This window comes from Crotalus tigris, unplaced genomic scaffold, assembly GCF_016545835.1.
Source record: "Crotalus tigris isolate CLP2741 ecotype Arizona unplaced genomic scaffold, ASM1654583v1 scf7180000017710.2780689, whole genome shotgun sequence".
In the NCBI taxonomy this organism is placed as follows: domain Eukaryota; kingdom Metazoa; phylum Chordata; class Lepidosauria; order Squamata; family Viperidae; genus Crotalus; species Crotalus tigris.
The window spans coordinates 2,289,892-2,411,787 of record NW_024096582.1 but is presented as its reverse complement, the minus strand read 5'-3'; the positions used below and the strand labels follow the sequence as shown (position 1 = coordinate 2,411,787).

Genomic DNA, 121,896 nt, shown 5'->3' with positions numbered 1-121,896 from the left:
ATTCTAGCTAACTATCTGAATTCCAATATGCAATAGTCAGAGTACAATTATATACTTTGGTGCTACTGATTATATTTCATGTTCATCTAACGCTCATTATATTTGTTATGATCAATTTCCTTTGGTTCTTTATCTCTTCAATTGTCCTCTGTTCCTTTTGGTGACCATATCTTCTCTTCATATTCCATTGATTCTTGCTCATTTTAGTCATCCATCTCCTACCCCTTCTCCTTCTCAATAACTCCATTTCTCTTCCCATGATCATCTTTCTTTTGCTCTTATCTCATTGGTGCTGATTAATTTCAAATCTATGTTTCTTCTTCCTCTGATTTGTGTTTTCAGGTCCATTCTTCTTTTTTCTTCCAACTCTTATTTTTATGCTAAATATCCTGCCACTAACGCAGTTGGTAGAGGTAGGGGCAACTCAGTTAATAATGTTTGCCTCCCAAAAAGGCAATTGTTTGAAGTTGCTGCCCAAACGTCTGTTGCTCCTCTTACAAGTTAATCTTCATTTAGCATTTATTTTTATAGTGCTCAGAAAGGTACTTAGAAAAATGAGGATGATTGATGCTTATCTTAGTAATTAGCAAGTTTTTCATTCTCCCATTTATTTAAAACAAGCATATAGACAATAAAAATAAGAATCTGGAGACCACTAAGGTATCTATAGAAATACTAATGCCATGGGTATCATATTGCCTAACTCAGCCAGCAGATTGGATAAATTATTTTTTCCTCTGCAGAAAGAAATGAATTGAGCTAAAATGAAGATGGCAGTTTAACCTCTTGGACACTGTGCATAATACTCAGGTCAAAGAGCTAATATGAAAAAGTATCAGGGACATGTGTGAATGAAGCAAAAGAAACATTTGTTATTAGCAGTGCATTAGCAACTACATTTGTGAGCCAAGAACCTTCAAGAGAAAAGAAAATACAGTGCTAAAAGAATTAATGTTAAAATAATTGTAATTTTATACCTGAACAAAGACAAACAGTCCCTACATTAGATATAGTTATCTCATTCTTAGAAAATGATGGATCAGTCTGTAATTATTCTCTCCACACTAGCCAGCTTCGAAGGTGATAATTTCTTTGAAAAGCATTAGGCACAGAGAAAAAATATCTGATTGAATCATTTATTTTAGAAGAAAAGGTGACATTAATTCTCTAATTTAGCAAAATTAAGAGTTTAGCTGAGGCAGCCCATCTTTTTACAGTGTTCACTCATTTGTCAGCCTAATGGATAGTTAAATATTCTTGTCTCTGTTGCTCCATAAAGCTATCGTATAAGCAAAGAACACTTAAAGTTAAAAAAGGGACTTGCTCAGAATGCTGCTCTTGATTCTTGACAAAAATTGGGGATACTGTAGAAGTAAATAATGATTTTTTTTTTCTTTAGACGGATTGCACTCTATTTTTAAAGAACTCATGTCGTATACCAGTATATCAAGTCTGGGTTTCACTTCTTCCCTACATAATAATTGTGTTTTGTGGTTTTTAATGTTGCTGTCATAACATAGGAATCATTTTATTAGTAGTTTTGTGAATGCCTGAGAGACTTTTGTGATTTTCATAGAACAAAACTCATTTTCAAATGGCCAAGATCCTCCACAACATATATACATCTATCTGAACAATTTTCCAGAATTCACTCTTTTACTAGGCAATTCTTGGCACCTTCAGGGGCTTTCAGGGGTCCTGCTCCGAAAGTCTCAGGTTGTGAGAGCCTATTTCATAAGTTGGGCTTAAAGGAATCAGTTAGATGGTTTCTATACTAGTCTCCCTGCTGCACAGTAACATCCTTACCTGAACTCCTTGATACCATTTCTGAGTTAGTAATGGAGTTCCCTAGATTAATGGTTTTGGAGGACTTTAATCTTCCTTTCCTGTGAATAGAGCCTGGAGTGACTCAGGATTTCATGGCTTCCATGACAATCCTGGGCATATCCCACATCATTCAAGAGACCTGGCGGTTGTCTCTGCAAGTCTGCCATATGGTGCCTCTGATGCCTTGAATAAGGAGGCAACCGAACCCTTGGTTCAACTCACATCCATATCACTCTTCTCTTGGGGGTCCTGGCACTCACCATGATTACAGAGAAACTGAGGGGGATGAAATAGGAAAAGAGATGTCTAGAGTGTTGCTGGCATTCAAAAAAGAACCAACTCAACCAAACACAGATTAGAGCCACTATTAAGGCCTACCCTGTGGAAATAAGGATGGCAAAGTGCCAGTACTTTTCTGCTCTTACTGCATCTGCAGACTGCTGCCCTACAGTCCTTTTCAGGTGATTGAGCCTATTTATTAATGTGTACCACCCAGAGTCCCCTTTGTGGAAGATGGGCAGATATACAAATCTGGTAAATAGCTAGCTAGCTAGCTAAATAATAAAATTTAGATACTCTGCCCTATAGACAGCTAATGTGAAGAATCTTAACACAGATGTATGAGAAAAGGCAAAGAAGTGCACGTACCGGTAGAAGTGAAATTGGACAATGCCTTTACAAGTCCCAAGACTGTTTTGTCCCCAGTGTTAATTAATATTTGTATGAATTTGCTGGGAAATTTTCATCAGTTTGGAGGTTGTGTTGATGTTACTAAGCTTGACTTCTCTATAACATTTGAATCAAGAGTAATTGTGCATATTCTAAAGTGTCTGAATGCAGTGAAATGTTGAGGATCAGGAAATTGAGACTGAATCCTGATAAATACAAAAAAATATTGTAAGCATGTGGTTCTTGAATATGGGCATTTAGTTTGCTTTTCTAAATTAGATTGCATTCTTTCAGAGAATTGGTAGATCAGTTGGAGATGTTCCTAAGGTTTTCACTGAAAGCCACATGACCGTAGTGCCCCAAATTACACAGTGTTAACTTTGGTTGTGTAACAATTGTAACAGTTCCTGCCAGGGATACCATGGCAATATTAATGCACTGACAAACTCATGTTTAGACTACAGTAATGAATCTTATGTGGGGCTACTCATGTGCTTGTTGTGAAAGTACAGCAGGAACAAAATATGGAAATGGAGTGGAGCACTTGGCCATATATACACTGTGCTTCTTTTGAAGCAACTGTACGGGACACTAGTTAGCTACTGAACAATAAGTGAAGTTTAGAGCCCTAAAATTAAGAACAGGTCAGCTGACAGACTGGCCTTCTCTATTATAGATTAGGTTAATCACTAAGTACCAATCTTGCTACATGTCCTGACAGAGTACCAATCTGTAATTATTTCCCCAAATCTTCTCTGTGATAGTGCCTATTCTCTTGTAATTTATGAGACATCTGATTATACATCTTTTGGATTCCTGTTGAAAAGGGGTGTTGTCTTACCTGAACGGCTTTTCTCAGCACAAAGATGGAGAATCCACCAATGGGTTTAGACTGTGTTCCTGCCCAATCAGATCAAGTCAGCCAAAGCTGCAATGCCTGTCCTGGACTAGGTGTCCCAGTCTCGACACGGGCAAAGCCATTGACTGATAGCAAGACGTGTTGGCTCATGAATCTAACCCTAGGTCTAAATAACCTGCGAGGGCGGGAATGGATTTGTCATCCCCGTGCTGAGAAAAGGCGTTCAGGTAAGACAATGCCCCTTCTCCAGCACTGGAGATGGAGAATCCACCAATGGGACATACCAAAGCCTACTGTCCCTGAGGGAGGGGAGCAGGCCGGTCCAGTGTGACACTTGTTGAAGAACTTTCCTGCCAAAGGATGCCTCCGCCGAGGCGAATCTGTCTATCTTATAATGACGTATAAAGGGTGAAGGTGAAGACCACATGGCCGCCCTACAAACATCCTCGATGGGCACCTGAGTGGTCCAAGCCGTAGAAGTAGCTGCGCTACGGGTTGAGTGATCCGTGACACGTTGTGGAACCGGCAATGACTCAGACTGGTATGCCCCCTCAATACACGCCCTGATCCACCTGCCAATCATGGAGAAGGATACTTTCCGACCCTTAGAAGGATGGAAGGAAACGAAGAGGGCTTTGGAGTTGCGGAAGACAGCTGTCCGTGTGATGTAGTAGCGGAGTGCTCTGCGAACATCCAGAAAGTGCCATTGCCATTCCAGGGCATGAGATGGATTAGGGCAGAAGTCTGGAAGTACTATTTCCTGAGCCCTGTGGAATAGAGAATTGACCTTAGGGAGAAAGCTAGGGTCTAGATGAAGGACCACTCGGTCCCTGTGAAAAATGCATAAGTCATCCCTGGTGGAAAGTGCTGCTAATTCTAATATCCATTGCGCGGAAGTAATTGCCACCAGGAAGGCGACCTTGTGAGATCGCCGATCACACGTCCTGAGAGGCTCAAAGGGCAGTTTGGTGAGAGCCTGGATAACCCGTGGCAGCTCCCAAGAGGGGTACCTATGCACTACAGGGGACTTGGTGTTTGTGGTGCCCTTAATGAACGATCGAATCAATGGGTGTTGACCATGGAATACCGCGATGTCACAGGTAAGTAAGGTAGAGAGAGCAGCGACTTGTCTGGGTAACGTGTTTGGAGCTAAGCCCCTCTCCAGACCCTCTAGAAGGTAGTGTAATATTTTTGGAATCATTAAGTCTGGTATGGTCAAGTGATGGTTCGTGCACCACGAGAAGTTCCTCCACGTGGCCTCATAAATATGGTTGGTAGAGGGCCGACGGGAGGCCTGGATCATGGTAATGACGCCTGGTGAGCAGGACTCCTGGGATAACATCCTGCACTCAAGTGCCAGGCGGCTAACTGGAGCCATTGGGGATCCAGATGAATAAGGGTCCCCTGGCTGAGCAAGACCCGATCCAGGGGAATCCTCCATGGAGTCGCTATGGAAAGGTTCATGAGGTTGACAAACCATGGACTCCGCAGCCAGTACGGGGCCACTAGAAGAATCTCTGCCTCCTCCTGAAGGAGCTTGCGGACGACCGCCAGAAGAGGAAGAGGGGGGAAGGCGTAGAGCAGTCCCTCCAGCCACGGACTCCAAAGAGCATCTGTCCGTTCTGGCCCTAGGGATGGGAAACGGGAGAAGAATCTTGGTAGGTGAGTGTTCATCGGGAAGGCAAAGAGGTCTATGGTGATCTGAAGCGGTCGAAGATCTCCCTGAAGATAGTGGAGTGGTCCACTGTTGACCTGCTCAGGAAGTCCGCCTGTGTGTTTGCCTCCCCTGATATGTGATTTGCCTTGATGGAGGCAAGGTTGGTCTCTGCCCAGGAGCCCAGTAGAAGAGCCTCGATCAAGAGTGCTCCCTTGCGATGACACAGCAGCCACTGCCCGCCTCTAGGTGACCAGGTATGAAGACACCAAACCCAGAGCCTGACACCTAGATGTGCCTAACTGCCTGAGGAATCTACCGAGCAGTAAGTAAGCTGTCTACAGCCGCAGGGAGTTGACTGCCAGACCTGTGGGCCTGACTGGATGCGGCCTAGCTGTCTCTCAAGATGGCGGCCATACTGGTTCCCCTAAATGAATGAGGAATAAAACAGGGGAAAGGAGAATTCGGCCCTCCGAGGGCGAGGAATTATCACTAAGGTAAGGAGGTCAGAGGAGGGATTCCCCTCCCACCTCCGTGAGTGCTCCAACAGTCCATCACACAGAAAACATGGCCGCACAGGCCTCAAAATGGTGGCCACTTGAGGTAAAAAAAGGCCTTGTGCAGGCCACAAAATGGCAGCCGCACGAAAAAGTTGCAAATGGAAACTCTTTGAGGAGAGAGGCTAGTTTGATTACCTCCCATGTTCTCCACTTGAGGTCCCCCGGTGATCAGATAATAATATTTGTAACCCCCTGGAGGGCCATAGACAAGAAAATGTTGGGGAAGCCTGCCTGGGTACTTCCTGAATGCGTGCTAGCCTCAAACAGCCATTTTCGGCTTGCATGCGTGTTCGGCTATCAGAGCTGCAGCTGCAGTCTCCGACAGGAGAGGCTTGAATTTGGTCTCAGAGGGCCAGAAGAGTAAAAAACGGCCCTTTCTGAATGCGCGCTAGCTTCAAACAGCTGTTTCAGCTGGCGTGCGCGTTCGGGCTTCGGAGCTGCAGTCGCAGGCTCTGGGAAGAGAAGAAGCTTCAAAGGGCTTAGAGAGGGAATCCCAGGCTGGGAAGGCAAGAAGCGAGGCTTCCTGAATGTGTGCTGGCTTCAAACAGCTCGGTAGCCAGAGCTGCTGCCACAGGCTTCAGGAAACTTCAGGCTTGAGAGGGCGATCCTCATAGGCTGGGGAGATAGGCTGCAGCACTGATCCCAGTATTACCGAGGGAAGAGACAGCTTCCCACAGCCTCAAGCCTTTACTGTGAAAAGGAGGGGAACGGAAGCCTCCGTTCCTCAAGGAAAGTGAAGAAGTTATTGTTTGGGAAATGAAAATCAGGCTAAAAACAGCGCTGATTACAGCGCTGCTCAGAAGACTGAGGAAAAAGGAAAATCCACCAATGGAAAATGTACCTGCCTATGAGCCAAACTTGCATGTCTGTCCTGGGCAAGATCAAGTTGAGACTGGGACACCCTAGTCCAGGACAGGCATTGCAACTTTGGCTGACTTGATCTGATTGGGGAGGAACAGTCTAAACCCACTGGATTCTCCATCTCAAGTGCTGGAGAACCATTGTCTTCATCTTCACTCTTTATCCAGGTCTTCCTTGCACACATTTGTTTTGTTTGTGCTTTCTTTTTTCTGCATCTTTTAACAGTCTATTTTGGTTACTCACTCCCCACTTTTCTACCTCCTATTTTTCCTGTAGCTACAAGTTGTCTTACATGCATGCTGAGCATTGCTGTGCAATATTTAGCATACATTTTCTGAACTACTGTGTTTTGAAAGCTAGTATAATGCCTTATTTGCAAAATTGGAATAAAGTGTTCTAAACAAACGTTCAAAGGAGAGGCTAAATTGCTTGTCAATGAATTCTCACATTATTGAAATTTTGGTTTAATGCATTCATAGCCTATAAAAATGAAAACTAGCAGACTTTTAATCACACTGACATTTACGTATGAATAAATGAATGGCATTATATAAAATATATCAGACTGGATCTAGCTATTAGGTGTGCAAAATATTTCATGAGTTTCGAATTAGAGCATGTTGAGTATGAATTTCATTGGATCAATTGTATTAAAACTCTACAAAGTATTATTTTTACAGCATTTTTTGCTATTTCATATAAGAATTCTATTAATGCCATCTTTCCAGAAAAAATAATGTATTGATTGCTATAGGAAAAACAGAGTGCACAATTGAGCAAACAAAAGGACTGGAAAAGGAAAGAAATTGACTTTATTTTACAAGTACAAGTAACAAAGAATTAAACAGCAACTCCTATACACAAAATAATATTAAACTGCATTAAACAAGATGATCCTGACAGAATACATCTCAACAGTGCACACAAATGAGACCTGTTTAAGTTTACTAGCAGTAGTACTGTTTAGGAAGGCATTTTCCACTAATATATACAGTTAAAACAATTGTGCTTTTGCCGATTTAGGACAACAGTGCTCTTTTTTAAAGGATGAAATAATAAGGACAGGGAGGAAAAAAGGATGTAAAAATTGCACAGCTCCAGTGGCATGGACCATATCGTTCCCATTGGAGAAACAGAGGTGCTCGTTTCCTGTAACTTTATGGATGGCATTTGCAGCCTTGAGACATACCTACAGTTATAATCAAACTTTTTGGGCACTTTGTATTTTAGACTCCTATCCCATAGGCTGACTTCCTTTGCAGAAAACCAAAGAGGAAGTAGATGGAATTGTTCCTGTGAGAGGTTTAAAGGTATACTGAATGCTTTGTAAATCTTTCAAAAGGTTATAGTGTTCCAGTAAACCTTTCCTTCAAAGTGCTACAGTAGTTCATTTGGAAAAAATGGCAGTTCTTCCATTAAAGCAAAGGGGCTGATCAAATCCATTTAGAGCAATCTTACTGCAATGTTTTATGGGGATAGATAGACTCACTCCCTGAGGCACTTTACATCAAGGTAGAGTGATATGCCTCAGGGAGGACAAAAAACCTGATGTATGAATGCGAAAAACCCTACTAGGTTTTCACTTGTTTTAATAGATAACCATTCACTGGACTACAACCTAATCCTTGGTTCCCAGCATAATTACACAACTTTTACATTTAGTGAATTCAATGGTAATTTTAACTGGGAACAAAGTCACAGAGCTGAGTTTAGGAGTTGTTGACAAGATTTTGAGTGTCTGTATTTTATCTGCAAATTGAAAACTATTGTTAAAATACCATCATTTCAGTTTAAACTGCACACTTCACAAATAGCTTTGGCTAGGTTACTGATTAAGACATACTTAGAAAACAATGTATGTGGGGGGGGGGGAGAGAAAAAAACAAGTAAACAAACAATGTATGTATTCATTAGTTATAGCTAGGAATGAAGGAGAAATGGATTTGACCAGTATTATATAAGCTTCCCAGTGAATATTCTTTAAAGTTAAAACATAAAATAGAATAAATATCTGTGTTGTACCTGGTGCTTTTAGAATTTTGCAGGGTAATAATGCAACTGAACACCACAAAAAAAATTATTCAGAAACCCATATAGTACCACATGGAGAAATTATTTGCAAAAATTAGCATTTAATATACAAGAAATATGTGATATGGAAATGCATGAATTTTGGACAATGTTTAATTCATAAAAAATTCAAAAACTGATGCAAACATGTTTAGAAATTAACCAACATTGAAATATTTTCCAATTTCTATATATATGGCTATTTTAAATTAATAAATATCAATTTTTAATAATTACTCACTTTTATCACCTTGTTTTATTTCTTGCACCAGTTTGTGAAATTTCTAAAGTATAAAAATTCCTATACATTCCCTTGCAAAATTTTCTACTATATTTAGCCACTTTTTGTAATATATGCATTTTTGCGAATAATTAATGTTTTCATCTCAACTGTACCAATATAGTGAACTTTTCCAATATAGGCATTTTATAGTGCTTTATATCCCTAGCATATATTTTAACACTTTTTTCTAAGCTGCATCATAAAAACATACGGAAAGTGTATTACACATGAATTTTAACACCCCTATAAGTTTGGAAAATGTAAGTTGACCAAATTTGAAGTAAATTGCGAATCAAACTTATCCTGCTTTCTATTGCTTTTAATGCATCAATTTTAAGTAAGTAATATAGATTCAATTAATTGTCTTTAATTTTGTGAATCTATTTTCTGAATGATATAAAATAGAGATATATCAGATAGACAACAAACTAAAGGAAATGTTGAGAAGATTTTATCTTTTAGTTAACAGAATAAAAGAAGGAGAATATTCTGGGGTGGGGAATAGAATAGAAAAGCCTTAATTAACTGGATCTTGATGAAATAGATTTTACATGGAATGGAGCAACTTTTCACAGTAACTTCATTTGCATAATGGTAATCATTATGCAAATAATACAAATTGACACAAATAATATACTTTTCATCATTTACATAATGGTCTATGAGAAATCTCTAACCTACTGGATATTTCTTAATAACTCCCAACTCCTGTTAGTCCACTTAAATGAGATTTCACTGTACATTTATCATCACTAATCTCAGAAACTATAGAGTTCCTAACATAACCCACAATGTAAAGATTGATTTATGATTTACATTCATAGGAAAAACATTCTTGAATGAACACAAATTCCCTTTCTAATTTCATAGTTTAAGATTTCTTCATAGATTTTTTTATCAAGTGATCTAATTTTGGCACTGAATATTTGTTGGAGATAGTGCTGGGCAATAATTAATGGGGAAAATATCGGTCTATTCATTCAGAATCCTGGCAGTAAAACATGGTAAGGAAAAGAGCAAAAATGAAGAGAAACTTCAATTTATTCTTTACAAGAATCTGAAAAGGTATCATCTATTATTTCAATGCATGGCCAAAATCTTTCTGTATATTTAGAATAAAATGGAATAGAATAACAGAGTTGGAAGGGACCTTGGAGGTCTTCTAGTCCACGGGTGTCAAACTTGCGACGTCACGTGACGTGTCGCAACGTATCGTGACTTCTTCCCCATTGCCGGCAATGGGGTGGGTGCGGTTTTGGCATGACGCATCCAGTCCGTAGGCCGGCAGTTTGACACCTCTGTTCTAGTCCAACCCCCTGCTTAGGCAGTAAACCCTATTTCTGATTACGTTTTCTTCTCCCAGTGCTCTAGCCACATTTTCTCAATTAAAAATTACTAAAATCGCAGGAGATTGTCCCATTTAGCAAAATCAATACCCCATGAACTTGACAGTCTTTTTTATTGTTTTATTACAATAGAAGTCTTTAATTTTAGAGTCCTAAAATTCGATGACTTGCAAAGGACTATATTTTATGGTGCCTGCAGGCATTGCATCTCCAACCCTAGATTTTAAGTGGTGGTTCTTCTCAAAAGCTATGTATTTACAATGTAGGTCTGCGTAAAGGAAAAACTTGCAGTAGGAGTTGCATTTAAAGAAAGAATAGAAATTTCAAGGCAAGTTTTATTTCAATTCATATAAAAAAGAAAATCCAGGACAAAGACATCAGGCAGGCTTTGCTGAAGAGTAGTAGAATTTGACAATCAAGGCAAGACTCTTCTATGAGCTGAATTTATTGTACATAAAATAAGAGGAAGATAAGCAAGCTGACATAAAGAAGAGATAACTTATTTTTAAATAATTTCAAACATATTAGATGAAATAAATATAGGCTCTGAAGGTATTGTATTCTTGAAAAACCTTCTGATGCTTTCAATCAATTTAATTATTTTTTTATTTAGAAGTTTTTATTCGGTTTTGTTCTTTAATAGTCCAAATCTATCCATGTTTACTGTCTTCAATAAGGATTTTAATGTCTTATAATGAAAAAGTTGATTTTTTAAACATGTAATATACCAATATATATATTAATCTTTTTTTTGGAATTTTAACTTTCTTCTTTTTTGATTTGGAAAATTTAAATTTTCCTGAGAGATGAAAAACATAAAAGGGGTTTTAATCTGTATTTTAGCCCTTTCTTTATAATGGACATATTGAAATAGTCTATACAAGGAAAGAATAATATAAACCAGTGATAAGTGAATATTAAGATTCAAGATAAAGTAAGTTGATTATAAAGGCACCACTTAACATCTTGCCTGTAGGTTTTAAAGTGTATAGTCTATTCTGTCCAAAAATTGCGTTTTAAAAAATGCAGGCATCATTCTTAATAAAGTGAGTACTGCAGCCTGCAGATACAGTATACCCTTTTGCATTTGTATGAACTAAAAAGAAAAATCCTACAACAATGAATTCTTGTTGTTGAATGTATTTTAATGTATTTATTTTCTTACTGTATTGCAAACAAGTGAGCTTGTAAATAACTATAAATACAAATTAAACTTCTTTTGTTAAGATCAATCTTATTTACTGAGTGAACAAGAAAGAGTATAATTTGCTAGCTTCAATGCCTCATCGAAACAAAAGTTTGTGCTGGTTGAGTAGACTACAACAAATTTATTTTGTTCTTTTTTTTTTTTTAGAACAAGAAAAAGAAAATAGCTACCAGTTTAAAAAATACTGCAGGAATCAAATACTTTTTCTAGTGAAAAAAACAGCAGCAGCTAAATTCTTAGCATTGGCATGCATACATTTCTCACAAGCTTGCGAATCAAGCTCAGTAATACTAACAACTGCATAACATGTTATTGTGAATTGTTTACCATTTCCCATCCACTTTTACCAAGCTCAAATAACTTCATCCTTGTCTTAATCAAAAAGAAGAATTATAGGTGAGAACAAATGTCTGTGAGTTTCCCAAAGACATTATTATGGAAAACAGGATGCTGGGTTAGACAGAATATTAGTATGATCTACCAAAGTTTTTCTTGGAGTCTTCTGAAGTGACAGTGATGCATTGTCAATTCATTAGTAAGTGGAAGAGATGAATAGCTGATCTTAATAAAGTAGGTTTTAAGCCAGAATTAATTAATTAATTAATATACAAGTATGTAAGCAGAAAGGAAAAGTGTGAGAATAGAACTTAAGACCTGGAAGGAAGCTCAAGATTTTTCCTTTGGTGAGAAAATGACATCCGCAGTCTATTCTTCCTTATATGTTTTATTTCATAAGATCCAATTAAAGTGTATTCTGTGTTTGCTTTTTAGAAGTTTTCTCCTTTTGCTCTTATTTTGAAAGCGGAGATAAATAAGGATACTAAGAAGTAAGTACTCTCTTCACCCTGTAGCAATTTGACACGTCATTAAATGTGCTTCAAATACTAAGGTTTGCAGCTATTCTGTGTACAACCATGCTCCACGATGGTAGCGCTTTTGTTAATCTTCCTCTTTAGAAAACCTTTCGGACAAAGTGCAACAATAGAATTCTTCAAAATAGTACAAGAAAAAGAAGCTTCTAAAAAGCAGAAAGGCAAAATATCTTAGCAGTGAGGTTTTTCATTTACTATTTATCAAGATACTATACGTCAAGAAAAACAGGAATATTGTCCAGCACTATAATGAATATATTGTAAACAAACTAAAAATAGTGGGGAAAACTGCCAATACAGAATCTGAAAATAAGTATTAATGTTTTTTTCATTACTTCTATTATCCTATTTTGATTAATGAAAGTCATGGGCACATTCTAATTAAGAAGGGAGAAGAATCCTTTTTGCTCTGTTTATAAAATATTCAATATTCAATAAAATATTTAAAAACCAAGACAAGTTAAGGAATTTGTCATTCAAACAGAATCTACCTACTAAGTTAACAGGAAACAGAGATGTTTCCTCAGCAGTACAGCAACACAGTGATAACACTAAATGTACATGTTTTTGTCAATACAAGGTAAATAAATACATTATCAATTACAAAAATCAGCATAATCTTTGGTACCAAATGTAAGGGCACCTGCTTGTTAATAGTATTCTTTTCATATGCCATACAACGAAACAATCTTGCTTTAATAACTGCTCAAAATATGGAATGCTTTCAGGATGAGTAACTTAGGACATAGTGCCAAATTATATGGATTTCTTCTCCATTTAGCTCTCCTCTGTTAGAGACCTTGGCAGGAGGTGGTGAGAGTCCAAAAAGTGTCAATATGGTGGCTGAAACCACATAATCAAAATCTTACCCTTTGTCACACACATCCCGTGAATGCTCCTAACCTTAATCATATGATTTGTTATCATGAATGTGCTTTAAAACATGCTTAAGATAGTTGTTTTTAAAATGACAGCTTGAAGACAAAGCCATATGAAGCCCTGAGCCAGAACATGTTCCCCATCTGATTTCAGGGTATAAGCCAGCCTCTGGTTTGAAAATCTATCCTTCTGTTGCTGCTGTCTGAGGCAAATAATAATTGAGAATAGATGCATGAGCCCCAATATGAAACCCGCCATCTGGATCAGGATCTCACAACTGCCTTTTCTTTAAAACACAACAGACCGGGAAGAATGTTTTTCATTTGAACGTGTATTTATCATTCCCTCCAACAGAAGAACATTTTTTTATTATTATCAAATTTCTATGCTGCCCATCTCACTGATACAGTGACCCGGGGAGGCACATAAAGCAACTGGGAGATTATAAGCCCTAGTACTCAAATTATACTGTTTTTTAAATACTGCCCAAAACAGTCTCTCTGAGATGACTTTTCCATTGTTCAATTTGTATAAGAGGGATTTATAGTCAAGTACCATTCTTGTCAGCACTACATCTTCCTTCAGGTGGTTAAGGCTAGCATATTCTGTGGCCTGAAAAACCAGGAGAATGGCTCTGCATACTACAGCATCAACAAGCGTTCATGGAACCAGTTTTGACTTTAAGCAAGGTTAAACTGAACAAGATGATATAATATTCATTTTAACTTTCAGGGATTTTTAAAGAATTAAGACATTCTTCTAAGAACACTACTTGAAGTTCGGTTAGAAAGTCCATATTATTATCTTTTTAAAATCCCTTACAGAGTTCCAATACCCAAACACTATGATAAATGCATGACAATCTGAAAAACAGGAAAGAAAAAGAGAAAGAGGTTATAATACAAAGTTAGGCATTCCTCCGACCAAGGTGTCTTGTTTGATCTTTCAGATATGATCCACTGGTCTCCAAATTCCACCTTGACTTCTGATTCCTGTCACTTCATTTCAATGCCAGGTTATTCCTTTGGACATTGCCTGACTTTGTGCGGAGGCAAATGAGCAGCGATCAAATAATTTGCTTCTTTAACAAGTGATGAATGCATTGTTGGATCTTGTAAACACTACTGATTGTATACATTCAAGATTTCTTTTTAGCAAAAGTGGCACTTACTTGAACCAATCCACTCAATATTTATTTAGCACTTCAACAGGTAAAACATCAGCTGGTAATAGAGACTTGATGTACTTCCTTATGTTCGGATGGCTTGGTACAGTGCACTGGGCTATATCCACTGCTTGGATCCCACTGCTGTTCTATAAAATCTGAATTTCCTGTATTTCTCTTGATACTTGACTCGTGCATTATTGCTGTATACATTTCCCTGTGGTCAATTTAAGTGCTCCTCTATTATGTAACATGTTCAGTGTTTTAAACTCTAATGGCATCCTATGGGGACTGGCGTTTGAAAAGTATCTGTACTTTAAGTCATCATAATAATGATATTTGACTGGTTTTCCGTTTATATCCTTTGGGAAGGGCCAGAATCCGTAAAGGTGAATTTCATCACAGAACCTCGTTGCGAGGGTATACATAAGGAGTCCTGTACTGGGTCGCTTGATGTAAACTTTGTTGGTTAGCCAGTAACTGCAGAAATTGGAAAACAAACAGAAGTACATTTTATTATTAGGAAACTCCAACAAGAACTTTATCTTAAATTATTTTCCTTGAAATATGCTTTTCTAAGCCTTTTGTATCAAAATAAACATATTAGACTGCGCTTTAATACTATTTTGGAGACACGTACATTGTGTTTACCAAAAATCAAATCCAGAGATAAGTCTGGGAAATGGCAACCAAGTCACATATGTGAACTCACTAAGTTTTAATTAAGGTCACATCTCAGATATTGGAGCATTTTCTCCCAACAGCAAGTGTTTGTATATTGAATTAATATTTAACTGCCAAATTTCTAAGTATTCCCCACCCCACCCTAATAAAGCATAAGCATCAAATATAGTTACATATTCAGAGAAGAACAGATATAATATTAAAAATTAAATCCTGCTCCTGGCTTAATTTATATGAACAACATGGTTTAATCTCCTGTTCGTGATTTGTTGTGTCCCACCCACATTATTGCCCATAAAAAAAGTACTTTCACTACCAGCAAAAAAGTTCAAAACCGCAGCTTTGAGAAAGTTATCTTGCTAAAAATTATTGGAATCATTGCTACTCAGAGAAAGCAACACAGCTATAGTATCAAGCTTTATCACTGGTCTAGCTTAATCTAAGAAATGTCTCGTCTCTAAATTCCACTGCCTAAAGTATGATAAATGGTTTTAGGCAAGCTCCATTTCTTTCAACTTCATGTATGTACCTCCATGGCCTTGTAGTACAACAAATTGTTGCTATATTTTGTGTTTTCATTGAGAAACAGAAATATCTTTTTTTATTGGCATTGACAGCTGAAAAGCAGCCTGAAGTAAACTACATGAATAAGGCTGAGATAAGGAGTATTCAAAGGGGAGGATTAAAAAAAAGTAAAAATGGCAGCCATGACAATGCAATCAAAGATGGCAATAGCAATACAATGGCTTTTGTTCTTATATACTGCCCAATAGCGCCCACTCTCTGGATGGTTTACAAGTGTTATTTGCATATTCTTCCCAACAATCTGAATCCTCATTTTACTGATCTCGGAAGGATGGAAGGCAGAGTCAACCTTGATTCCCATCAGGATTGAACTCCAGGCTGTGGGCAGAGTTTGCCTACAATACTGTACTTTAACCATAGCGCCATCAGGGCTCTATGTTTTTAATGTGATACTACTGTGCTGATCCTTTTTTAAATCATATCTTGCAAATGCCCCTGGCTGGGAGTAAAGCGGATTCTTGTTTTGGCCCAGGATGAATGTTATCTTACAACTAGAGTTCAATCACCTCATCCCAGAATTGACTTAAGAGTGTTGAAATGAGACCATCAATGTCTTCCTGGAAGGACCACCATCCCAAAGCAGAGTTTTTTCTACAAATTAACAGTGCTTAACTGCTGCCTAAGTATATTCCTATCTTGCATCAATTCACTTGATGCTATAAGATAAAAATAGCCTTGAGGTTCCCAAACTGAATCAGAACGGGGGCACCGATAATGAGGAATTTAACCCTGACTCTGTTTTTATATACATACCTGCCCTCATCTCTCTTGCAATCTACAATTTTGGAAAAGATATACAACCATCATATATTTTTCCCTATTTAGGTAAACAGCAGCTGGTGAAATAATCTATATCAGTAATATTATCAGAAAAGAGAAAGCTCTATTCCTGTTTTTGCTTTTTTCCCTCACCCAGTTGCTGTAGTTGTGATTGTTTTAAAGAAATCTAAAGTATAGAGATATTCAGTTAAGTCTGGCGGTTAGGGCAGGGGTCCCCATCCCCCAGTCCATGGCATGCCAGCAACCAGTCCACAGAAACAAGCAAAGCCCCATCAGCAGGATGCAGGCAACACATAAAACCATGCCTCCTCCAGTCTGCGGGAAAACCTCTCTCCACGTAACCGGTGCCTGGTGCCCAAAAGATTGGGGACCTCTGGATTAGGACATTAGACTAGAAGCAGAGAAATCTGGGTTCTAATCTTGCTTTAGACATCCAAACCAACTTGGATACTGCAAGCTAGTCGGTCTCTCTCTTTCTCTGCCTCCTCCCTCCCCCAGAAGGCAATAGTAAGTCCACTTTCAAAAATGTTGCAAGAAAAACTACAGAAACTTAATCTTTGTAATCATTTGGAGTCAGACTGACTGAAAGCTATGGAAAACATGAAAACAGACCCTCAACTCCTTTTTATATTTGAATCTGTCAGCTGTTACTTTTATAGTCTGCATGTAGATGGAGAAATCCATAACTCAGAAAAAACCTTTTGCTGATGCAAGAAGGCTTAAATGTACAGAAATAAGTTTTGTAGGAAACCAGACCATTTCAAGTTGAATTAGTTATTTTTCTAATGCACACTCCTTTCCCGATTTTCAGTTAATACTTCCTCTCAATATAGCAACAATTAAAAATGTTTTCTTATCATTAGAAGTCATTAATCATATGTCCAATATATTTTTTTTTATAAGAAAATATTATTAGTTGTGAGTTGGATTCTTTAAAGAGCAACTGTTGAAGCAATAGTGACAGACGGGGATGGGTGGGAATGAGAAGACTATGTAAAGCATTTGCTAATTTTAAACTTATTTTGTCCTTGCTAAGTGAGATAAAATATCCTGTCTAGCAGCAAACCGTTTGATATTATAGGATGTTTTTTTTCTGGTGCAGTTAGAATAAATCTGAAATAACTTCATTTTGCAGTTATTTGACACTTAGCAAAAACTTGTCTTAAAATGCATATCAACACATACACATATAAATTCAAGCCTGCTAATGTGTCACAAGACAGAGCTGGAAATGTGTTGTTGCTGTTAAAAGCACAATATGAAATGTATAAAACTAAACATAAATAAGAATTTTGTATCACATTTAATTCTTTTTCAAAAGACAATTAGTTGTAAGTGCTTTTGAAAGCAGCAGTTAATTCAACTAGTGAATCACTCATCAATTCAACCTAAACTAGATTAATACATGACAATGATAATAGCCAATGGCCAGTAGAATTCTGCTGCATGCATTAATAAATCTCAGCTACACATTGGAATACTTTTAACTTTGACAGTTTGCAGGTTCCATGGTTGTATAGCTTAGGCAGAAGTCCTTTTGACTGCCACTTGTGTTTGTATGATGCTATAATCTTTTTGGGGCTTGAAAAAAAAACTGTTCTTGTTCGAACAAGAATTACATTGTAAATGACAACTTGCCAATATTGGCCCCACACTGAGCTCAAAATGTACACAACCCCAAGCAGTAATGGAAGGTCACATTTCACACCAAAATGGGAAAAGGTCAGCCATATGTGGATTTGGATTTATAACTGGCCCTCAAATTCCCATGGGAAAGTAGCTTTGGAAAAGGTCACTGTGGAAGCTGGATTCTTTGCTGTAGCAATTGCAGTATGAAAATCTCAGCTTGCCAGGACACAACAGAAGTCATTTTGATGGCTCAAAACCTCCTGACATTTATTTCACCAGGATAGAAAATCAACAACCCTCTTTTGTGTTGTACCAACTATGGAACTAGACAGACTTTTTTTCACACTGATCCAAGACACTTAAAAATCCAAAATCAAAATGCATCTTATATCAACAGGAAAAATAGCCCAAGCATTTACTGATTGTAAGTTTGGTTCAGCTTCTATCTCTATGAAGGCTAACCATAACAAGGGTTTATCTGTGTGTCCTAACAGGGCTTGAAGATGCCTCCCTAACCATGGCTGCAGTGGCCTATTTTTGCTTTTACCTGATATGACATTAAAGTGGTGCTCTCCATTTTCACTCAACAAAAGCCTTGCCCTAGGCACAATTTTAGATATTTCAAAACCCACTGTAGTAATGACAAAGTAGAAGGTGGGGTCTACCTGAATGTCTAACTGGCCTCTTCCAAGTGCTGCATACACAGCCATACATTTCAGCCTGACAATTCCCTGAAGAAGGCGGGGGAATTTAACCTTCAAAGAGAAAAGACAAAAGGAACATTCTGAGTCTAATCTTTTCTCATTTGTTAAGTGACTCTATGTTTGCTATTTAGAGCCTATACATATGAAACTAGAGTAATGCAGACTTTGTTTTACTGCAGCTTTTGATTGCCACTTCTGCTCATGATAGAGTGGCAGAGAGGGTGAACAAAAATGGCAGGAGTGGGGAGTCCATCTGCTGGAGCCCACAGACAGCGTCCCCATCAGCTGTTTTCAGACAGAGTGAGAGAGTGAGTGAGAAAAAAGGGCAAGAGAGCATGCAAGACAAATCAAGCATGAGAGACTAAGACTAAGAGGAGCATAAGAAACAGAATGAGAGGAAATGCAAAAGAGCACAAGAAGAAGAGAGGTAATTTGCAGATCCTTTCTGAGGTGGATAGAAGCTTTCTTAGTATAACATGACAGCTTCTTCTATAGAACTGGAAAACCTTTTTCCACCATGTGAATTGGCTGCAGAGCTTGGATGGCAGGGTGAATTGGGGCTTTCATGTAAAGGAAGAAGATAGAAAGATCCTAACTATTCCTGAAGGTCAGGTCAGGATAGAGAGTTAATCCATGGATTACATCCTTTGTCAAAATTCACCTCTTCCCAGTCCCATTCCATGTTAGGGGAAAGCAACCAATGGTTATTTTTCCTATGTGTAGGAAATTCACCAATAACATTTTATTACATTATTGCATATCAAACATATAAAAATACTATACTACTTACTGGTTTCATCACTGAGACAGATTATAGCACAGCTGTCGGGACAGAGCAAATTTTGCCATGATACTTTATACTGACATATGGATTAGAAGAAAGCATATTAGTGGCTGTCTGGAAGAGCCTCAAGTTTCTATTTTCTCGTAACCGGTTTAGCAAGGCTGGTGCCAATACTTAATAAGTGAACCAATCCTCAATCATCAATACCTTGTACTTCTTACTAAATGTGTACCTAAGAGTGTGTGGCAAAAGAGTTTTGTTTATACATTTGAAACCACATGAATATCATTCAACCTGTATAAATAGTCACTCTATCTGCACATTTGGCTGACCCAAAGCATTTTGCTGCAATTTTCAAGTCAAAATGAACAGCACTGTGTATTAATAATTATTCTGAGATCTTGATCTGAATATGCTACCTGTCGTGATACACCAAATCAGCTGCCAGAAACAGCCAACTCATTCTGATGAGGAGTTGGAAAATACAGACACGTACACTAAAGCACATCAGTAGCCATATTTTGAAAGATCAAGAGGCTTCCTGTTAAGTTTTCAGAGACTGCTTTGATTTTCATTAAGAAGAAAGGGATATGGTACTTTTTTTTTTTTAGGAAAAGAGAAATGATACACAGATCTGATGCAACATTTTTACAATACAAAATCAAATACAACTGTAGGGAAATTGAAAACCCTGCCATAAATATTTATTAATCACCAAAGGATAAATTTACATTCTGTCACAATTTGTGACAATGCAATAATAGTATAATATAATCTTATATATACTATATACAGACATATACATACGTACAGACATGTATTCTGAATCATGTAACTTATATCTGTCACTGCACAAAATTCACTTCTCTTGATATTATTTCCCTAAGGGGGAAAGACATGCACTTAACGTGGTACTTTGTTCAGCAATGTTGCTGCTTTATAATTTACATTATTTCTTGGAGTTGAAGCAAATGTGATAGCTTTTAAAATGTATTTTTAGAAGGGTTCACAGCCTTTTAAGTACCCTAAAGTAACTGGCCTTCTGTTGCACATGTCCACCGAATACAATTATATATATCCCAACATATAAAGATCTTTATGAACCACATAAAGAAATGTTCTCAAGAAATCTCCAATATTGTAGCAGGTGAACAAAAAAAGCAAGAGTGTGCTTTATTTAAAGCCTTAATCTAAAAACCTAATTAATGGATGCTATGTATAGTTATTTAGAGAAATAAACTCTTCTGAACTGAGTAGAATAAATATGCATCAAATTGTTGTAAGGGTAAAAAAGGTGAAATATGCAGCCTGAACAATTTATCATCCAGAGTCATATTATTAGAAGTTGAAAGCACAGATTTATCTTGCGCATAAATATTGCAATGATCAACTCTAATCTTTTGGATAAACTGACTGTGTAAGAATTTGGAGGCTGCATCTTGAAAGACAGAAATGCTCAGCATGTTAAGTAACCATTATACAATATCATTAAAACCAGTGAAAGCACAGATACCAGCCACCCTCATCAACTGGAAATGTGTATTTCATTATTTAAAGGGTTGCTAAGTTCAGGTAAACTGATGCTTCTTGATGCTTTTAACAGGGGCAAACCTTGATTAAACATGTGCATGCAACACTAGTAACTGATATAAGATGTACTGTTATTGGAAACATTGGTAACCAATTATTTTCCGGACTTCACTTAAGGAGATGGATTTATCCTTTGAAATTCTATATTGCTTTGATCTTGATATCTGAGTGACTGCCTGTCTTATAATGAACCTGTCCAGATATTAAGATCAGTAAGAAAGGCTCTCTTGGAAATGACCTTATTTTCTGAGAACTATTTATCATATGTGGGAGAGGGCTTTCTCCTACTTTCCAAGCTATGAAATGCATTCCCTTGAGAACTGTGCTCATGACTCACTCTTTCCACTTTCAGGAAAGGAATCAAGAACCTTTGCTTTCAATTCCCCAGGCCTTTGCGATCTTACTAAAAGAGTATTTTAATTTTTATATGTGAGTTTATGAAGATAGATGATAGATAGATACACAGACAGACCCTTTTGTTGCTAGTTGCCTTGAGTGTCCTACTGCAGAAAAACAAAGCAGGACCACATTAATTCCATTTGTAGCTGGATGCCATTGCAATCCCTCTGGAAGAGCAGGCACAAAATATGAGGATTCTCTGAGACTCAGAGCTCTGTGGTCAACAGAGACTTTGGGAAAATCTGATAATTTCCCAGCCAATGTGAAAGACTAATGAACAAATACAAAAAATTCTAAATATACAAGAAGTCAGATCAAGTAGGCAAGAAGTAGACTAAGCAATTCTTACCACAAGAAGTATCTAAATTGAGAACTGGGAGGGAAGAGAGCAGAACATTCAAGTAGGGAACTATGTTTTAACCCATGTTTAAAGCATAATCTGGTTTTGGCTCTCCTTCCAAATACCATACTGCCTTGTGGACTATGAAAGGTGATATGTAATAGCTCTGGAGGGCATAAGATTAGATAAGAGTATTAGATTAGATTATTTTTCTCTCTATGACAAAATGCATAAGCACCCATTATATTTTTTTAGACTGAAGACTAATGCAAAGAATGCACTTTTCAGTATTGACTGAATATTGAATAATTCAGTTTTTAATGAAATATTTAATGAGGGACCAGGTTGAATAAAGACATATGAAGAATAAAAAACCTAGACTTCCTTCTTCCATTCTGCATTCAAATGCCATTGGGGTGAGGGTGGGGAGTTCACACACTGCATCTGCCTAGAAGAGATGAGATTATGCTGATGAACTTTGTGCTAATTTCCAGGGAAAAGGGAATATTAATCTAAGCCAGGTGCAGGTTGCTACAGCTGAAGGGACCAATGCCCTCCCTTTTTTTGTGATTTTGAATACAAAATAGTAATTGCCACATGTTAACTATGAATGATCACTGAACAAGTGGTTGCTAAGTAAGAGCTACCTATACATCGGCTTCTTTAATAGCATCTTCATAGCCTAAGTATTCCAACCATCCTTCTCCTGCAGATTTATATGAGTTCTAAATAGCACATATACTTTCCAAGGTTTTGCAGCGTGGGTTGTGCCCAGAATTCCAGAACCCTACCCTGCATGCTTCCCCCCCCTTTTTTTTTTTACTCTACCATTGGTAATCAAGCCATTGTGATGTTTGAAGTCTGGACTGCCCAGATATTCACTCAACAAATAGTTACAAAGCAACCACTTGATCACTTTTCCTATAGTTGAAAAGTACACCTAAATTTATTCAACTATACTGAACCCCAACCTTCTATTTAATTCTACAATGAGTACTGTTTTTATTTAATAGTCAAGGTGAAACCAATATCAGGACTTTTGAGGAGGGCCAAAATTAATTCTTAGTCTTTCTATTATATCAGCCCATCACACATGAAATCCTCTCTTTAAACTATTTGCTATCAACTATTAGCATGTCAAGAAAGGTTATCTTATATAAATGATAATATTTAAGTAACAATTAATGGATAGATTTAAAAGTAGTGCTTTCAATGTTTGTGTCATTATCTCTGAAAAACACACATAAAAGACAAATTTTCATTCAGCTGCTAGCATATCTGAGACATTCACATAAGAAAATACAGTATATAAAATGATTACAAACTATATAGCATTTTTTGGTTAAATGTTTGAACTAATTGCATTGGAAAATACCGTGCTGGAAATGCTGTCGTTATGACATTTCTAACTGCACTTCTGGTATATGGTAGCTGTTAAATGGCAGAAGGGCATGCATGAATACATTCTTGATTAGGTCAAGTAACAGTTCCTTCTCTTATTAGTCAAATTGGGTTAATATTTCATTGTTCCCAGTGAGAGCTTCTGTGATTTCATAAACTGAGTTTATTACTGCATCCTCTATAGAAGGATCACTTCACATTTCAAGGCTGAGGGAGATGTTTAGCATTTGAGAAGCCCCTACAAATGTGGCAATAGATCACTGACATAATGTCCCTGAATTTTCTGTTCAGACACAATATCTGAAAAAAATCTATTGTTCTGTGAAGAAAATGGTACTGAGGCATCATCTAAGAAAGATCTCCTAGCTGAGCCTTTTGTATGAATGCACCGTAAATGAGGAATTCAGATTTAGTACATCATGAGACAGGGTTTTACCAGGGCCTGCCACTGTTTTAAATCCACAATATGATGACAGATACCAGAATATATTGTAGTATGTATAGTTAGAAACAATTTCTACAGGTTCAAAGACTCATGCAGTATGAAATATTTTGTGGAATTAGATAAATGAAATTTAAAATAGATCTATATTATTTCTTTGAAAAAAAATGATACAAATAAAGATATTTTGAAGGTGAATACTGCTTTCTTTCCTTTCTGTCTTGTTCCACCTGCTAGGCATGTGCTGATATTTAATGCTATTACATTACTAATGTAGTTTGACTTTAGTTTTTTTATGTCAAAACATGATCACATTCGTCTTGTTAACTATTTTTGGCACCCACATAGGACAAAAATTTGAACACAGAAAAATAGAAATACAAGTGGAAATGGTTTTTCTCATCAAGATGTAAAACACAACAAAAATCACTTTGCCTCTTCTTTGTAACTCAATAAGAGGATTTAGAAAATCCTCTTACTCAATTCACAAATAAGGAAAACCTCAAAAGAATATGGGAGAGCAGTTGTTAGTTTCTACAGTTTTGAAGTTTTCTGTATCTGAAATCCTATGTCCCTTCCCTGTTATAAGCTGCTGTAGATCTGTGCTGTTTCAGACCCTGTCTTCCCACATGCTCTGAAACACCTTTTAGAATCTGAATAGGAAGGCCTAGTTTGAATCAAGTTTTTTATTTAATTTTTATTAAGAATGATGATTACAATAGCAAAAATTAATATAAACTAAACTTAGAGAAAGAGAATGGAAAAAATAATAAAAAGAATAGGAAAAAAGAAAAAGACAGAATATAAAGAAAAAGAAAAGAATATAAAAAACAAAAAGAAAAAAAATATATAAAAAGTGACTTCCAACCTTCATCAATTTGTTTAACTTCCATATAAGATCAGCCCTGAAATCGCCGTACAAAATTTTGCAGCAGAGAGGTTGTTGCTGATAATTATCCAGTTTGGAAATAATAATAAAATAACAACAAGAAGTTAGAAGGGATCTTGGGGATCATCTAGTCCAACCCCCTGCTCAGGCAGGAAACCCTATACCATTTCAGACAAATGGCTGTCCAGTCTCTTCTTTAAAACTTCCAGTGTGTTGGAGCATTCACAACTTCTGGAGGCAGGTTGTTCCACTGATTAATTGTTCTATAAGGAAATTTCTCCTTAGTTCTAGGTTACTTCTCTCTTTGATTATTTTTTGTCCGTTGCTTCTTGTCTTGCCTTCAGGTGCAGGAGAGAAACACAAGTACATTTCTTCCTACCATGTTGATGACAACTATCCTAATTTGTTAACAAATGCACTGAGTAATCACCACAATTAAACATGTGGGTAGAGAGCTGATCAGCCTCCCAGCTACCTCTTTAACAGAGGGAAAGCGGTTCAGTACTGAATTATACATTAATAGAGGGAGGAAATGTTACCCCTCCAATAAAATTGGAGGAAAGGTGTAACTCAGTGGTGGCGAACCAGAGGCGGCACTCAGAGCCCCCTCTCTGGGCACGTGTGCCATTGCCCCAGACCAAAAAAAAAAAAAAAAAAAGGTTCAATCAGTCAATTTCAACTTCTCACGGAGAAAAAAAAGATCTTGCAAAGTTGAAATTGATTGATTGAACTCTTTAGTCCCACCCAGTCTGCCCTTACCATTGCAGCTACGCCCACCATATGGGCCACGCCCACCCAATAGGCCACACACAGCCAATGGGCCACACCCACCTGGCACGCGACGATGCATAAGTGGGTTTTGGATTGCAGTTTTGGCACTCGGTCTCTAAAAGGTTTGCCATTATTGGTATAACTCCTTACTTCTATATTATCCTTAAGACAGCTCTATTCTTCCCACCAACACTTTTATTTTTTGTCCTGCTATTTGTATTACTTCTAACAAAACCTGATTTAACTATTCCCTCCCCAAAAACTGGTGCTATGTTTACTGTATGTCAGATAACCATGCCAGAGGATACTAATTATGCTTCTTTTAAAGCATCAATTGATCTTGAAGTTACAGCCCATAGGGCATAATTGTCAGGATGATAGAGCTTTGAGGTATAACAGATATCAGTATTGGTCTTTTGTTTTTATTTTTATTTTTGTTTTGAGGCAACAAAAAGTTGCTGAAAGTCCACAATTCACAGGTACAATGTGATCATTAAGTTTTGTGTACAAAAAAGTGCCCTAATGATCAAGCAGATTATTGAAAAGTAAGCCAAAGCAATCTGCATAGGTTTGTTCTGTTGCTACTCTTTTATCAGTACATATTGCTACTGCAGCACATCTGAACTCTGAGACTGTAAATGGTGCCAAATTATGACTGTGAAGTAGATGAACATACCAGGAGCCTTTGGGCTGGTTGGAACTACTAATTTAAATTACAGTGGTAGATATTAAAAACTATAAGCTGTACCATGCTTCAGGGTGGCAGTGCTATAATTTGCTTGGTTACACTAGAGTTTAAATCGTAAAACTAATAGTTTGTGGTGATACTATACTCTTTGGCAGTATACACTGTGTGAATTGCAGTGATGTTTAGCATTAGTGCACAAATATAATCCACACTTCTTTCAAGCTAGTTGCTGAAACACTTGGGAAAAGACCAATGTCTTGAACTGTCTTGTTTGCATATGCAGTATACACATAAAGGCTATCCCAATATAATGTCAATGAGTATTATGAAGATAAAAAGATGGCACAGTCATTTGAGGATATCAATATACAAATCCTAGATCCTCCAACATAAGATCAGCATTGCTCTATAAAGTAAGAAACAATGAGAGCAAAACGATATATGGACAAAATATCCTGCTGATGTATCATTTTAAGATTTAAATGTAGCGGCAAATCATAGGACTGAGTGATCTCTTTGCATTTAGAAAACTAGGTTATCATTCAGAGAATTTAGGCTGGCACTGTGTTCCATAGGTTTCTAACTTTTTATACTTCAAAATTGGAAAAAACAGTAGGGATGTATCATCTACTTTTTTCTAGTTGAGCAAGGTGGCAGTAGCTACATTAATTTCTTTTCTTTCATGCCTATATATATATATATATATATATATATATATATATATATATATATATATGAAAAAAATGAGACCAACATAGTTTTAAATAATGCACACTGCTTGTTAATTAGGACTCTTGTAAATTTATCATTCATGCACAACAAATAAAATTAACATATCAATCATGTAAAACACATTGCAAATTGTTGGGTATTAATCCTGCTGTAATTGTTAATATATGCACAATAATTCACCAAAGCACCAGAGGGCAGGACAAGAAACAATGGTTGGAAACTGATCAAATAGAGAAGTAACCTGGAATTAAGGAGAAACTCCCTAACAGAGAGGACAACTAAACAGTGGAACAGCTTGCCTTCAGAAATCGTGAGCGCTCCATCACTGGAGATTTTTAAAAAGAGGCTAGCGGCTAGACAGTCACTTGTCTGAGATGGTATAGGTCCTCCTGCTTGAGCAGGGGCTGGACTAGAAGACCTCCAAGGTCCCTTCCAGCTCTATTCTATTCTAATTCATGCAGGCATAAAACTTTATCATATTATGGGATCTATGAAACAGAACTGTAAGAGCTGAGCTTCATCTCTACTAGTATGTAATCTGAAAGCATGCTGTACTTACTGAATTACAAATTACAGAAGAACAACGATCAGAGGTAGGGTTTGCAAGAGGCAACAACTAACAAAATGTGCATCATGATGCAACTTCACTTTCTTACATATTTCCATGCAATGTCAGGAGACAAGTACAAAAGGGCAGAGTTTAGTTTATGATGCTACAATTTTGTTTTGTCAATTCTACACCATTGTGTATAGGAACACAAGTATATTTTATGGGGAATTTTAGTTTTTGAAACAGACTAAATTTAGGCTTTTTATAGTAGATTAGAGTCTAGCAAGGCAGGCCTGTGAATATTTAGGATTCTGGTATACACCTAGGATTTCACATGGAAAAATAAATGTCTTCAATATAATTGTAGAGCAATGATTTTTTTTTCAATATAATTGTAAAGCAGTGGCCTCACTAGTCGTATTTCATATTCATATACTGAATTTTAATTTATCATGTCACTAAATCCTGACCTGCTTTTCTTTAATCAGTGCAATAAAACCTATCATTTCAAATATCTATTACCTCTGCTTAGATTTTAATCAGGTTAAATCATCAGATATAAACATATTGATTTTACTATTACATCTCCCACAAGGGCCTTCATGCATTTGCCAACAAGAGACCTGCAGTGCATTAAAATAGTAAGTAATCCTCTAAACAATCAAAGGAGGTATTCATTCCTGTGAGAGCAAAGCACTTAAGCACAGGAATTGGTCATGGGCAGAGCAGCCTGAGTAATATTTGCAAAGCTTTGTATACGGCTGAAATCCTTTATATCAGCAGTTTCCAAGGAAATAGCAGTGCATATGTATTTATGATCAGGAATTGACTCCAACTGTTTTTACAGGGCTACAAGCATTTTGTTTCAACTGGGAGATCAAGCTGTGGAATTGTATAGGCAGTAACCCTAGTCTCTTCTCCACAAGAGTACAAAAACATTTAAATACATTTATGATTCCTAATTGTGGCTTTATGTTGCTGCAGTTGAGTATCTTATTTGTCCTTACTAGTACACTTCTCAATATACTAGGTGGACTGACGAAGGCAGTAACTGTGCGCATGCATGTACCTATTCTAAGAGTTCTGTTTAAAAAAATGTAGATTCTGAAATCCAAATTCATTCTTAACTTGCAATTAAACACCTAGCTCCATTTTTATACGTTATTTTCTTAGATAATCCTGTTTTTCCCCCTCTGAAAGATAGGAAACCTTTTTCAAATGTTCCTTACTTTGTAATTTGGAAAACAAACTTTTGAGATCACTGAAAACCAAAACCAAAATGTAAATTGCAGAGCTCTCTACAGGATGCCAAGTATTACCACTCTTATTAATTAGCCTCACAGCCTGATCCCCAACAAAATCAATGGCTAAAGACTCTATACCTTGAGGAAATAAAAAGATTGAAGGTGACTTATTTAGTAACCAACATTAGTTATGTAAAGGCTGATACGAAATTTATAAAAGGTAAGGGAAAAATATGGACAAATCTATTGTCATTCTATACTTGCTGCTGAAAACTATGGTCCTTCCAATGATTTTGTACAGTATATCTACAATTATGACACTATATTTGTAATTCTATAAGTTGTGTTGATATATACTGCAAATTTATTTGCTATTAGTATTCCTTTACTTTCTTAAGATGTACAGGAGCAAGCCACATATTGCAATGCTGACATTTGTGTGTTCTCATCCCTGATGTTATCATAATTTGCAGAACAGCAGAAAGGAGAAACAATATATTTAAAATAAATTAACTTTTAAATATATCAAGGAATAAGCAAATTCTGATATCAGAGCTTTGGATGCAATTGGTTTTTTTTTTTTTACTATATCATGTCTATTATCCTTTTAACTCTTATAGAATTCTTTACAAGCAGTAGAAGTATAAAGGTTTACACAAGCCCCCCTTTGCTCTGATTGCTTTTTAATCTTGTCTACTATCAAAAACTAACACATGTTCTTCCAAAAAAGCCATTATAAGAATCCCATTTGTTTTGTGGTTAACTAAATTTCACATGATCCTCAAGTTCTGAATCTATATGCCAGGCAGATATAGAATCTTAAAAAACAAATCAGCCAGTTCTTCTTGAAAAAGGAGAGGCTTTTGTATACTAGTTACTTTAATAAATGATTCTAAGCAAGTATTTGAATCTTAATCTGGGTTTATTTAAACTTTATTAGATTTATATCTTTATATCTTATTTTTAAGGCAAGCTCAGTCATCCAGTTCAATCCACATCCCATCTTTTCACCAATTTTTGAAGCTGTTAAATGAGGAAAGAAACATTTGAAGTTTTTCTTCATTTCTGATCCACCTATTACCTCAATGTACTTGTACAGTACTGTAATCATAAAAGTGCAACATGTGCTTCTGTTAAGACTCTAAGGCTATACTTTAAAAAGAATCCCCTAAGCTTAGACCTCTACAAAGTGACTGATATGATGAGAACAAGGCATGAGACTGGAGGATTTACTCAAGCTTGACTTTGTACATTTTCTCTTTTCCAGTGCTGTCTAATTGCTGTGTCTGTCCCTATCATAAAAAGGTTACATAAACTTTTTTTATTTTTGCAAGCAATTGTTTCCTACTGTAAAATACCTGATTTATTATTTTCATATTCACGCATGCTATTTTGTCTGCAGACCCCTTAATATAATGAGTTTTGTATACTAACATTTTTTTCAGAACCCTGCATGACAAAATCTAAAAAAAACCAATGTTGGTTCTTTAAGCGTATTTGAGATAAGATCGTATCAATATATCAACAGAACAATTTTTTCTGCCTATGTATAAAACTCTGTACCTGCATAATGTAACATTTGTGTCTCTCTGGTCTGAGAGCTTAAAGGATATACTATTCTGAGATCACTGATATCCAATCTAATACTGAAAGAACAGAAGGTCACAAACTAAAGTTTTTTTTAATTTTTCTCCAAACTCTTACCCCAATTCTTCATTATTATCCATAACTTGTAAAAACATATATTCAAATAGGATGATGACCCAAGTGAATAATCTGGGACACGGCTGTTAATGTAAGTCTTACAAAGCAATTAAAAAGTCACCTGGAAAGAAAATAATAAAAAGCTACAGCTGGATTCAAGTACGCCATAAGCAGCATTTGATAGGAAGTTAAGTTATTCAATGCTATTGTCTTTCACAAATTATTGCTGGAAATGTATATACTTAATGAAGAGGAAAACAGGATACCCTTTGTCCAATTTCAAGTCAATAAGAATGACTAGTATCAGCATTGATGGAAAAATCAAATAAACATTCTTTTTTTCTTTTAAAGGTAGAAACAGATGTTTAACCACTTTAGGGAGTAGGGAAACAAAACGAAACTGTCCTTGTTTAATAAACAGAAATCTATATGTTAGGCTGTGGAGATTGTCCCTAAAGACATCAGCACCCTTTTTGTGGCTGCCACAAAAGTTGGACCCATTTTTTTCCCCAAAAAAGTTTTGAAGATATTGGACGCAAATGGCCTGGAATAATCTACATGTCACTGAGCAAGAAGGATGCAGGGAAAAACTCCTTTTAAGTTGAAAGAAAGTATAAGAATATCTATTCTGTGTATTATAAGCCAACTGTGAATTGAAATTGAATATTCTCATAAAATAAAAAATTAATAAATAAAATTTTAATTAAATAAACAATTCCCAGCTCTACACATCCAAGTTCTTATCAGATGAATGGACCAGTTGTTTCCTACCTATTGAAGTACTATTTCTAACTATCATGTTTTTCCCGCACAATCCTATTCCATACAACCTATCCATTCTATCATACCATTTATTCCATCCTATTCATTCTATTATTATATAGGCAGCCCTTGTATTAGTGAACTTATGTCAAAGATTTTATGAGGTTTACACATTTCAAAGGGAAGCAGGGAAAAAATATAAAAAAGTGTGAAGAAACTTTGATACAAAGCTTAAGTATTCATCTATGGATTCTATCTGTATATTTTGATTGATATTCTAAATGCACAGAGTGGGGTTAGATATGCAAATTACACTGGGAGAAAAAAGCTCTATGAAAATCTCCCTTGCATAAACTGCCATTACTTTATTTATTGTATTTGTATCCTTCTGCACTCCTCAAAAACTCTAAGAGGTTCACAAATATACAATTAAAATATTAATGGTTGAGATTAGAAAATATTTCTATATAAAACATAACCAACTCCAGTTCTTGGCAAACTGTGAAATGCTATATGCAAATAACAGGCTTCTCCCATTGTAAGCTAATTTGAAGGAAGTATGAGTGCAATGAATTTTAGCCTTAGATATTTGTTGTCATTTCATGAACTTGAAAACCTTCCTATCATATTTAGCATATGTCTCAAAGCTACAAAATTAAAATTACTTTGCAATTAACCTACCTGGCACTGAAATCTATCTATAAAAAAGTAATCATTTTAATTTCACCTTTCGATTGCATTTTTAATTCTCAAAGTTAATCACGAACAGGGCAGTACATTGACTACCTCAATTATTTTTATCAATAATAGACCCAGAATTATATAATAATGGTCAGTAAAAAGCTATTAGAAACAAAATGAAAATAATGTGCAATTTTGCAAAGAATACTTGTAATACAAGGGGGGGGGGAAAGAAGTTCGACTCTAAAAGCTAAAACAAAGAATTAACCTACAGCAAAGTGATGCTTCCAAAGAACTAGTGAAATTTGTCAATAAAATTATCTTAAGGATATAAATTATAAAGAGATAATTTCAGCATACTATTATTATCAAATACGGGCTAGTGTATTAAATTTGCTGTATTATGCAGAACTTTGAATTGTCAATGAATTCTAAGTAATGGATTTACTCATATAATTTTTAAGGTACCCTTGCAATAATCAATTAATGCTGTTTTATATTCTAAAAGGTAGACCTGTCTTTCTGTATGTCTCTCAAAAGGTTTTTTTGCAGAGACAGCTTTTTGGAGTATCAGAATTTTAGTGTAAATTAATGATGTAAATTAAGTAGAGCAGCTGATAAAATTGCAACATGCTTAAGAAATGATATATTTTAAAAAGAAAACAGAAGTTCAGATTTTGCACAGACTTAGTAAGGGAGCAGGCTGGAATTTAATGAGGCAAGGCAATGGTGTGGTGGGGAATCAATATAGTAGTCATAATCATATCATCAAAGATATTCAAACTTGTCTAGATCTTTGAATAAGAAGGCATCTAAAAAGGAGTGGGGTTCCAGTATCGCAATCACAGCCACTATTGTGAGTTTTGTGATGCCACCATGGACAGCTCAGTGCTGAGGTTTTCAAGGTTTCTCCCAACAGCTCTTCCAGAGATGTAAGATGGAGAAATTCTCTCTTACTTACTTTTTCTTAAAATGAGAGGGGTTAAATCAGGGGTCTAACCAACCCCTGGGTTGCAGCCCACTAACAGATCTTGAGCCCTTTTGAACCGGAGCCGCGGAAATGGTAGGTGAGAGTGCTTGTGCGTAAGCAGTGAGTGCAGGTGTGCACACTTGATTTGTGCAAGTGGCGGGTACATGTGCCTGCCACTCATGCAAATGCAGCTGCATGTGAGCACTTGCCTGACGCTACACAGAACCATTCCCTTTCCCCTCTCTAGCTGGTCCGCAAAGACAGAAAGATTGGGGAACTATGAGTTAAATTATGTTTTGCAAAAGTCAAGGATTCTCTCCAAGCTTACAGCATAGACTTGAATGCACACCAGAGACCTGAACTGCAAATGAATTACAAAGGAAATATATTTAAAAGCTCTGTTCATTAAGAATCAGGGATGCACAACTTCTTTCAGGTCACAGATAATACTTGACCCTTGAATGACATTTTGGGGCCACTCAAAGAGATAGCTCAGAGTCAATAATGAATATAACCAAATTTATATTGATTAAGCTTAGTTAATCTGATCACCTCACTTTTGCTTAATATTTATCTTGTTTTAGACTAAAATAAAAATCTGGAGATAGTTTTCAAAGGTTGTTAGGTTTTCTTGGTTGGCTTATGTCCATAGATTGAGTACTTCAGAAATAATGTTCTTTCAATTCCCAGGATTCATATTAAATGGTCAGACAATGCTCAAGCCTCCAATGCCCCATTTCTTTGTCATACGCTCTGCTGTGTCCTAACAATGTGCCATTATATTGGTATCATTTTTTAATTGTCCCTCAGCCTTCAAGCCAATCTGATTATGAAATGTTTCCCAAAGTATGATTTTTATGTGTTATGAGAAAGCAAACGTCTTCTGTACTGCAGTCCATTTTTAAAAGCATGTCTTTCTCCTCAAATAATTGAACCAAGTAGGATTCTTGTTTTGAAAACAACTGCTTTTGACTGATAGATTTCTAGAACAGTAGTTCTTCAAATCCTTTCAAAGAAGCCTCAAGGCAGAAGTAAATACAAGAAGATCTCAAAAGAGATCCGCCAAAGATAGTATTATTTTACTGCTAATATCTTTAGTGTCATTCCCAGCCCCCACAAAGAACTAGAATATTCCCCAGCTTTGACATTTTATGGCAAAATTCCATAAACCAGTAACAATTCAGGTGTGTCTATATGTGCAATGCTTTTTAAAAGCTTAATAAAATCTTACATGAAGATTGACTATTTTTATTTAGAACATTTTACAGAATAGCCAAGTTGCTCGGATGGTGAAACTATGTGAGCTGGAAAGACACAAAGAGACATTTAGCTGTTAAAAGATAAATATTATCTTTCTTCCCAAATAATTTAATAGACTTGCTTAAGCTATTAAATACAAAACTGCACTGTTATTTGTTAGCTATAGTTGCGTAGTTTTTTTTGTATAATATCTAAGTTCAGGTTGCTATTCAAGGAAACAATGCATTTAGGAAGAGGGTTTAAAAATCCTTCCTATGTCATTTTATTCTTTTAACTAATACAAAGAATATATTGCATTAAAGCACATCGTAAAAGCCTCAATGACTTTGCTGACTATCATGAAACTCTAATTCTTTAAAATTAAAAAAAAATCTTGCATAAAAGAACATTCTATGTAAATGTCCCTATGTATTTAAAAAAATGCAAAGCAGGGTGCAGCCATGTAAACTGACTTGGATGAAAAGTATCTGATAAAGTTTAAATAAACTGTGTGTCTCTCCCCACCTTTTGGATAAAACTGATTAATTTACAGGGAGGTAAATTATCTACACTAGACATATCAAACACAACGTCCGCGGGCCAGATGCGGCCCGCAAAGTGGTTTCATGTGGCTCATGAAGCCATCCTGGAAACAGTGAGGAAACGGCCCCCACTGCCATGGCCCTGGCCGGCCGGGAGCCAATGTACAATTTTGTGGTGGCCATCTATGCTGAAACATGTTCAGTCTTAACTCCACAAGGCTGTCTGGAAACAGTGAGGAACCAGTCCCTGCTGCGTCGGCCCCACCCCCTGGCTGCATGCTGGGGAGGTGTCATCCTTTGTGAGAAATGCACCATCGCGTGGAAGTGGCAAGCAAATGGCCCTCGCCTACTTCACATATCTGGCTTGATGGGCTCCAGGGAGGGGTTTCGGCAGGCAGTGGGGCGCTCCCCTCACAGCGCCAAGACCTGAGCCGGGTGGCGCGAATCTGATGAGAAGTGCAATGCTGCCTAGCCCCCAGCCTGCCCAGTTTCAGCAGGCAGCAAAGTCCAAAGCTGGCGAGCTTCACACTGCCCGGCTCAACCTCTCGGCACTGTGAGAGCGCCCCGCTGCCTACCGAGACCAGACAGGCTGGGGACTGGGCGGTGTCATGCTTCTTTTGGGATTTGCGCCGCCCAGTTCAGCCTCTTGGTGCTCTAAGGTGAGCGCCCTGCTGCCTGCCGAGACGGGGTAAGCTGGGGGCTAGGCGATGTCATGCTTCTTTTCAGATTTGGGCCGCCTGGCCCAGCCTCTTGGCGCTGTGAGGAAAGTGTCTCGCTGCCTGCCAAGACCGGGCAGGCTGGGGGCTGGCCGGCATTGTGCATGTAACATCGACTCTCATGCTGTTCATGGCATCCCGTCCACCAGACCCCACCAAGCCAGATATGTGAAGTAGGTGAGGGCCATGTGCTGGCCACTTCCAGGCGATGGTGCATTTCTTCAATCCTCACGAAGGGTGACACCTCCCCAGCTGCGTTTTTTGCATGTTTTTCTCCCTCCCTCATCTCAAATATTTTCCCACCACTCTGTACTTAGGAAGCAAGGAAGGAAAGAAGGAGAGGGAGGGTCCGAAGTCCTTCCTTGGTCCTGCCCTGCTGCCCTTTCACCATCCCCTTGCCCCCTCCTCCTGACCTATCCTGGGTGTCTCCCATCCTATTACTAAGGAAGCTTTGGATACAAAACTGGGTCTCCTCCCATGGAGAGGGAATGGGCCTCCCTCTGACTTTGCCCTCGTACCCATCATGAGCAACCTGGCAAAGGAGAGCAAGCACAGCAGCAGCAGCCTTGAGGAGGAGTTAAGTGCAGCTGGGCGCTCCCTTGGGGAAGTGGGGCTGAGCTTGGTGCTATGGGTGCTTGAGGGCCAGGCTGGGTGTTTGACCTCTGCTGCCCAGGACTCCGGGCAGCCTGCACCACCATCCAGCCCCCCCCGTATGGCCTGAGAGGAACAGTGAGGCTCCTCCAGTGGACCATGTCTTGGCACTTGCCCTGGTTCCACGCCCTTCTGCCAGAGACCCTCAGATCTGTCCCACTCCTGCCCAGGCCCCCACAGGTACCCTTGATGTGAACGATGTAGAGCTGGCCACGTCTACCCAGTAGGCCACACCCATTCCATCCATGCCCACCCAGTAGACCGCACCCACCCTGGCCACCCCCTCCACCCCCCTAAGGGAAATTGCAATGCTGATGCGGCCCTCAATGAAATTGAGGTTGACACCCTTGATCTACACCTGTTATTTTTTTCTTTTTACAACCCTATAGTCCTTTCATTCAGGGTAGAGTCGGGGCAACAGGGTGGAGCTGAGCGTTTACTGGTTGGATGCCCTTCCTGATGTTCACAGCAGGTATCTTTTTTTCTTTGTGCCCTAGGAGAGAAAGATCAGCTGCTATATAGGATTGAACTCTCAAGTGGGAGGTGAGCATCTTCACTACTAGGCTACCATACTGCTTCCCAGACCTATAGCACCAATTATTACATCAGCAAGTTGAAACATAGGAACTGTGATTATTCTCATGCTATTTTATAAGAACTGTGATTATTCTCATACTATTTTAGGAGCATAGATTCAGTATCCTTCCAAAATTTCAAAATTTTCTCATAAATAGAGAGTTGGATTGGGTCACTTAGGCTATTAAGTTCCACCGTCTGTTCAATACTGGAATCCAAATTACAGCATTCTAAGAAATATCTACATACTTGAAGACATTCAGTTGTTTGGACTCTACTACCTCTCCAGATAAATTGATTTTACATTTAGGGAAAAAAATAATGAGTAGGCCATTATCCCATGTTTCCTCATACAGAGGATGGAAAGAATCTGTTATTATTAAACACAGTAGCAGCAAAGGAATGATCTATCTATTCAACAACATTAATATTTGTCTGGGTTCATAAATTGTCCCGTGATCATATGTACTGTTTGGTTTTGAGTTAGCTCAATATGGGAACTCAAACACTGAGGTTTGTAAATGTGGCTTATGATTTAGTATGTGGTTTTAACCAAGTCAGTTATGATGTATTCATCATATAATGGTTAAGCAAACTAGACTTAGTGAAATATATGAACCTAGCCTTTGGCTCTTCAAAGTTTGGACCTAAATGAGGATTGACATCCCTCTCCCCCATATCTCTTTTTTTTATTGGGCCCCTGCAGGCCAGTTGTTGTCTATGGCAATTATTTCCAGGAACTAATAAAAAGGGAGAGCCATTTAGTCATTTCCACTCTTTCTACTTCTGCTAAAGGAATCTTTAGGACAAATTGCAGTATCTGAGCTTTTCTTTCATTATCTTATTTTATAAAGTTTGGGAATTCCAAGGCTGGTGGAAGAGGTGCAGAATAGCTTTAGTTGCTCTCAAGTTACCAAGAGTAGACTTGATGATTTATGTTGTCATGGAGTTTAAAAATAACCTTGCAGCAGCTGAGAAACCTCGATTTGAGTATTTTAACTGAGAGAGGGGAAGTGAGTAGCAGCCTTCAAGAAAATTCAACTTCTTTTTTTACCCAGGAAGGAGTGGTATGCAATGTGGACAGGTCTATGTTAGTGAAATGGGCCATGCATTGGTTTCTAATTATTATTTAGATTTTGGAGATGTGAAGGAATTAATTTGTCTAGATACATTATTATTGGTTACATAATAAGCTAGAATTTTTAGACTAGATTTGGCTTTTTATCCAACTATCAAGTTATTTTTATTATCTCAAAATTACAGTAAAACTATCTAATACTCCTATCTCCTATTTTCCCCACAACAGTAACTGTGTGAGTTGGGCTGTGTGTGTGTGTATATAGCAACTCTCCAGATATTCTCTCAGAACCACTAACTAGCTTTTTGGACAGAAAAGTCAGGAAAATGCAAGGCAAGCAATATTTGGGATCTACCACAGATTCTTTACTCATTCTTCACAGACTATATACAGCTAATGCTAAGAGTAAACTGAGAAGAACAATTATGAGAATATGCTTGTTAAAAGGTGGAAGGGTCATGGACCAGCTTGTAAGGCCTGCTATGAGTACCAACCAGACCTTCAAGTCCTTTATGTAAAGATCTGAAAAAGGCCAATACTGTACTACAATTATTGAGTAGCCTTTGAAAGCATTTTGTGATCTGAAAAGTTGCTAAGATAGGCTTTACAAACTGAAAAATATTGTTATGCGAAGATTTTTAATAGTGGCAAATATGGGATGGTGAATCAGAGGTCCTGCATGTAGTATAAATCCAATTCAGCGTTCCAATCTCTGCCAAAAAGTTCATAATAGTCAAAGTTCATAGATTAAGAGTTTGGCTAAGGTTGGTTTCAAGGAAGACAACAGTCTAAATCAGGGGGTGTCAAGCTCGCAACGTCATGTGATGTGTCGCGATGTCTTAGTGTTTGAGCTCAAACAAAGGCTTCCGTTTCAGACGTTCCTGCTCTCTACTCAAGCACAATTAATGGTATTTAGGTTGAATTATGGTTGCTGGGCTACTTGCAACTAACAGTCTACTTAAAATAACAAATTCTGAATAGATTAATACTCACAAAGCATATTTCTTAGCAATCTGGCTCTGTTCTGCTCTGTGACACTTAACTTGGAAGCAGATGCCCTCTTATAGCTTTGTCTTTTTCCAGAGTCTGAATTTAGGACCGTGGTGGTAAAAGCAATTCTCCTAAGATCTCACAGCAAGACTCACCAGGATTGGCTTGCCATATTTTCTATTCTTATTCAGAAAACTCCTCTAAGAAGATCACAAATAGATATTTGAGTTGCAGATCTTCTCCAAGTTTAAGTTTTATGCTTGCAGATTCATATTTGCTTGAAGCACTAGCCTCTCACTAGTCAGTTTCATCTCTAGCTCAATATACCCTTTATGACTGTTATCTTGTGTGGGTGTTCTATTCAACTATTGATAAATAATTTGTCTAATGGGGAATGCCATTGTGCCTTTTCACAGCTTCCATGTTCTTTTTCATTTAAAAAACAGGATCTTAGTTGGGTACATATATCTCTTTATTCCTAATCCCTGTAGAGCTTGCAATGATTTTTCACTTCCTGTTGCACTTTCTCAGGCCTCTCTTAAATCTGAAGCATATCCTAATTTGCCATAAATCGTTTATTAGACAATAACATATAGGCTCTTGCTTCTTGTGCACAATAGATGTTAAAACTTATAACAATATCACTGTTCAGAAAATAAAATCATTCCTTTGAGGTACTTCTATAAAGTACACAGTCATCTTCATTGGACCTGATTCATATTAGTTAGAATGAAGCTCTAACGAAACTCATATTAGTTAGAATGGATTTGCTCTATTATTATATTTTGGAAGGAGGGCATTCAACCTAGTATCAATCTCATATCTACAGCCAGCATACATAATTTTTATATCAACATTATAATTGATAATTTATATGGTTTATAATTCAGAGTCATAAAGATCCACAATTCAACAGAGATTCCAGTTGGTGCATGATTAAAAAATACAGTACTTAAAAAACAAAGCCAATAAACTTAAAAATGGAACTAAAAAGGAGGAACAATGTACCATACCCCAAATAAACACTGCAAACCAAATGAACACACTAACAATGAGCTTTAGGGGAAAACAATAACAGGCCTTTAAAGATTGTATTCTAAAGGATTGCAAGGTTGGAGTGAGCCAAACCTCTAGCAGAGATGCTGTTCCAAAGGCAGATGTTGAAATAGTGGAAATACATTTCTTGGGACCCAAGAGATAACAGAGTAACCTTCTCCTTCCCAATTGGTTCATAGATGATAAGCAGAAATACAGGTAGTCCTCATTTACAGCCACAACTGGGATCAAAAATTTGGTTGTTAAGCAAAAGGGTCACTAAACGTGATTGTCCTTACAATCTTATTTCAGCCTTCCTTCATTTTGCAATTTAGCAAAGGTTATAAATGCAAAGATTGGTCACAAAGTTTCTTTTTCATTGCTACTGTAGCTGCAAACGATTGCTAAATGAAGCAGTCACTAAACAAGGACTGTCTGTAATGGAAAAGAAGCAATCCTTCAGAGCCAGAAACTACATTATGAAGGACTTTATAAGTGATAAAATAGCATATTAATGAACTTAAGGGAGAATTTTTATAAAATGTTTTATAGATGGCACCTTGATCCACAAAAAATGTCTCGTATGTATCCCGACTTACAGCCCAAATGTTGGAGATGTGGTTGTTTGGATGCTACTTATTACCATATTTGGTGGTCGTGTAAAAATATAAAAGCCTTTTGGATTAAGATATGGTGGAATATTCAAAGAATTTTTAGAAAGAGGGTAAAATTTACCCCACAGCTGTTTTTGCTAGGTATTGTTACCGATTGTGATACTAAGGAGGTTATATTGATGTTAAATTTAATTACAGCCACAAGGTTGTTAGTAGGGCAATACTGGAAGAAGGAATCTTTGCCTACTTTGCAAGAGTGGTTTTTTAAAGTATCCTATCTGGCGGAAATGGCAAAGATTTCGGCTTTTTTAAAGGATCAATCGCAAGAGAAGTTTTTTGTGGTATGGGAAAAATGGATAGATTTTATACAACATAAGTTGGATATAAAAATATTACTTAGTTTATCAATAATTTATATACAAATTTTAATATTTTATAGATTGTATTATTTTTTCTTTTTCTTTATATATTTTATTATTATTTTATTTTCTTATATTTCTTTTCTTCTTTCTCTTTATTCTTCTTTTTTTTAGGTATTTTCTTTTTTTTCCTTTAATATTTATCTCTTTTATATATATATATATTATTGTTAATTATTCTATTAGTAGTTTAAGTAATGTATTTAGACTTATCTATGGTTTATATATATTTTTTTTTAAGAATTCAAGAAAATTTAATTAAGCCTATATTCAGCTCTGGGAAAGTTGAGGGAGGGACTGGGAGGGTTGGGGTGGGTTGGGGAGGGTTGTTTTTTCTTATTTTGTAAAATTTTAAAAATTTTCAATAAAAAAAAAATAGCATATTAATGGCACCCAAAGCTTAATGACAATCAGCACAATTTATATGGCAAAGGACAGCTTCACGCAGAACATGCTCTGGGGCTTTTTGTCAGTAAATAAATAAAATGCTGCAATGATGCACATCTGAGATTAATAATGGAAGACTAAAGTGAAGGTATAAAAGTGTAAGGTATAATAGAGGAATCAGCAAACACAACATCTATTAGATGTTTCCTCAGATAGTATCCATGTACTTCAGTTTGCAGAGGCTTGAGGAGAATTTCCTAGTCAAAAGACTGCCCAACTCCAGTCAAAGAATAAAGAACAAAAGAAGAGAGAGAATGGAATTTTTAAGCTGCCATCAGCTTTAGAAAATATTCTGTGTAGACATGCATGTTTTATCTGTCTCAATCTTCCCACTGTGGTACAATTTATTTGAATGTAATATTTTCTTTCTACACATTAAGAATGACAATCCAATACATCAGGAGGGAATCCATGTCAGACAAGATTACTCTTCCTATTCTCAAGATAAGATTTTTGAAGATTACTGTAGTAGTTATGCAGCTCCGGTATACAGATTACATTTTTATTTAGTGTTTTGGAGAATAAAGTTATTACATAGATCAGGGCAGTTATTTTTACTATTGATAGGTACAACTGCTTTCAGAATAATAAGCCCTATAAATTTTTACCACTATGCCCTATGCATTTTTTTATTTGAAAAGTAGCTTTGGAAAAAAAAACCCACTAACTATACTGTATAATATCCTAATATTCTGATAAGCAGACCAATGAAAAGCAAAATGCAACCAAAATAATTAATCTGAAATGATTCCACCAACAAGAAATTCTGCAATATCAAATGTTTCAAGGCAAAAACAGAAATAACAATGCAATGAATGACTACAACTGGGAAAAGGTATCTCCAAAAGGAACAGATGCATCCCAAAAAGCAATTAGTCTCACATAACAATTTGACCTATATGATCCTTGATGCCTTTTCCATGGCAGCTGCTACCCTATGAAACCGTCTTCCTCCTGAAGTTAAGCAACCATTCTATCTGCCTATGCTTCCAAAACATACGGATGAGTCGGCTTTTCCTCCAAATGTTGGGATAAGATGAGGCAACTGAGATGTTCAGCTTGTGCCATGTTTTTGTTTTCAATAATGATGGCGTTGATAGTTTAAATATGGTTTCTATGTTGCTTTTACTATTGATATTTTTAAATACTTGTTTGGAAACTGGCCAGAGGTTGGTATAAGATGTCTGGCTATATAAATGTTTTAAATAAATATAAAATTTCCTTGATGTTTATTCAACTGCAGAAATATAGAATGTGGATTCTCAAAGCCCTGCTTCCTCATAATAGAAAACAGACATGGGAAGTAACAGGACATATAGGACAGAGGCAAAATTTTCAAGTCAGAACATGCAATACTGGTTATAGTTGGCTCTGCTACAAGTCAAATGGGGCGGGGAAGAGGAGCGGTCAAGCCACACCTGAGGAAGATTCACATGCTTTTGTGTAAAAAGCAGAGAGAAAAATATGAAATTAAATCAGCCCCAATGCTTGGCTTTGAATGGACTAAACAGATGGGAAGTGCTTGCTTTAAACATGTCTTTATCAGCAATATAATCCGCTATGAGTTGAATGGAATTATCTCAAAACCTTTTAGAGCCACTCTTTCTTTTCTAGCAGAAATGTTAGTTATGAGTTCCATTGTGCCAAGGACAGACCAGTCTTTTTCCAGACACTTACCCTCTGACAGCATGAATAAGTCTCAATGATGGATAGGCAGTTCGCACTTTCAATTTATTCTTAAGGATTAATGCATTAACCCACTCCACATGCTTCTCTCCGCCTTTGACCATGAAAGCAGGGATCCAAAGGACACTGTCATTCAGCATAGATAGTCTGTGCACAAATTTTTCTCTGTCACTCTCATTCCGAAAGCCTCCAAATGCTCTTTGTACAACTGATGGGTTCATGGTAATAAAATCTGATTTAGTTCCCACGTCTGCAGCAAACTCCACCACAGGAGCTAGATTGCACCTGAAGAGGAAGAGATTAATGGGGAAAAAAAAACGTGAAACATTAACTTAGGTAAAAACATGCATGAAATAAAAGCTGAAAATGAAAAATGCAAGGCTATTTCAGAGTGAGTAAAAATCCCAGGACATCTCACAGGTTTAAATTAACCCTGGGCTGAATAAAGCTCTGTCCTCATCATCTTAAGAATTTAGGTGGAGTCCAGAAGCAATTTCAATTTTGCTGATACCAACAGATACAATTTATTTAACTGTGGACTTAAATCTCACTAAATTCTGCTTATTTACTCAGTAAATGGAATACCAATCTAAAGGACATTCCTAAATAATTCAAGTAACAAAGAAAGTCTTACTGTGCATGAGATGCAGTCATCAAACCAAAGATTTTCAGCTGGCATACAGTGGTATACTAGAAATCATATTCCAATAAGAGGCGAAAATGATATAAATTTGGATGAATGAAAACTAACAATACAGTTCATGGGTTTATTTCTCTTCTGTAAAACTATAATTCAGTGGAAATTAGTGGATATGCATCAAGGGCTACACTGTAAGTTTTGAGGCTTATAGCCATAGAGCTTTTGAGTTGTGCAATCTTGTACAAAATGGTCCTTTTATGCCAACAAAGTGCTCCTTTATAGAAATACATATACATATGCAATGTGCAGTTAATTTCAGGATCGATACGAACCTAAATTGAGAATCCTCTAGATGAGCACTTTGTGACTGGATTTTCAGAGCCTAATGAATTCAGTTTAGATACAGAACTATGAAAAAAATAGTTGCTCTTATAATTTGTCGGTATTAACTAATATTCCATAAAGCCTAGAATGCAACTATGTATAGGGTAGTTTCTTTTCCTCTTTTTTATCATCATACTGCATTTGTTAGCATGAGGAGGAACATGGATTAGTAGCACTGCAGCAATCTGCAACAATCCCATCTTCACAGTAAAAAAATTAGTAAGCTTTTCATCTTCAGGTTGCTTTATGCAGAAGAATTTGAACACCACCACCACAGTTCTTGGTGACCAAGATCTCTGCTTTAGGCTTCCTATGATTCAGTCTTAACGGCAAAGCTGTTATGGGTCTATATGGCTTGTCATCAAAGATTAGTCCATTCTGGGTAGTTATTCTTTTAAAAAACAAACACGCAATGTATTTTTATTATTAGATAAAATAATACATTCTAAAGAGGAAAAGGGAAATAAAATCTTTATAAGGAACCATATTAAGAAAGGCGTGAAGGTTTTTGGTAGGAGATTTTAGCAAAATCTATCCTTCTGAAAATGTGATATTTAACAACAGGTTGAAAATGTACTTGTTGAATTCTTGTGGTGGGTGGCCAGCTACATCCAAAATTATTAAAAGCCATTAGGAGACTATCTAACCCAGGATTCCACAATGCCTATGCTGCGGCCCACTACAACGAACGGGCTGTGCAAGAGGCGGGTGAGCATGCATGCAAAGCTCCATTTGTGTGAGCAGCTGGTGTGCATGCTCACACACAAAACTCCATTTCTGTGAGTAGCAGGCTTGCACACAAAGTTGCATTTGAGTGAGCAGAACCATTCCCTCTCCCCTCCTGCCAGTTCATTGAGTGACACAGAATCATTCCCTCTCCCCCGCTGCCAATCCACCAAGCCAGAAAGGTTAGGGACCGCTATCTAATTAGGAGACTATCTAATGTTCTCTCATTACATTTATGAGCTCTTTGTTCATAATATGACCACTCTTATAAGGCAAGTCAAACATTTGTAGAATATAACAATGAAGGGATAGTAACAGTTGATGGGGCTAGCCTACAATGTCTCTTCCAATGATTCTTCCATTGACAATCTTCTGGAACTCTTCTGGTCTCTAGCTATCAAATAATAAATAATCATCATAGTTTTCTAAAAGTTGGGCTTTTCTAAAAAAAATCACAATTATTTGACAGTAAATGATCAATCTACATACTCTGTGGAAGCGTTTATACTCAGACTGGGATTAGAACTTCATGCACAACCCAACATAACCCTTTCATATAAAGAAAAACACCACCTAGATAATGCCCTTTTAATAAACTTCCCCTTTTCATATAAGAAAGAGTGCAAAACTTTGGGGTGTATGTGCAAACATGCCTTAATCAGACCCCACCAATACATTCCCAGACTGATGCAAAGTCCTCATGGCTATAGATATTATACTAACATTTACTTTACACAGGATATTATTATACAGTTTAAAGATTATGACTTTAAACTAAATCTTTAAACAGAATTATACTCAATCTGACATCTAACAGAAATAAATAAGGACTCATATTTTTATAAAACCAATTTATTTTGTGGTTAAGGCACCAGGCTAGAAAGCAGGAGACCGTAAACTCAAGCCCTGCCTTAGCCATGAAAACCAGCTGGGTGACTTTGGGCCAGTCCATCTCTCTCAGCTCTACCCACTTTCCAGATCTGTGGTTGTGAGAAAAATAGGAGGAAGAAGATATGTTGGATATGTTTGTCACCTTGAGTTAATTGTAAAAATAAAGGTGGCATACAAACAAACAAATGTAAATATTAAAAGAGTTTTCAAAAAACCTGTTAGCAAATGAAGTGTGGCAACTAATAACACAGAATAGGCACTCTTTTAGTGTTAAAACATTTTTTTAAAAAATTACATCTGTCAAAAGTAATGCATTTCTTATTTGGAAGGCAGCTAAGATGGAATTATTCTGAACTATTTTTAACACTCACAGTGATGATTTTATCTGTTTTTGAAGGTACTTTTGTTTCTGCTGTTTTATATGCAAAATGCCAAGTGGTCTTTGGATTCTGGTAGAATAGAAATAAATACGGTATCTAAAATAAGCAACCACAATTTGGCATGCTCTGCGCTGAAACAGTAGATTACCTTGCATTGTATTAAAAAAGTTATCAGGGCAGATGGAGTACAAAGTTAAAGGAAGTTGGAGATAGGGCAGAGGCAGTTAACTGGATAAAAAAGAGGGAAAGAAAAAAAAGTCAAAGCAATATACAGAAATGAAATGATATGAGGTTCGTTCTCAGAGCTCTGCTAAAGATGTTACCTAGCCTGGGAACGAAACCAACCCACAAGCTCGGAAAATGAACTTTCACCCTCGTCCTATACCAGAGTTACAGATAATCGCCACTATTGCAAAGAAATGAGATATTGGAGACTTTGTGAAAATGTAAATTATCACTAGGTAAATAAGCACATATCTCTAAAGGAAAACGATTTGCAATTGTATATTATGCTGTTTATATGATATATTATTGTGATATGAAGTTTTAATTGCTCGTAAGAAAACTGTAAATGAGAGAAACAATACAATAATGTCCCATTCCCAGGAACCAGTAAGAAAAAAATTAACATCTGTAGAATAAGTATATACTTATTTTGGTGTACCATATATGCCGGCGTATAAGACGACTTCCGAAAGCACTAAACTCGGCGCCAAAGACGGGGTCGTCTTATACACCGAGTCGTCTTATACGCCAGAAATACTGGTAGTTTCCGGCGTATAAGACGATGTTCTAGGAATGTGGCTCGGCGACAAAGACGGGGGTCGTCTTATACACCGGGTCGCCTAATACGCCGGCATATACGGTAATGGCAATGAGATTTTAACTTTATGTGCCCGTGTGTATTTCTGTCTATACATACAACAATTAAATGATCACATGTAACAAGTCATTGCTGAATCTTAGTTACTACATAGATTTCCTCCATAATGATCTGATCTTAACCCTAACCTGGTCTTTCAGATCTTCAGTAATGCAATCATGTCCACTGTAACTTTCTATCCACATATTAAATATGCATGAATTATATATGCGTGTACATATATGTACACACACACACACACACACACACACACACACACACACACACATACAAATAAATGTAGAAAGTATGTCACTTCTGATCAAATAAACCCAGTTTCACTATGGGCACCTTTTCATTGTATACAGCACATGATGCATTTTTAATGATTTACTGGGTTTTCCTTATTTTTAATATGCTTGTTATTTATTTGTTTTACAAGTGGCTTTCAGCTGTATCTGACGCTTTTAAGAATTAATCTGTCCATTGACTATACTGCCAACTGCATTGTACTTTTTAAAACAGTAGGAGAAAAAATAATAGCAATATCTTTGTTTTCTTTCATAATACATTTTAACACCTTAGCCTGCTTTGTTAACATAATTTAAGCAAATATGAAGATAAGAGATAACCTTTATTGTCATTTTTATACTGTGGGCACAATGGCACACATCAAAAATGAAATTTAGTTGCCCGCTCTCAATGTGAAACACATACATGACACACACCTAAACATACTATGAACATATGTATAGACCCACATCCCTACATATACATAGCAAATAAATATTAAATATTGTCCATCTTGAATATATAACGGAAGGAGGAAGCTTTAGAGTTCGCAAGGTTAATGCTGTATGGAATGAAACTCTGGCTGAATCTGGATGTTCTGCTTCGGATACCACGAAGCTTCCTTCCAGAAGGTAACAAGGAAAACAGGTCGTGAAGAGGATATGTAGTGTCCCAGATAATCTTATGGACCCTGCTCAAGCAGCACTTCTGTGCTATGTCCTGGATGGGAGGGAGGGAACCGCCAATGATCTTTTCGGCCATTCTCACTACTCTCTGTACCGCCTTCCTGTCTGAAGCAGTGATGCCTCCAAACCAGACTGTGATGCTGTATGACAGGATGCTCTCGACTGTCCCCCTGTAGAAAGTGGTCAGGACAGGGGAAGGAAGATGTGCTTTTCTCATATGGCGCAGAAAATGCAGGCGCTGCTGTGCCTGCTTCACCAGTTTCACACTGTTAAGTGACCAAGTCAGCCTACTCGTTAGCTGCACACCCAGGAATTTGATACTGGTAACCATCTCCACAGGTGAATTATTTATGCACAGAGAAGTGTGGATGTGCCTGCCTTTTCTGAAATCAACAATGATCTCTTTGGTTTTTCCAGTATTTAAAACTAGGCTGTTTTCCTTACACCAGTTCACCAACCCTTCAACCTCCTTGCGGTAAGCATCCACCTTGTCATCCTGAGTAAGGCCCACTACTGTTGTATCATATGCAAACTCCACAATATGGTTGGTGGCAAACCTAGCACAACAGTCATGGGTCAACAGGGTGAACAGCAGCGGACTTAAGACACAGCCCTGAGGAGAACCTGTGCTCAAGAAAATGGTATTAGAGGTATTTGTTCCAACTCTCACATATTGGGACCTGTTGGTAAGAAAATCAAGAATTCAGTTGCACAGAGGAGTGTTTAAGCCTAAAAGGTCCAGTTTGTCCACTAGATGCCGGGGAATGTATGTGAATATAGTTTTTACATTATGTTCATAGCACTCCCCCATTCAGCTGCTCAAAATTCACACTAGCAGTATTCTACTGTTTGTTTAGTTTTCAATATTTCCAAAAAATCACGAAACTGTCCTCAATGTAATTTTTCTTGGTTAAAATCTAAAACTGCAACTAAACTAAGCAAATTAATATAGAGTAAGTGCCATATCTTTAAAAGATGTGAACTAGACTTATCTCATAATTCAACTATTATTCTTGTTGTCTCCTTAGCATTTAGTATTACTGATAGCAATTCTTGCCATAAATTGAATAAATGTTGGGAAGATGCCTTTGTTTTATTCCATTTCTTTACTCTCTCTCAGGCATGGGAGACACTGTGGTTTAAATCTCATAATAAAAACTGAACAAACATTAACAAGGTAAAGAATAGCCTACTTTCATCAAGGGTTTGTCAAGCTCTGAGCAGTCTGCAGGAAAACCTTCCATTAAGTTGATGAAGACAGCAGAGAAGCCAGCAAGAGCCACATGATGCAAACAGGATCATTCCCTCACCACTTATGTTTCTCTAAAAAAGGTAGCCAGCTACCATGTATGGCCCATATATCCCAGCAAGATGCATGATGGGAGAAAAAGGGGAGAAATACTCAAGGGAAGGAGATGACCATAAGCTCCAGAATCTAAACTCCTAGTTCTCATAGATTCAATATTTCAATATTTACAACTTAATCATCTGTAGCTTTATGCTGGAATAGAACCATATATAATGAGGGCAACCTAATTGTCCTGTCAGGTGTTTTCCCAGGAAATCTAAGAAATTGTAGAGTTACCTGGAGAGGGGGAGGGAGACCGAGAGCAGGAGAAGAGAGGCGTAGCCATTTGGAAGAGAACACTGTGACCAAGTGCCATAGAAATATGTGGACTTACACTAAAAAATGTTCGTTTGAATGACAAAGTGAAAATAGCGCTAGAAAAATGAAGATGAGAGAAAAATAATGTATAATGTGTATTTTGAAAAAAAATGTAAAAGAACAAAGAATGATCAAGATTAATAGTGTAAACATTAATGATTAATAAGAGCCCGGATAAGAGTGAATAAAATTACAAATAATAGCTATAAAATTGAGGTCCAGAATTTTGGAAGGAACACTTAAGAGATACATATGAAAATGGATTATTTGTTAGCATCCAAAAAAAACCCTTGATGAAAGCAGGCTGTAAGAATGTTGAAAAATGTTAAGACAAAAGGTGTAGATTGTATAACCGAAAAAGGTTAAAATATGTTAAAATATAGAAGTTTCCTCAAGGAGTGTATGAACAATGGCTGCATCTATGCATTAGAAGCTTTCACATCATCACTAGTTGTAGACAAGGCAGATTCTTCTTATACCTGCCAATGATAGTCACAAAATCAATAAGGAGCTCATCTCTATGGATTGCTACTTTTCCCAGAGGAGCATTATCCCATATTTTCTCTAGAACACGGGTGTCAAATTCACCGCATCACGTGTTGCGACATATCATGACTTTTTTTGCATTGCTGGAACTGGCGTGGGTGCACCCTCTGCATGATGCAACCGGCCTGCGGGCCAGCAGTTTAATACCCTACTCTAGAAGCTTAAGGCAATATATATGGTAACTCCCCTTTAGCTTTATCTCAACAAGAAACCAATGAGTTGGTTAGGCTAAGAAAGCATGACTACACCAACATCACTGCCTGAAGTCCAGTAGAATTTAAACCTAGATGCCTTCAACCTAAACCAACCATCTCAACCAGAATTTATGAAAAATATGAGGACTATTATAAGCAGTTATTTTTTCTTTAAATGTATAGAAAATGGTGGTGTTTGATCCCTGACAATATTTGTCCATTAAATGTTGGAAACAATATTAACTTAATTTGCTAAAGTTTTTGAAAACATTCTACTAAGAAAAAGAGTCTTCTTCAAATCAAGCTCAATTTTTTTATATAAGGAAAGAGAAAGGAAAACTGGAACAGATAACCCTGAATTTTAAGAAACATCAAAGATATTCTTTCTGATCTATGAACAAAACCAAATAATCAGCAAATATTGTTCTATATTGATCCGTCTCTTGAAATAATTTTTTTAAAATGAATTTGAGGGCTCTCTGCTTTACATGATTTGTTGTTTTATGGCTCTTTTTGTTTCAAGTAATTACACATACTTATGTAATCCTGAGGAGAAATATAATATTTTAAAATGTGACTGTGAATGTAAGGGACACCTCAAGCACAAACAGTAGTACAAAAGATACTTTTAAAAAACCTCTAGTTTTTTGAAAAAACAATTATTCCATGGAGATAGAAAAAAAGCAGTATTATGGATATTAAAGAATGGATTTGTGTTCCCTTGATTTAAAAATCTCCTAAAAATGAGTATATGGAGCAGTGTACAGTAGTTCTGTATAAACTAATTTTAATAATATCAATATATTGAGTTAATTCTACATTAATGTATGTATCTTTTATTTTTGAGGGTTTTTCATCTGAATCAGTTATGTATAATGTTATCCGATTGTTCTCGTCTTTATTAAATTTCACTAATAATAACAAATTTATCTTCCAGTAGGAAAGATAAAAACAAAATGATGCACTGCATGAAGGACATAATTTTTTTACAGTATCTGAAAATAAGACTTTATTTTCATGTGAAATATTGTTTAGTAATCACAAAATCTATTTTTTGAATTGAGAAATCAAGTGACTTGGGGGGAAAAGTCATCATTTTCAAATTGTCCTGGAAACCAGAACTATTATTTTACAGAAGTTTTAATATAATCTTTTTCACAGAATAGGGAAGTTATGGCCATTGAAACAAGATTTTACTTTGCCCTAACTCTGCATCATACTTTTTCATTCTGAATCAGTATCAAAATAAAAGGTCATAAATATAGCTGGATGCTAACTGTTGAAGATATCTTTTTTTTTAAAAAAAAACATTTTGAAATAATTTGAAAACAGCTGTTGCCAAAATAATAAATCCATCTATCCTTTGCAGTTAACCTTCTATGCCCCAAAAGGCATGTAATTCAGAATAATATTGCTGATTTTTTTGTTAGCACACTAGACTGAAAAACTGAAGAAACAAACTTCTGCCAACAGCTGAGTAAACATCAGTCAGTTAATAGAATAACAGAGTTGGATGGGACTTTGGAGGTGTTCTATTCAATTTCAGACAAATGGCTGTCAATCTGTTCTTAAAAACACCCACAACTTTTGGAGAGAAGCTGTTTTAGTAGTTAATTGTTCTGTCAGGAAATTTCTCCTTAAATCTACGTTGGTTCTCCTTGATTAGTTTCCATCCATACCCAATTCCTGCCACTGTTCTTCATATGTTTTAGCCTTCAGTCCACTAATCATTTTTATTGTTCTTCTATGTACTCCTTCTAGAGTCTTAACATCTTTTTTATATCATGGAAACCAAAAATGATTGCAAAACTCCAAGTGTAGTCTTACCAAGGCATTATAAAGCAGTACTAACACTTCATGTGATCTAGATTAATATTAATCTAATATGAACACATTATTAATTAAATCAATCAGATGCTGAAAATCACATAACTCTAGCAAAATTGATATATTTACATTTGGACGCTTATTAATAAGGAATTAGAAAATTTCCTAAGCATGAACTAAATGAACCAGGGTTCGTGATTTATATGCAAAATAAATTTGGGCTGCCTCAAGAGCATGAATTTAATTATTGAATAACCCCATTTCTGGATTCTCTGAAAGGACAGCTTTGCTAGTTATACAGTATCAGTGTTGCTTTTGGCATGCTGGGAGGGTTTATCTTGGACTGGAGGGATCAGAAAGGGAAAAAAACAACAACTCACATTCTCAGTTCCTAGTTGCATGACTGATGTTTAAACAGAGTTCTCAGACTCACTCCATTGTTGAAGAGACACTTCTAGAAGTAGTTGAAAATGACATGAAAAAATAAGCAAAAGGAACATATGTAAATTTTTTGGGGGGTGGGGGAAGAGAAGGCACATATTTAGTTTTATATTAAAACCTTATTTTAGCCTCCTGAGAATAAAAACTATGTCCTAATATTTTGGCCAAATTAAAATTTTACCTCTAAGAATTTACAATATATAGAGAGAAATAATTCAACACAACCATGTTTATTATTTAATTCTCTCATTCAAGCAGTGGCATTCTTAGGACAGGAGTTTGGGGGAAAACTCGAATCCTATTCAACAGAATGAAAAGAACCCTAAATGCAGCTGAGTTAAGCCTGCAGAAGAAATGCGGGCATGGCAAATGTCTGATGGAACTGTAATTTCTTGGGCTGAAATGGGTAGAAATGTACTTTCATACTGCAAGATTCTGTTAATACAACCTTATAATAAAGACAGAACTAATATTTCTGGGGTTTGCTTCTTGACTGGACCACCTTAGAAGGCTGGTGGAAGAACTTTAGAATAGGCCTTCTAAACGGCACTACTTTCTACTATTTAGATGTTGACTTGAATGGTCTCATTTGTAGGGTTAACAGTTTTCTCATACGTTAGCTTCCGTAGCTAAGAATGACTTTATGTAGATCTGCATGACATTCCAAAATGGTTAGATTTCCATTTGAACACATATCTGAAATAATGTTCTTTAAAATGTTGTTATTATTTATTCTTCCAGATCTAAACCACTTCCCAATGATATTGTAAATATTGATTTTTTTATGCTTTTAAATAGATATCTCACTTCATTTCAGTTCCCAGTCAAGTTGAATTTCATTCCATGTTGTTCCAAGTGTTCTAGCATAGGAACAATTAGATTTTGAAACAAATCAATGCTTTCTATTTTCAACTTGAATCTCCAAATGCGTATACATCAACATAAATCTCATAAAGAATAGTTGAATCAAATAGTCAATCTTTATTATTATTTCTTCATTAAATTTTAATGTTTTGCTTCCTCAAATACCCTTCAGAAAAAAACAGCAGGAACTTACTCCACCTACTTTTGTTGAGTTCAGAATAAAAATGTAGGGAGCAAAGGCATATTTTGAATTCCCTCTAGTAGAACATTCAAAACATTTCAAATTTTGTTCTGTTAGAATATAAGATGCTTGAAATATAGTCACTTTTTAATTGGAGCTGTTACATTGCAAGCTCAGAATAAAGTATTTTGTGTACATACCTACTACTCAGACAGTAGACATGTTTACCTCTAGAGCGAATTCTGGGTTTGGAACCAATAAGTGTTCACAAGATGTGATGATTATGAAATAATACTACGATACAGAGATTGTATATATGAAGAGTGAATTATCCCCTTTTCCTTGATAAAAAGATTTTACATTATGTAGAAAGATCTATCTATCTATTTCCATCATCTTTAGAAAAAAAGCAGGAAGGAACTAAAATATGGTGGACTGGAACATGCATTTCCTATTTAATTTAATTTAATTATGTAATTCATGTCCATATATATCATTATTTCAATGTTCACCCTAGATCTAGAAAAGCAATAAAAATGGTCCAGATCTGGCTTGGGATAAGAGAACGACGTTCCAGAAAAAAATCCCTTTGGAAAAGACAGTTGTGCAATGGCTTAGAATGCTGCTAACCTGCCCCATAGTATGGTATACCAGCCTACCCAGTTTTAGCACTTCTGGATATGATAACCAGATTCCAGAATTCTCAGTAATAAGCATGTTGACTGAGGAATTCTGAGAACTGACATTTACATGTCAACAAGGTATTCAGAATGTGGAAGGCTTATATCACATACATTGATATCTCCAATTTGTTCTAGTGGTTATTGCACCAGTCTAGAAACCAGGAGATTGTGAGTTCTATTCCTACCTTTACAAGAAACCTGGCTGGGTGACTTTGGGTCAGTTATTCTCACTCACTATTGTATTGTTGTAGGGAAAATAGGAAGAGGAGGGAGTATTAGGTATGTTTGCTGCTTTAAGTTATTTATAAAAATAATATAGGCAGGATAAAAACATCTAAAGGCAAATAAAAATAAATAAAAATGGTAATTAAAGAATACATGGAATACAGTAGATATAAATAATTAAGATCTAAATAATTAACATAATTAAGACAGAATATCAGCAAATAACCCAAGCCTGCAAAGATGAAGTGAGGATTGCTAAGGCTTGAGGCAAAAGTCAAAAATAACAAAAAAAGCTTCTTTCAACATATAAAAAACAAGAAAAAAGTTAAGGAAATGATTGGTCCATTAGTGGGAGAAAGTGGTAAGAAGGTGACAAGCATCAGGGAGAAAGCAGAACGACTTAACTCTTTTTTTGCATCCGTCTTTACACAAAGGGAAAAAACAATTCACCCTATCAAAAACAGTACCGTAAAAAACAGATTAGAAACACAAGTTAAGATAGGCAAGAAAATGGTAAGCAAGCACCTGTCCACTCTAGATAAGTTCAAATCACCAGGACCAGATGGATTACACCTCAAGGTTTTGAAGGAACTGGCAGATATGATTTCAGAACCACTGAACTATATCCTGGATATCCTGGAGCACTGAGAAACTACCAGAGGACTGGAAAAGAGCTGATGTAGTTCCCATCTTTAAAAAAGGAGAAAAAATGGATCCAGGAAATTACAGACCTATCAGCCTGACCTCAATACCTAGGAAGATTCTGGAAAAGATAATCAAGCAACAAATCAGCAAGCACCTAGAGCAGCGGTTCTCAACCTTTGTGTGACGGCGCCCCCGTCACACGGACACGCCACACATGCGCAGCGTGCATGCGCGATGGCGCCCCGCGCACGGCACCCGTGCACGGCGGCGGCCCCATGCGCAGCAGGCATGCGCAGCGGTGGCCCCATGCACGGCGCCGCACCCTGAGGGGGGAAAATGGCAGATCGCGTTGTTTGGCAACCCCCGTAAAATGGTCGTTCGACCCCAAATGGGGTCACGACCCATAGGTTGAGAACCGCTGACCTAGAGGCAAATAAACTCATTACCAAAAGCCAACATGGGTTTGTCATAAACAGATCATGCCAGACAAATCTTATTACATTCTTTGATCAGGTGACAAAATTAGTGGACCATAGGAATGATGTGGATATAATTTACTTGGATTTCAGTAAGGCATTTGATAAAGTAGACCACAACCTACTCGATAAGATAGAAAATTGTGGCTTAGACAGCATCACCACCAGATGGATTCATAGGGTTTCCTGCCTGAGCAGGGGGTTGGATTAGATTGGGGACTATGTTAGATAAATTGCAGGATTCTATCTCATTTGTATTGCAGCAACAACTGACTTCTTCTTCTTGTGCCATATCTATTATTGGACATTGGCGATCATGTTGGCGATCCTGTTTTTATCAGCAGCCGCAAGAAAAAGTGCTGCTGAGTTTTGTCCAAACCAGTCCCTTAGATTTTGAAAACATGATGTTCTTCTGCCTGGACCTTGTTTGCCTTCAAACCTTCCCTGGAGGATTAAATGGAGTATGCCACATTTTTCTGGGTGTCGCATCACATGTCCAAAACATTCTAATTTTCTGCAAGATGGTAGGTTACTCAGTCAAATTATAAGTATAAGGGTCTACCATCATCCTTGCTACATCATCTCTGGCTGGAAAAGTGAAGAATCCCTTTTGAAACAAATCTCTTGTTTGAAACAAAAAATTCTTTTAAATAATGATATAAGTGCAGCAAAACAAGCAAACTGTAAAACTTGTAGGTTTTTTAAATAGAACTTTTCACTTCCCAGAACGAATAACAACTTTCACTTTGTAAAGATAACTGCCTGAACAATAGTAATTTACACAGCTTTTAAACTGTATTTATTTATAGAACTCCAAGTGTCTGTACACGGAACTTAACTATGTTCCGCTATTTAAAATATGTTAACACAGAAAGTTAACCTACTGAACAATGACATGTCCTGGTCTATATATTTAGGAAAGCTGACAGTCACATTTATTTCAGTAGTAATCAGTTTTTACTGAAGAAAAAAAAAATCAAAAGGCAACAAGGAACTCTTGCATCTAACAGCCACTCTTTACCCCCACCTCCTAAATCCTCTTTCTAAGATTTACATGAAATCTATGATAATGTTGATGGAGAAGATGATATTCTTTATTTCTATTTTGGGGTGAGAAGTTATAAAATTAAGTGCAAGATTTGCCCCAACTTAGCACAATTATTTTACCTACTTCTTGCAAAAATGCAGAGAATTACACCATCAAAAATTATTAATCCAGTGATATAATGGGAAGGGAGGGGCCTGTAAAGATTATGGAAATATGAAGCTTAACGTTGTTTAATTTTGACTGGATTGCTCACTTCTATAATTTGATATCTATAGGTCAGGGGTGTCAAACTCGCGTGATGTGTCTCATGACGTGTCGCGACGTATCATGACTTTTTTTTCTTTGCTGGCAATGGGCTGGGCACGGTTTCGCCATGATGCATCCAGCCCACGGGCCAGCAGTTTGACACCCCTGCTATAGGTCTAGTAGACTGTAACTTAGAAAAATAGAGCGAGCATAAATGATATCTAATTGATTTTATTAGTTCCTTTAGTACCCAATCTAGAGATAAGGTAGTTCTTTGTCTCTAGACAACGCTGGTTCTTTGATTTAAGAAATAGAGATGAGAACCACCTGCTAAAATCAGTCATGATTAGCAGAGTAAAACCCACAGGGACACTTTTAGCTTTTTATTTATTTATTTATTTATTTTACCTGCATTTTGATTTCTTGCTGATCTTTGACAATGCATAATTTTTAATTTTGAAGAAACTAATTATTAAAATGAAATATATGACTGTATTTGCACATGTATTTAGGATGTATTTTCAGTGTAGTACAACATATAAGAATTTAGATAGGAAATTCTAACACTTCCCTTAATGGGAATTATTTGGCTAATCCCCAATGTATTTCATCTAAACATAACCATAGATATCCCAAAGGTGCTTTTTCAAGTGGCAACTGGACTTTTGTATTTTTCTTCTCATCCAAGAAGTTTCTTCAGCTCTGGCTGGATGGTGGTGAATGGAAAGATTTATACTTATTGCAGACAGATTGTAATTTGCATTCTTTTAGAAAATCACTGAGGTCACTTGGAGGATTATTTGTGTCCTCAGGGTTACCTGAGTGGTACAAATGGGTGTGGAGCCTTCTTGGAACTGCTGAAAGGACTGTCTGGTAGAGATAGATGTTGTTGTAGAGAGCTATTCAATTTTGACGCAGATGGCCTCTTTGAACCCTCTTTCAAACCAGTGGTCCTCTCTATCCAAAATGTGGACTTTGCTGTCTTCAAAAGAGTGCCTTTGTCTTTTAAATGCAGATGGGCTGCTGAATCTTGTCCTGATGGGTTTGTTCTCCTATGCTGTGCCATGTCCTGATGGGTTTGTTCTCCTATGCTGTGCCATGCATTTATGAAGTGGTTTTGTTTCAACACTGTACAGATCTGCACGTCTTACTGCCTTGTACTGCATATAACCCTTGGATGAAAAACGAAACATCTTCAAAGAAAGTCCAGTTGCCTCTTGAAAAAGCACTTTGGGATAACCATGACTTAGATGACTGAAAATCTCTATAGATATGTAACCATAGATAGTGCATGTATAATAAATAAATATGGTATTATGATGACTGGCAGGAGAGAGAAATTGAAAACATTTTTTTTGTGTGGAGCCAGTTCCCTATCAAAATAAATATTGTGCCTGCATAAAGAGCAAAAGTAGATCCTACAAACAGCATCACCAATCTCTCTGCAGTTTCCAACAGTGCAATTTCTCATTCATAATATATAGACAACCCCTGTTCCTTTTTTACTGAAATATCTTTAATTTGGGCATCATACGGTAAAAGATATATTCCAGAAATTCTGAGCTATCATTCCAAGTTAAGCATTTCCGTTCATTGCTGTTGAAGTAATAAGTAATCTGTCAAGCAAAAGATAAAGGCTCACCTTATAACAAACTCATGGTTGTCAATCTCTTTTCCACACCCACTATCCAGAAGGATGCCAGAATTTCCTACAACAGAACATGCCTTAAATCGACGATTCTTCATTGGAGAAACTTCAGGAAGGAGGCTATGCAAATCCTGAGAAATATTTAGTGTACGGCGTCTGTCTAACACATAGTGGATTACATCTCCAGGCTTGAAACTGCTTTTGACGACTGAGATGTCTCTTTCGGCATCCAAGAATCGAAGAATATTCTTCCTGTATTATAAAGAAGAAGGCAAATGCATTGTACCTCTTTAAAAACTTAAGCAAATTGTTGTTGGATGATGCCCAGTACACAAGAAAACCTGTTGCTCATAAATCACTTTTGAAAGATGTATTTCAGAAAACCAATCTGAGTTTTTTTGGGGGGAAAACTCACCTCCGAACTTGCATGGTCACTTCAAGATACTTCATACTTCAATTGCCTAATTCAAAATGTCAGATGAAATAAACTTTCTGCAATACACCAGGAGGAAACCAACATTTAGGACAGAGGAGGAAATAATACCAAAGTTGAAGACTCTGATTCTCACTGAAATGGTATGAGGCCCTAGTTTGAATTTTATATGATACCCCTTTTGTGCAAATCCTCCATTTCTGTGATCAAACAGTTTCTAATATTCAGCAAGTTATTATTCGAAGAATGGAAACATTTTTTCTTTTTTTTTCAGCAAGATATGACACCTCTTGAAACAAAGAGTGAAAATTTATTATCTGTGAACTTTTTAAAATTATAATGAAATTACATTTGTAAAGCAGCTCCTGCAAATCTATTTTACTGATTTTTTTAATCAATAAAGCAGGCAACAATTTTTGAAGAAAAATTAGATTCAATCATATCTGTAACAAAATATCACCTATAAAAAGCATAATTCTACACACAACACAATAAAGAACTTTTAAACATTCCCGTTTATTTAAGAAATCAGTTTTAGATAACATACTAAATTATAGTTATATGTACAATATTAATAAGAAGTTAGGCCAAGATGGCAAGCAAAGAACCTGTTTCTAATGGATGGTTATTTCTAATGTTTTCATCTGCAACTTTACATTAGTGTACATTTTTAATAGAAATGTCATTTCAAAGTAGTTTTTCCAGGACAGTCCTGAAAGATCTATTAAAAAAGTTAATTGTAGAGTCAGACTTTATCCATGAGAAAATGGCATCACTTTGATTCTAAATCCCTACCTCTCATCCTACCCATTATCCAAACAAGCCCACTGTAAAGAGCAAATAATACTTCGGAAGCCCTGTTCCTGACAAGAAAATTTTCTCTTGTCCTCTGCTTTGGGAACGGACTCACTGTGTGCTTTCTCTTACTGTTTCCTTTGAAGAGAGAATGAGTTGCTTAGGGCACTGTGTGGCTATTTCTCGGAGATCAGATTTGGGATAGAGCAATGAGATTAGTGAATAGAAAATACAATGAGTCTCTCAGAAGAGCAAAGAGGATTCTGCTGAAGTTGAGAATTTTCTGCATTCTATGAAATATACTGTACTGGATATCAAGGACCATAAGACTCTTTCTCTCATCTCCATACATGCACAACATCCTCTCCTTCATCTCCCCAATGTAGCCTTAACTGAAGGAGAGAAAGAAACAAACTTGCACATTATATGCAGAAATCCTTGATGCCTCATAGAGTGTAAGAGGTTCCTCAAAAACGCCACATGCAGACAACACAGTGATAGAATCCATTTATAAATGTGGTTGGCGAAGTCAAACCAGACATTCTAGACCAGTGCTTCTCAACGTTTGTGTGACGGCGACCCCGTCACACAAACGTTCTGCGCATGCGCCGGGCCGCGCGCATGGGGGTGGGGCCCCATGCGCGGTGTGCATGCGCGGCGACGCCCCCATGCATGGTGCGCATGCGCGATGCCCCCCATGCGCGACACGTGTGCACGGCGCCACCCCATGCGCGACGCGCATGCGCAGGGCTCCCCCATGCGTGGCGCGCGTGCACGGCGCCGCCCCCATGTGCAGCGCGCGCGCAGCGGCGCCCCCATGCGTGGCACGCGTGCACGGCACCACCCCCGTGCGCGGCGCGCGTGCACCGCACCGCGAAAAATGGCGGATCGCCGCCTTTGGCGACCCCCGAAAAATGGGCGATCGACCCCAAATGGGGTCGCGACCCATAGGTTGAGAACCGCTGTTCTGGACTAAGGTATGGGGTTGGGGTGCATTTGGCTGGATTCTCAGATGAAATGCATGAGGGTGAGACAGAGAACAAGCTGTGTTTTCTTTCAAATGAATATTGCAGTATTTATTTTATACAGGTTTTAATGGTCAAGAATTCCATTATAACAGCCAGAGAAGTACCAAAACTGATAGCTAACCACAGATTCACACATTAATTCAAGAGAGGAAGATAGCAATTTTCTATAAGACTGTGCCAAGAGTAATTGCAGAGTGAGTTTATTGTTTCATATAGATGCAGTTCTTCTCAAGTACCTTCAGCACAAGTGTGTCCCTAAAGCAGCAGGAGATAAATTCAACTCAGAAACTTGACCTTTATGCATTTAAAATACTAAAGCCACAGGCAGTTCAACCCTTATTTTTTAAGAAAAAAAAAACCAGCTCTGTATGAGAGCAATATAAATCTGTGGAAAGAACTTTGAGTAGAAAGGATTCAAGAAAAGGAAAAATTGGGAAAAGGAACAGATGGTTACAACACTTCATTTAGTGACTGTTCAAAGTTACAGCAACACTGAAAAAAGTGTTCCTTCATGATTTCAGACAAGTTGATGGTCCCTCTTCTACCATGGATCACGTTTGTAGGCATCCCATTATAAAGCTTTTTTTAAAAAACGAGTTTGCTATAACTTAGCATTGAACACGAAAGGATGTTTTTCAATACGCTCCCCCACATATTTCTGATCCATCTAAGTGAATTTCTGGTGCATACTCAAGATAGAGTATGCAAGATAGAGATGTTGACTCACCTTTCAGAAACTGTTATGTGCCCCAGGAGGCTACGATGTGTTATTCTTCAAGCACTGCAAACAACCTGCCTACCTGATAAATATCCCATATTTTAGAAAGGTCTAGCTTGACAATTATTCTTTTCCTAGCCTGTAGTCTTTAATAATTAACCTTATACTTGAAACTCAGCTTCAAAGCCATCATCTCCAATGGTTTATTGTTTATCTTATGCTAAGGAATGGATAACCTTTTAGTAGCAGGACATATTCAATAATTTTTTTTTTTGGAGAAGCAAAGATTGCATCTGCAAAAGAGTTGGGGCAATGTCACACATGAAGATAGGAATGTTTCTTGCATGTATGCAGATTGTCAACGGATGAAGTTTTCCTTTAAAAAAAAAACATATGAAGCCTTGTTTAGGTTTTATGGCAGCTGAACATGCTCCAATCTTATGCAATTTCTTCTCTCAGGATTTCCCAGACAACATGGCTGTTGCTCAGATTTCTGGAAGTTAAAGTACTTATTCCATAAAAGGTGAATTGTGAAAAATTTAGTGAAGGCAATGGACAAATGACCACACGGTAGTGGCTAAGTCTCCAACCTTGGCAATTTTATGACTTGTATGGCTAGCTGAGGAATTCTGTGGTTTCAAGTCCACAAGTTGTAAAATTGCAAAGGTTGGAGCCCCTGACTTAGAGGACTAAAAGGAAGTAAGTTAAATTAAATGAATAATTAAAAATGCTTAGTCATAATGACCTTGTTTCCTCCAGTTGTGCCTACCAGCTGTTAAAGAACAGCAACAGTCCCCTTTATCATATTCTGCTTAGAAAATTCATATGGGGATCTGACTGGTCATACGAAAAATAGAATATAAGACTAGATGGGTCTTTCATTTCCTCTAGCACAGGGGTATCAAACTGTGTGACATTGCGAGTTTGATACCCCTGCTCTAGCAGAACTCTTTTCTTTGTAAATGACAACTGCAATATATCTTCAGACTTTAAAACAAGATATAAACTAGAAAAAAAGATATATTTTCAAAAGAGAGAGACACATAGGAAATAATGCCATTAAAATCCTGAGTATCCACATATGTGGTTAGAAAAAATATTGGGCGAACAAATGGATTTTAAACCTGAACTTTTTTTACTAGGCATTATGTCTGAAAAGATTAATGGGCAGGAATTATATTTAATTCTATATATTACCACAGCAGCAAGAATAATTTTTGCACAGTACTGGAAGAATGAAGGATTGCCACCAGAAGAAGAAATAATCATGAAAATATTGGAATGTGCAGAGATGGACAGACTAACTATGAGGCTGAAAGACAAAGAAGATACGGACTATTATAAAATTTGGAATTTATTTTATTCTTGGTTAGAGAAAAGAATGAAGGATTAGGAAGTGAACATGTATTAGCTTAGCAAACACCAGACAACTTGTTTGATTGGAAAAATTAACATATGTTGATGGGGAAAAAATTAATAAAAAAGATTGTTGAAAAAAAAATCCTGAGTATCCATATTCAGTGCTTAAGTCAGAAGAATATTTCTTACATTCTAACTTTAAGTTATTTCAGTGAGGTATATTTTCTCTCTCTCTCTCTCTCACCCAGCCACCCACCCACACACACACACACATGAAACTTAAATATTGCTAAATGTGGGAGGAAAAATGTTTCTCTCTCTTCAATATACAATATACCACTAAGAACAAGGAAATATATGTTTCAGAGTAATGAAGCAAAATGAAAAATATTAAAACCTAAAGTACTTAGAGCTCCAGATAAATGATAATAAAGTAATGCAAATGTTTCATTTCCCTACAGTTTCACTGCTCTGCTATTTTTTTTTTTAATTTTTATCCTTAATGTAATCTTGCAACCAAATGGTTTTAAAAGCCTTTCAAGTCCAAAATACCTAGGTTGGCAAAATGTATGAGTATTGGAAAAACTACATTAAAGAATAAAATAAGCAACCAATCTAACTCCACTAATAGTTCCAAAAGGATAATGCAGAGAATTGTAACGAATTTGTACAAGTTTCCCAGTTTCTGACTCAAAACAGGTGGCTGCATTATGCTAAGTCAAACAACTGCTCTAAATCAGTGGTATCAGAGATGCAGATTCCTTTTTTCTGTAATAGTCCTATTCCACGGGTGTCAAACTCGCTGCATCACACAACTTTTTTTGCATTGCCAGAGCTGGGGTGGGCACGGCCTCTGTATGATACAACTGGTCCATGGGCAGCAGTTTGACACCCCTGTACTATTCCCTTGAGAATATGGGCTCTATGCCTCTAGTCACTGAGTGGAAATCAAGAGCAAATGAGGTTGAAACCAAAAGCAGACAAAGCAATACCTTTTTGGTTGCTCATCTCTCTCTCTCTCTCTCTCTCTCTCTCTCTCTCTCTCTCTCTCTCTCTCCCACTTCCTCTGTTGAAAAAGCTGTTAGGAAAAGTACAAGAAGTTTTTGCCATCAGGTAGGCTGCTTAGAGAGAGCTTTTGAATCAAATTAAGGCTTAAAACAACCAGCTGACCATCTATAACTGGAAACTGCTTTAAGTTTAATAAAAGTTCATAATTTGTGATGCCCACAATTGAAATTACATTACTTTAAGCAAGTAAGGACTCCAAGGACTCATGGTGGCATAGAACAGAATCCCTTGCTGAATTTTTTCCACAGGAACAACACTTCAAGTTATGTTGGGCTGAAAGATAGTTCAAAGTCACCTATGACTTCCCATACCTGAAGATGGTCTTGAATCTGGCTATCACTTGTCTAATATTTACCACTCGGACCGTTGGTTGTACCACATTGTTCCATCCTTCCCTTTGTATTGTCTTTCAAGGTGAAAAACATGGTTTGGTTGTTCCTTGCTGTGTTATTTACACAACAAATCTGTGTGGTAAATTGAGGTAGAAGAAAAGACTGACTAGTTCAATATCTTTTTATGAATTTCATTGCCAAGAGAAAATTTGAATTCAGACCTCTAATTTCTTTTAAGCACATTATGTGTATATTAATAATTGTGTAGCTGCAACTATATTTTAGCATCCTAGAATAGTTTTATGGAAAAGAGTATATTAATATATTTTAGATGCTTAATAAATAGGATTCAAGTTGCCAGATATAACTCACAAATTTAAGAATATAAATTTTCTAGTAGACTTTTTAATTATTTGATGCTAGAATTGTTTGGCTTTATCAATCATTAACAGTAACAATTTTTGGGAACCCAGACAAATAGATACTAACCTAATTAGAAAGTCTAATTTTAGCTAGATTAGAATTATAAACTTCTTGACAATTTACAACATACTTTGTGTCAAAACAATTAGGCAAGACATGTGTGAAAGTATTAAAAAATTATTGACAGCCTATCTTAAAATTCTTTCTGTAATAAAAGCATGGAGTCTTCAGTATTATAAATCTTGTTGAGAGAAATATAGCCTGCAAAAAAAAAAAAATGAAAAGTATTTAACTACCTTACATGAAATCAGAATACTGAACTAGGTCAGGAATGTCAGGATTTGATTTTACAAAGAATTAGTTAATCAATCAGTCTCTACATTGATATGATGTTACTCTTTTGCAAAATGAATAAAATATTTTGGATCTTTTTTGGTAATAAGAGAGATTTGGGCGGGGCGGAGCATGAACAGAAAAAGAAAACAAGAGTACCAAAAGATAGCTTAGTAATGAAGGTTAAGTCATTTATTTTCAGTTTTATTTTCACATAATAAGAAATGAAGTATTATACAACCAAAAATCTGTGTTTTGCTGCTAAAATGCCCTTTGAGTCACATGCTGTCCAGAGTTATGGATAAATTTATGACAGACAGGTCTCAATGTCTGCCACGGAGGGTGCAGTATTATTTCTGGGTTGCAGCAATATATAAGCAATTCGAAATGCCTGTTCAAAAAAACAGTAGCAGGGAAAGCATATGAATAAAGTATCCAAAAAATTAAACATTAGGCCAAGATTTGGATTGATCTGGCAGAACTAACCTAATGTTATATTAATAGACATTGAACGGAAGTATTGGGTCTTTGGTTCAAAGGGCCTATTTGGAATTTGGGTACTCTTATAAAATGGTTGCCTTAGTACTACGACTAGATATAAACTACATGCTTTCAAGAAGACAAAATGATGCAGTTATTCCTCTCCATTCCTTTTAGTCATCAGTCTGCTTTGCCTATTTTCTAAGAAAGTACAGCACAGACCTGTATAAAAGCTTTCTAAAAACTGCTAATGGAACATAGATATGAGCCCAGAAGCATTTTGGGAAGTAAAGATGGTAGCTTCCTATCATTACAGTTGGTCACACAGTCAGCCAACTGTTTAGGCTGTATTTGCATTTTTTCCACCCACTGAGTGCTTCCCAAGGACTTGGGATAGGCAAATATTTTTGTTTCATGGTATTGTATCATCATTATTATTCTTGTTATTATTATTTTAAAATCAGCGAAGGCCTAGCAATAAATAAGCCAAGTATAACTGGGCATAATGATATCCAGTTGAGAATCTGAGACACAGCAATTTTGAACAGCTTGCATTCAACTTTCTTTATTCAATAAGTTACTTTACCATTATCAATAAGAAAAAAAAATCATTCCATTTTTTAAAAAAATATTCCTCAAGCTTCTTACTTTTAAAAAGACATAATGACTGTGATTGAGTGATTAATACATAACTTAATATGAACTTAGTTTTTTAAAAAAACCAATTTCTCACTTTAAAAATGCAAATGACGTAGTTCAGTAGTTAGGTTCAAATCTCCAAGTGTCAAGAAGACAGATGGTCCAAACAAATCTCACAAAACCCGCTTTTAAAAAAGTTCACACATTCCACATTTGCAATTAAATTATTGTGAGGAATGAAGATGAAAGATTTGTATTTATATTCTCCTAGGACTTATTGATTTCACCAAACAAATGGCTACTGTTATAACTAACCCCTCTTTACTTTATTTATCCTATGAGACATCTTTGTAAGGAAAGATTTCACTTTTTAGAGACTTTACTGATTATTTTTCTAAAAATGAAATCACTTCATTAAATAGAACAAATCACAGATAATAAATATGTGAACTCTTTTCTTTCTGGACCCGTCTTTTTAAAGCTGAGGCTGATGGTTTAACTGATCTTGGGCTAATTTGTATAAAAATAGCATTTAATATTTAACATGAGACAATACATAGAATGATTTACAATATTGCTACAATTGAATTACATTGCACATCAAACAATCCATTGGTTAAACCACTGCTTAGCATAGAAATGTGAATCTAATATTATTTTCACAATGATCCTGGCCATGCTTGGAAACTAATTATTATAAACAGAAAAATGTGTAAAATGTATAGACTGTTACAGAGGTGGGCTTATTTTTTTCCCTAATGTTAAATTACTATGTACTTTTTGGTTTTGGAACTTAAGAAGTTACATTCTCTTGTTCACACCAAAGAAAGGAAAGTCTGGCTGAAATGGGAATTAGGAAAATGTCTCCTGCATCACCTAACAACAAACTATTTTCTTCAAACAAGCAGCTCCCTGTGATACTATAAACTCAATGAAGATTCAAATGGCATTTAAAGCATGAGTAAGACCACCATTCAAATTTTGTTATTCTATATTCTTGCAGAATTGCAATGGTAGACAATATTTGTAGCTCAGGTTTGAAGGCTTAAGTGGGCACCTATATATGCCACAACTAACCATACCTCACTTTCCAAGTTCCCAGCACAGGTGTTATTACCTAGGCAGGTCATGAAACATGTGCAAGTGAAAACCTAAGGTCAGACAACTCCTACAAACCAGAATTCCCCCAATCCATTTTGATACCAGTTGCTAAGGTTCTACCCATTGATCTTACACACACACACACACTTCTTTGCGTTGCCGAAATCCACACTAAGTAGAGTAGCACAATGCCATTGAAAAGACTGAGCTTCTTTATGATTAGTTGAGGGGGAGATACATTTGTAGTATCCATAACACACTGAGCGATTCCAAAATAATGTTATTGTACAATGGTATAACCACAGAAATACCTCACTTTCACAAGGGACAATATGTACGTAATTGTACCATCTTGCATATTTCCTCATTTTTATACCTCAGCTCAGTCACTAGATGCCCGGATAGGATGGAGACAGGTGTCTATGTCTGTAAACATCAATCAGTGTTTGCCAGTGTTTGCATCATTTTCTACTTGATAAAAAATGGTAGGACAGTATGTTTCCTCACATGGTCTAGAATTACTTTGTCAGGAGTCTTGTGGTGAAGAAATGATTTGCAAAATCAAACAAAAACTATTTTGAGAATACACAGAGAACATATTTTGAGAGTTAGGGTAAGGGCTCTGGACAGATTATTCCCAAGAGCAAAGTCATGGAAAAAGAATAACAGCCAGAGTTTGCAGAGAGCTAGACAATTAAAAAATATTGGGACTTTGGTGAATTATTCAAGATGTCTGTCGCTCCCTCTTTCTGCTCACTTCTAGATGAAAGAAAATAGTTTTAAGGATTCCTCTCTCTACTTGTTTGGATTTTTGTGGCTAACAGTTATTCCACTGTATATGCCACATTTGCTATTAACAAATGAAAAATAAGTCATGATGAAGTTCTATATATCGGTTACAAATGTTACCTATCTCACAATTGAACCTGCAGTGCCAGAAAACCACAAGCTGCACACATGCTTTTCAACTTAGCTTGAAGATTTTTTGCTGTTTCCTTTTTTCAGAACAAAAGGAAATCTCCACCTCTACTAATCATGTGAGAGCCTTTGTGGTTATTCAACTGAAAACGAAATAGGACTTTTAACAAAATAACATTCTGGTCGATATGTTTTAAAAATGTGTGTTTGTGTTTGTGTGTGTGTGTAGAAAGAACATGTGCAGGTTTATATTCAATCCAAATATACTGATAATGTTCCACTGAAATCGCCATATGTCATTCCACAGAATATGCTTTGAGAATTTAGTTTAAAAAAAGGTTAAGATTAGGTTTTCATAAGGTTTAACAAAAAATTAAAAACCAAAAGCAGCTTATTAAATATATTAGTTATAAATATATTTCAATTCAATGTTTCAATTTTATGTGATTTTTTTTAAAAAAATTCATCAAATGATTTAACAATGCTGAAATTTAAAAAAATTAAATTAAAAGAAAAGAATCATACAATTTAAGCATAGTAATGGAGAAATAGCCATACATACTTATATATATAGATATAAGACTTCTACTTTTTTCATCTTTTACCAATTTTGGCCTACATCCTTCTGCTTTCCACCAACCCAAAAATCTCCAAAAGGAATCAAGATACATTTTACTTTTATGATTAATACCATGAAAGCAATGTGATTTCACTTCTCGGAAGCCTAGACACAGCATAATTCACTTCATCAAACCAATCTAGATGATTTCTTTTCAGAGTTTTGTCCTAGCACCCATCAAAGAATCTCCAAGATGGGTGATTCAGAGGCACTCAATGAAACAATCCAGCCTCACTATGCTGATCAAAGCTGAGCAGCATTTCTCTGCAGCAATGCCTGAAGGAGATAAGTAGTATCTCCTCTGCAGTCTCACCAAAGCTTCTGGCAAGCGGCCCAAAGATACTCTAGGCCAATGTTTCCCAAACTTGACAATTTTAAGGCATGAGGACTTCAACTCCCAGAATTCCACAGCCAGCAACGCTGGCTGTGGAATTCTGGGAGTTGAAGTCCACATGCCTTAAAATTGCCAAGTTTGGGAAACACTGCTCTAGGCCAAAAAGCTCCAGAGCTCAATAAGGGAATGCCAGCATTGTGTGCTTAACCTGCCCAGCCTGAAATCAATTTCACCAGCACTGCAGGGGAAGGCTTGTCTTGGCTTTCACCTGGAGGATTTCTCTCAAAAAAGTAGCTCTCAGCCTACTTTCATTGCATGAGTTGCATGAGTTCCAAAAGAACAGGCTGCAAGGGGCTCTAAACAAGATAAAGCAACATACTTTTTCTTTATTAGAAGAAAGTGATCATATTGCTTTGTGAAGCAGCTACAAGGAGGTGATTCATTCAAATCTTGGTCCTTCACTTTGATTATCAAAGTTATACACATCTCCTACTAGCTGTTGTTATTTTGTAGAGATTGTTCAAGTATGCTATGACTGTTTAATCCATGTTCTCAATCTCAAGGCAAGGCATTTTAATTTGGGAGAGGAAGGTGATGCAACTACATTTGATGGCATATCCAGAGATCTCACCATATCATCTAGTTCTCTACCTGAACTAATTTTTATGGACGCTATATACTATTCACTCATTGCTCAAGATATTCAGATCAGCAATTGATAGGTCCTTTATAATAGCATCCCATAACAGGATAGAATTTATTTCAAGGGACTTCAAACTTGGCCCTTTTATCACTTACGGATTTCAACTCCCAGAATTCCTCAGCCAGTATGCCTGGCTGAGGAATTCTAGGAGTTGAAGTCCACAAGTCATAAAAGGGCCAAGTTTGAAGACCCCTGATTTATTTTATAAGGATTGTGAATAAAGAAAACTTTAAAAACTTAAAATATTCTCTCCTTCGCTTTCACACCAGACAAGTGATTTTTAGATACCTCTAATAAAATATTCTGTTCCTTCATAGTTTAGCAGAAAGTAACTTTTTACCCCAAATCCGCCATTAGCTGTGATCTTGACTATTTCTAAAGATATTTTTCTCCCCATCTTCACAACTGTTTGGGTCCCTTGAATACACAATTCTAGAGACATCTGTAGTTTCAACTATACCTTCTGCTTTTTACTCTTTTCCTGATGGCAATTAAGAGGAACAGCTTGGGATCATGTAGTTAACATAACAAGAGTGCTATAGTAGAAAGTATACTTTTTGACTTCTGAAACTTCTGAAAAGAAGTGCTTTGCAAGGACAGTGCAAAGACTTATCCAAAAGAAAAAAGGTTAATCTTCAACAGTGGCTACTAGAGGCTCCTAAAAAGTTGATGAGCAACAAATATCAATAGTATATGTCCTGCTTTAAATGTAGAATATAAATTCTAGCTAAGAAGCAAAACGTTATCAGTATTATTTACTTTCATATTTCTATTTCATCAACTCTGAAATATTAAATGTATGCACACATTAAACACATACTACACTTGCTCATAGCCAAAAGGCAGAGAGGCTATTTCAGTTTAACATCTAGCATTCTGTCAAAGTTGCTTTGTGACTTTTTGATTATTCATCTTCTAGAATTATCCAACACAATGTACAAGGCTAAATAAAAAAGGTTTCCCAGTCTCATCAAAGCTGCAAGCTATATTATTTAGGATACTAACCTTATTTCCAACACCAACGAGGAATTGATTTTCCATCTTTCTACAGAATGCTGGAACACTGAAGAGCCACCCTTCCGGCTTATTTTATCGGAGCTATTGACCATTGATCTACTTAAACTTTGCTCACCATCTCTGAAACACATGTAAAAAGAATGAAAGGTAGTTAGCTCAGAGATAGCCAAAATCTTCCTTTGGCATGACTTCACAAATACCAGCTACAGGTATTATTTTAGATTCTTTTCTTCTTCTACCTTTATTACTTTATGACAAGACAAATATCTAATACAGAAGTGTCAAATTGCCAGTCCATAGGTCAGATTCATCATGGCAAAACTGTGCCCACCCCATTGCCGGCAATGGAAAAAAGTCACAATACGTCACGACATGTCATGTGACATTGCAAGTTTGACACTACAAGCAAAGTCAACAGGGGCAGCCAGACTTGCTTAACAACCACATGAGTCACTTAACAACTGCAGTCATTTGTTCAACAACTGTGGCAAAAAAGGATGTAAATTGAAGCATAACTCAGTTAACAGAAGCCTTGTTTAACAGCAGAATTTAGAGCTCAGTTGTGGTTGTAAAGGATTACCTGTACTTCTTTTCCTACTATTTTCAGCACAACACACACACTTTGCTTTTATTTTACACATTGGCTTCTACTGAATGGATAGAAACTGAAACTTTCTTAAAACTGGAGTTTTTTCTATTAATTGACTGAATCTTTGGCCATTATTTACTTGCTAGGTTCAACTGATAATGTATTATAACTATAATCTGAAATGTCAGCAGAATTTCCATCAAAACTAGGAACTCTCTCACAATTTTGATCTGAGCTACAGTTACTTCCTATAATTGTAACTTGGTTGGATCAGATTAAAGGCGTTTATTAATTAATTCCACATCAATATTTACCTATAAGCCCTCCCAGGTAAACTAGACAGGAAATATGATTAGATGAACAAATTCTGCTTTATTGTAAGGCTACATCAACTGAATCTTGCAAGTCTGAAAGTACAATCTTACAATCTGACCAGGGCGGGTCCTTCCTAAGTTTCTTTCTCTGACTGTTAAGCCACTGAGGGTTCCTTCTGCTCTTGTCTGTTTCCTAGCAGCATCTCTTCCTCTCATTTCCCAAGTTCACCCACACATTCCATTACATCATCATAACAAATTACTACAGTTAGTTGGGAAAACCAAAGTGCTTCCAGGTTGAAAGAATTGAACATTGACATCACCGTTGCCTAGGGGATGCCAGTTGGATGCACCTTCCTTGTCCCCATTAAATTGCTCACCAAAGTGGTAACCATTTATATACTTGCGGTCATCCAATTTTAAACTGCTAGCTGGAGCATATGACAGGAGCTCACCTGGGTCTTGAATGCTAGCCTGCTGATCGACAGGCCAGCATCCTAACTTCATGAACCACCACAATCCCCCATCCTAACAGCTCTCAAGATATTAGAGGAATTCCTAAAGTACACCCATATGAAAATAACTCTCATCCTTTGAATTCCAAATCAAGTGACATTTAGAGCAAAGCTAGCTTTATATAATGTATAATTATCATGACTTGTACCCATTAAAAGACTTCCCCAGCATGTATTTCTTATTTATTAATTTCTTTTAAATCATCTAAACCAGGCATGTCAAACTTGCGACGTCACGTGACATCGCGCGATGTGTCGTGACTTTTTCCCCATTGCTGGCAATGGGGTGGGTGCGGCTTTGGCATGACGCATTCAAACCATGGGCTGGCAGTTTGACATGCCTGATCTAAACCAATGGCCCTGTTCGTTTTAGCTATTTTTAGTCTGTCAGTGAAAATTAATAGCAGACTGCTTATCAATGTCATTCATCTGTTTTTCAGGAACTTTGGGGGAAATTCTGCTTAGGCCTATCCTACAGTTTTTGCAGTGAAAATATGCATAAAATTAATTTTACTATTCTCCTTCTCTATTTTTAAACAAGTGACCAGAAGACAAATCAGAACCAAAACATGAAATGGCTTCTCATAATGGGTCATATCACTTATTTAGAGACTCCCTCTCTAAACTGAATGCCATACTTCAATGAATAATAATAGTTTGGTGTATTCCTTATTAGTTTAATAAGGAATTTGCTTATTAAATTTGTTTATTAAAAGTATTTGTTTGATTGAGTAAATGTGTTACAAATCTAATAAACAATTAGGGTGGACCATTTCAGTGAAAAGGAGCATTGGCTTACCTGAACACCTCTTCTCAGCATGATGATGGAGAATCCACCAATGGGTTAATTCAGTCCTCCTGCCCAATCAGACTAAGTTGTCAAAGTTGTCACACCTGTCCTGGCCTGGTACCTCCCAGTTTCAATGACAGCGGAGCCAATGACGATAGTCCGATGTGATGACTCCCAAGACAAGGAAAAAGGAGCAACCCCCTGACACAGGGCCTAACTGACCTCTAAAGGGATGGGCTTAGATTCTCCATCATCATGCTGAGAAGAGGTGTTCAGGTAAGCCAAGGCTCCTTCTCAGCATGATGGATGAAGAATCCACCAATGGGACTTACCAAAGCTCCCACTGTCCCTATGGGAGGGAGTCAGTTGGGACTTGTGTCCCTGGTCCTGGCACTACCTGTTGCAGTATTCGTCGACCAAAGGAAGCCTCTGCAGATGCAAATTTGTCCAATCGATAATGCCTAATAAAAGGGGAAGGTGAGGACTATGTCCCCACCCTACAAATATCCTCTATAGATGCTTGTGTTGCCCACGCTGCAGATGTGGCAGCACTGCATGTGCAATGTGCCGTCATATACATACGTCCCTGCTATGCACATCCTGATCAACCTGCCTATGGTAGAGGCGGATACCTTCTGCCCTATGGAAAAAGGTTGAAATGAGACAAATGGGGCTTCTGATTTACGAAAGGCCGCCGTGCACTTGATGTAACAGTGCAAGGCCCTGCGTACATCCAACATGTGCCATTGCTGTTCCAGGTCATGTGACGGACGGGGTCAAAATTCTGGGAGAATAACCTCCTGTGCCCTATGAAACACTGTGTTTATCTTAGGGACAAAGGAAGGATCCAACCTGAGAACCACTCTGTCCTCATGAAATGTGCACAGGTCTTTCCTGACAGATAAAGCGGCCAGCTCCGAGATGCATCTGGCGGAGGTAATAGCTATCAGGAAGGCAACCTTGAGTGACAAGGATCACAAAGAACAGGTTCTAATGCAGTGTTTCTCAACCTTGACAATTTTAAGGCATGTGGACTTCAACTCCCAGAATTCCACAGCCAGCATTGCTGGCTGTGGAATTCTGGGAGTTGAAGTCCACATGCCTTAAAATTGTCAAGGTTAAGAAACACTGTTCTAATGGGTTCAAAGGATGAGGCAGTTAGGGCCTGCAGAACCTGGGGTAGCTCCCAGGAGGGATACCTGTGAACCACAGGCAGTCTGCTATTTGTCACTCCTTTGAGAAAGAAACAGTCCATGGGATGCTGAGACAAGGATTCTGATCTGTCCCAGGAGAGCACCGTGGAGAGAGCCGCTACCTGCCTGCAAATGGTGTTGGGCGACAACCCCTTATTGATGACCTCCAACAAGTAATCTAAGACCTTTGGGATGATCACTTCGGAGAGACTCAAGTGGTTCTTGTCACACCTGTGGCAGAAATTCCGCCAAGTGTGATCGTAAATGCGGTTAGTCGCTGGTCTCCTGGCAGCCTGAATCATGTCAATCACTCCTGACAAGTATGACTTCTGAGTTGGTGCAGCGTTCAAGCGCCAGGCAGCCAACTGGAGCCATTGGGATCTGGATGTTGTAGAGCCCCTTGTGTTAAACCTCTGAGATTGTCGGGAATCTACCACGGAGAAGTTGTGGAAAGGCTCACCAGGTCTGCAAACCACGGTCGTCTCGGCCAGTGAGGTGCAATGAATATTAACTCTGCCTGTTCCTGTAGTATCTTCCTGGTAACTGCTGGAATCAGAGGGAAAGGAGGAAAGGCATACAATAGGCTCTGTGGCCGTGGGCTGTGTAGAGTGTCCATCCCCTCCGCCCCCCCGAGAGGGGAAGCGTGAAAAGAATCTGGGAAGCTGGGCATTTTCCAGCGAGGCAAACAGGTCTATGATTGGATGGCCAAACCTGCTGCGATCTCTGTGAAGAGATCCGGGTGCAGCCGCCACTCTGAATGGTCACTATTGACCTGTTGAGGAAGTCCACCTGCCGGTTTGCCTCTCCCGAAATGTGCTCGGCCCTGATGGAAAGTAGGTTGACCTCTGCCCAGGAACCCAACGACTGAGCCTCCGTCACGAGGGACCTGGAATGAGTGCCCCCTTGCAGGTTCACGTGAGCCTTTGCAGCACATGTTGTCCCCAATCTCGATGCGGACGTGCTGGAGAGCCAGATGGATCGCCCTGAGCTCCAAGCAATTGATGTTGTGCTTCAGGTCCAACCGCAACCATTGAACCTGAGCCATCTGAGATTGGAAGTGTACACCCCAGCCGAAGAGACTTGTGTCCGTGGTCAGAAGAATTTGGTGAGGCTCTTTGAAGAGAGTCCCCTTATGCATGGCTGAGGATGTCCACCAGTCGAGGGAGCAGAGGACCTGATGGGGAACCCTTACCAGTTGGTTGGAGGAACTGGTACACAGTCTCTGGAGCAGGAGCAGGAACCATTGGAGAGTCCGAGAGTGTAGTCTGGCCCAAGGCACTATCGCTATGCAAGATATTAATTTCCCCAGTAGCTGGGAAAGCAAAGCTAGTGTCACTACCCACTCCCTGCAGACCCTGAGAATCAGGTCTCGGATGCTGTTTTGACAGTCTTTTGACAGGATCACATGACAAGAGTCTGTGTCTATTACTGCACCCAGGTGTAAGAGGCGGGTTGAGGGGACCGTCTTGCTTTTCTGAAAATTTATCAAGAATCCGTGGTCCTGAAGAGTCCTGATCGTAAGGGCCAGATCTGACTGGGCGGTCGGGATGGAGGTTGATTGGATAAGGATATCGTCCAGGTAACACTGGACGTGTACCGGTGCCAATCTTAAGTTGCTGCCAGGACCACCAGGATCTTGGTGAAGACCCTGGGGGCAGACAAGAGACCAAATGGTAGGGCCCTGTATTGGAAGTGGCAGTTGAGATGACAAAACCACAGGAATTGGCGATGATCTGGGAGGGTGGGGATGTGTAGATATGCCTCTGTAAGATCAATTGAGGTCATGTAATCCCCACACCTGACGTTGCCCAAGATGGAATGGAGCATCTGCATCTTGAACTTCCGATGCTTGAGGTGGTAGTTCAGGCCCTTGAGGTTGAGGATTGCCCTCCATCCTCCTGAGGATTTTGGGACCACAAAAAGGATGGAGTAATATCCCCTTCCTACCTGGTCCGCTGGGACTTCCTCTATGGCCCTGATATTTAGTAGATGCCAAATGGCATCTGTCATGAGACCCCTCTTTATTGGGTTTCTCAAGGTTGGACAAGAGACGAAATGATCTATGGGTCTGGTACGAACTCCAGGGACAGACCCTCCCTTATGGTCCGTAGTACCCAGGAGTCTGTAGTTGTGTTTTTCCATAGGCGGATAAAAAGAGTTAGTCTGCCGCCAATGGGAGGGACTTGGAGCAACGAAAGGGACGACCCCCTCTGCCTCGAAAGGAAGACTTATTCTGGGTTTGGTGTCGGGGTTGGTCCGTATAATTTGTCCTGTCAAATGAAGGGTCAGCTCTGGGAATAAAGGGACGGGATGTTTGTCCGGCCTCTGTTGGACTGACGGCAAGCATAGGGAAAAAACCATTTATTTGATCTTCTAATAAGATGGGAGATCACCTTCTGTTTGTTCTCTACTAGGTAGGGCGTTAGTGCCTCACCAAATAACTGACCCCCCTTAAATGGAGCAGTGGCGATGTGCCATTTATGTTTACTTTCAGCCCTCCAGTTCTTAAGCCAAAGCAGTCGTCGCGTGACAATGCTGGAGGCCATTGCTCAGGCAGAATGCCTGGTGGCGTACAAAGGTATGTCCGCCATGTACTCAGAGGTTGCCACCAGTTTGGTGAGATCTTGGTGAATCCTGACCTCCTCTAGGTGAATCCTCGCTTGAAGTTCTCTGAGCCAGATGAGTGAGACTCTGGCAAAGAACGAGGTGGAGGTTGCCGCCTTTGGTGCCCATGCTGATGCTTGGTATACCTTATATAAGGAGAATTCAGATTTTTTATCCTCTGCCCTTAGGGCATCAGAGACATCTCCTGGTAATGTGGAGGAGGATAAAAGTGGAGCTATGGAGTCGTCCACTTTAGGCACCTACAGCAAATCTGTTATAGTAGGGACCATATCCACTAACTTGCGTTCTGCTCCCCCCTGGGAAGGTTGGGTGCCCAGGGATTCCCATTGTCCCTGAATGTTTTTAAGGAATAAGGGGGGGGGGACAGGGGATTTGTTGACGCCGGACAACCGGTTCCGAAAATAACGGATCCGTGTCCTGGGTGGAGGAAGGGTAATAGGGTCTGGGCCGATCTTACCCGCTGCACATGCCCTGCGGAGTAGAGATTGGAAGAGCGTAGAATTAAAGAGCTCTGCCATGGGATGAGAATCTTGTGGAGGCTCCTCAGTCTGACCACTGATCTCCCATGTAGTCATAATCGGAAGAACTTGGGAGTGTCGTTTCCCGGGGATTGAGGGGACAAGACTAAGACTGAACGGTCAAGCACTGTAGGTCGTGTTGAGGCAGTTGGAACTGAAGAAGATCACGGTAGGGATGAAGACTGTTGATGTCCAGAGGAAGCCATCGCTTGAAGGACTGCCTGCAATATCATGGCCGATATCGGCTAAGGAGGAGTTGAAAATGGCAAAAAAAACAATTATCAAGAAATTTATGAGAGGTAGTCCTATATCTATGGACACCAAAGATGTAATCCCTCTAAAATTCGGGTGCCTGCTAGCACAAATTTGGATACTCAGGTGGTCAATGAGGCCTTTTAGATATGTGGGATAGACAAAATGGCACCCACGAAGTGGGAAAAATTTTGGACTTTCTGTGAGGTGATCCAAAATGGCGCCCGCGACTGATAAGGTGAGGAGGCTAGCAGCGTTGGGCAACTGATATTGTCAAACGGCCGTTCTAACCGGTGCTAATTCTCCCTGCCTCAGCCCCCATCAATCGATAAAGATTCAAAGGAGTATAGCCCTTCCTGCCCTACAAGTTACGGCCGTGTCACGGCGGTTCAAAATGGCGGCCGTGCGGCTTAAACAAGCAATAATTAGAAAGCTGGCTGTAGCTATTACGAAACTGAAACGATGAAATCGTCAGCCCTAAAATGCAGAGAGATGCGCCCGGAGCAGTCTCTCTCTCACTCTCTCTCTATTCCTGTTACTAATGGCTGTGTCACGATACTCCAAAATGGCGGCTGTGCAGCCGAAACGAGAAAGAAGCCGAATATTGGCTGTAGCTAATACGAAGCTGAGTGATCAAATCGCCAGCCCTAAAGCACAGAGAGACGTGCCAGGGGCAATCTCTCTGTAGTCCCCTCTCTCTGCCTCTCATTAACGGGGAAATGCAAGCCTCAGAAGGATCTTTGTTCTCCATGCCAAACAGCTGAGAGGTGTGGCAGCCGCGGCGCCTCCTGACAGCAGCAGGGATTCAGAAGCCGAAAGGCAGCTGATGGAAAGAAAGGAACTTTCTGGTGAGTGTGGCTTAGACGTGAAGAAGGAAGCAGCGAGCAAAAAATTCTCACTGATTCTAATCCTCCCATGTGTAGCTGGGTTCCAATGAGGGAAGCACCTTCTGATAAGCTTGAAAGGTAGGTGGCCCCAATAGCGGCCGCAACTCAAGGGGCTGATAATGGTGGAGAGAGAGAGAGAGAGAGAGAGAGAGAGAGAGAGAGAAAGAGAAAGAGAGAGAGGGGGGGCCTCCAGATAACAGAAACTTGAAGCCTCTAATCAGCAGGAATAAAACAGGGGCTGTGTAGCCTCTGTCCCTACTGAGGAGAATCCAATAATGGGCTAAGAAATAAAAATTTTCATTTAAGTCAAACCTGCCTGAGGGAAGAATTTGGGAGTCAAAATTGTCACGTCCTTCTGGGTGAACAGACTAAGTTGAAACTGGGAGGTACCAGGCCAGAACGGGCGTGACAACTTTGACAACTTAGTCTGATTGGGCAGGAGGACTGAATTAACCCACTGGTGGATTCTCCATCCATCATGCTGGAGAATATCTATTAATAAATCAGGTCTATTATTCATTAGAGTGTGGCATCCATCAGTTTAGAGAGGGAGTCTCAGCAACCAAATATGGGAGAGAAAAGCTATGTCCACTATGCAGCATGACATAACCTACAAGACAATATTTGCCCACAGTCATACAGTACTGTTATTCTCTTATCAATCTTGCTCATGTTGAACATAACAGAAACATCTTATCCTCCATTGTTTTGATTTATTACTGGAAGAAAGAGGTAGAATGCTCATGTAACTTTTTAACTAAAGCTACTACTCAAGCTCTAAGTTTTTGCCCTTAAGTACACTATTAACCTTATTAACCAGACAACACTGTAAGCCATTGGGTCATCTTTTGACAGACAGTACAATCTGATATGACCAGAATGAACACTAAATTGTAGGCTGTCCATATTTTGCTGAACAGTCTTGTAATCAACTAAGAAGGATATATATCATAAATAGAAAAATAAATATAGTGGCAAATGAATTTCAATAATGTCAATATTTATTTACCTAAACAGATAAACAGAATGACCATGGGCAGGCAAAAATGCAATGGGAGCAGTAGCAGCTTCTGACTTCCTGCTAGCTTCCCCATTTACTTTGCTTCTGGGAAGCTAGTGAGGAGCATCGGAAATCATGATCAGGAAATGGGGATGCAGTGGGAATGATGCTTTGTGAATAAAACTGGTGTGACCGTCATGGAAATTTCAATTACACAAGAGTAATGGATCCTGGATTTTTATACATTTTTAAAATAGCAGATTTTAGGTACCTTGATTCAAAGATTGTCATGGTATTAGCACCATTTGGGCTAACTTGAGATTACAAACAGATAAACATAACATGGATTTTAGTAGTATAAGGATAGTTTAATTAAGTAGGTGTTACTGTATGCAAAAAGATTTTCATCAAATGAATTTAGGCAGTTAAGTTTTTTTAAAAAAAAATCCCAAAAGAAGGAAATATCTAATGTGTTCATACTGTTGCCAAGAGATCAATGCTGTTTCAATATAAACTAAGAAGAGAAGATTTGACTTTGGTTTTTTATCCATCCCAAAAGCACAATTATTTTACAATTCTGTTTTTATGCTGGTTTTTTACTAACTGTGATGAGCCACCCAGAGTCTATGACGGGAGCTCTTGTGAGATAAATACCTTAACTATGATGCCTGAGAAAATCCAGTTAGTTTCTGGGACGTAAGAATTTGTTTTATACAAGGTCAGACAATTTGTCCACATTGTCTTGTATCATCTGAGTAGCAGTCAACAACAGCTTCAGTTAGAAATCCTTCTCACAACATAAGATTCTTTAAATGGGAGGAGGGCCAGCAACAGAATCTGAAGACTTTGGCATTAAAGCTATAAACACTATCATAAAATAAATATTTTACCCATAAACATCACACAATAAAATGTGTTTACTTCTATATAGAATATATCAACAAAACAATGTACGTATTAAAAAGACAAATCTGATGCAAGGGGTACAAAACAAATCCAACAAACACAATCAAGCCATTTGACAATTAAATTAAAGAAAAAGCAGCTTTAAAAGTGATTGCACAGGACAGAACTATTAGAACATCCTGAGTAAACAAGAAGCACCACACCACAAATTAATCCAAAGATCCAGTTAAGCAGACACATCTTCAGATCAGTCTCAATTGTAATTAAAGAGGGAGGGAATTTCACAGTTGAGAAACCTATGGCTCAGAATTGGCTGTTTTGGGTTGCTTTTCAATGAATTCCTTACATCTTCAAGAGGGCAGTTTTGCTAAATCTTTACCTTCCAGATACAGATGTAAAAAGAGAACACAGTTGTCAGATAGGAAGGCCTAAACCATACAGACCTTCATATGGCATAATACGTAGTTTAATCTTAGCTTGACAGCAAACTGGCAACATCAGACTTAACACTGCTATAGCACACTTCATCAGCACCCTAAAAAGAATGTGGATTTCTGTATGCTGTATATAGCAATCTCATGTCACACAGTAATATCCAAAAAGACTAAGTTGTGCTTCATCGCATCTTGAGGCTTGCCTAGGAGAACTCATAGGATCAATGATTGTATGCCTGCTGGATAGACATCCCATCCAATATGTATGATTGATTTACAGATCAAAGTTGAACTTAAACTTGGTTTAAAGAAAACAAAGCAAATTTTATTTCAAACTTCATACATAGTAATTTTAAGATGGGGCAAGGAATGCAAATACATATACATTTATGCATGTACATAATACTTTTTTCAAATTTAATGTTATAAAGAATAATGATAAAATCTTTGGTGAACAATGTTCACATAAATCTCAGGGGACAGATTCATGCCAAAATTAATTACACAGCATTTCTCTGCCTTCCAAGTCAATGTCATATGAAACAATCCCTTTTAAATAATAAACACACACAGTGCTAAGATTTGTGGGTGATGTTGCCTTCTTGAACCAGCATCATAGCACACTTAAAAATAAAGTGATCAAAATATACTACATGACGCATAACAATTGTACAATGAATTTCCATTTGTATTGAATTTGCCATAGCCCCTTAATAACTTCCAAAAAATGCCATGGGTGTTTCACAGTATGCAGTGATATACATTCACTAAAACATAATATGGTAGTGTAGTGCAGCATGGGAGCTAACATTTTGGAACTAGGATAAGTGAAAAGCAGGTTCAAATCCACCCTCAGTGATTGAAATACACTGAGTGACTCTGTACTGGCCATGCTTTCTCAATCCAATATAGTGCAATGGGTTATTGTAGTAGAAGAAGTGACAGAACCTAGGGGCTAAGTCCAAAGAAGAATCAGCCTAGAATCTCTACATAGCAACAAATGAACTAAGTCCAACTCTTCTTGAGTTCCATTGACCTTTATCTAGCACCAAACTAGTGCTAATAGGTTCCCATGCATAGGCATGAGTAGTAGTAAATCAGTTTATTGGAACTTTGCAGATAGTCCTGGTCTTTCATGCCTGGCAGTTAAACTTATGAAAAAACCTGAAAAGGAAGAGCTGGGTTTGTTGCCTTGTGTTCCTGGGAAAAGGAGGAATATAAATCCGACAAATAAATAATTGTCCATAAAAGTACTCATGCTCCAAATACGAGTAGTTGTTGACCTACAAGATAATTGGAAGCAGAATTTTCATTGATAAGCAAGATGTTTGTTAAGTGACCTCCACTCAATTTTGCAACCATTTTTTTTACCATGGTTAAACAAATCACTGCAGTTGTTAAATGAACCATGTGGTTATTAGGCAAATCCAGCTTCCTCTATTGACTTTGCTTATAAGAAGACAACTGGAAGATTGCAAATAGAGATCACATGATCCTGGAACACTGCAAACATTGAAAATATATGCTGATTGTCAAGCATCCAAATTTTGATCATGTGACTGTGACATATTACAATAGTCGTAAGCATGAGGATCATTTTTAAGTAATTTTTTTTGTAACACTGCTGTTATAACTCTGATCACTAAACAAATGGAAGATAATCCTTGACTTACAATCATTCATTTAGTGATCATAACAGACCCGAGCAGTCAAAATGTTCTGAAAACCTAGTTAGTAAAAATAATAACAATATATAACACAGTCTATTTAAAAGAAGTTTGGGTAATCTGCTTGTTTCTGCTTCATGCTATTTCTCCAACTTCAAGTTAATATTCTTGGTCTGTTGGACATCTCTTCTGGTTTATTTTTATCCTCATTTATTATTTTTTAGTAGTCCATCTTACTCTTTTGTAACAATTTTTAAGGAAAATATCCTTTTTTACATACGGTCACTAAACATCACATACCAGTATTTTTCCATTTCTCACAAGTAACTTATTAGTCAAGCTTTGTAGCTAATCATGTCATCCAAATCAGAATCAGCCATTTTGGCAGCTGTTTGAGGTTTGGACAAGGTTAGCCACAAAGATGTGCACATTGAAGGATGTGAAAGTAAGATGGTATTGTATACCTTGATATTCTGTATCTCATCAAATAAACTTTTTTAGGCTTACTATGTTTTGCAAACAACTCTGTTTGAAAAATCTATGCCATATTCTCCTAGGATAAGTAGTTTTTAAATTTGAAAAATGAGAATTTAGAATGCTTAATTTGAACTTGATTTTTGCCTCTGATCCTTAATTGTTTTTATGATTCTAATTTGTTTCTATGCTGAATCTATGTTGCTTTCTGTTCTGTTTATCTTTTTACCTGCTTCTGTCAGCAGGTAATCTCTACTTTTAAAAGGCCACAATTTTTCTATCAAAACTGTGACACAATCTATTATAAAAAGGAGCGAATAAACAAATTCAGCAAAAAATAAAATTATCTGAAGACAGTCATGCTTCTAATCAAGAATCTTCACATAAACTCTTACCACAAACTGGCAAAACATTTTATTTTTTGTGGCATTAAGTAGAACTCATACCAGTTGAGAACACATTTCCAGATAGCTTCAAGTTTTCCATTTTTATACTTCAATTCTGTAAAGTTTATTCAAACATAAATGTCTGTGTGCCGTATTTCCACTGAATCCACCATAGTTAGTCTCTCTTTTCCCCCAAACTTGATTAACAGTTTCAATAAATAAATAACATTCTTGATATGTATCTCATGATGTGTATTACAGTCTTAAAAATTGGAGCTGCCTTGATAGAGAGACAGTGGATAGAAGAAGTAAAAGATAGTTGAATGTTTTCATTTACGGTCAAATGATCATTCTTTGCCAGAAAAGTCATTTTTGTTATGCTGCATACAATTTTGTCTGGAAAAGTTACTACTGCCATAATTTGACCAGTGAATACTATCTGATAAATGCTACTTTGTCTCCCCCACAAAAATAATCCTTTTACTTTAAAAAGTTGTATGTTATAAACTTTTAATTGGCTTTACAATTTGGACACCATCGTAATGCAACCTTGTTACTGACTTGCTAAAGCTGATTTAAAATAATATTTGTTTTCTCTTCTTTTAATAGAAAAATTAAGCGGAACATTTCTGCCTCCATCCTAACCAATACAATAAAATATTATATATTTTTCTTGTACCAGCCATATTTTTAAAGTGCCTTGTGTCTCACTACAGGCTAAGTTAGTTTGTATATAAAGCAATGTTTGCTTTTACTGGATGTCAGGCAAACACAAAGTTTTAATTTCTAATATTTCACAATGAGTTACAACTGAGAGAATCTCAAAACTCAACAAGCAACTGGGCCATTTTACAGGCCTACAAGATCTGAGATCAGTAATGGCTAGAGAGATGCTAGAGTTGGGATACATTTACTTCATTTTGATTTTGATCCTTGTTTCTTTATAAATATTAAAAATATTCCAACTTAAAATTTTTCAGTTATTAAATAGACAATTACTGTTAACCAATATGCAACAGAATAAAAATATAGAACCATATATAGATTTAGCTAGGCATATGATAACAAAGCATATTATCCTTTAGTTACAACTTTCCAAATGCCAATCTTTTTAAAAAATGCTAAAATCATGGAACATTCAAGTAATATATAAGTAAAATTAAATGTAATAAAATAAGTTAAAATGAAAATGTAAAATGAAGTGTTCAGTACTTCTCTTTTCTTTTTCCCCTAACCACTATTACTCAGATATTTATACTTTGCTTTAAATCTTTATAACTATTGCCTGAAATCAGCATAAGGCCAATCAGATGGTTCATTACCTTTTTTCTTTAGCTGTGCCCAAGTCTAAAATATCTGTAACTAAAATTCCTATCCCATCATCTCCAGCCAACATGTTAATGGTCAGAAGCAATCCAAGTTCTTCTGCAGAACATTGGAAAACACTAGGTCAAAGCAATAGATAGTTAATTTGGTAGCAAAGAGGTTTCCAAATAAATAAATAAAATATAAAATAAGTGAAGTGATGGGAGAAAGATAGCTGAAGTTTTACTGTGACTGAAGAAACATGTGTATCAATAAAGGTGAGGCCAAAATTGGCAGTAATTCCATTGGGTGTTTCAATGCTGTTTGGGCAATTTTGTTTTACAACAGATTAATCAACCAACTCAGAAAGTGATAGAATACCAATCAACTCTCAATTCTGCATGTAGCTACCAAACTGTGAAAGCAGATGACTTATTAACTCTTCTCCACAAGCACCCATTCAAAGGATAATGCAAACTGTATTTTCCCTCATCTGTCTGCTAGTAAGAAAGCATTCAAGAACCCATGAATATATGTTCTGGGGAACAATTAAAAACACAGACTTCAACATAATCTTGTATCTGGTTCTAAAGTAGGTTTTTAATAGATCAGACCTGCCCAGGAAAACAATGGTTTCACAATTCATTCTGGAAAGAAGTGAACAGCATACAGAAATATTTATATGAGAAAATTTTAATACTGAGAGGAGGAGGAGGAGGAATAGATAAATTGATACAGAAAAAAGTTTTAGAAGCAAGTTACAGTACTGAAATCAAGAGGCAAGTTAGCCATAATTTATTTCAAACCCGCAACTTCTCTCCTCTGGTCACTGCCCTACTTGGCCTTTTAGCTTAAGCTTCAAGGGAGCCTGAATACCTGGATTATAAAAAAGGCATTAATCTCCAACTAGAACTTTCCAGAGCGCTTGTCCATTTTACCTAAGCTTCTTCTAAATCAGGAATACCCAAATTCTTCACCTCATCAATCCCTGGGCTCAGGAATTCTGGGAGTTCAAGTCCACAAGTCCTAAAGGGGCCATAGTTCCCCACCCATTTTAGATGGCTCATTCACACCCCATATGCCATTTATTGTATTAAAAATACTAATGTTACTAATAATATTACAAATGACAATGGTAACAATAACAGATAGTACCATCAACCCTTGGAGATCATGAGCGCTTTGGGGAACCCCTTTCAAAAGAGTACTAGAATTTCACTGACTGAAGATTGACTTAAACCAATAAAGATAGAGGACATATGCCAGATGTGGGCTATTTCTGTCCCCACTGGCTGCTATACAGTTCTTGCACTGCTTCTGCTACCAAGTGGTTTCACACAGCTGCGTTTACCAGAAAGCACTGAAACTGCCACCAACCCTCCAGGATGAGTATCGTGCAGTTGCATTTCCTGTGGCTGTCCAATGGGGAGGGGGACTTTGCAAACTCTATTCCGACTTCTATGAATTATATCCATTGAGTCTACTCAGATGCTGCTAGCCAGGTCAGAATTAGATTCCTTGGCCAGTCATGATTAGCATTACTATTTCTTTGCACCTCAGAGCTTGTTCATTATCAACTGTTTCCTACCCTCTTTTTCACCCTGCATGCACCCACAAGATCTGCCATCAGTCAGCACAATTGATAGTTAAGCATGTCATTCTAAACATGCAAGTAAACTTGCACCTTAAGGATGTGTCTAAACTCCAGCCTTCAGGAGAGTGATCTATGATTGCTATTAACTCAGGCAGGGAATGCTTAGTGGGAGAAGAAAGGAATCCAGGGGGATCTATCAATCCTTAGCTTCATAAATAAAGAAAACACAGTTAACGGGGTTCTTTCTTGCAGCAGGAAAATACACTGCCAGTGGGAGCAGCACAATAATGCTGGCATAGTTTTCGACAAGCAGGTGCTTTAACTAGAACAGATGTGTTTCCAGAGATTTATCCCAACAGTTTAGGAAGGAGGTGTAAAGCTGTAGGAGCTGCAGCCACTGTTTGGCAGAAAAAAGAAAGCCAAGAATTGTAGCTGATGGCTAACAAAGAAGCTAATCTTTTGTCTCTGCTGGCACCTCTGAAACCTTATCACCGAAGCCCATCCATTGGTGCAGCACTTTTCCTGTTTGTGCAAACCACGCAAAAGCCGGCAAGGATTCGCAGACCACGCTCACTAAAGAGGAAACGCGACCACGACGCCTTCTATTTTATTTGCTCGGGAAGCGAAGCACAAAGCAACGGAGCAGATTGTTGCCAAGCTGCCCCTCTCTTCGGCTGTATCGGGGCGGTCGTACCCCGCAAAGCGAGAAAGCCGGAGGAGAAAGAAGGGTCATCTCCAGGTTAGAGGGGAGTGAGCTGCTCTCAGGCCCCCCTTCTTGTCATGCCCCCCCCTTTTCTGCCTGAACTACAGCTGGACGATTTTGCGACTGAGTTGTCATCTGCAGCTTCGCCGAGGAAGGAGACGTTTGCAAAGAAAACGCTACCTAGGATGGGACTGTATTGGGGTGACAAGGAAGGAGACAAGCAGTCCTGGCTGACACGCATCTCCAAGTCTCCCGCCTTCCTATTCGAAACGCTGCGCTACCATTTAGCCTCCGCAGGATTTCTCGAGGGGCTAAGCAAGCAGACAAGCATGAAATGTATAGGTGCCGGCGGAGGGAGCAGGAATCGGAGCGGAGGCAGACCAGAGAAATACACACACATATACACGCCCCTCTCCAGTACGGGCAGCATCTCCTCTCTTTGCTGGGCGGGAAGGAGCGGGAGCAAGATAGTTACCCTACCTAAACGGCAACGTCTTTTGCTGCTGTAGTATACGCGAACCGCGTTGGCTTTCCCAGGCACCACGGGCTCCCCACCTCCTATCGGACACGCCTTCCCACCCGCCAACAGACATGCCTACACCAAACAAGCCAGCTTCAGGATTAAATTAGTCCTATGCCCGCCAACGGCCGCGTAAAAAATGCAGCAGTAGCAACAGCAACCAGGATCCTCCTTGAATCCTCCAAAACATAAGTCGGTGGGGCTAATCCCGCCGCTTCCTCCAATTGACAAGCTTGTCAGAATTAAATACAACCTTGTATCGTAAAAATGGGGGAGGTTCCTTTTTCCCCTCCCTTTAATTGCGCGCTTCGAACTGCAGTCTCGCCACAGCTACGCCGCACTAGACGGGCTAAAGTTTTGTTTTGCTTATAAAGTGTCAAGGCTCGACAGTCGGGACGCGTGGCAATATGAATCATTTGTCATCGCCTCGAACGAAAAATAACATAAGGGCGGCTTTGGACGTGTTGTTGCCCCGAAGGAGCACTGGGTATATTAACGGGGACGTGCCTCTCTACAAAGAGGACACGCGTCCCTCAACACTCACAGAAAACTTGGCCTTCGGGAGACGGCGTGAGATTCCGAGGGCAAGCACAATATCATCAGCAGCTGAGCGCAATCTAACTTGCTTCGGTGCTAATCCTGTTTAAATGATCTAAAGATGAAGTGTAACCCAGTAGAAGCGGAAAGGGAATAAAGTCAACATACATGATGAGCACTAACTTGGCAGTAATTCCCACTTAAAATTTCCGTCTAGGTCCAGGGCGTTCCGAATCCGCAACCCTTCTCTATAAAGCACAGCTGAACTTCTGGAAGGGAGGAAGGAATGCCACTCCCCCTCAACCAGCAGTATAAGAAAACAGACCCGCTTCCCGCATCTCAAGCTACTCTCGCTACTTCGAAATCTGTGAACGCTTCCAAATATCTAGCGTGCCCCTTATTTTATTCAACTCTTTGCAACTGCCCAGCCGTCGAACAACCCATTTGGGCAATCACTCTTCTCCCCCCCCCCTTTCAACTTCTTTCCAAAACCCGCGCCATCGTTTTCGCCTTGGGGTCACATCTGTCCTGAAGCCGACCGTAACGCTTAGCTACGCGAGGGCGAAATCGCAGATTGCAGATCCAAAGGAAGTGGGCGGCCGGGGGGAGAGAAATCTTCACAACATCCTCAGAAAAAGAAAAAAAAAATACACACCTACTCAATACGAGTTGGAGAGGGGGGAAGGGGGCTGAAAGGAAGGAAATACCACTGGCCCCTTTGCACCTTAATGCGCTGTGTGCGCATCCCAGCTCTCCTCCCTGTTTTGTCAAATACATGTGAAAGCAAACGCTTTGCATTTACCCGTTGGGTTGCGCCTCCGGGTGCCCCTCCGTTCTTGCAATCTCTTTTGTCTTGTAAAAGATCAGGAGGATACTTATCGTGCAGATAGTCCACCTCTTCCTGATGGAACGCATGTCTCCTGCAAAATCAGAATTCCTTCTATTTCCTTTGTTTGGCAGGATGCAAAGAGAAAAGGGAGCAAAGGAGATAAAACAAAGCAGCGTTCAGCCAATTTTTTTTTTTAAAAAAAAAGGAAAGAAAAAAAAAGCTGACTTTGTGTTGTGGGAGGCGAGGCTACCGCTGCTTCTCCCTCCCCCGCGGGCGAAGTCCTGCCCGAAGTCCACGCGCTCCCGAGAACGCTCGGCAATTGCTCCTCTCCAAGCTCCTCTCACGCTGCCTTCCCGTTTAGGTAACAGCAGAGGCGGCAGCCGCTAGTCTCCGGGGCGTCACGTAGCCCCGCCCTTTCCCTAGCGGGGAAATGATGAGCAAAGCCCAGCCAATAGGTGGCCAGAGGAGGCGGGGAACGCTGCTTCTTCAACTTTAAAAAGCGCCTTTCGGAGAGGAGAGGGGAAGCTTGCTCAGGGCAGTCATCGGATCTCGGTGGGAAGAAAGTGGCCAACGAAGGTGGTGGCCTGGAAGATTCTTTTCTTCCCCTTAGGTTGCGAGGACCTCAGTGTTCCTCGAGACCACTTAGGCAAAAGTAAGTCCCCAGGAGTTCACTGACGCTGATTCCTGAGGGGCGAGTAGGGTTTTTTTTTTCTTCTTTTAACGCGCTCGGTGAGATGGTCCGCCTTACCTTGACTCTGCATTGCTTGAAGGAAAGATGCGATCAAAAGACGATCGTGCTTTTGTTGGAAGATGATTTGCATTTGTTTTATTGGCGAACGTGGCGGTAAAACAAAAAAAAAAGTGGAACTTCTGAGTGTTCTTGCCCGTGGTTAACCTAAGACAATGATTCCTTGACGTCCACCTTGACTCAGCAACAATTATATGGTGGTGTGTTATTGTTGCTTTTTCTCTGACTGCTTTTGACTCTTCAAACTAATCCTAAATCCCAAGATTGTCTGGTGTCTCCTATTCAAGTATCAGCCGGGTCTGGCTTATCTTAATTTTGGGTTTATCCCACCGCTGAGGGTGTCCTTCAAATTCATCATTGGGTTCTGTGAACGTATGTAGGAATGACCTTGGGAGACGGGCAAAAAGGCACAACAAAGACCATACTCGGTTAAAAAGCAGCTTAGCCCGCAGCAGAAATGTAGATGGGACTGAAGAGACTCCCCTAGAGCTGTAAAGAGATGGGAGAAATGTACTTTCAGACTTCCAAGTTTCTGCTAATGTAACCTTACAATAAAGTATAATTAGCTTTATCTGGTCATGTTTCTTGTCTGGACAGATTTATACAGCAGTCTAAATCTGGATTAACAAAGCAAAAATGCTGGATTATAAAACTGATTATGCCAAATAAGTGAAGCATACTATAATATGATTGCTTTATTCATACAATGTTCACACCACATAAGGTAGTGGGTGGGATATGAAAACTTGCTGAACTACTAACTACTCAGGTTGGCCCAGGTTAGCAGGCTGGGTGAACATGATTTTCACTCTCCCTGTCCCCTGGAATTGGAGGAGCACTGGCAAACTTGGGAAGAGGATCTCTTTTAATATTATAGAAATTAAGAATTGTAGAGGAGGTGGGAGAACAGCATACGCATTGGTGGGGAGGCACTGGGCTTGGAGAACATTAGAGAATTTACTTCACTTTAAGCTATGATGTAACTATTTTAACCAGAGGATTTTTTTTGTTTTTGTTTTTTACTTAAAACATCAGCATGAGAAACTTACCCAGTTTTAATGGTTAAGGTCTGCTGGCTATATAAAGAGAATCTCGGGGTCAGACCCAGTCCTAGTGTCTAGGTAGCTCTGCCCTGGTTCAGAGAAACATGACTGATAGCCTGTGTTTAGGAACCTGCTCTGGAATTATATACATACAGCTAAATTAACTACCAGTTGGATAACAATACTTGCACAGATTTGAATGCAGAATTGAACAGCTTTCCTAAACCAATCTAATCTGAATTGTACAATCCTTTGAAATGGTAATACAGTGTGAAATAGGGCATAAATACTCAGTGATGTGGGCTTATACATATAAAGCTACATTCTATAAATATTTTTTTTACAAAATAGGATATAGTTTTTATTCCAGTAAAAAAACCTAACTATATTTGTTACAGATTAAGGATTTTATAAAGATTGGTGAGTTTAATGACCAAGCAATTATTTGAAATCGGGATTCCCCAATGCCAGAATAAATACAGAAGCAATATTATGCTGTGTTCTAGGGCAGTGTTTCTCAAACTTGACAATTTTAAGGCATGAGGACTTCAACTCCCAGAATTCCACAGCCAGCAACGCTAGCTGTGGAATTCTGGGAGTTGAAGTCCACATGCCTTAAAATTGTCAAGTTTGGGAAACACTGCAGGGTATGAATAATGGATTGTTCTCAAAATAATATAGAAGCACTGGCCTATGGCTCTTGTTCAAGTGATTTGTCTGGTTCTCAGCATTTTACCTCTGTGAAATGGGTTTTAAAGCAGGATCCAAAAGAAGTAAGCTTTATTTTTTTTTTAACTAAAACCACTTTGTTTGTACTTGGATTCCTGAGTACCGTTAACCTCTCCCAAATTTGAAATATCATGACTTAACCTATTTCTTTGTGTCTTACCATATGATGCCTCAAAGTAATAAGCAACTCAAACAATACTTGACTAATAGATTTTTAAGGATTTTTTCAATGCATTCACCAATCTCTCAAGAGCACTTTGAAAGTAATATACAGTAGTCTTCTCATGCTTATTTCTGTTTTCTGTTCAGTATATTGAAAACAAGGGCAAACCCCATTTGATCACTGTTCCACTTCAAATTCCTATACTATCTCTGGTGATAAATATCTTCTCTATACCATTATTTTTCACAAAAGGGAAATAAATTACATAAAAATTCTCCCTTTTTAAAGATCATTTTGTATGTTTGAGAGAATGCAGGGTTTTCAGTAATAAGTTTTGGGTTTTGAGTTTTTCAATCCTTGATTGAGTTTCTAGGTTTTTTTATTTTAAAATTTAATGAAATCTAGATTTTTCTATTTGTTGCATTATGTTGTATATATTAAATAGATAAAAATAATTTAGTTTGAGACTGATTTATTATATGGAGTTTTTTTATGGAGAATCTGGCTTTATTTGAGCACAGAATCTTGGTTTTTTTAGGAAACCTGCTGGCAACCCAGAAAACCCAGATCCTGGTAGGTTGTTGAGATAAAGGTAACGGTTATACCATTGATTACTCAGAAATACCACACAGCCGTAGGTTTTCAAAGAGAAAAGTAGTGTTACTCTACTTTCAAACATATAGTAGCCAAGCCAGAAACAAATATACTAGGCTCTTGAGTATAGAGGACATCACAGGATTCTCAGCAAGAGTCCTTATGTGCAAATAATCAAGACATCACAAAGGGCAGTGGAAGCTTTTGAATTATTTCAAACTTTCCACCAGAAAGATGTTATGAAAACAAGAGGTAAGAGAACAAACTATAAAGATCTTGCATTTTTATAGTATCTTGAATTAACATTAACATTTACAACCTCTTTTATACCATTTTGATTTGGCTCTAATATATTACATTCTGGATTTTGGATTTTTTTTTCCTAAGGAAAAAAGTTATTTAAAAGTTCTAGGGCACGTGACAGGAGAACCAGTAGCTGCTGAAATTGGGTCTTCAAACAAGACCATATATTTGATATTAGGAAAGCTGAATATTAAATCATACACTAAATCAGTTATTCAAATAAGTTACTTCTATGAATGAATATTAAATTGTTCAATTAAGCAAATGAAGATACCAATTGAGAGAAATCCTGTTTCATAGCTTTTAAAGATGACACACTCTGTTTTATGGAGTATGGCTTTGAAAGAGCAAAATGTAAATGCAGAAATAATTGTAGATTAAGCTATTCAAATTACCCTGGGCAAATTAGTATGCATTTTAAGTAAAGGATAATATAGGCATTGGAACAGCAGACTCAAGCTTTAATATTTGTGCTATGATATGAAGATTCTTGTTAAACATGAATTGAGCCACAACAGTGGACTAAAGTTAGAAGCCTAAATTAGAATTTAGGGTCCAAGTTCTCATTTGCTCACAAAACTTACTGACAGCACTATAGTATAATGTTCACCAGGAATTATTCAAGGAATTATTTCAGGTCAGTGGATCTGAAATTGCAGCCTGCATAATTTTAAAGCAGTAAGCCTCCTTACTATATTATCATGAACCACATGTTTAAACTAGTTTAGTGGCTCACATTAACTGCTTTTGCACCTTCTGCTAAGCCATAGTAACTATTTGATTTTTTGACAATTGTTTTAACTTTCTGCAACTCACTTGGAGCATTGTGCATAAAATGAATTGGAGAGGGCAAACCACATAGATCTTTACAAGCAGAATTGGATAAAAATAGTAATAGTTGATGTTACTGGAACTATAGATGCTTCTACTCTTTGTCTTTTCTTTTTTTCTTTGTGATATGTACCTTCTAGAAGAAGCTTTTCGTGGTTCTCCAGTTTTCTGAGGTCAGGTGGGCTGAAGTCCAAAAGCATCCATTTGGGGATGACTTCTATTTTAGAGAGTAGCCTCCTTGATGCTAGGTTGGCACTTGCCTTTTGTCATTAGGGAAACTGGTGAAAGCAGAGCTTTTCCAGGAAGCTTTAATAGGCACTTCCTATTTTTTTATGGCTCCAGATAAATAATCATCTGATTCTATTGTGCCTTTATAAATTATATTGTTTTGTGTTCAAGTTCTTATGATGTAAGTCACCAGGAGTCCATGGTAATTGCTATGAAATTTCACTCTTTCAAGATTCAGTTAATGTGTAGTCTTGCAATAAATCTGATCTGTTTCCTGTCTGATCTTTCCTTCCCCATATACTTAATTGATTGTTCCCTAGGCAGCATCTCTTCCCTGTCTCCCAAACTCATCCCACATACTACTACATATTAGCCCTAGTATAAAAACAAAATAATAAAAATAAGCCTAGGCTTTCTATATATTTACTCTTGGTAGAGTGCAAATCAGCCTTCCATAGCCTAGATGCCTTTCAGTTCCCAGAATGGACTACAACCTGTTTGCAGCCAAAGTCTCAGGTTCATCACGGGGGTCGCCAATGAACTCAACCAAATACCTGATGATATTTCAGGAGCTGATTTCTAAAAACTTAGTAAGCTTGTGCTTAAGAGATAACACTGTACTGAATCTGATGGTTGAGTAGTTTAACCTGGTATAATATAATATCGTAATGTAGTTCTTCAACTGCAGTGGACCCATAGCTGGAGTTCTGTCTTGATTCCCTCTCATTTTTCTTTGTAATATTATTGCAGAGCCTGGGTGCTTTCAGTTTGCCCCCCCCCCACCTCACCAACCTTGGATGTTTGCCTTTGGTTCATCTTTGTGGAACGGGATGGTTTTTGGTCTTTGATTTAGGGCAGGGAAAGACTGTTACTGTCAAGTTTCTTAATCCACTTTAGCATTTGAATGTTGATCTGTTTGAAATAAACCTTAAAATAATTAACATAATCTTTTGAATACAATCTATTGCCTCACAATGCGATATACTAATCAACTAATTCTGAGAGTTGGAAATAAGATTAAGCATGGCTTTGGTACAAATAGCCCTTAATTTATGATCACTTATTTAGCAACTGTTCAAAGTTATGACAGAACTGAAAAAAGTGACCAGTCTTTACATTTCTGATTGTCCCAGTGTCCTGGTAAATGACATGATTGCAATTTGATTTGGGCACTTACAAGTTGTATGTATTTATGATCACTTCAGTGTCCCAGGGTCATGTGACTATGATTTGTGAATTTCCTAGATGAACCTTCAACAAGCCAAGTCAATGGGGAAAGGTGGATTCATTTAACAACCATATGATTCACATATTTATTGCAGTGATATGCTTAATAACCGTGGCAAAAATGGTCATAAAATTGGGTGTAGTCTTGTGATGATTCATTTAACAACTACATCACTTAGCAATGGAAGTTCTGGCCCTAATTGTCGTAAGTCAAGGACTACCTATAAATGATAGTCCTGCAGCATACTGTAGATAATTATGGGGGCAGTTAAGGGGACCTTTTTGTTGTTTTAACAAATCATGCAAATGCTGACCTCTGTGAATTTACCAAATTTTTATAGAATGAAGTATAATTTTTAATTCAAAATAAGAGCAACAATGATACAGGAGAGGATTATGAAATGGTCATTAAAATGCCACAGTTTTCAAGCTTCAGCATAAAAACAATGTATGTCTCTTTTTAAAAGCAAAAATTCAAGAGTGTGAATTTTGACCCCTTTCCCCTTGAACTCAAGACATTTGCAGCATTTTTTTCCCATTTACTAAAATTGGACGTTGACAATCTGAAATACAAAACATGTTTTCAAAAATCGAATAACCTGGTTCTCAATCTTGTATTAAAAGTACTAGTAAGTACACAAAGATTAAATTGCACTGACTGGCTGCCAGAAATTTCTAACAAAAGTGAATGAAAGAAAATGTATCCCAAGCTTTAAAAGTTTCAGTCAGAATCTTATTTATATTACTTCCAGTTTCCCCACACATCATTCCCATGAAAGAGATAATAGCATGAAAACATTTAAACTGGCCAGAAATATAATAGAGCTACAAAAGTTCTCTAGAACATATTCAATGCTCCATTTTTTTTCCTCCAGAAAAATATTCTACATCATTTTCAAAATAGCATGTTTTATATTTTGACATATGCTTCTACTAAATAAAATAAGAGAAGGCTGTACTTCTAACCTTATTTTTTGAATGCATAGTTAGATCTGTCACTTATAAATACATATTTTGATTGAACAGAATAGAAAATAAATGCCATAGTATTTGAATCATTTACAATAAACATGATCTAATATTTAGCATAATAAGTTTAACATTAATTCATTTCCTTTTGCAAGCAGGTTTGGTAAAAGAACAATAAATGGCATGCTAATTCATTTTATAGCTGTATGTTGCATTGAACTGAACAGGTTTTAAGTTATAAAGTCTGTTTGAGAAACAGTTACTTTCAGACACTTACGACTTTTGGTTTCTATCAAATACTGAAAAACATGTCTAGAGGGTCTAAGCTTTATATATATTCCAATCAAATACATATAGGACTCAAGGATTCCTAAAAAGCATCTCATCTGTTATGTTTTTTGATATGCCTAGTTATCTGTAACTGGGAGTGACAAGTCTCTAATCCAGGAAAGAATGCTATTCTGTCTATGCTTAATACAAACCTCTAGTTATTATATGATATGTAGGAAGAAGAAAAAGAGGAGAAGATGGAATAAAAATGTATTAGATTTATAAGACTGTCATTTTAGAGTGATTCAAGGCAGCTTATTTTAAAATGTAACAAAAACAATCTAAATGCAAAATCTACAAAATTAAACAACACTTCAGGGAAGTACATTGCTGCTATTTTGATGTAAGCCATTATGTTTTGTCTAGGTCTAAGTGAACTGCAGTGGGGCTATTCTTCATAAACAGTTTGCATTGTAATTTGTAACTATTCCCAGGTACTAATTCTGCAGGTAATGTAAATCATATTTTAAATAACCCTGAATTGCCAATTGAAGAATAGCAACCTAAAAAAAATCTCTACAAAGAAGCGCTAATCTGTATTCCTGTCAGAGAATTTGCTTACAAAACTGTGATAACATTCCTCACCATATTTACGATTTTTGTCCTTGCAAAGTAGCTAACTGCTGCTGCTATCCTTTCATTCTGTTAGGGAAAGAGAATTAAACCCTTAAGTAAAAATTGCTTCTCTCTCTATTTTTTCTCAGACCCCTTCTCCATTTCTCCCTCATTTTTTTTTCTATGCATGGCTGTACCTTCTCAATCTTCCAATGCTTTCATTATGATATCCAAAGCCTCTCCAAATGTGCAGCCAAGTTGAATTGTCAGAAAGGAAATAATTGTATCAAATGTATTAGAGAATCCAGTCCAATTTAGTTCATGTCCTGGACTGACTCATTTTTTTTGGAGAATATGACCCAGCACCCAATTGACATTCCAAGTACAATCCTCTGTCCAAATAACATTACTGATTCCTTTATAGAATGTCTTTATAAAAAGAATATTGGTGAGTCATTCCTAAGGCCAAAATGGACTGTCACTACATTTTTCACTGTGGGAAGTTGAAGTATTGTGAGAAATCTTAAGTAGGACTAAACCAATGATGTTCCTGTATTATACATCTCCAGTACTTGGATTTCCTGTTAGATGGGAAGAGCCTGGCAGTATTGTCTGTTGCAACCTGTTCTCTGAACTTGAGGTGTGATAATAAAAAGTTGCTTTAGCTGGACATGATAGAAATGAATCTGACAAAGATGAAGTGTCATGAAACTTTGGATTTTATCTTTCACCTTTTGCAGTAATTGAAGTGGGAAAATGATAATGTATTTCCTTCTGAGGTGGCATGTTGAGGAACTATAAAGAATAAAAGGGTTTGCAAGATAAGCTGTAATCCATGGTAGAAAGTAGGTTGGTAATACTTTTAACACATAGCCCCGCTGTTTTTAATTATAGTGTTCATCAAAAGTATATATATGTTAGAGTCCTTTTCATAGCCTTCAGAAATGGGACAGTAGGTTTCATGATTGTTCTCAGAAAATGAGAGAAATTCTAAAACTTAAGTTGTCTGTACTGGAAGGTTTGGTGGGGTTAAGCTCTAGAACAAATAGATGAATTGTTAGGAATTAAATTGTAGACTTCTAGAATTAAATGTAGCAAAAGAGGAATGAGTTACAAAATCAGAACTCTATTTTTTGCCCCCCCCCCCCCCCAAAGCTCATCACCATATTTTTTTCTGGTTTTCCTCTAATTATATTAGTTTTATTCACACCTGTTTGATTGTTTTTCAGAAGCTACCCTAGTCAAATATTCATGCTAATAAATGAGTTTGTAATTTACAAATTTACAACTGAGGGTGAGAATTGGATGAATTAATGTTTACATACAAGTGATCAATTACATCAAGGAGTTCTCTCTTTTAAACTAATTTAATGCCATAATCAAGGGCAAATGTCACTGGTAGTAACAATTTTGTATTGTACTACACTGATCATACTTTCTTGAAGCATACTATCTGTACAAAAGGTTAGTACAATACAGATTTTATATCTATCCATTTGACACAATATAAGTTTATAAAATGGCTAGTTAGTATCCTTAAAGTTAGTGTCAATGGAACGATATTTGAAAGATATGTTTTCTGGATGTATGTGCAAGAATAAGAATGCTAAAGTTCTAAAATACATTAATTTTGGAGTATGAAACATTATAAATGGATTAAGGCACTCAGAAATTTCAAAAATACTATGATCTGTGGCACAGGTAAACCATATGAATTAAACTAATTATAGACTAGGTCATGTGTATCTTAGAGTTGGAGATTTATGAAAAAGGAACTTGACTTTCCAAATAACAGTGAATGTTTCTAATCTAATAAAAGGGCACTATTGAATCAATGTAATAAATATTTATGTTATCCAATTAAAATTGTGATTGATTCAGATTTAAATTACAATATATAGGAGACATTTAAAGCGAGAGTATTCTTGCTATGGTCACTACATCCTTGAGATAAGGGTGATCCCCTTAATGCTTACACAGTTGTCCACTCTCTTCTCAAGAAACTATTGCCAGCCACTAACCATTGCTGCAGCTTGGATGGCTTATAAACCATCAAGAGAATTAAAATATTATGGTTGGTTGCACAGACAGGCAGATGTTTAGATTGGATCTGGCATTTTTATCTGGTTATTGAGTCCTTTCCAAGGACCTGGAATAGGCAGATGTTTAATAATATTAAAGATATCATTGTGAGATTAAGCAGTTCCAGGTAAAACAGCTTTTTGCAATTGACCGATGGTGATTTTGCCAATGCTGATGGTGTTCAAGTGATGCTCTGGTTGTTTTGAGGTTGCATCCAATCATTACTATTGGTATTACCTTTGCTTTCTTTCACTGTAGCCATACAACATATGTTTGCAGATCTTTGTATTTTATGATTTTTTCCCAAGTTCCTTCTCTTCTTTTCTCCTGTCTCCAGGTGCTGCAACATCTATTGCTTCTATGGTTGTCGCACAGTCAGCCAGATATTAAGACTAGATTTTCATTTATATCCACCTTTTGAGTCTTTCCCAAGAACCTGTGATAGGCAGATGAGGATATTTGATACAAATATCTTTTCCTAAGGGTGGCTTGTATTATTTCCTTAAACTTTTGTGCATTCATTCAACTTTAGTATAACACACACAAGTGGAACATGCTTACATTTCTTTTAAAAATGTTAAGTGACAGGAATTTGGGGATCCAAACTCAAGCTCTTTTTTCCCCTATGCAGGGCAGCAGCTATTATCATCTTTGCTATGCTGTTAAAAGGTTATTTTCAAAACCAATAGGAATCTTATTTCTGATCTTATTTCTGTTTTGCTTCAGTTTAGTTCCTTGGTATAAAGACCTCATTGTGAACATAGACATTCATGTTGTCCTGCCATTTCCCTAATTTATCATCTGCCTAACTTGTCAGCAAATGTCCCTGATTCCTTCAGTCTTTGTCTCTTTTGTCCACACCTCTGATCAGATAGAGCATCCATTTTGATTTTTCCAGAACTTGTTGTGTAAACTTCAAGCTCTTTGGCAGTAGTTGGGATAAAAAGTAAAAGCTAGGAAGGGTTCCAGTATGCATAATTCTGAAGCACTTTTTGCATTTATTATCATTGCATTATCATTTCAAGAAATTTTTCAGCCTTCTTGGTAGTTATCTTCATACCCAGGGACAAATTAAGGCATACTATAAATAAAAGAATGTGAAAAAATATACAGGGCCTTCCCCCATATTTCAAGCCTGCTGTGAGACCTATCATATTGTAAAAGCTCTATTTTTTCAGAGTTAGAATTCTGTTTTTAGGGAGAGGCAGTTAAATTACTTATAACTCTCATTATTTGTGACTCACGTACAGCTCATACAGTATAAGCTTGGAAAAAAAACTTTGCCGAAACATTTTCCTCTAAATGTTTTAGTACATGGCTTCTAGCTTTTTTAACAATGCAGAAAAGATAATAGTAACTAATCCAAGTGATTAGAGAGATTTAGGTTGGGGAAACCTACCTGAAAATATAGACTCTGAGTGCAATAACCTACAACGTGATTTGTTTAATTTTGATTTAGTTGGTAGATCATGGTTTGCATTTATAGGTTATCTGTGATGTAGCCAACTGCTGCTTGGTCACTAAACTATGGCTTTGTTTGATTTGTAAATCTCACTGTCACTCCTTTAATAAAACAAATATATATGGAGCTGGGTGCAGATTTGCATCACCTATTCGTGAATTTCCTGGTTTGGGAGTTTAAATAATCCTTGTTTTATATGAATTCTGTTTCCTGTGTCCAGCCTTTCCTGATTCCATGAATTTGATATTTGAATTTGAATTATGTTTACTTAGGACAATCTTAAGATAGCTTTCTCTATCAGTTGATATTCATAAAGGGTAAGGTCATGTTTAGTGTCTACTAATTTTGCTAGTTATGTGGTATTTCTGTTACTGTTCCTATGTCATGTTTCTTAGTTTCCATTAGGCATGTTGCTTAGTGCTGTGAATTGTGATTTGTAGATTTGTGATCCAGGATTTGTGATCCAGTAGAAGTCCTTTAATAAAAATGGATAAATCAGTTTCCATCAATCAAGCATCCTTCAGAACTGTTTGATTATATATAGATATCCCAAAATTTCCAGCCAACTGTTATGCTGGCTGGGTTAATAGCAAATGTAGTGCAACAGGTACAATTGGTGGCTGATTGAAATAAAGCATTCCCCCACATTTTTTGAAAGAGCACACAATAAATTTAAAGGTTTAGGTTGGAGTTTAGCTAAGGCTGGGAATAGGTTCCTCTTTATTCCAGTTGTGCTGTAAATAAATTCAATTAAATCTAATTATATTCATTTGAGATGCCTACTCATACTGTGCTATGCAAATAACCATATTTTCTGGTTTTGCACAATACACTGAATTACAAACTAGCTATATAGTCTAGGCTTACAAAACAGGCTGTGATGCTTACAGTCATGGGATTGGAAGGGTATAGATGTCAAAGAAGAAAGGAAAACAAGGGGGTCAAGGCTTACCCCTGTCAACCCTGGTTAATCCAGAGTTGTTTTGTTTTGAGTCTAAAAGTAAATTGATTAGTGAGTTTAAGTTATAATATATGCATAAACAGCAGCCAGGATAAAACCAACAAACAATAAGCAACATAGGCATTACATAATTTCTTCCATTAATTCCAATCCCCATGTCCAGTGACATAGCAAGTGTTTCAAAGCCTTGGGGTTGAGGCTAATTTAATTTCTAATGTTCCAAAGTACATATAGCATTTACACCCAAATAGCATTCTTAATTGATGGGGCCTCTTGTATGCCTCTTCTGTTGAACCTGTTGGCATAGGTAGACACAATTGAGGAAAGGCACTCACTCAAAATAGTTCTGTACTTTTATTGGCTAATTTGTGGCTCAGTGACTTGTAATATACAAACACAACTTTCATATAATTACTCCAAAAACTACTGATATTTTGTTTAATTATTTTAGTTATTTTAGTTCCTACTGCATTTTGCTAGCAACCTGGTTACCATAAAACATAATTTTGCGATTAGTGTTTGAAAACTTTGCTTCTTTGTAAAGGTTAGGTTTAAATCGTGTATCCATTAACCTGAGTATCATGATTTCTACTATTGAAAAAAAAGCAGTTGGGAACAATGAGAGCAATATTTTGTATTGTTTTCCTTATACAAGGGTGATATTTAGATTGCATCACTTCATATTTCTCACTTATGGAGTGTTCTCTCATCAAGATGTTAGAGAATTTTAATTTCTCTATTGGTGAAAAATAAATCAGAAGCTCTCACAGTTGACTGCATTTAGCTGATTCAAATAACTTTATATTTATATAAAAATATTTACAATACCATTCTTCTTTACAGCAACATAGCTTAATGAAGACTTCTTACAGAGACAGACCAGAGACAAAACCTGAGACTAGAAATCCAGCTCCTAACTCAATACTTTTTACACAGACTCAATAGCACTTTCTTCACATTGGCTGACTGAGTTACCACATGACTCTTCCTGCTCATGAATATTCCAACAAAGCAGAAAAATGCAAATGAGAGAAAAGTGAGGTGACTCTGCCTTCTCCAAATTTGTTTGAATCTGTCACACTTTTCATTTTGATGTGAAGGTATGCAGACAGCAAAAAGTCAAAATCATTAAATAAGTTAATTCACACCTATTTTTACTAAATCAATTAGAGCCACACTTCTTTTAAATAGGAATTGTAAGAAAAACAGCTATAGCTTTGACATTTTAAGTGTAACTTCTTCAAACATTTCCCAGATCTGCAGTTTATATATTTGAAGGTTTGTTTTAAAACCTTGTTTTAAAACCTAACTGTTGAATGGTTGTCTCTGTGAGGTAAAGAAAGCATATTCAGTTTGGACTTCCAGAAATGTGGAGATGATGAAGCATTTTGTGTAATCGTAATAATAATAATAATAATAATAATAATAATAATAATAATAATAATAATAATAATAATAATAATAAGAAGAAGAAGAAGAAGAAGAAGAAGAAGAGGAAGTCGTCATAGAAAATGATAAAATTAAACTGCTCTGGGACTTCAGAATTCAAACAGACAAGCACCTGCAACATAACACCCCAGACTTAACAATTGTCGATAAGAAAGACAAAAAAGTCTGGATAGTGGACGTGGCAGTGCCTGGAGATAGCAGAATAGAAGAGAAAGAACTGGAGAAGATAATAAAATACAAAGACCTACAAATAGAAATAGAAAGACTGTGGCAAAAGCAAGCACGGGTAGTACCAATAGTAATAGGCTCCTTGGGTGCAATCCCACAAGAACTGGAGCACCACTTGAACACCATTGGCATTGACAAATTCACTATTAGTCAATTGCAAAAGGCGGCCTTACTAGGAACTGCTTCCATCCTGCAACGATATCTGTAATACCATCAAATATCCACATCTGCCTATCCCAGGTCCTGGGTAAGGACTCGATAGGTAGACAAAATGCCAAATCCAGTCTGAGCATCTGGCTGACTGTGTGATGATCAATAATAATAATAATAATAATAATAATAATAATAATAAAGTTGGAAGGGACTTTGGAGGTCATCGAGTCCAACCCCCTGCTCAGGCAAGAACCCTACACCATTTCGGACATATGGCTGTCCAGTCTCTTAAAAACTTCCAGTGTTGGAGCATTCACCGCTTTTGGAGGCAGGTTGTTCCATTGGTTAATTGTTCTAACTGTCAGGAAGTTTCTCCTTAGTTCTAAGATGCTTCTCTCCTTGATCAGTTTCCATCTGTTGCTTCTCGTCCTGCCTTCAGGCGCCTTGGAGAATAGCTTGACTCCCTCTTCTTTGTGGCAGCCCCTGAGATATTGAAATACTGCTATCAGGTCCCCCCCCTCGTCCTTCTCTTCGTTAAACTAGACATACCCAATTCCAGCAACCGTTTCTTATATGTTTTAGCCTCCAGTCCCCTCATCATCTTTGTTGCTCTTCTCTGTACTCTTTCTAGAGTCTCAGCATCTTTTTTACATCGTGGTGACCAAAACTGGATGCAGTATTCCAAGTGTGGCCTTACCAAATATGTTTATCGGTACCATGCACAATGCAGCCTGATACCTAAATGTTAGCTTGAAATGTTACACTTACATCATATTGGACTTATCTGTGCAAAGAAGTACCTGAAAAAAAGCATTGTGATTTAAATTGCTTAAGCTCAAAAGATTGTTATGAAACTTTTTGTAATAATTCACTTTGATGCTGAGCTTAAGTAAAAGAAGTATTTCTCTGTAAATGTTATGTTGGTTTTAAAAGAATATTTCAACCAATATTGGCTGGAAATAGACATTGCAATGATAAGACTCTAAGGTATCTTTAAATATTAAAGAACCACTAGAACTCACGTGTATTAATCATACTTAGGATTTCAGTGCTCAATATTAAAGAGATTAGAATTCATACACACAGAAGGATGTAAAATGCTGATATTTGGTGATTTGGATATATTTTTAAAAATAAATGGGGAAAAATAATAGAAAAGCAAATATAAAAGTAAATAACTTTGGCTTTCTTACAGCACTTGAGTAAACATACACAATTTACTGCCTCAATAACTTGAAGGACATTGGCATGGGGGGAGGGGAAGAGAGAGAGAGAGAGAGAGCTTAAAACCGTCAAGATGGCAGGTATGATTAGGACAGAATCCCATTCGTTTTTTGTTCAGGATTGTCCATGAATCATTTGAGGGATGGGGGGCAAGGCTTCAATAATAGTTAACACCTATCATTTGATGCTGTTGATTCTCCCTGAAGATACCCCTCTGGGAAGACCATAAGTGATATTATCAGAAGAGTGAAAGGGTATCATGATTTTTTAACCCATTTTTATTTGTGCTAAATTAGATCTGCTTTGCGTGCTTAATGTTTGTATACATATGTTGATAACAAGTGGGGCCCTTATTCATTTGTATCAAAAGCAAAGACATTAAGCAAGTGGCTTCTGAGCAGATTAGCAGCAAGCCTGGATCTTTGTTCTGTATTCTTGCATGGATCTATCATGCTAATGATACCTATTCTATTTTTAATCTGCCAATATTGTTGGATGAAATCTTGTACCTTGTACCAAGCATACCTCTTCACATATTTGGACAAACCTTCTGAAGTGGTTATCTCAAGTTATTTTATCCAGTTGCCTTCCCCATGTCCTGCTAATATATAATATTCATTGGAAAAAGCTCTGTGTTAAATGGTTATTCTTTATAGCTACATGGATGTAGTAATAGTAATAACAGAAGACAGAGCTGGCATGGAATACCACCCATTCGAATATATGAAATAAGTTTTATGTTAGTAGCTGATTCAGGGGAGGTTGGTGATTTACTTCTTGTGACCTTTCTTTAATGTTTTTATTTAATTGCTGTTATACCTTGTTAACTTATAAAATTAGTTACAGAATTGCATTCTGTATGATTTAAAGGGAGGAAAGAGAAGGCATGAATGAAAATGGTTTGAATATCCAAAGTGAAGTATAAGGTCCAAGTATTATTAGAAGCAGTTATATAATTTCTTATAATTATTCTTCTACGTTTACCTTTTTATCAATTTAAATACATCTTCATGTTAAATGGTCTTACTCAGTGCTATTTACTTTAAGTTTGGCTATATTAATCCTTGGTCATATGACATATGCATGTAATCCAACGTTTGTCCCTGCTTCATCTGAAGATCTGTGTTCTTGCTAAATACTTGCTTCAAAAGAGAGAAAGCTATTGCATTTATCAAATGAATGAACTGTATTGAACAATGGCAATTAAATCAAGAAATAACAGCAGTCATGAATATAATGACTACTGCAATCACTGTGTCACTAGCTTACATCTGGTGAGTTTCCTATCTGAACAAAAGCTTTAACTTCACCATCCTTATTTCTATTCCAGCGTTCCTGCTTGTTGTGCTATATAGGATGTTTAGCAGTTTGACTTCCACTAAACTCCAATTCAAGTAACATCTATAGGATTTCCATATGCAAACCTCTCTTGCTGTGTTGACACAATTATTTTTAATTCAATTTTATTTTTTACTTTATCAAGAGGAAATATTACCCATATAGTTGTTACCTATATTGTAGAGTGAGTAGAAATAATTTGGTAGTAAAAATGGCAATCTGGGCTTTTCATCATATCCTTAACACTAAAACTAATAGCAACAATAATTTATTCACTTCTGTGGTGCATAATTCACCCCAAAGACTTTTTATCATATTCATTAAAGACTGTATGTGAAAATATTAATTCCAACAAAAGTTGAAAAAGTCCAAAATATTCTTTTTCTTCTCAAGATATGCCAATTGAGGTGTCCCAGGGTGGTCTGGCAGGGTTTTTTTGGGGGGGGGGTAAGTATTATCTTTTGAACCAGAAGCTGTATTTTCTAGATATAGTTTGACTTCAAAACCAGGCTTGTTTCATCTGGAACAACATCTTCAGAACAGTACACCAACAACTGCTTTTATTTCAGAAGATTAGCATCTAAAAAAGCAGTGGCTAAATTAAATGGTACAGGGTAGAAATGGAAAATTACTGTTCCATGAACAGTAGATTTTGTAATGTCAATAGCAACAAAAGGATCAGCCTGAGATCTATAGAAAATTATAAAGCTCTAAGTATTGATATGACTGACAAGTCATTACATTATCCAATTTTACAGAGTGGAAAGTTAAAGCTCTTAATAATACAAGAAGGGATTTTTGTTGTTTTTATAAGTCATGCCATTCTCAAAAGTACACCTTTAAGCCCTTATATAAAATCAAGGCTACAACTATTTGATGTATCATATATGAATGTTTTTTATAATGCCCCAGCCAAGCAGTCTCAAATTTCCTTTGGTATCTTATTACAGATTTTTTGTACAGTAAAGCTATGTGAACAGCTAAAATAATATGATTGTCATCTATATCTAGTCCTTATTTAGTGATCACAACTAATTTTAGTGACTTATCATTAAGCAAAGTGGTCAGTAATTAAAATTATATGACTGTGTGTTTACAACTTTGCTTCAGTTTTCCTTTGCTTTGCAGCATCAGGAAAATAGGATCCAAACAGTCACAAAAGGAACCTAAACAGCAACAAAAGCTTCTGGAATTTGACTCACAAAGAAGCCAGGTAAAAGAACAAATCTTATAGCTCCTTTTTCCCCAAATCCCATTCCCTCTGGAATGCTGGGATGATTAGCAAAAAGGAAATTGATGTTTGTATTTATATTCCTTGAAGAAAAAGGTAAGCAAGTAAGCAGGTGCATAGTGTAGAATGCACATTGAAAAGAATGCTCTAGTGCAGGGGTCCCCAACCCCCAGATCATGGACTAGTACTATCCGCGGGATGCATGCAGCACACAAAACCATACACCCTCTGGTCCACGGAAAAACATCTTTCCACGGAACCAGTCCTTGATGCCCAAAAGATTGGGGACCTCTGATATAGTGCTTGTGGCAAAACAACCACTAGAGCTTTTAATATGAAACTGATTAGGATCTTGTCAATTTCAGGGCAGCAGCTGGAGTGGGCCCCAGAGTTCCAATCAACTAATTAAGGTCAGTCGCAGATCTGTGTTTGTTAACTTGCCCTTAGCACTTTTTAGGGAAGTGTATGCTGCAGAGAAAAGCAGTTCAGGAAGCAATAGCTAGTTTAATTTGTTTCTGCTCAGGGACAGCGGCAGAAAAACAGGTTAGGCACAGGATAATGCTTATTAATTGAAGGAAACTTTCGGATCTGTGGATACCTTGCAACAGAGGTATGATTTTAAAAAATGGAAGATGGTGTAATCAGAAAGGTAATACCTGCAACAATAGTGTTAGAAAGACTAAAATATAAAGAATTAAATTTATAAAGGAAGAAAAAAGAAGTTCTTTTCTGCTACAGTAAAATGACAGGGTATGTGTGATTCTAAAACAAGATGGTAAAATACTATTATAACTGAGATAATGTTTTTGTGGTGTGTGAGAAATCATGTAGGGTAAGTTTGATATTGCAGGACTAGAAAAGAATATTCTTGTCCTCAAAGCAAAGAGGACGGATAGAAGATGTTGATAATAATCACAGTTTGACATTAATATCAGGGAAAACTTTGGAATATGTTACAAAGCAGTTGTTTTTCAGCATGTAGAAAAAAATGCATTACATCATTGGAGCCATCATGGAGTTATCAAGATAAATCATGCTATACTAATTTGATGCCAGACAAACCTTATTGCATTCTTTGACCAAGTGACAAAATTAGTGGATCAGAGGATAATGGATATAATTTATATAGTAAGTAAGGCATCTGATAAAGTAGATCACAACCTACTACTCAATAAGATAGAAAAAAGTGGGTTAGACAGCATCACCACCAGATGGATTTGTAACTGGCTGACTGGCCGTACTCAGCGTGTGGTCCTCAATGGAACTGCATCTACATGAAGGGAAGTATGTAGTGGGGTGCCCCAGGGCTCTATTCTAGGCCCAGTGCTCTTCAACATCTTCATCAACGATTTGGGCGAGGGGATAGATGGGGAACTCATCAAATATGCGGATGACACCAAGCTGGCAGGAATAGCCAACACTTCAGAAGACAGGAGGACCTGGACAGGAGGACACTTAAGATACAGGAGGACCTGGACAGACTTGAATACTGGGCACTATCTAACAAAATGAAATTCAATGGCGAAAAAAGTAAGGTTCTATATTTAGGCAAGAAAAACCAAATGTACAGGTATAGTATAGGGGGTACCTTGCTCAATAGTAGTAACTGAGAGGGATCTCGGAGTCCTAGTGGACAATCATTTAAGTATGAGCCAGCAGTGTGCTGCAGCTGCCAAAAAAGCCAACTCAGTGCTGGACTGCATTAACAGAGGGATAGAATCAAAATCACGTGAAGTATTAATACCACTCTACAATGCCTTGGTAAGGCCACACTTGGAATACTGCACACTTGGTCACCACGATGTAAAAAAGATGCTGAGACTCTGGAAAGAGTACAGAGAAGAGCAACAAAGATGATTAGGGGACTGGAGGCTAAAACATGAGGAATGGTTGCTGGAATTGGGTATGTATAGTTTAACGAAGAGAAGGACGAGGGGGGGACATGATAGCAGTGTTCCAATATCTCGGGCTGCCACAAAGAAGAGGGAGGCAAGCTATTCTCCAAAGCGCCTGATGGCAGGGCAAGAAGTAACGGATGAAAACTAATCAAGGAGAGAAGCAACCTAGAACTAAGGAGAAACTTCCTGACAGTTAGAACAATTAACCAATGAACAAACTACCTCCAGAAGCGGTGAATGCTCCAACACTGGAAGTTTTAAAGAAGAGACTGGACAGCCATCTGTCCGAAATGGTGTAGGGTTTCCTGCCTGAGCAGGGGGTTGGACGCGATGACCTCCAAGGTCCCTTCAATTTATTATTATTATTATTATTATTATTATTATTATTATTATTATTATTATTATTATTATTATTATTTTGACAGTGACTAATTGACCATGAGAATGTGCTAGACAGTGTATCAAGACCAGCAAAATATTTGACTTTTCCTATGAAATATTAATAAACAAGTTTGCAAAATGTAGGCTGAACTATATTACCATTAGATCAGTACATTTCTAATTTTATATATAATTGTACTCAATAAATAAATAACGGGTGGGAAAGGCAAGGGAAATGTGCATTGACAGAATTCAGGGCTTTTAACCCTGGACTGTTGAACCTATTTATAAATGACTTGAAATGTTATAATATGTAATTTTTAAATTTGTAAATGACACCAAATTTGGGATAGATAACAGAAATCATAGAGGACATTATCTATATTTCTGAGGATCTTGACACGCTGAAACAGCAGGCAAAAATAGCAACATGAATTTAGCAGGGATAAAAGCAGAGTAGGAACAATTTAAAGCATCAAGTATAGGATTTGGACAACGGCACAAGCAAAAATAATTTGAGTCTATTGAACACGGACCAAAAATGTGATGTAACTTTTTAAGACATGCATATCCTAAGCTATGATTTGGGATTTGTATTTCCTTGAAAATCTTTCTGGCAAAAAATTGCTTTTACATTTGTTTAAGCAAAGAAATTGATATGTGGAACAACACTCTACTGAAAATACATTGTAACTGTTCTAAAAGTGTATTTGGCAGAATTATAAGCAAATTCTTACATGGAATTATATGTAACAGCAATGCCCAATTATTCATCTATTTTATTAAGAAGTTTTTAAAAGAGTAAAAGAGAAGAAAGAATCTTAAGAAAAAGAGTAAGGTCTTTTAGTAACACTTGAATTTGGTTCCCCTCCCCTTTCATTTCCAGTACATCCAACTTTCCCCCTTAATCCATTTTCCTTCATTTTTTTCATGTTAGAATGTGGGAACAGAATTTGTATTTTTCTGTGTGCATTTGTGTACATATACCATATCTTTAAATAGCTTGCCTGTAAGAGTGAAAGTTGCTGGCAGATGCAGATGAGGATTTATTTATTATGCCGTTTATCTATGGCTCCAATTTTGCTGGACTCTAAGCAAGTTATATTTATTAAATATACATTGATAATACCCAAATATTGGCAATTGATTAGCAGTATATAAAACAAATACATTAATATGTGAGAACTATTATAAAAGATTATAAGCACTAATGACCCCAGTCAGGATGACGTTCTAGAAAAATTCAGGTTCTTAGTAGCCTATGGGCAGCCATATAAATTTGTGAATTAAATCAATAAATAACATGATGTAAATTTTAAAGAGCTGGATCTGTCAAGGTTAGGTTCACAGAAGTGGTTGCTGAGCACTGCACAAGTTTTTTGCTTATCTTCTCATTTTTCATTTTCATTTTAGATAAATACTTTATTTCTTCCCCTTTCTGAGTTGACTTTGCTTTTTAGTGCTATAAACTTTAAATATGTTTTTATTTATTTAAAAGTTTCATATGGCCACTTTCTTAAGTAATTCTGGACATTGATCTTTATTTCTTTAATTAAAAAAAAGGAAATGAAAATTGGTACCTGCCTGTCTCATTAAGGTAGTGGTTCTCAACCTTTTTAATGCTGCGACCCCCAACCGGTCATAAGTTGAAGACTACTCAACCGATCGTAAGTCGAGGACTACTCACTGGTGCAGCACCGTTTGCAGAATGGGACTTTTGGCAGGCTCAGCAGGGCAGTGGCAGCCTGGACAATTCCTATTGGCTTTTGAAAGCCAATAGAATTAGACTCTATTCAAGAGAGTTTATTCTATTGGCTTTCAAAAGCCAATAGAATAAAAGAGAGTAGCACAGCTAAGGAAAAGGGGAAAAAATGGCAGACTGCGTTGTTTGGCGACCCCCGTGAAATGGTCGTTCGACCCCAAATGGGGTCCCGACCCACAGGTTGAAACCACTGCATTAAGGCAACTAAATCCCATGCAATTTGGGTTTACTACTTCATTTTAATACATCATGTTACAAGTTTTTTTTTTTTAAAAAAAATCATACCCAACTAGATTGATTCAGACTCAGGAGAGATACAAAGGCACTGGACCTGAAACAGACTATTTCTTTCATATCTTCCTATAAAGGATTGGGGGAAATTTTATATTGTAAAACAAAGTTATTTTATAAGAGTGAAGTACAAAACCTAAAAGTATATATGATAGTCCTTTCTAATTCCTAATCTTACAGTCTATTACTTTACTTCTATAATATTACTATCACTATTAACAATTATTGCTATACTTTATTACTATTGCTTTTAAACTGCATTGTATTACAATTACAATTGCTTCTGCACTACACAGGTAGTCCTTGAATTATGACCACAATTGAACCCAAAATGTCTTTTGTTAAATGAGACATTTGTTAAGCGAGTTTTGCCCATTTTACAACCTTTCTTTCTACAGTTGTTAAGCGAATCACTGCAATTGATAAGTTAGTAATGTGGTTGTTAAACGAACCTAGCTTCCCCATTGACTTCGCTTGTCAGAAGGTTGCAAAAGGTGATCACATGACCTCAGAGCACAGCAATGGTCATAAGTATGAACCAGTTGTCAAGCATCTGAATTTGAATCACATGATCATGGAGAATGCTTCAAAGATCATAACTGTGAAAAACAGTCATAAGTCACTTTTTCCAGGACCATTGTAACTTTGAACGGTCATTAAATGAACTATTGTAAGTCGAGGACTACCTGTATACTATTACTAATATGCACCGGTGTTTTCTTTGTACAAAGCCTTTTCTCTTTTAATTCCACTTTCTGAGAGTTCTTTCCCCCCCCCCAATATTGTTTTATTTTACATCAGCATTTAGAAATCTTGCACCTTTTCAACTTATGTTTTCCTTTGCTTGGCCTCTAAACTTCTCCCCCCCCCCTTGATTGGCCACCTCCCCTGAAGGAAAAACCTCTCCCTCCCGCCCCTCTCTCAGTGTGTTGGTAGCTGCAGAGCTCCAAAAACTCAACTCTTCTCTCAGACCTGTGTCAAGATTGCCATTTTACTGAGGAAAAGACTCAAATGGGAGAGAAAAAAAAGGCAGGCCAGGTGTCTCCAATTTTCACAAGAAGCCTGCTTTTTCATGAACGTCTACATTCTACTTTTCTATGTAATATCCAAAGTTGTTTGTCACCAAGAGCCAAATAGAACAAAATAAAAGTGGTTCATTCTTCATGGAAACATTAAACGACTGTGACAAGATGGAACCATTTAAAAACTTTCCAGTATAATACCAACTGAAAATAATAGATTAAAAAACAGAGAAGATGACAGAGATAACTCTGTCAAGAGCTTTGGAAATGAAAATGTTTAATGGAATACCAGGTCTTTCTAGGCGTGATGCTTAATGTGTGGGGTGAAAAAATGTCCTTATTGCTGACATATGATTGCTTAGGTTCGGACAGAAGAGCTTTGAAAAATCATTTACCTTATGGTGCAAATAAAGTTAATTGAAAATTTTCTTATACCGATGTGATAAAGTCAAGATGGTGGTTGCAACCATACTATCAAAGCCCTGTCCCTTGTTGATATGAATCTTCAACAGAACGATATGGCTAAACAGCCATTTTTCAGTAATCTTGTGTTAAGATATGAGCAAAGCTGTATTTTAAAATGATCAGTTATTTGCCAAGAACTGCTGATGAGCTGCTGATCTGCAGTTCATTATTGGAATTATATAAATCTTTCATTACATACAGAAAAAAATAGCCAGCATGACAGCATTAATACCTATAATTTTAAAAATTAAGTGCAGGTCCAAGTAGTCCTTGACATATGGACTGGTTGTTTTAATGACCATTCAAAGTTTTGATAGGCATTTTTTGCGAGTAAGTAGTTTTTAAGTCTATCTGGAAAAATGGATTCACTTAACAACTACAGTATTTACTTAACAACCACATGGTTTGCTTTACAATCACGGTGACTCACTTTATGATATTGTAAAACAGACATAAAATTAAGTTTGGTCATGTGATTTCCTTGACTTCCAGCCACAATGATTTATGACTGAAATTTCTGGTCCATTGTGGTGAGGGTTATCTGTACTTATATGATAAACCTAACAAGAATAGATATCTCGAAAACAGAGTGCTGTCAATAATTTTAACTTAACTTCCAGAAGCCCAGGACGGTAACAGTTTATAACATTTTGTGACATTTAACATGACATTTAACAGAAAAAGAAGTGCCATTTCATGCACTACATAGTTTTTTATATGTAAATGTAAATTTCCCAGTTATGCATCAGACTTCACAAAATCTCTTGTTAAATTATTGTTAGCTGCAAAAGCTTTTTCCTTTTGAAAGTTCAAGACAGATACCTGATTCATTCTTACGGAATTAGTAATCCTTTCTTTGGATTGCTGCTATTGCTACTGAGACTTCACCAGAAATTTTTTTTAAAAAAAAAACCCTTCGGTTGCGTAGGCAGCAGAACATTTTTATTTTAAATTTATTGTCTGCCCATCTTACCACAGGGCAACTATGGATAACTTGCAGTGTTAAAAAAATAAAATTATACAAAAATCCTTAATCCTAACTAAAAGATGGGGAGGAAGGGAGGGAGGGAATAGGATGAGAAGGGAGGTAGGATCTGTTCTTAATCTATCAACCACCCCAATGGGACTCCCACCCCCACATTGGAACCCCAAATCAACTAGCAGAGCCAGGACTTTAGGTTCTTGCGAAGATCAGGAAGTTGGAGCTGACCTCACTCGCAGGCAGAGGGGCAAGATGTTCCAAAAAAGACAAAGAGCAGCAGACAAAAGGTCTGTTATATACAGTACAAGCTCAATCAATTCTGACTCAGTTGAACTACAAGAAATGGACTACAGAGCAACTACTTCTGTCTCTAAAAATGCCAGCTAGTAGCTAGCAAAATGTCATATATCACAGCCTATTAGCCCAGAAATTCTTCATGGTTTGATGTTGGATGTGAAAGATTGCAATAATATATTATCAGAGACAATTCATTAGTGGATACAGATTATTGTTTTCCATGTATACTTTTTAGGCATGTACATTTTTGTTTCTCTCTTCTAACAAGACTAAACTTTTAAAGCAAGTAAGAATTTTTAAGTCCTTTTTAATCCTATTAATTTAATTATTTGTGTTAATAAAGAAATCAAATTTCTGTTCAACTTAAGATATGCTATATTCTACAAATGTGCATCGGCATATTTTTTACCATAGCATAAATTCAAATCATTTTAGCAGATACTAGGTCTCATGTGCCATCTGTCAGATAGGGAGACACCATGCATAGATGAACTGCTTTTTCTGTAGAATTGGCAGCACTTAAACTGCTAATAGCTCTAAATATGGAACAAGACTATGTGGCCTAAAAATTGAAAAAAAATTACGTGTTTACATACTCCAAAATAAAGATCCTAGACCATGCATATTATTGAAACACTGGATTAATTCCACATGGAAACAAACTTTTCAGAAAAGGCAGAAGAACATGAGAACATAAGGAGCAAGAAAATACCACAAAGAGACCTACATTTATTGTACTCCATTGAGTATTGAAAAGCCTTTAATTGTGTAGATTTGGTCCAGCTATGAATCATATTAAGACTGATGGGCATAGCATCCTCAGAAGAAAGTATGACTGCTACATGTCCTTCTTGTATCCACAAAAATAATTAAAATAATTCCTCTCCCTAGCATTTAAATATCTCAATTAAACCCTTAACTTACAAATCAAACAGTCAGAGGAAATTGTCAGGATCAGAGTTTCTATTTAATCCAGTCTACCTTTGTTTAGGTTTTTGAAATGTGTATTGAGATCACCCACCTTATTGTTAAGAATGCCATAAAACTGTAAGTGAAATTTGGATGATCTTATGCTAATCATGCACATCTCTAGAAGTTAAAATAATAAAACTACATCTGATTTACTTTGGCCATACTATGCATGCAAGTTCATTGGAGAAGGCAATGATGCTAGGAATGTGGACAAAAAAGGAGCAAAGAATATGTTGACTTGATAACATCAAATCTGATACAAAGATGAACATAACAACAATTGAAAGAAGCTGTGTATGACAGGGTAGCATGGAGACTACTTGCCTAAAATGTCACCAAGAGTCAGATATAGCTAAATGGTTAAAAACAAAAAATGCTAATCATTAGAATAGTTATACGATGCAAAGGTTTTGGTAGTGTATTAAATGAAGAATAATATTATTAATACTCACTAATGAGTTTGTATACATTAAAACCCTTTAATCACAATTGCATCAAACAACTATGATTGTATAATTACCAGTCTATAACATGGCATTATTTATTTGCTTTTTAAATGATAGCTGTAATGCTGTCATACAAATTCTTTACTCTTTTTGACTTTTATCTGTGCCTTGTTTTGATGTAAAAATAAATATACAGAAATACTCCAAGCAGAGCTTTATCTTGAATGAAAGATCTAGAAGGATTCTTCTGGATATTGTACTAAACAAAAATCAGCAGAGAAATATAACAAAGGGAAGGGAAGTATAGCTTATACTTTAATTTAGTAATGTAGTGTTTTCTACAGATATGTGTAAATATTATTTAGTAATATGGATCTTTGAAACACATTTTAGATAGATTATGACTGCATAACATCAGGATTTAAATCAACACAAATAAGCTCAGAACTTAAATTATTCTTGTGTAATTGAACATGCTTGATGATAGCTGATTTGATATTCCTAAAATTATATTATTGCCAGAAAAGTCTATTTTCTTGCTCAGTGAATGACAATACACTTGTTTAATCAGGATCTAAGAATGTTATGATTTGTATTGTTATTATTTGCTTTGTAAAATTATTTTGTGGAATTTTGTTATTTGGTCAGGCCCTGATAACGGATTGCCCTAATAGAAATTGCAACCCATTTACTTGTAGAACATATATAAATAGACTAAAAGTAATAACAGGTTTAACTCTATGATTTTAGGGGTAAAGATCTTGTTATGACCATCAAAGGTGTAAGAAGTTGAATGTTTAAAATCCTTCAGACTGCATTTCAAGCAGGATTATGATTACTTTACCAGGCATTGCTCTTCAGTTTATTTATTCATATATTCTTCTTTTGCTTGCATGTTAGGGAAGAATGATTTTTCAATAAAGCTCTAAGTAAATTTGATAAATCTCATTTTGTAGTTGCTGTTCAAGACCACATTCAATTAAACCGTTCAGCAGTATTTTATCAGTCCCACAAAAGCATACAGAGGAGAAAAAAAAATCTCTGCAGGTGCTCTTGAGTTCTCTGCCTTGAATGTTTGAATGTAAATTGAGTTGGACTGGCAAAAATATCTGAGGGATTGAATCTCTTGACCTGTTCACAACATTTTCTACTTGTAGTTTCTTCTTCCTCTGCTCCAGTTTTGCTTTCCCATGTCTTAAAAAAAAAAGACTACCATTGCATCCTGCTACAATACTGATTATTTCTAAATAGGCTAGTGTTTCTAAAAATTAAGCTCAAAAGAATCCAGAACTGTTGAATCAGGCTTTCTCTCCCTACTTTGATCTGAGAAATCCCAAAATAAGCATGAATGTAATACCTATCTGACACTCATATTCTAACTCAATTTGAAGTCATGCTCCTTCCAAAAGTGGAGATAACATACAGCTGCCATAATTAGCAGCCAGTAACAACTTTCACTTCCATAAGTTTACCCCTTCAAGTCAGTTCCTGTTTCAACAATATATGGTGACATGCAGCATCTTTGTAAAACTATCTGTTCTGTGAAGAAATACTACTTATTCTATCCCCCACCATTCAGATGTTTTTAGTATCATCCAACTTGTCTACACTTCATGTTATTTTCTTTATTACAGGAAAGTTCAACTTTTCCCAAGCCAAAGTCCACACTTGGCCTTTGAGAGAGATACCGCAAGACGTTCTTCAGAAATGAGTGAGGTATGAATAAAACACAGAATGATTATTCTGAGTTACTCCAGAAGATAGGACAAGCAGCACATTATTTGGAAGCCAATTGAAGTTGGTCATCAGGAAAATATCCTAACAGTAAATTAACAGTTCAACAGTGAAACATACTGCCTTAGCATGTGGCAGAGTCTCCTTTGCTGGAGGTTTTCAGCAGAGGCAGGATGGTATTGGGGAGGAAATTGATCTAGATGATTTTCAAGATTTATTCCAACCCTTATATTATGCTTCTTTTATAGAATTTAATGTCACTAAAATGGCATGAGCTTAACTAAATACTGTACATGATTAGCTCCAAAATATATATTTAGCAATTTAGCAATTTTCTTGCATCTCATTAAAAATTAGAATTGGGTAAAAATGTTTGGATATTTTTTAGGAACCACATTCAAGGCTCTCTAAAACCAGATATATATTTACAGGGTTGTTTTTTTGTTTTTTTGTTTTGGTTGTAGTTGGTCTTTTTATCCTAAGCTATAAGAGGAGCCAAGGCTTAGTTTTTCCTTATAAAGAAGTTACACACATCTTTAATAATTTTGATTCCTTTTTATATCCCTTTTCTTTCTGTATAAGTTGGTTCTATGGTTCAGATATTTTGTGCGAACTCGCACGCATAAACCATGTGAGCTTATACCATGCATAAAAAAATAGGATTTTGTCAGATTTAGTTTCTTTCCTAATATCTCCAAGAAAAAAACATATTTTTCATAATGTGTGCACAATCCATTCTCATTTCATCCCAGTCTGGAGGATATGGAGGCAGCATTGAAGTGGGAGATCAGGACAGCCAGACTGGATGTCACCTTAGAGGTTTTTGTTTGTTTGTTTGTTGTTTTTTTGGCAATGTTAATAGTCCTCCCTCTTTCCCTTCCATTAAACAGACACTTTGTGCTTTTGTGTCACTGCAACTGTATACATGGGTCCACTTTTGATGGAAGAAAAGACAAACCAGCAAATGGACTGGAAGTGATCCTGTCCCACAAATTCCTTGATTAGTTCTTTGCGTGTCTTTGAGATAGGAAAATGAAATCCTATACTTTTCAAAGATTATAAATGATTGGACGATAGCTATGCTCCTTCATTTTGGCATGCCATGCCAAATGAATTGACATGAGGGACAGAAGATCACCCATGGTGAACTACTATAAAATTGGAACTCTGGCAACTAAACTTGCCTTTTAAATTGCTTGCTACAGACCACTTTTTTTGGAAGACAGCCATAATTGTTGTTATTGTACCACTTTCAGCACTTCATGACCCAATGGACACCATTTTGCCCAGAAGCCATCAGTAACAGCTTCCCTGAGTTCTTGTAAGTTTATGCTTGTGTTAGCAGTGATAGTATCTCACTAATTGTCTTCTGTCAGCTTTTTTTTCAATTGCCTTCCAATTTTTCAAGCATCAGGATCTTTTTCAATGATTGTTGCTGCCATAGTATGCATACAAAATATCTAAACTTTAGCTTCGTCATTAATGCTTCCAAAGAGCAATCTAGCATTGCTTCATCTAGTATATAATGCTTTATTTTCTTGTGGTTCAGGATATTGTCATTTTTTTCCCCACCAGCTGAACTAAAAGGCACTCATCTTCTTTTGTTCCCCATTTCTGGTGGCTTAGATTTTATAGCCATACTTTACAATTATGAAAACTGTGGTTCTGATTTTTTGTTGTTAATATAATCTTTCCACATGTTGTCTAAATCTGATATAGGCTTTCTCCCAGGTAGCAGATTTCTTTTTACTTCATGGCTATAGTCATCATCATTGTGGAAATTTGAGCATAAAAAGATAATGTCTGTTACTACTTTAACTACTTTTCTTCTCTTTTGTATTGAGTTGGCGCTTCCTATTGAGATAAACTTAGTTTTTCTTTGAGTAGGAGACCGTATTTTGCATTTTCTTTTTTCAGCTTCAACAAGAGACTTTCCTTCCAGCCATCAAACTGGTTATTATCATCATATATGAGGTTGTTGATATTTCTGTCAGCATTTTAATTTTTCTTTTAATTCAGCAATTCTCATAATGTATCCTGCATATAAATTAAATACATTACACATATAAACAGTTATATAATCTTGTTCTATCTTTTCTACACTTTCTTACAAACTGCTTGTTTCATTTTAATAATATCATCTCATAAAATTTTAAACAGATCTGTGGTATTGATTAAATTTCTTCAGCTTTGTTAGCAATGTGTTCTAGGGAACATTTGACTTCACTTTCCAGAATGTCTGGATCTAGTTCAGTGATCAAACATACTTTTAGGATTTTTGACGTAGGTTTTCCATAGAGGTTGTGATTGTCTATTTGTCATTTGTTTTCTTGGAAGAATGTTGGAGTGAACTGCCATTTCCTCTCTCATGGATTTATTTAGACTTGAGTCATGTCCTGTCCAGCATGGTTGAATTTTCAAGAAACAGACATTTGTAACAATGTACCTCATGACATAATTGGGACATATAAACCAACTAGAACAGAGGTCCCCAACCTTTTGGACACCATGGACCAGTTCCTTGGAGAGAGGTTTTTTTTGCGGATCAGAGGGGGCGTGGTTTTGCATGCCGCCTGCATCCTGTGGATCGGGCTTCACTTGTTTGCACTTGTTTATATTCAGTCATGAGCATTTCTATCTATTCTGTGGAGTAATACATTCAAGATTTACCACCTCATCTGCACTTAATGAGTCCATATGCTGCCATAAAAGAAATCTGTAAGGATAAAGCTGTCTAGGTTTTAAAATGAGAGTTTTTATGTCTTTGGTAAAATCGGTTTATTTTAGAAATTGTCCACTGACACTGAAAGCACAAATGAATACAACAACTTTGGCCTAAGTTAAACTCCATTAGTTCTTGTGCAGAGTAATACTTGGCAGACAAAGTAACTTTTCGTAAAGATATTTCAAAACATATAAGACTTAGGAAAGGCTTACTTAGTAAATTACTCACAAATAAAACTTAAGTAAATAAATATTGTACTACCACATTCCATAGATCTTCTGTTAACATATCAAAAAGAATATAGGATTATGTAATTCTGGTCTTGTTGCACATATTCCTCCATTCTCTGTACACACACACACACACACACAGATAGAGGGGGGGAGAGAGAAGATGCAATATTTATGTACCTTTTTATATGCATTTTTGGAAGATGACTGGAAGAAATGAAGTTTTAAATTAGATATTTAAATATCTAATATTTAAAATATTTTGGTAAATAAAATGGCCATAAATTAGAAGACAATGATTACGTTTGATGGTGATCAGTACAATTCTGTCACTAGCAACAAACCAAGTATACTGGGTGCCATTAGAATTAACTAACTGAAATGTAAAAATGATAGAAACAAAGAAAAACAGAGGATGTGTATTTATCATTTTACACATTTTGATGTATGATAGATTTACAAAACATGAAAAAATTAAGAATTTCCAACTGAAGGGAAATACAGATTGATATAAAAGTTATGACAGGTTCTGAATCATGAAACAAACCATCTTATGGCTGTGTATGAGCAGACCCTGGGAAAAATGAACATGGAAGAAAAAAGAAAAAAAAAGAAGAAGGAAGGAACTGGAAGTGAGGGAGAGAAAGTTTGACTCCTGTATGAAAACTTTTTAAAATATATTTTTGCTTCTACAGAATGAATGGAAGGTGAATAAGAAAATAATGGAAACAACAAATATGGAAGTAAAAATGATACACATACGTGTGTGTGTGTGTGTGTGTGTGTGTGTGTGTGTTTAGTATTAGTTGTTTACTTGTTTATTTATTGCTGCCATTCCATATAACTGGCGTCCAAAGTTACAAAGACCAACTGAAGAATGTGGAAGTATGGTTCAGGAAGTATGAAAAAGAATGATTAATACAATGATAAAGTAAAAAGACCATGAATAAGAATAGTACAAGAAAGAGGAAGCTATACACTTAAGTACAGGGAGAAAAATAGCTGCAAAGAATATAATCTAAGACAGCAAGGAAAAAAGACATAGAAGTGGTAGGTCAGTACAGTAGAGTGAATGAGGTTAAAAATACATATGATTTGAAATAAAACTGAAGTGAATTTAGTTTGGGAATAAGACTTGAACTGAAACAAATGCTATAAATGTTACAATTCAAAATCATGTAGCAATGGGAGAATGTTGAAAAATGATGTTGTAGATGGTATAACTGGGGAAATGTGAAAATATGGACACAATTTGCTTAAGGAGTAGCTCTGAGATACATTAATATGTATGTGAAGATTATATCTTGGCCTAATAGTTAAAATAATGTAATTGACATCACCTATATTCAAAAGAAAAGACAGCAAGAATGAATGCAAAAAGTACAGGGCACATGTTCCTCTGAGAGGATAGGCAGAATTCAGAAAAAAAAGGGTCATAATAAGCAACATCTGGAAAATGCAAACAAGAATTTTGAGGGGGGAAAAAAGTGCTAATGACACTATTGTTAGATGTACTCAAATTAACTGAATAACCACATTCAAACAGTGCTCATTAATAGTTTCACCACAGGAGGAAAGTATCAAGTAGAACTCCATAAGATATTGTTCTGACCCTTTCTTTTTATCAGTTTCTCTCAATCAGTTGAAAGAATGAGTTATACATGTATCAAGTTTGCAAATGACAGAAAGTTGGGGTGGGAAGTGGGGGCTAATATTTTAGATGAAAGATAGAAGATTCACAAGGAACTAGACAGGCTTGTAAGAGACCTGAAATGAATAGAATGGAACTGAACAGAGAGAAATGTAACATTTTATATCTGGGTATGAAAAAAGACAAGCTTAAATATCAAATGGAGAAGACCTAGCTTACCGGCAGGCCAAGTGAAAGGAACCTGCAATAAAATTTTAATTAGAAAACCTGTCCTCTTGGGTCATTGTTTCATTGATATTTCATTACCTAAACAGAGGGTAGGCAAAAAAGCAAAGAGATCAGGAGTGAATTCTGCTTTCTTGCTGGCTTCCTGATTGGCTTTCCTTATGGAATCTGGAAGGGAGCATTAGAAACCCTTCCCTTCCTTTTTCAGCAGACATGTAATTGGCTATATTTGGTGATCAAGGAAGTGAGGGATTGTGAGTCTGGATGGGAAATTGTCATGGAATATTGAAAATGAAGATCATATGATCGGAGCCTTGCCATAGGAGCCAGTAGCACTGAAACAGCCACAGTTTCTCCAAATTTCATTCCTTTGGGAGTCATGACTCCTGGATTTTGGACCCATTCTGAAACTTAGACCATTTGAGATTCAAAAATTGTTGCCCTATGATGCACTCTTTCACACAGTTAAAGGTCATAACAAAAATTTTAGTAATATACAGATAGT

The 121,896-nt window shown here is 37.1% G+C and overlaps 1 protein-coding gene across 1 annotated transcript; it reads right to left on the bottom strand.

The window, feature by feature from the left end:
• Nucleotides 1-7,217: 7,217 nt before the first annotated feature.
• ST8SIA4 (ST8 alpha-N-acetyl-neuraminide alpha-2,8-sialyltransferase 4) lies at nucleotides 7,218-88,810 on the bottom strand. The gene is made up of 5 exons (XM_039338638.1): nucleotides 88,436-88,810; nucleotides 70,413-70,544; nucleotides 58,119-58,376; nucleotides 42,566-42,859; nucleotides 7,218-14,732 (listed from the first exon to the last, which is right to left on the bottom strand). Exons 1-5 carry the CDS (start codon nucleotides 88,546-88,548, stop codon nucleotides 14,450-14,452), a joined length of 1,080 nt encoding a protein of 359 aa, XP_039194572.1. The 5' UTR covers nucleotides 88,549-88,810; the 3' UTR covers nucleotides 7,218-14,449.
• Nucleotides 88,811-121,896: the final 33,086 nt, after the last annotated feature.

Bases quoted from the DNA above. Each gene is read 5' to 3' on its own strand.
- ST8SIA4 (XM_039338638.1), bottom strand. From the start codon at position 88,548: ATGCGTTCCATCAGGAAGAGGTGGACTATCTGCACGATAAGTATCCTC. The intron at 70,545-88,435 runs GTAAATGCAAAG...CATGTGTTTCAG, and splicing joins CCGGAGGCGCAACCCAACGG to AGATGGTGAGCAAAGTTTAA. The intron at 42,860-58,118 runs GTGAGCCTTTAT...CTTCCTCTTCAG, and splicing joins AACCATGAGTTTGTTATAAG to GTGCAATCTAGCTCCTGTGG.